General features: G+C 42.5%; 3 protein-coding genes, 2 long non-coding RNA genes, 2 other non-coding genes and 1 pseudogene across 10 annotated transcripts; 4 read left to right on the plus strand and 4 right to left on the minus strand.

The window, feature by feature from the left end:
* The first annotated feature begins 20,714 nt into the window (after positions 1–20,714).
* Positions 20,715–83,499, plus strand: VKORC1L1 (vitamin K epoxide reductase complex subunit 1 like 1). Its single transcript, XM_027041831.2, has 3 exons — positions 20,715–21,025; positions 75,836–75,945; positions 79,568–83,499. The coding sequence occupies exons 1-3, from the start codon at positions 20,832–20,834 to the stop codon at positions 79,792–79,794; spliced, it is 531 nt and encodes a 176-aa protein (XP_026897632.1). The 5' UTR covers positions 20,715–20,831; the 3' UTR covers positions 79,795–83,499.
* Positions 29,464–29,536, plus strand: TRNAK-CUU (transfer RNA lysine (anticodon CUU)). The gene has a single exon. It is a non-coding gene; the product is annotated as a tRNA-Lys (tRNA).
* Positions 68,507–71,818, plus strand: LOC128313699 (uncharacterized). Its single transcript, XR_008294755.1, has 2 exons — positions 68,507–70,288; positions 70,524–71,818. It is a non-coding gene; the product is annotated as an uncharacterized LOC128313699 (long non-coding RNA).
* A 1,965-nt stretch (positions 83,500–85,464) lies between the features above and the next one.
* On the minus strand, positions 85,465–98,999 carry GUSB (glucuronidase beta). 2 transcript variants are annotated; one of them, XM_027041832.2, is made up of 12 exons: positions 98,723–98,999; positions 97,142–97,327; positions 96,625–96,806; positions 96,302–96,444; positions 95,662–95,849; positions 95,188–95,340; positions 94,749–94,927; positions 94,524–94,670; positions 92,082–92,166; positions 90,310–90,486; positions 87,360–87,495; positions 85,465–85,836 (listed from the first exon to the last, which is right to left on the minus strand). In XM_027041832.2, exons 1-12 carry the CDS (start codon positions 98,930–98,932, stop codon positions 85,667–85,669), a joined length of 1,956 nt encoding a protein of 651 aa, XP_026897633.1. In that variant the 5' UTR covers positions 98,933–98,999; the 3' UTR covers positions 85,465–85,666. The 2 variants fall into 2 exon arrangements, with proteins under 2 accessions (XP_026897633.1, XP_014925365.1); XM_015069879.3 differs by lacking the exons at positions 96,302–96,444; positions 96,625–96,806; positions 98,723–98,999 and having other exon boundaries at positions 97,142–97,208.
* A 1,886-nt stretch (positions 99,000–100,885) lies between these two features.
* LOC128313598 (uncharacterized) lies at positions 100,886–113,914 on the plus strand. Its single transcript, XR_008294520.1, has 2 exons — positions 100,886–104,338; positions 104,589–113,914. It is a non-coding gene; the product is annotated as an uncharacterized LOC128313598 (long non-coding RNA).
* LOC113594602 (U6 spliceosomal RNA) lies at positions 106,829–106,932 on the minus strand. Its single transcript, XR_003415006.1, has one exon. It is a non-coding gene; the product is annotated as a U6 spliceosomal RNA (small nuclear RNA).
* A 4,405-nt stretch (positions 113,915–118,319) lies between the features above and the next one.
* Positions 118,320–128,011, minus strand: ASL (argininosuccinate lyase). Of its 3 annotated transcripts, XM_027041835.2 has the most exons (17): positions 127,917–128,011; positions 127,671–127,725; positions 124,185–124,379; positions 123,731–123,814; positions 123,431–123,487; positions 123,190–123,287; positions 121,908–121,985; positions 121,737–121,814; positions 121,237–121,289; positions 120,828–120,890; positions 120,535–120,649; positions 120,277–120,361; positions 120,130–120,189; positions 119,775–119,858; positions 118,865–118,945; positions 118,612–118,718; positions 118,320–118,507 (listed from the first exon to the last, which is right to left on the minus strand). In XM_027041835.2, the coding sequence occupies exons 2-17, from the start codon at positions 127,680–127,682 to the stop codon at positions 118,363–118,365; spliced, it is 1,395 nt and encodes a 464-aa protein (XP_026897636.1). In that variant the 5' UTR covers positions 127,683–127,725; positions 127,917–128,011; the 3' UTR covers positions 118,320–118,362. The 3 variants fall into 3 exon arrangements, with proteins under 3 accessions (XP_026897636.1, XP_026897635.1, XP_053069070.1); XM_027041834.2 differs by lacking the exon at positions 127,917–128,011 and having other exon boundaries at positions 127,671–127,784; XM_053213095.1 differs by lacking the exon at positions 127,917–128,011 and having other exon boundaries at positions 124,185–124,446; positions 127,671–127,704.
* A 10,061-nt stretch (positions 128,012–138,072) lies between these two features.
* LOC113594478 (60S ribosomal protein L9-like) lies at positions 138,073–139,072 on the minus strand (annotated as a pseudogene).
* Between the last annotated feature and the right edge of the window lie 4,160 nt (positions 139,073–143,232).

A 143,232-nucleotide genomic window follows, 5' to 3' on the forward strand; every position in this document is an offset into this window, starting at 1 on the left:
AAACCAATATCTTCATTCACTCCTTTGATGTTGGAGACAATGCCTGTCTCTCCTACTACATCTGCTCCATCCAATTGCAAAAAGAGTGGAGTGTCTTTAGCTCAGGAGTGTGTGTTGCTCAAGAATTCACACAAAGAGAAATCATTGTTACAGGCTCCCAGTTGAAGTGTATTAGTTATGACTCAACGTAGCCCTTGGGCAGCAGTGGATTTCTAAATAATGAATGTTCCTTCAACACCTCTTTCCCCAAGTTTGTCAATGAAACCCACACTTTGAGAGGGACAAGAAATGGAAAAGAGAGGACAAGAAACCAACCATACCGGTCTGTATAAACACCAAGTTCCTTAAAATTGTTTCTGCTTTCTCTAATAACATTTAATTGAGCTTTTTTTTTCTTTTTCAGTTCCTTTGACCTATGTATGTTTTTTTTTAATTTCCAAAATTTTTAATTTTTTTAAATGTTTATTTATTTGTGTGTGTGAGAGAGAGAGAGACAGACAGACAGAGCATGAATGGGGGAAGAGCAGAGAGAGAGAGAAAGAGACAGCAGAGAGAGAGAAAGAGACAGAATTTGAAGCAGGCTCCAGGCTCTGAGCTGTCAGCACAGAGCCAATGCAGGGCTCGAACCCACGAACTGTGAGATCATGACCTGAGCCAAAGTAGGGCGCTTAATGGACTAAGCCACCCAAGCGCCCCTCCAAATGGGGGGTTTTCCCTCTCAGTAAATTTGAACATTGTCTATTCTGTCATTGAATGAAGCATGCATTTTATATTTGGGAAACTATTTTTAAATTATTGGATTATAGAAAGGAATGGACAAGAGTGAGGCAAGGTAGAGGAGGGTGTCACTAGGGCTGTGTGCCTCTGTTCCTTGCCACCTTCTTGGTCCCCTGTCCCCCACCCCAAGGACCATTCTCCCAGCATGCTTGTTAAATGGCATATTGTGCATAATGAGGGATTACCAAATGGGATATCCAAAAGGCATAATTCTTGTCTTCATGGAATTCATTTTATTTAATTTGTTTACCCATAAAGTTCATCAAATGTGTACATTATCTGGGGGCTTCTGAATATCTACACCAACTGTTAAACACGATGTTAGCAGAGTCTTAAAACAAGCTTCATTTTGTAACTGTGAAGACAGGCAGCCAGGGCAAGTGAGTTGTCCATAATCTGGCAGCAATCTGGAGAACACACAGCCCTCTGCAGTCACTTGGTCAGAGTGTGTTGACTGGCTGCGTGGTGGCACTGCCCCTCTTTCATCTGCCAGCTCAGTGACTGAAGCCGCATGCCAAACCTGGCCATCTAACCCAGGGACCTGGGAGCCCTCTTTTGATTCTCCTTTCATGCTCCCCACCTGATATGCTTGCTCTCCCAGTCCTATTTGATTGTACCTCTGGACCACCTCTTCTGTGTGCCTCCCTCTCCTTCATCCCGCAACCACTGTTTCAATCTCGCTATCATCATTTCTGTCCCAGAGTACTCCTAGGTAGTGTCTTTTAAACTCCTTCTTTTAATCAAAGAGAGCTGTCATCAAAACAGCTAAATTTAGACACTTAGTATCATCACGCACTGCCTTTTAAGTGATCCAGGTAGCATTTCTGAATGTTTAAAATGTTTAAGCAATCTAATTACCGTATAACCCCAAGAAGACACAATTTGACTCCTAAATTCACTGAGTGGTATGCACTAAATATGTACAGCTTTTTGTATGTCAATCATGCCTCAATAAAGTGGGGCTAAAAAAAGACACAACTTTAGAGAAAACAAACTATATAGGCACCCTTTTTCATTAACTTTAATCGTTATTAACTTACTTCAACCGTGATCTCATTAGGCCATAATGAAAATGATCATTTGTAACTCATCGGATCTGCTTAGACCCAAGCGCCTATTGCTAATGTATTTTGCTATATCTAGAAGTGGAAAATCATTTTCTCTTTCCACTTTGCTTAAGTTGCTTCACAGCATATTTAGTTAAGCTTCATTCTGGTTCACCAGAACAAAGGCATCCCTGGCTGCCCTGGTGTGAATGCTCGCATTGTCTGACTTTATTGTGTCCTATTTCCGTGGGGAAAATTCCAGAGGTGGTGGGGGAGCAGACTTTACCAGCTCACAGCTTTCCTCCCTAACTAAATACTTGAGGAACAGGCATGGATTTAAGAATAGAGAGATAAGCCAAAGTAGGGCTGGAATCCTTTCTTGTGCCAATTATAGAATTGGAAGGGAGAGCAGAGAAGCAAAAGCATGGACCTGCCCCCCAACTTTCTTGAAGATTTCCCCAGTTCTCACCAAGTCCTTCTTTCTCTCCTTCCTCCCCTGTTTCCCTCTCATCTCCTTTTTTAGGTGTTCTGGGAACCAAAGGGAAAAGATACTAATCTTATTTCCATAAGCAATTTTTTTTTATGGAGGGGAGTCCAATAAACATTATTTCTGATAAAAAAAAAAAAAAACCTGCTCAGCTCTCAAAATGTTGCTTTCTTCACTCTCCATTTTTTTCCCTTTTTTTCCTTTTCTTATCTCTCAGCATCCAATTTCATGGAACACCTCTGGATACAAATTTCCTCCTTTGACTCTTGGGTCTTTTCAATGTGCTATCTTATATTTCCATGTTGTTTATTTTGCATTTGGAATTAAAAGCTGTTTCATTTGGGCTGAGAGAAAGCATAAAGAAAAGCAGACGAATTATTTCTGTCTCCACTAGAGTTAACATCAACTATCTTTTCAGGTTTCTCCCCTATCCCACCTGTTCCATGAGAGTTGGCCAGTTGTAAAGTTTTATACTGACTAGGAACAGTCAATGTTCTCCTCAGGTTTGAGTGTTTTTCATTTACTTCAAGAATAAAGTCACTTTCACCTCTACTTGATGAGCCTGGTCTCTATTCACCCAACTAGGAAAAGTACATGTGTTTTTTCTGTCCCCTCAGGCCTCCGAGGAAAGAGTTTGGAGCAGGGCCAAGCTATCCCAGCCTTTGCCCTCAATTGCACACAGAGTGGAGAGTCTCTTAGCTCAGGAGTCTGTGCTGCTCAAGAGTTTGCATAAACACAGTGTTGAGAAATACCTCTTGTGGAGTCGGTGCAAAAGGCAAAGGACAAACTGGTTGCCCCCTGAGATGGAGACATTACCAAGCTGGCTTTAGTTGTTTCATATTGGACCCCCTGTGAGAATAGCTGACCTAAGTGTCACTCTGCTCTAATTACTTGGTGAGTTACTTAAGTCTCTCTGGAACCCAATTTCTTCAAAATTAGGGATGACACCACATGTTCCTTAAGATCCTTGCATCTTGGCTATTCTATGAGTTAATTAGTGAGTTTTGTTTTCCAATAAGCACACACCCAAAATAGTGCTGTGGTTCTCAAGGTAGGCCTTATGTGAGTTCCTATAATATTGTAATCACCCAAAATAAGGGAGGAGTATTCAAGGGAAAAAGATCCTTCCTTCCCTCCCTCCCTCCCTCCTTCCTTCTTCCTTCCTTTCTTCCTCCCTCCCTCCTAGCTTTATTGTTTTCTGATAGTTTATAATTACTTTCTACAATCTTTTCTCTTTTGAGACTAGAGTTGACATTTACAAATAGCCATTTGAGCTAGCTCTTTGAAGAAGTGAGTGGTCAAGCATGATGCCACAACCTTGGCTACAACAGTTTCCCAGAGAGCAGTCTGTGAAGTCTGAAATGCTGTCTGCCAGTCATGAAGCCACAGTTCACACTTCTTGCCAATTCAAAATTCCATATGAAAAATATCCTTAATGTCAAAGGAGTAAAGCACTAGGGCCTTCTCTTCCTTTTAATCTGTTTATTGTCTTAGTTCTGAAATTTTTAGCTGCTGACTTTGATGTCTGTTTTGGTAATATTCGATACTCCCACTACTTTTTTCTTTAAAACTTACTGACTTGTCCAGCTTCTTAGGAAGATCTTTTGTGTTTTATATGTCAACATATATAAACTAATAACTGGAGAAACATTCTACATGTTCCAGGTTACTTTAAAATTAGACCAAATCTTAATTTACAATTTACTTTTTAGCTTTCATCAAAGCAGTTAACCATTAAAGAGAATAGAATCTTCTGACCTTTCCACCATTTTCATGGGTTATAGCGTGCCTCTTGGGCATGGATGAATGTTATAGGCAGGTGGTTTCTAGCCCAGTATAACCAGGATTACCATTTCTAACTACACCATTGTGCAGATGTAGAGTGAAAAGCTACTTGACAGGGAGCTATATTAGGAATTCAGGCAACATGCAGATGGCTGGATTTATTGGGCCCCTTTCATTTCAATCAGAAAATTCTATACTTCTGTGGTTCTGACCCTTTTCCTACCTTCTATATACCCCTGTTTTCGCAGGCAGCTTCTGGTGTGCCTCCCAATAAGCTTGCCTCCTGGCATTCACTCCCTTGTATAATGCCTTCCTCTTAAGTATAGGCTGGACCTGGTGACTTCTAAGGAACAGAATACACAAAGGTGATGCGACGTCACTTCTAGGACTAAGTTACAAAAGATTGGGACTTCCATCTCATTAGCACATTCTTTCTTGCTGGCACCCTCTCTTGCTCTTTCTGCTTGCTCACTCAAAGCGAGCTGCCATATGGAGAGGAACTGAGGGTAGCCCGTGGACGACAGCTTCAGAGAATGGAGGCCCTCAGTCCAACAACCAGTGAGGAAGTGAATCCAACAATCAGAACAATGTAGGGGAGCTTTGAGGCAGATCCTTCTGCAGTCATGCCTTCAGATAAGACTGCAGCCCTGGCTGACAACTTGATGAAACCTTGTAAGAACCCAGAGAGACAGGACACAGCTAGGCTGTGGGTTCCTGGAAGCCTGGACTCCTGTCTGACAGAAACTCTGAGATGACAGGTATTGTCATTTAGGCCCCTAAAGATTTTACAGTTGGGGGTCATCTGTTGTGCAGCAGTAAATAACCAACACTTCATCCAGGACTATCAAGAACCCTCAGTCTCTCTCTCGCTCTCTCTTTTTCTTTCTTTTTGATGTGTATTTATTTTTGAGAGAGAGAGAGAACAAGCAGGGTAGGGGCAGAAAGAGAAGGGACAGAGGATCTGAAGCGGGCTCTGCTGACAGCAGAGAGCCCAACGTGGGGCTCAAACTTATGAACCGTGAGATCATGATCTGAACCGAGGTTGGATGCTCAACCAACTGAGCCACCCAGGCACCCCAAGAACCCTCACTGTCTTAACCTTGCTTCATCTATCAGGACTCCTTTCAATGTGTCAAGTGTTTCATTTACAGATTTAATTTTACTGAAATTTGCTATCAAAGGGGTTGGACTCAGTCATCTCAAAAGATCCTCTCACCTATAAAGTTCAGAGTCAACTTCTTTGCTCCAAAAAAAATAATCACTCACTTTTCATCCTCACGAAATAAGACGGGTTAATTGGCCACAGTTGCTGGCACAAGACTAACTGGCTGGCTGTAAGAGGGCTGCTGGTGCGAGCAGGTTCAGGAGCAGGGTGAGCTGTCATGGCCCCTGCAAGCTCCTCTCACTTCCACCCTCTGGAGAAGCTCTGGTCCTCACTGCCAGCCACCACCTCCCCACTGGGAGGGCTCTGACTCAAAAGCTTACTGTTTGTTCTTATTGTGGTTCCTGTCTTGTAGCATTATAAATATTTCTGTGATTTCTTTTTTGTTTCTTTTGAAAGAACACTTGAACTTATAGTAAAAAAAAAAAAAAAAAAAAAAAAAAAAAAAAGGTGCCTGAATTCTCCCTTCTCTTCTTCCTTTGAGGGCACTGAGACAGAGACAGTTTAAGTGGCAGCCAAGCCCTGGACTCCTTCCTTCAAATGGTAGGGCATTGTTAACCCTGAAGTACCTCACTGGGAAATGAACTTTAAGCCTCCCTTAGAATGGTGACAATGATACAGGCACACCCTGGATGGCCTGACATCTCATGCTGCTGCCTAAACCCTGCAGAGATGTGTGAAAGTGATACTGCTGGCTTGAAATTCTTCCCTATTTCCTTTTCTCTTATTTTTCTTCTTTTCTGTCCCCTTCTCCCTCTCTTCATACCACCTTCCTATATCACCTGCTATAGGCAAAGGCATTAAAAGAGGGTTTTTTGTGGGGGGAGGCGAGCCTGGGTGGCTCACTCGATTGAGCATCCGACTTTGGCTCAGGTCATGATCTCCCAGTTGGTGGGTTCGAGCCCCATGTAGGGCTCTGTGCTGACAGCTTGCTCAAAGCCTGGAACCAGCTTAGGATTCTGTGTCTCCTTCTCTCTCTCCCCTCCTCCGCTTGTGCTCTGTCTCTCAAAAATAAATAAATGTAAAGATTTTTTTTTAACTTAAAAAAGAGGGTTTTGGTTTTATTTTTTATTTTTTCTTGTTTTGTTTTTTACAAAAACCATACTGATATACCTCAATTAAAAACATAAACAAACAGAGGGGCCTGGGTGACTCATTTGGTTGAACATCCGACTCTTGATCTCAGCTCGAGTCTTGATCTCGGGGTGATGAATTCAAGCCCCATGTTGGGCTCTGTGCTGGGTGTGAAGCCTTCTTAAAAAAAAAAAATATATATATATATATATAGAGAGAGAGAGAGAGAGAGATAGAGAGAGAGAGAGAGAGACAACATATATATAGAGAGAGACAAACAACAAATTCCAGAATTCTTTCTCTCTCAGCCCCAGGCATTCTAACAAGCTTTCATGATCCCCATTTTGAGGTTACAGTCTGTGGCCAGGGCCTGGTTGACAGGTTCCCTAGGGTACAGTGGAGGTTGTTGTGGAATAACAGATTTCCTGGGGCTACACGGGCCTGGAGATAAATGGAAGGTCACAGCGACAGTCATGAATACGCTAAATGTCTCTCTGGGTCTTACTCTCACCTGCTGTGGTAGGATCGTCCTTCCACCATTAAGGCCAGTCTCCTAAGAATGTTTTACAGGTGAGAACTGGCAACTTTGCTACCCCAGGGCATCCAATGCATTCTTCCCCAGCCCCCACTTCCCAGCCTTGGTCTTCTTGGTTGATATCCACAGCCCCTTGACAGGCCTTACCCGTGCTGGGCCAGTGGCACCCTTGTAGACATTGGTATCCTTGTGGAGAGTACTGTGCTCTGAAGTCTCTAGAGTTAAAAAATGTTTAAAAGTGCCGGTATTGGTCAAAGTCTTACGGGCAAGCATCATATCAATTCAGGCTAATTAAAAAAAAAACAAAAAGGAACGAGGAGTGCCTGGGTGGCTCAGTTGGTCAAGTGCCTGACTTAGGCTCAGGTCATGATCTCATGGTTCATGGGTTCAAGCCCTGAACTGGGCTCTGTGCTGACAGTGCAGAGCCTGCTTGGGATTCTCTCTCTCCACCCCCTCCTCGCTCAAAACAAATAAAGACAGAAACTTAAAAAAAAAAAAAAAGAAAAAAAGGAACTTCTTGTTAAAATGATATTGGATAGTTTTCAAAATTCCTGGATAACCAGAGAAAACATGATGAGGAGGTCTATAGACAGAAAAAAACGTCCAGATCCTATCTGGGGGCTATTTCAGTGAGGAGATCCCTCTCCAAGATGCCCTGGCTGTACACCCAGACTGTCCCCACTGACACCAGAACTCTGTCACTGTCACCTCCAGAAGAAATGAGATGGAGATGCTGCCACTGCACCTACTTCCTGACACAAGGCCAGTGGGTCTCCCCCATACATTACCTCCAGCAAAGCTGAGAAAAGCAAGTGTCTAGTGTTTTCAGCTCTTTCAGTGGGAGGTGGGCTCTGTCTCCTTAGGTGGAGATTGCCAAGTGTAAGAGCAGTTTAGATCCTGGGTACCCCTGGGTGAGAACAGATGTCCACCGCGGTGGGGCTTACATCCACTTGACACTTGAGCCCCCCAGCCTCCTCTGAGCCGCACTGACACTTGTGTACCAAAGTGCACGGTGTGGACCCCAGTGCCCATAGAATCACTTGTGAGAACTGCTTCTTCAGCCTGAGCTGTGAAGTCTGACTCCTGGTGATCTCTTTATGCCCCTCCTCATCTCCTCTAAAACACCTGCTGAAATCTGTTCCTTGAAGGGCTATGTCGCCCATCCAGGGTAACAGTCCCCCCACCACAGCCTAAGTCAAGGAAATCATGAAAACTCTTTCCTAAATACATGGAACATTTTGCCTATTTTCTAAACAAGCAAGTGGTTGAGGGGGTCCTGGTAGGTGTGACAGAGTATCCGGCAGGCAGAGCTGGGATTTAAATGTGTTCCGTGTCTGGGCCTAAGTGGTTCCCTTCCTCCCAAATATCTATCTGCATCTACTGACTTGTATGGGGAGACTCTGGGGGAAAATCAACTTCAGCCTTGTTTACAATTTACAACTACACTTGTCGGGACCAGTGGAAGGAGACTATGGAAACTACCATATTCCTCATGGCACCTGGTGTGATAGCCACATGTTTAAACAGGGCCAGGATGAGGAGGAAAGAGGAGGTGTATGCAGGAAACAGCCCTGGGTCTGATGTCAGAACCCATCCTAGGAGTGTGTTTTGCTCCAGGGAGAACAACCATGTCTGTCACTTGAGAAAAGGTTTTACTACAATCGGCCAGTTTAGGGCCCAGACAACAGTGTTCCAGCCTCCACAACTCAGCATAGTACTGAGGGAGGGAATTGTTTTGTTTACTTGTTTGATTCTGTTACTTGCTTCTCAATGGACGTTTGTGGTGGGGGGAATCAGCAGGTATTTGCCTCTCAGGCATGGGGTGACGGAAAGAGGCGGGGGGGGCAGGTCACTCAGAGGTGACTCCTTTGTGGAAATGTTGGGCTGCCTGCTAGAGTTTGGGATTGGTGGCAATAATGCTGCTGAGGCAGTGGCAGCAATGGATTGCAGCCAGTTGGTGTGGGGTCTATGCACTGGAATATCTGAGAATGTGTGGGGACCGGTGGCTGCAGGGTCTTGGCTCAGCCAGCATGACACTAGCAATGGTGGAAGATTTACAGACAGTGAGGGTGTTTCAGGGAAATAGAGGCCAGAGGCAGTGGTGTATTTGGTCTCACAGAGGCAGTTCTGAGGACCTGTGGGGGCGATGACTGCCCAGTGCCCATTCAGTAAGCAATAGAAAGAGTGATGATGATAATGGTGATAATAATAGGTAGTATTTATGGAGCATGGTGGCTACTATTCTAAGTGCTTTCCATGTATTTCTTCTCTTAGTCCTCACTACAACCCTAGTGAGTAGATATTATTATCATCGTCCTTCTACAAGTCAAGCTTGGACAGGTTATATGGCAGATTGCATTTTCCAAAGATGGCTGCCACAATATGTCCTAACCCACGTGTTATTTTGCAATGTGACTTTGATCCTCCTACCATTGAAAGATGGGGTCTATTCTCCTCCACGTGAATCTTGATCAGGCTTCTGGATCTCTTGTAACCTATGGAATGCAGCAGAAATGAGGCAATGTGACCTCAAAGCCTAGGTCACAAAGGAGATGCACTTTCCACCTTCTTTACAGAAATACTTATGCTGGGGGTGCCTGAGTGGCTCAGTCAGTGAAGCATCTGACTTCAGCTCAGGTCATGATCTCATGGTTCATGGGTTTGAGTCCCATAAAGGGTTTGCTGCCCACTTCAGATCTTCTGTCCCCCTCTCTCTCTTCCCCTTCCTTGTTCATGCTCTCTCTCTCAAAAATGAATAAACATAATGTGGCAATAATGTTTATTCATTTTTGAGAGAGAGAGAGAGAGAGAGAGAGAGAGCAAGCGCATGAGTGGGGGAGGGGCAGAGAAAGTGGAGACAGAATCCAACGCAGGCTCCAGGCTCTGAGCTGTTGGCACAGAGCCTGATGCATGGCTCGAACCCACAAACCATGAGATCATGACCTGAGCCAAAATCGGACACTTAACTGACTGAGCCACCCAGGTGCCCCAAACATTTTTTTAAGAAAGAAATACTTATCCTCAAACCCTGAGCTACCACGGAAGCAGTCTGACTGCTGTGAGGCCACCATGCTGTGAGGAAGCTCAAACTTACCCACAAGGAGTGACCACATAGAGAGGTCCTGAAACTATGTGAAGAGGGAGAGATATCCAGCAAACCCCAGCTCCTCCACCCCCTGCTATTCCAGTTCCAACCACTGTCTGATTGTAACCACATGAAAGACACTGAGCCAACTCAAACCCTGCTGAAACTCCCAACCACAGAAACCATGAGAAATAATAAAATGATTGCTGCTGTTTTAAACCACTAAGTTTTGGGATAATTTGTAATGCAGCAATAGATAAATAACAACTTGCCCACAGCATGTAAGTGGTGAAGCTGAAATTTGAGCCATCGGTCTGGTGAACAAAAAACACACATACACATGAAGGCACTTTTTTGAGATCTCCGGATATATACCTGGAGAGGAGAAGTGATTCTTGGATGATCATCTAGTATTCGAATTTCACAAGATCCATTTATAATTTTATTGTGAAGTTGTTTGTACCTACAAGTTGAGGAGGTCTGAGATGTTCAAATTACATAGGAAAGTCAGATTTAAAAAATATCTATGTCTGTTTCCTCTCTAGCATGTGAATGACAAGAGTCAAAAATGCTTCTCAAAGACTCACCCTAGAGGGGAGGGGCTGGTTAAAAAATGCTGATTCCCAAGTGCCACCTGAATCTCTGAATCTGAATCTCTTAAAGGTAGGACTAGGAATCTGAAATTTTACCACCTTTCCAGGTGATTCTTAAGTATGTTAGAATTTGAAAACAGCTGCTCAACAATATCATTTAACCTGGAGACTATTCAAGGTGAGGCTTACTAAAATGCCCTCCTCAGGAAAATCATACACTCCCCAACCCTTCAATCAATGTTACTGCCTGAATTTGCCTGATCATAAGGATCACCTGGAGGGAGGTTTCACAAAAATGCACATTTCTAGGCATCTTCTCTGATGGGAATCAGATATGAAGCAAAGCCCAGGAATCTGCATTTTGCATTAGTTGTTAAATGTTCTTCTAAGTAACTACACAATTTGATGTGTTTCATGTAGTTATTGGAATACAGATCAGTTAAATTTGGGATAGCATTTACCCAAATGATAATCTTAGTCTTCAAATAGCAGTTTATTTTAAGCCATTGCTTTTGGAAAAACTTTCACTGAATGCTGCATTTTTCTTTTATACATAGAGACAAAGATTAAGATAACAAGAGTTAACATTCATTGAGCACCTGGTGTGGGTCAGTCACCATGTATTTAACCTTCCTCAAACCCTCTGAGGCAGGTATTACTGCCACCCCCATTTTATAGATAAAGATACTGAGGCGAAGGGTGATTAAAGCTTCAATTCCAACCTATGCTCTTAACCTACACAATCCTGCTCCTCTACTCTTATTCCAGACCAATTCCTTTGATGCTCAAAATGTGCCTTTATTCAACACTTTTGTGAAATGTATTTCTTATATAAAAGAGGTTTACCTTGTGTTGTATCCAACTCATGGCCAAAAAGTTGCTAGAAGTCTCCTTATTCCTAAACACCGAAGCATCTTCTAAAAAATATTTTCTATACCAGCAAGAAAAGATCACCAACACAATTATTAAATAAAGATTTTTGTTAATGATTTTCTGATAATTTATTCTTGGGCTTCCTGTGAATTGTTGAGTTCAGAGTATCATGGGAAGTCTCTAATCAGGAAACAAAATTATAAACATTCATGAGTTGTGTTTGAAGACAGCTGCTTTTAACACATGGTTCCACTAAGAATTCGATACCTTGGCAGGGTTAATTTATTATGTATTTTGCTTTAAACAGAAAGCATGCACATTGATTAGATCAAAAGTATTCTTGCTCTCATATAGCAAGGAGAGTGTATACAAGAAAAGAAAGTGTGGTGTGCAGGGACAGCCAGGTACTGCTGGCATGTGGCTTCACTGCTGGCTGTGATATGGACTGTGAGCAAATTAACTCACCTCTTTAGGGGTGGCATTTTAGCTTCCTCAGAGATCTCAGAAATCCTTAGGGAGGGAACCCTATAAAACCAAGGCTTGCTGCACTCGCACAGATTGAATATTCTTGGTGATAGAATGCAGGAGAATGCAGAGACATTTAGGTTAGCCAAGCAGGATGAAAAATGGTTTGGAAATGGCCATGAAAAGGAGAAAGATGCCCCAACCCATCTCCTGCTGGGTCTATGGGGAAAACATTGATTAGGTCACAGCAGGTTTCCAGTGAGAGACTAGGTTTGGTGCATAAGAGAACTGGAGAGCTAGAAGGAAAAGAATGTGTTTCAGTTACTCTTTCTGCATAATGTATAACCCCAAAGATTTAGAGGCTTAAAACACAATCTTTTTTTTTTTTTTTTTTTAATGGTTCTGGTATAGTTGACTGGATTTGGCTAGGTGGTTTTCACTTGGGTTCCTCATGCTGTTAGTATGGTTGGGACTGGAGTTATCTCAAAGTCATCTTCAGTCCCATGTTGGGTGACTAATATTGGCTGTCAGCTGAGACCTGGGGCTGTTGGCTGGGAGATCTAAGTGCAGCCTCCCTGTGTGGCCTGGACTTCCTCCCAGCGTGGTGACTGGGCTCAAAGAGCAAACATTCCAAGAAGACCATGAAGAAGTATCACCTTTTATGATCTAGACTTGGAAATACAGAGGGTCACTTCTGCCATAGTTACAGACCCTCTTGGCTTCAAAGGAACACAGACTCAACCTTGACAGGAGCAGGGTCAACATCACAGAGAAAAGTGTGTTGCATGGGGGAATCTCATTGCAACCATCTTGGAAAATACAATCTGCCACAGAGGGTGTGTACAAAGAGCAGAATATCAGAGCTCAAGAATTCAGAAATCTGGACATTTGAAAGGATCGCAAAGGCCACTCCTATAGGCAATTTAGGTGGAATGGAAGCAAAGGTCATCAGAGTTGAGGGAGATCTGGGACGATGAGTCAGGGTAATTGCATGGCCATTGGATGGACACTGACATCCTCAGGAAAGCTAAGGGCTTGAGAGAGTGTGATAAAAGCAGAGAGGGCAAACAAAATCTTCTGAGTTTTGCCTTTGGGTCTGGGATGGTAAAGAAAGTAATCTCTGTGGGGAGGACTTCTCTTTTATGTGGGGAAACATATTTGCTGTGGGCCTATTTTTTTGTGCAAAGACACTAATGGTTAACATTTTTACAGTACTCATTCATTCATTCAAAATGTACTTCCTAAGTACCTACTCTGGTCAGGTCTGTTTTAGATGCTGACATAGTTGCTGATATAGTGGTGAACAAAATAGACAAAGATCTCTACCCTTGTGAGGCTTATATTTTAGTGATAGAGACAAACATAAAAGAGGTTTTTTTTTTTTTAACACTTAGTTCTTTATCTTGAGAGGGAAATAGAGAGCAAGCAGGGGAGGGGCAGAAAGAGAGAGAGAGAGAGAGAGAGAGAGAGAGAGAGAGAGAGAGAGGATCTCCAGCAGGCTCCACACCATCAGTATGGAGCCCGACGTGGGACTCGACCCCACAAACCATGAGATCATGACCTGAGCCAAAACCAAAAGTCGGTTGCCTAACTGACTGAACCACTCAGGGGCCCCTAAAATAGTTTCTTTTCTTTTCTTTTTTTTTTTTTTGAAGAATAATGCACATTATATTATATAGTGATAAATACTAAAGGAAAAAGTCCAAATTCTCTGTGCATCTTAGATAATAGCACAGGAGTTAAGAGCATGGATCTGAGAACCAGACTGCTGGAGTTTGAATCCCAGTTCTGCAACTTATTAGCTGTGTGATTTTTGGCAGGTTACTTAGCTTTTCTGAACCTCAGTTTCCTTATCTGTACACCACTGAAAACAGTAGTTTTTGCATCAACAGTTGTTGTCAGGATTAAATGAACTAATACAGGAAAAGAACTTAGAACAGGATGACAGGGACAGGAGGCCCAGAAGGGGAAGTCACAGGCTTCAGAGTTCCTCCTGAAGCTCAGGGACCAAGCTTATCCTATCAGTCAGGGTACCTGTGCTGGGGTTCATAGATCTGGGGAGGAACAGATCTCAATGAAGACATGTCACAGGGGCCTCAGGCTGCCCCAGGGTAGTATGTGGGATGGCAGCGTGCAGATGAAATCTCAGCAGACTTCAGGATTTAACCCTGGGTTCAGCCTACTTCAGACCACAGAGAAATATCTGTTTTCACCTGGATGCAGAAACAAGACCTTGGAACTTAGTTATACTGATAGAGTAGAATGGAAGGGGAGAGGTAGTGAATAATCCATTCATTGCATCCTAGTAACAAACAGAGCATCCAAGTGAAATTGAGAGGTGGTTTCCCACAGGGGAGCTACATAGGTGGAAAGCGGGAGACACCTGAATCAGACAGGCCTAGGTTTTAATTGAAGCCCTCCCCCCACCTTTTTAAAAAAAAATTCCAGTTAGTTAACATACAGTGTAATGTTAGTTTCAGGTGTACAATATAGCGATTCAACACTCCTGATACGAAGTTCTACCTCTTAAGTAATAGGGCGAGTTACTTAATCCTCTCAGACTTACTTTTCTCCTGAAAACTGGGGATAATGATACCTACCTTATACAGATCGTATGAAGTTTAAATATCAAGAGGCTGACAGTGTCTAGCTGTTAGATGTGTGCTCAGTGGATGGCTTCATCGCCTAGTGAGACAGTGGGTCATCCATGTACATAGGATGTTTACTGGTCCACTCCTCATCATTTAAAAATGAGCATTTCCTCTGTACTGGCAGTTATGAAATGATATCAGACTCTACTATCCCTTGAATGAGAAAATGACACATCCATCCCCTCTCAGTAGGACACTTACTTTCAGTGGTGTTTTCCGGAAGGGTCCTGGGAGGCTTGGGCTTTCACAGATCCTGCTATAGAAAGATTGCTGGTCAGCTACTTCCAGTACTGTCCTGCTATATCCTTGCTGTGACCTTTTCCCAAACAGAAAACATACAGTCTAGCGTTCTAACTCAGCAAAGCAAGTTTGGGGTCATGAACAAGCTTATGAAAACCTTTTTGGATTTCTGGTTCTGGCATGGTAGATTGAGCCAACACAGAAAATGCAGAAATATTGGATAAAGCATGCCGGGAAAAAAAGCTTAACCACATAGCCATACTTGGCAGGAAGAAAGGAACATCTTCAGGTGTTGATGAAAGATAGGCCTTCAAACCAGCCCAGGGTTGGAACTGCAGTGGCCCAAGGGGATGTGGCCATGGATGCAGAGGCCCCAGAAGCCAAGGTGACGAGCTAGAGCAGAGATCCCTGCCAAGCCTCCATGAAAGGGAATGGGGAGGGGTGCTGGGGAACTCAGTCGGTTAAGCCTCTGACTCTTGATTTCAGCTCAGGTCATGATCTTGCGGGTTCGTGAGTTTGAGCCTCGAGTCAGGCTCTGTGCTGACAGCTCAGAGCCTGGAGCCTGCTTTGGATTCTGTGTCTCCCTCTCTCTCTGCCCCTCCCCTGCTCGTTCTCTCTCTCTCTCTCTCTCTCTCTCTCTCTCTCTCTCTCTCTCTCTCTCAAAAATAAATAAACATTAAAAAAAAATTTTAAAATAGAAGGAATCATACAATACATAGCCTTTTGTGTCTGGGTCTGTCTTCTTTCATTTAGCATGTTTTCAAGGTTCGTCCATGTGGAAGCATGTATCAGTACTTCATTCCTTTTTTATTAATTAATTAATTTATTTTGAGAGAGAGAGAGAGAGAGACATGCATGCACAAGTTGGGGAGGGAGAGAGAGAGAGAGAGAGAAAGAGAGAGAGAGAATCCCAAGCAGGCTCCTTGCTGTCAGCACAGACCCCAATGTGGAGCTCAGTCCCACAAATGGCAAGATCATGACCTGAGCCGAAATCAAGAGTTGGACACTCAACCGACTGAGCCACCCAGGCACTCCTGTTTCATTCCTCTTTATGGCTGAATAGTAATATTCCACTGTATGTACATACTACATTTTGTTTATCCATTTATCAGTTGATGGACATTTTTGGCCATTAGGAATAATGCTCCTATGAACACTCATGGATAAGTTTTTCTGTGCACACATGTTTTCAATTCTCTTGGATATGTGCCTAGGAATGGAATTGCTGGGTCACATGGTGATTCTATGTTTAACATTTTGAGACACGTTTTCCAAGTGGCTACACCATTTTACATTCCCCACCAGCAATGTATGACGTTTCCATCTGTGTATAAATTTTGAAGTTTACATTCTTGAATTGGAAATCAATCTCCCAGAGTTTTGCCCACCAGCCAGTGAAGACCCTGGCTGTCTGCTGGTACTGCGGAAAGGCTGGTGAACAGCTCTACCTGCCTGGGAGCAGAGGACTTTCCTCTGTACAACAACAGGGGCTCTTCTCTGTGAGCCCTCAACAGGAACACCTAGCTTCCCACACAACAGCCTCACCTAGCTTCCCATACAACATGAGCTCTGTGAGGCAACGGCTGTTGCTCATCTTCTCTATGGCTCCAACACTTGCAATTGTTCCTGGCACGTTGTAGGTACTCAATAAACATTTGTGAAATAAGTGAATGGATTAGCCTCCTACTTTGTCTGCCTAGTTCCCTCTTCCTGCATTTGAGAATATCACTTTTTCATTCTTTGGGAGGACTGCTCCTTTACAGAATCTCCTGTGGGTGTGTGGGTTTGTCATAGCCAGCACTCTTTCTAGCTACAGGGCCCATGAGTGACCTAAGGCTGGTCAACCTGGAATTCTTCATCAGGATTTTTAAAATTGGATTTAAGGGATGGCAGGCAGTTCCCTTCTGGTAGGAGAAAACAAAGATGCAAGATGGAGGAACCAGTAGCCACTTTTCCTTCCGAATGCACACAGCTGGCCTGAGAGAACAAAATCAACACACAGAGGTGGGAAGATGGGCAGAGAGAGTCCTGATGGGGTTTGAGTCCCTGGCCTGGTGAACTGAGTTTGTGTTACCAGAATCCTCACTATTACAATAGAGGTGGGAAAGCCTTCCAGGAGAAAGAGATATCTAAGCTGTGAATAAGTAGGAGTTTGACATTTCCAAGATGAGAGGTAGTGGAATGTATGTGAGGAATTCACAGTCTCTTCTATTGTTCAGCAACAAACACAATTAAAAAAAGACAAGATGGGGCCCCTGGGTGGTTCAGTTGGTTGAGCGTTTGACTCTTGGTTTCAGCTCAGGTCATGATCACCCACAGTTTGTGGGTTCAAGCCCCACATTGGCTGTCTATTGTCAGCATGGAGCCTTTGGATCCTCTGTCCCCCTCTCTACCTGTCCCTGTTCTGCTCATATGCATGTAATTTCTCTCTCTCTCTCTCTCAAAAATAAATAAACATTAAAAAAAAAAGACACAGTGTGGCAGAAGATATCTCCAATACACATATGGACTCATATCCACAATATATAAAGAACTTCTATAATCCAATAAGAAAAAGACAGGCAACAGATTTTTTTTTTAAGTGGGAAAAAGACCTGGGTAGGCACTTCACAAAAGAGAACATTTATGTACTCAATAAGCATATGAAATGTGCCCCAATTCATTAGTCATCAGCAAAGGCTATTTTAAAGCCATAATAAAGGGCACTCAGTGGCTCAGTTGGTTGAGTGTCCAATTCTTGATTTCAGCTCAGGTCATGATCTCACCGTTTGTGGGGTTGGGCCCCACATTGGGCTCCTCGCTGACAGCATAGAGCCTGCTTGGGATTCTATCTCTCTCTCTCTCTCTGCTCCTCCCCCACTTGCATTCTCTCTCTCACACACACTCTCTCTCTCAAAATAAACTTTAAAAAAAACCACAATGAGATCCCTCCAGAGAACCACCAAAATGTGTAAAACTAACAGCACTGGCACTTCCAAGGGTTGGTGAGAACGTAGAGTATAAAGAAATCTCAGACATTGCTAGTGGGAGTTTTAATTGGTATAACCACTTTGGAAAAACGTTTGGTAGCTTGGTGGCCCTGGTGACACACCGTTCAGATCTCCCTTCAAGAGAGCCTGCTGCAAGGAGGCTAGTTGGCCAATAGCTCCAGCTGCCACACTGTTAGACCCACCCCAGTGTTCATGCTGAGGCCATGCTTTTTCTAGTCTGCTCCCGGCCCGTGACTGTGCATGGCAGAGGTCCTAGTTCCAGGCCATCCTACACTGCGCACAGCTCCTATGATGGATAGTTTGTACACTGGGCTCCCTGTCAGCCTGGCTGAGACTGTGGAGTTTTCACAGCAGTCAGATCTGCACTGTGGTCTGGAGGTTCCCCATGTCTACTCTTCCTCCCTCTCTCCTTTAGCCTTCACGGGCAAGGCCCCCTGGAAATGTCTTGCATATCTAATTCTACGCTGGCATCTTCTTTATGGAAGACCTGAATTGACAGAGGCAGTAATTACTAATTCTGTCTGACTCTAATCCCACTCATGGGGTTATTACCACTAGAAATGAGTGTTTATGTCCACCAAAAGACGTTTATAGAATGTTCATGGCAACTTCATTCATAACAGCTAAAACAGGATAAATGTCTATCAACAGTGGGGAGAGAATGGACAAATAAAACTGTGGTTATTCATATAATGGACTATAACACAACAATGAAAAATAATAATAGCTATGTGCAATTATTAATAATAAACCTTATAGACATGATGATGAGTGAAAGAAGCCAGGCAATCAACAGATCTCATCAAGTCAGGAAAGGGATACAGAAGGAGAGAGGTTGCAGCAGAATGAGTTCACTCAGATTTATGGAAACCACTAGAGAGAGTAGTGATTTTTTGAGGACTGTGGTAGACAGCCTGTAAGATAAACTCCCAGTGATTCCCTCTCCTGGTTTCCATGTTTTTGTGTAATCCCCTCCCTTTCATTGCAGACTGGACCTAGGGACTAGCTTCTTTTTTTTTTTTTTTACCTCCTAGCTTTATTATGATATAGTTGAAATATAACATTGTGTAAGTTTAAAGTGTACATGATTTGATCATTTTGTGATCAAATTGATTGTGAGATGTCCACCGCAATGAGGTTAGTTAATGCATCCATCACCTCACATAATTTGTGAGTATTATGTGGTGAGAACATTTAAGATTTACTCTCTTAGCAACTTTCAGGTATATAATACAGTATTATTAGCCACATTCACCATGTGGCACCTTCGATCCCCAGAACTTATTCATCTTATAATTGGAAGTTTGTACCCTTTGATCAACATCTCCCCATTTCCCCTAACCTCTAGCCAATCTATCTGTTTTTGAGTTTGGCCTTTTAAGATTCTACATACATGGGAGATCATATAATATTTGTCTTTCTCTGTCTGACTTATTTCATTTACCACAATGTCCACAAGATTCATCAGTGTTGTCTCAAATGATAGAATTTCCTTCTTTTTTATGGCCAGATAATATTGCATGCTATATATAATACCACATTTTCTTTATCCATGCATCCCTGATGGACACTGGGGTTGTGGACTAGCTTCTAAGTAATAGAGTAAGTAAAAGTGATGGGCTGTCTCTTCTGAGATTATATTACAACAAAGACTGTGACTTCCATCTCCCTCTCTCATCCCTTGTCTTAGGGGAAGATAGCAGCTTTTTATGGAGGGGTACATGTAGCCAGGAACTAATAAAGAACCAGAGGCCTGTAAATGGCATTTGAGTGAGCCTGAAAGAGGATTCTCCAACTTTGAGATGCCTGCAGCCCTGACTCACAAGTTGAATGTGAGAGACCTTGAGCCAGAGGACCTAGCAAAGTGGTACCCACATCCCTGACCCACAGAAATTGTGAGAAAATAAGGGATTTTTGTTTTAAGCTGCTAACGTTGGGGTAATCTGTTACCAACAAGGACATTGCTTGTTACTCAAAATCACTATATAAAGCTCCTGAAATCTCTGAGAACTGAAACCAGGGAAAAGCTGGCCATCCCCAAGAACGGTGTGTTTCTTTCTTCTTAGAGACTGTGAGAATAACACACACATGTTCTCCTTTTAGTTGTGATCACCAGGAAGCTCAGAGCCAAATTTATGGTTCAATCTTAATAATTATGCAAGACTCTATGGCCTGCTTACCTGTGTTCTTACTCCTGGTCTTTCTTTTTATTCTGATTTGTCTTTTTCTTTTTCCTGTTTTTTTTAGTTCGTTTTTATATTTTTCTATATTATATTAATTATGTTAACCCATCTCAAGTTCAACTTACAGAGAAGCAAGGCATCCATAAATAACTTTGTTGTTTTTTTCATAAATAATTTAAAAAATATTTAAGTTTGCACCTGTTGAACACGGAGGTGCTTGGAGGTTGTGGGGAATATCAGGCAATGGAAGCATGGCTCTGGAACTCCAGGCATTGGTCAGGGTTAATCTGGATTGGGTCCAAAAATATCAAATGATGACAAAAAAGGAAAAAGGGATGGCAATGATCGCCACCCCCCAGGGGGAGGGGCCAAGGGCTTACTCAGTCACACGTGAAATTTATTATTCGCTGCACCCAGTCCCCTAAAGCCCTCAGGCACCTCACCGCCCTCATGACCCCTCCCGTCCCCTCACGACCCCTCCCCTCCCCTCACGGAGCCCCGCCCCTCTTTCCTCTGGCCACGCCCCCCCACTCTGCCCCGCCCGCCGCGCGCGCCGCACCGCCTCTGTCTCCGCCTGCCGGCCCGGCCTCCGACGGTTGCGCGCTCCGCCCCCTCCCGCCGCGCCCGCGCGCGCCTTCCCCGCCCCGCCCGGCTCTCTCCTTTCGGGGCGGTTGGGCCACGCGCCTGTGGGGGCGGGGCCCAGAGGAGGCGGTCGAGCCAATGGGGCGCGGCGGCGGCGGCGGTGGTGGCGGCGGCAGCGGAGGCGGTGGCGGTAGCGGCGGCGGCTGGGTCGGGCCCCGACGGGCGGCGGCGGCTGAGGTGGAGGCGGAGGGAGGCGGCGGCGGCGGCGAAGGAGGCGGCGGCGGCGGCGGCGGAGGGGGGAAGATGGCGGCGCCCGTCCTGCTGAGAGTGTCGGTGCCGCGGTGGGAGCGGGTGGCCCGGTATGCAGTGTGCGCCGCCGGGATCCTGCTCTCCATCTACGCCTACCACGTGGAGCGGGAGAAGGAGCGGGACCCCGAGCACCGGGCCCTCTGCGACCTAGGGCCCTGGGTGAAGTGCTCCGCCGCCCTTGCCTCCAGGTAGCCCGGTTGGGGGGAGCGGGCCGGGAGCGGCCGAGCGGGGTGAGGGCGGAGGCTGGGGGTGGGGAGCGTGCGGCGGGAGCTCGGGCCTGGGGGGCGGCGGGGACCGGGCCGCGGAGGGACCGACGGCGCTGCGAGCCTGGCCGGGGCCGGGGGCGGCGGCCGGGGGCTCCGGCCCGGGGGACGGCCCGAGTTCAGGCTCCCGGGGTGGAGGCGGCGGGGCCGCGAGACCGGCGAGGAGGGATGAGGTGGCAGAGTGCAGCCGGGAGGCCGGAGCGGACCGGGAGCAGTTGGGCCGGCTGGGGCCGGGCTGGGAAGGAGCGAGAGGGGTTCGCGGAGGGTGGGTCCCGGCCGGCTTGACAGATTTCCTGGTTCTCGCCGGGGAAGGCGGGTCGAGCGTGTGGGACCCTGCCGTGGGAGCGGTGAGGTCAGTGTCCACCCCTCGTCCCGGCTCGCTGCCGCCGGAGGCTGTGCGGCCGGCGTGGGCTTGGGTTGCATTTCCCACTGTCTTCTCAGTGCTAGGACAGGTGTTTCTGTGGTCAGGCCTCTTTGTACTCTATAGCGCTAATGAGAATTTGCAGACTTCTTGAGACGGTGACATTTGCAGGCAAACACGAATTTGACCCTACTCTGGAAGAAGATACCGGCACTTAACATATCTGATTTCTTGGATTCCCCCTCGTATATTTCAGTGTGCCTGAGAGGGGGAATTGGCCTGAGTTTGGGTCTAGTTTAAGCTTCATTTGAGTAAAAGGGAGTATGTCATGTGTAGTGGTAGTGTTTGGAGCATTTGGTGACTTTTAAATGTTGCTGATTAGTATAATGGGATACCCATAGAAGATTAAAAATACACGCCTTGCTTAAGTGGAGGGATTGTTTTTTTTTTTTTTAACTGATAACTTTAGGTTTTTTAAAATGTTGTAGTGATTTATCTGTTATATTTTATTTTCTGCGTTGGATTTTCCAAGGCAAGTTACTTTGGAAAAAAAGAGGAATTTACATCTTAAAGTGGCGGCTTTTTTTTTTTTTTAATTAGTGAGGAGGGTTCATTAAAAGTAGCAAAAGTGAAAATGATTTCAGAATTGATAGGTTACAATTTTTATAAAGACATACGATGCTTAGTATTTGCATTTCTTAACAGTAGTCATATTTGAACAGTTTCTTCCCCTCCTGTTAATCCGTAATTGCTAGGTAGATGGTAATGTATAGCTCACTAGTTTATTTTGACCTACATATTGGTGATTACATGAAGAAGCAAGCATGGGAGTTTGTCTTGTTACTATTTACAAACTGCAGGCTGCCAGTCTTTTCCAGTTAGACAGCTCTATCTCATTTGCCCTTAAAATCCTGTTGCGTTAGTGAGAAAATAGTCATCATTATTGCTACATTAAACACAGTGCGTTTAAAATGTAGATATTAGTTAACAGTTAAAATATATCAATGTGACAAAAGCTAACATTTTTGATTGGGTATTTTGAACCAAGTTAATAGATTTAATAGACTCAGCGTCTCTTTGAGAGCCACTGAGTGTATTTTATGCAAACATTTTTATGTTATTTTCACTTCCATTGGAAAGGACTTTTACACTTAAAAGTAGCTTGCACCCAGAGTTAGTTGAATAAATATATAGTGAAAAGACTATCCAGCAGTATATTTTAAGTAATTTTTAAAAAGAAGAAATAAAAATAACTTTTGATATTAGGTGAGTATGGAGTTTAGGCAGAATTATTACCAGTTTTAGATTTTGCAAACACTGTAGTCTATAATAAATTTAACTGGGCCTTTTAACATGTGGGCATGGAAAGACTGCTTTATGTTACCCAAACTGTGTGGTTAAGTTCTTAAAATTGATTTTCCTTTGAGAAGGCATGTTTTGAACCATGTAATAAGTGCAGACTCTTTTTCAGTTATATGTCATTTAAGGTCCATGTTTTTGTGCTCTTTTTAAAATTTTTAATAAAGCACCATAAAGTAATATAAAAGTAAGACTAAAAATAACTGGATCTTAAAAACCGTAGTTTTAAATGTGAATTTAATACGTTGTGATTGCAACTAACTTTTAGTTACATAAAATAAGTTTGATGCTTGCTAAAGGAGGATAGGTAAGAAATAAAACGTGGCTAACAAAAGGAGTAAATAACTTATTTGCCTTATACACAATAAAATTATTTTCAAGAAATTTATCCGGTTTGATCAGCCTGTTTATAAACTGCTTACAAAACTATATATATATACATATACATATATATATATATGTATATATATATGTATATGTGTATACCGTGTGTGTGTGTGTATTTAATGGAGGCACAGAAATTTGGAAATTAAAGTGGCTTGAGTCTGATTTATAGACCAATTTTTTTTTGTATATAGTTAGAATAAACATTGTTAAAAATTTTTATTTTTTCAGAGAGTCTTTAAATAAAATCAGATTATTGGAGACCTCAAGTAATTCTTTTTCTTTGACTTAATTGTTGATTGCCACTTAGTAGAGGTATTAAAAATGTGACTATTTTAGGAAAAGGAAGTCTGAGCCCAAGTTAGAATGAGTAGAATTGCAGATAAAAGATAAGGAAAGTTACCTGATGAATCCTAAAGTAAGCCCCCCCCCCCCAGTGTTAACTCATGTGATTTTGGATTGCTAAATCCCACTTTATTCTCATTTTTCAGTCCTTCAGTGTCTTAATCCAAACAGAATAGAGATTAAAGAGAGAATTTTAGGTGGGGATGTATGTGTGTTTGTAAATTCCTCTAGTATTTAGGAAGGCATCATTGTCTTAAGGGAATAGTTTCCAGACTTTGGATTTCAAAGGAAATTATTGGGACACCTGGATAGTTCAGTTGGTTGAGCATCTGACTCTTGTTTTCATCTTGGGTCATGATCCCAGGGTCATGGGATCCAGCCCTGCGTTGGGCTCTGTGCTGAGCATGGAGCACAGCCTTAAGCCTGTGCTTAAAATTCATTCTCTCTCTGTCTCTCTCCCTCTCCCTCCCTCCCCCTCTTTCCGCCCTCCCTCCCTTCCCCCCCTCCCTCCCACTCTCCCTCTTCCCCTCATCCCTGAGTGTGCTCTCTTTCTCAAATAAAAATTAAGCAAAAAAAAAAAAAAGAAGAAGGCACCTGGTGGCCCAGTTTGTCAGGCGTCCGACTCTTGGTTTTGGCTCTGGTCATGATCTCAAGGTTTCATGGATTCAAGCCCCACGTGGGGCTCTGCACTGGCAGCAAGGAGCCTGCTTGGGAATCTTTCTCTCTGCCTTTCTCTGCTACCCAACCCCCCCTCCCCTACCCACCCATGCTGTCTCTCTCTCTCTCACAAAATAAATAAATAAACTTAAAAAAATTGTTTTTAAAGAAGAAATTATCCACCACCACCCCAAATTGGGTGCAGTGGAGTTACCAATTTTTGTTTTGTTTTGTTTGTTTTGTTTTGTTTTGTCAGGTGTAGCCAATAAAAACAGTAACATATCACTAGCTACATTCACTATCATTTTATTTTAAAAAAGGATATTTTAACTGAAATAATTTGAGAGGACAGAATTTCAGAATAAAAGACCTCTAAATTGAATCATTTAGGGGCACCTGGGTGGCTCTGTTGGTTGAGTATCCACTCTTGCTTTCAACTCAGGTCGTGATCCCAGGGTCATGGGATCAAACCCTGCATCAGGCCCTGCTGAGCCTGCTTCAGATTCTCTCTCTCCCTCTGCCCCCTCCCACACCATCTCTCTGTAAAGTAAAATGAAATAAAATTGAATCATTTAGCTTTATTAAAAAGTTTCCTTTCTTATTATTTTTCCTCATTTTTATATAAATCAGTAAAAGTCTGTTGCAAACCTGCACCAGCCTTCCAACCAACATTAAGTAGCCCCTGTTTTGTGCAGAGCTCAGATCCAAAGATTCTTGGTGGGCTCCTAGTTCTGCTGCTTGTTAGACTGTGACCTCAAGCTGGTCACTTACCTTCAGGGAGCCTCCATTGCTACATATGGTAAATGGGGCTGTTAAAACCTGCTTTGCCAGAGAATGGTGGGATTAACAATGATAGGTGGGATTAACAGTGAATACCTGGATAGTACCTGGAATAAATTATATACTCAATTATGGCTGTCGCCATTGACTGGAGATGTTACTTTTTTTGCAGTATCTGATAATAAATGCCTTTAAGTAATGTAAGTTGTTTGCTTAAGGTATAGTCATTTGTGTATTTAAAAAAAATTTTTTTTAATGTTTATTTTTGAGAGACAGAGACAGCATGAGCGGGAGAGGGCAGAGAGAGAGAGGGAGACCCAGAATATGAAGTAGGCTCAGCACAGAGCCCGAAGCGGGGCTCGAACTCACGAGCCGTGAGATCATGACCTGACCTGAAGTCGGACGACCGAGCCACCCAGGTGCCCCAGTCATTTGTGTATTTTTTAAATGTAAATTATTATACTTTATTGTTCCCTCCATGCCATAGTATAAAGACTTAAAGTCCATTTAAAACAATTTCAGAAGCATGGCAAGAGAAACAATATGATATGCAGAATATTCTTTATAGGTATTTTCTGCAAGTTACATTAGACCCCCTTCTAAGAAAGGTTTTTTTTGTTAAGAATACTACAAGTTATCTTTAAAGATTAATAGGCTTGGCAATTCTACATTTTTAAAAGCTGTAAAATAGTATTTGAAAGCCATCAACTCCTCAAAAAGTTGCCTTCTTTTGCAAAATGTTGGTTTAGTACCTCTCTCATGACAGAAAAAAAAAGTAGTAGTGCCATCTACTTACTACCCCTTTGTTGAAATCTTCCTTTTTTTTTTTTTTTTTTAAAGTAGGCTCTACTGCTCAACGTGGGGTTTGAACTCATCAGCCTGAGATCAAGACTCACATGCTCAGCCAGGCACCCTGAGATCTTACATTTTTAGAATAGAACCTTGAAGTTTTTGGTGCTCCTCGCTTTGTCCGCCTAGACTCAGAGGTTAAACGATTTGCCCAGGGTAACATAGTTACAGCAGATTGGGACTAGAAGCCTGGCTTCCAGAGTACTTGTTTAGAGACCCCGCCTACATTTTTTTTCAGTTAAATTCTTGTATAGATAATGCATTTGCTGCTTCAAGTTCAAAGATACTAAAGCATATATGGTGAATAATCTTCATAACCCCGTCACCCAAACATGCAGTTGTCCTCCATCAGCAACTGTGAAACCTTCTAGAGCTTTTTGTGCACATACAAGCATAAATATGACCGTATTATTCTTCCCATTTTTATTTTATTTATTTATTTTAAAGAGAGAGAGCACAAGTGGGATGGGGATGCAGAGAGAGAGGGAGACAGAATCCGAAGAAGGCTCCAGGCTCTGAGGTGTCAGCACAGAGCCTGATGTGAGGCTCAAGCTCATGCTCTGTGAGATCATGACCTGAGCCAAAGTCGGACGCTTAACCAACTGAGCCACCCAGGTGCCACCCCCATTTTTAAACATAAATTATCATATTATATATTCTGATGTGTACCTTACTTTTTGTTAGCATTCTTTCCATCACATATTTTAAGTGCTTATATTCACATTTGTTATGTTGTTAATAATTGCTGATATGTAAAAGAAAATTTGTTCTAGTGGTTTGTTTAGATATGAACCTAATAAATAAAATATAAGTTCTTATGTTACTATTGTTTCTTGGTATGGAAATTTCAGAAGCAGTACAAACTTAGAGTACAAGAGGAAAGGAGGCCTATCCACAAAGGGTGACCAGACTGCCATGCATTAGAGATAACTGTGAAAACTTAAGATAATACTTACTGTGTGCTAAGCAGTGTTCTAAATGCTTTACTTGTATTATTTAGTTCTCATAACAGTCCTATGAGGTGCTTTTATCACTGTTTTACAGATGAGAAAACAGGCGCACAAAATACAAATGAAACTTGATTTAGATAATACGATGGCAGAGGCCTGATTCTAACCCAGGCAATCTGTCTCAATATTAGATTGAGTGATCTAATGTTGACACAGTGATGCCCATATCAGCCAAATTTTTTAAACTATGCCAACCTTGGTGCCATTTTTTTTTAACATCTGTATGCCAGAATGCCTAGTGTTTGTATTATAGCTTTTACTTTTTTAGAGCAATTTTTTTAGAAAAGTAAGGACATTACTATGAAGGTATGGTATATAAGAAGTTGTTTCTGGAGTGGTTGCCTTCTAATCCTCAACTTGTGAAGATAAGGAGTTTGTCACACTTAGTGAACAGGTATGCAGTGGGGTGAGCTATCAGGAAGACTTAACATAATTACCAAGGAAAGGAAGATAAAGGGCATCTAGGCACCAGAGGCGGGGAGGAGAGAAAGTTGGTTTGAATTCGTACTAGGGTGGGGTAGCCCTTTCTGAGAGAGATGTTGAGTCATGGACCTACTGTACATGGAGTCAGGAGAATTGGGCCTGGGGTGTGGTGCTGGCTAAATCACCATACAGAAGTAGGAATTTAACAGGGATTCATTTCCTTGACAATTTGGAAGACTCTAGGGAACAGTATTGGGAAAGGCAGAAAATGGTGGCCCTTTGGGGGGACTAGCAAGTGGCCATATTTGGATGTAACATAGACCCACCTGGGTTGGGAAAGGACTGGAATCTAGAGCTTGTCCCGAAAAATGCAAAACCAGTCATTCTTATAAACCATGTGTTCTTGTAAACTTGGACAAAACTTAAAAGCACTGAGCCTTGGGTTTCTCTTCTATATAGTATTTGTATTCAGTTGCACTAGATTGGTATTAGATTATCTGTTTTCAAAATTCATTCCCCAAACTCCTAGTTGTGTGGTGGTACGACAGGGATTTCATAAGCATTTGATTCACATTTTAACATGTTAAACTTTAAAACATTATAAACATTTATATATACTCAATTGCATAACATGCTAAATTTTTTAACACAGTAGAGACCACTGATTTATACTGCCAGGTTATCTCACAGGATAGTTATGCTAGGTGAGAAAAAGTACCAATCTTAAATAGTTGCATACTGTATGATTGCATTTATATAGCATTATTGAAATAACAAAATTATAGCAATGGAGAACAGATTAGTAATTGCCAGGGAGTTCAGAATGGGGGAAGGGATGGCTTGGTTAAGGCAGGTAGCTTGAGGGGAGCCTTGTGGGGAAGGAACAGTTCTGTATTTCAGTTGTGGTTACATGAAGCTACAAATGTGATAAAATTGCACAGAAACACACACATACACAAACATGCAGGTAGTGAAATCTCAGTAAACTCTAGATTGTACCCAGATTAGTTTCCTGGGGGTACCTGGGTGGGTCAGTAGGTTCAATGTCCAACTTTGGCTCAGGTCATGATCTTGAGGTTTGTGGGTACGGGTTCTGTGTTGGGCTCTCTGCTGTCAGCATGGAGCCCACTTTGGATCCTCTGATCCTTCCCTTTCTGCCTGTTGCCTGCTCTTTCCTCTTTCTCTCTTTCAAAAAAAAAAAAAAAAAAAAACAAGATTAGTTTCCTCATTGTGATATTGTACTATAATTATGCAAGATATTAACCAAGATATAAAGTTTGGAAAAGTGACCTGGGGACCATTCTGTGCATTTTTTGCAAATCCCTGTGATTTATAGTTATTTTGAGATAAAAAGTAAAAAAGAAGAGGGGGAAAGTAACATGTTTAGAATATTTGAGGGAAAATAAGCAAAAGGACAAAATTAAAATTATCCTAGGGCAGTTGGGTGGCTCAGTTGGTTAAGTGTCTTACTCTTGATTTTGGCTCAGGTCATGATCTCACGGTTTGGGGGATCAGCCCTGTGTTGGGCTCCATGCTGCGGATACAGAGCCTGCTTGGGATTTTCTCTCTCTCCCTCCCTCTCTCTCTGCCTCTCCTCTGCTCATGCACTCTCTCTCTCTTAAGATAAAAAAAAAAAAATTAAAATTATCCATAATACCACCATTCAGGATAACAATCCTTATAATAGAGTTTCTTGCTTTCTTTGTGTATATACTTGAATTCTAAAAAATACTATTGATTAGAAGAATTACAGCTATATATTGGTATTTTAAAAATTCAGGCCGGTGCTTGTTTGCTCATGTAAAATTATATCAGCAAATTCACTATTATGGAACTCTGACTGCCTTATACTATTACATGTGACTGCTTTATGCATAATATGTCATGTCATTATTATTACATATTTTAAGATTTATTATTAGAGATTTAACTTAGGAATGTTCTTCTACTTAGACTTCTGGACAGGTATAATAAAATCCTTAGATAGCATTAATGTACTATTTAAAAAATGACAAAAAAAGTCTTTATCATTTGCAACTGCTAATCTCTTTGGATCGGGCTTTTCTTGATACTGTGCAATCAAAACATAACAAGTCTGACTGCCCCAATCATCCATAATTTAGTTTGTGTTAATCAGAACACCTTCATTGTAAATGTTATAAACTTGAGCTTTTAAAATATACTGATAAGGGGGTGCCTGGCTGGCTCAGTCAGTAGAGCATCAGACTCTTGATCTCAGGGTTGTGGGTTCAAGCCCCACGTTGGGCGTGGAGCCTATTTAAAATAAATAAAGTAAAACACTTAAAAAGATGTAAATACTTAAATAAAATACAGTGATAGAATGAAATACTACTTTAATCTGTTTCTCATTATAGATCCACATAAAATTTCATTTGGAAAAAATTCTTTTACTAAGAATTTTTAAAACTATTAGATTATAAGCTATAAAGTTGCTTTAATTATGAGCATCTATAACTTAGGGGAATTTCAAAGATGCTATTTTCACTGTTGTGTGATTATTGACCATTTTAAAAATAGTCATTGAGGAGCGTCTGGGTGGCTCAGTTGGTTAAGCGTCCGACTTTGGCTCAGGTCATGATCTCAAACTTCAGAGTTTGAGCCCCTGCATTGGGCTTTGCACTGACAGCTCAGAGCCTGGAGCCTGCATCAGATTCTGTATATCTCTCTCTGTCCCTCTCTCTGTCTCTGTCTCTGTCTCTCTCTCTGTGTATGTGTCCCTCCTCTGCTTGTGCACGCTCTCTCTCTAAAAAATAAAAAAAAATAAATAATCATTGTATTTGAGAAGTAAGATAGTGGAAGATCCATGACAAAATATGAATTAAGGTGGAGTATACTCAACTACACTGTGTTTTATAAGTTTGATTTATTTCTGCTTGTGCATTGTGTTAAAAATTAATATCACAGACTTCTATAGAGCAAGAGTACCTGGATTGAAATCTTGGCTGCATAACTTGATCTCTCTTTTGTCTCAGTTTCCTCTTCATAAAATGAGGGTGACAGTAGTGTCTAACTCAGGATTATAGTGAATATGAAGTGTACCAATGCCCCAGTTTCTGTAAACAGTATAGCACCTGGCACAAAAGTAAATGCTCATAAAATGTAGCTATTGTTTTAAAACATGTTTTTTTTTTTCTTTCATTAATCTTGTTCAGCAAAATCTGTAGCATTCCAAGGTGGTTGTTTTTTTTTAACTTTCATATATTTTGTTTGAATTTTTTTTCATATTTAGCTCCTTTAGTTTGAATGGAATATACTTTTATGTGTGGTGTGAGGTAGGGATCTAACTTTTTTCTAAATTGATAGACTTTTGCCTAACTCCCAATTTATTGACTTGACCATATTTGAAGTACCACAAGAATTTCCTTGTATTCTATAGGGCCTCTTTCTGGATTCTCAGCTCTGTTCTAGTGACATGTTGTCTGTGTTTACACACATTTCCATTACTATAGTCCCCATCTGCCCTGTGGTTTTAAATAGTAATTTGATATCTGATGGGGCAAATATGCTTATTTTAAAAAATGTTTTGGCTATTCCATCTCAGGTGAATTTTAGAATTTATTTTGATGAGTTCTAAAAAACATCCCAATGAGATTTTGATTAGAATTGTACTTAATTTTTAGATGAATTTGGGAGTCAACCTTTACTCAAAACTTCCCATCAAGTAACATTGTATCTATTTCTGGAGTTACTAATCTGTTATCATTTTAACATAGATGCCCATTGTGGTCTTGTTTTGTATGTGATTTATGTGGTGCTGTAAATTGAGAAATTTTATGATGGTGTTCCTGGTCATGGATCCCAGGAACAATTTTCTCTAGTCTGCAACCACTATTTTCAAGTCTATAGGCACCCCAAGGAAGAAATTTATGTTAAATATTTGTACTTATAAATGAAAAACTAAAATACTTTGCATTTATTCTTAACTAGGACTTGGGTACCAAACTCCCAAGACAAAAGAATGTAATGAGCCCAGCTGGGTTCATGTGGAAATTTTTTTTTTTTAATCCAGTTAGTCTTAAATTGTTTCAAACTAAAACAGGCTGTGATATGGACCCCTTTCATCTCCCCAATTCTCAAACATGGCTAGATTTTTCCTTTGTGATGTGAGCAAAGCCTGCTCTAACTCATTCCTATCAGTGCCCAGGGCTGTGTAACCAAAGCACACATTTGCTTTGGCTGACTGCTGATCTGGCCTTGGCCACACGCCTCAGGCCTTTTCTGCCCAAGTAGTAGATTTGGCCCTGGCTCTCACTTAGAGAAGAGAAACCCTCTTGAGGGCTTCTCATACCACTCTAGTCATGTAGAAGAAGCAGAAAAGTGAGCCTGTACTCGTGTGCTGAACTTTTAATGGTGATTCTACCCAGTATCACACAGACCCAATCAGTGCTCTCAAATCTGTCCTCTTCCTTCATGAGAATCAGGGAGAAAGAACAGTGAGAAGGGCCTTGATTGCTCACTTCTAAAGATAACATAGAAACTTTCAGCCATTCTCAGAAGCATTGGTTTTTCTCTTGGGTTGTTGTCTCAAATCAACCAGAAAGAGGTGGAATAAAAACTGGCTTGCTGAGTATTGCACATAAGCCATATCCTCTCTTAAGTATGCATCAACCTGCAGTGGGTGACTTATTACTCATGAGACGTTCTCTTCCCTTGCTTAATGGTTCATGACATGTTCTTGATTTTCCTCCTACCACTTGGTTCCTTCTCAGCTTTCTTTACTGGCTTATCCTCCTGCAATTACCCATTATGTTGGTTTACCAGGAATCAGCCCTACCCTCTTGTTAGTCTTCTTTCCCTAAACAGTCATGTCCGTGTTCATGGCATCACTCACAGATGAACCTAAAATTTATATCTCTAGCCTGGAAATTTATGTCTATAGCCTCAAAATTTATATCTCTCTTTTGAACTCTAGATCTGCATATCTAATTGCCTGCTGGACATCTCTAGTTAGGTATCTCCAAAGTGCTATAAGTTTAATGTGTCCAAGATTTAATTAATATTCTTACCCTGAAAATGCTTTTTCTGATCCCAGTGAAAGGCATCACTGCCCCAGCAGTTGTGCAAGTCAGAAACCTGGGAGTTGTCCTTGGTTGTTTCTCCACCCTCCCCTCCCCCACCAAATCCAATCAATCACCAGGTCACATTGATTTTTTTTTTTTAACCTTTTTTGTTCTGATTTGTAACACACATATGGAAGAGACATTGAGCTGTGCATCTTTTTTGACGTAGTAATGACAAAGCATAACCCTTGTAACCAACATCCAGGTCATCAAATAGACTATTGTCTTCAGAAAGCCCTCCCTTAACCCCCTCCTTATCAAATATACTCTTCCTCCTTCTCAAGAGTAACTAACTTCTGTCCTGACTTTTATGATACTCACTTTCTTACTTTTCTACCTGAGGTTGCATCTAAACTTGGTTTAGTTTTTCCTGCTTTTTGAACTTTGTAAACGGTTCCATTTAAATGGAACCATTTAGTTTGTATTCTTTATTCTGGCTGCTTTCACTCAACAGTATTTTGTGAAATTCATCCATGTTTTACGGAGCTAGAGTTTATGTGTCATTGCTGACTATTCTGTTATACAGATACATCACAATTAACTTATTCACTCTTTTTTTGGATGGACATTTAAGTTGTTTTCACTTTGCAGCAATTATGAATAATGCTGCTATGAACATTTTTGTGTGTCTTCAATTTTAGTTGGTAATGCCAGACTGTTTTCCAAAGTGATTCCAATAATTTAGATTCCTACCAAACAGTGTATGAGATTTCCTGTTGTTCTACCTGTTTGTCGGGTGTTGGAATTGTCAGTCTATTAAATTTTATTAGCCATTCTGGTATATATGTAATGGATTTTTGTGGGTTATTGTGGTGTATTTCAGTAAAATGCAAAAATCCTAAATGTACAACTTGAAAATTTTTTTATATGTGTATGTGCCACTACTCAGAAGAACATTCCTATCACCTCAGAAAGTACTCTTATGCAACTTTTCAGTCAGAAGCTGTTATTCTGACAATACTGTTTTTTAAAAAAATTTTTTTATGTTTATTTCTGAGACAGAGAGAGACAGAGCATGAGTGGGGGAGGGGCAGAGAGAAAGGGGGACACAGAATCAGAAGCAGGCTCCAGGCTCTGAGCTGTCAGCACAGAGCCCGATGCGGGGCTCGAACTCACAAACGTGAGATCATGACCTGAGCCGAAGTCGGTTGCTCAACCCACTGAGCTACCCAGGCGCCCCCTGACAATACTGTTTTGACTTCTATCACTGTAAATTTGCTTTTCCTATTCTTGAACTTCATGTAAAAGGACTCCTAACAGTATGCACTCTCTTGTGTCTGGCTTCTTTTGCCCAGCATAATAGCAGTTCATCCAAGTTTTTGGTTTTATCAGTTATTTTTTTATTGCTTAGTGCCATTGTATGATTTTATACACACACACACACACACACACACACACACACACACACACACTCAGTGTATTTTTGGGTCATAGGGTAGGTATTTAATTTTGTTAGAAACTATAGAACAGTTTCCCAAAGTGGTTGTTCTATTTAACATTCCTATTTGGTTTTAATTTGCATTTCCCTAATTACTAAAGGGGTTGAGCAGCCTTTCCTCTGTTTTTTTGTTGGCCATTTAGATATCTTCTCTTTGAAAGGCTCATTAAAGTCTTTTGCCCATTTTTCTACCTGGTGTTCGTTCTTTGTCTTATTCATTTTAAGATACATATATATATATATATATGTACATATTTATATGTATATATGTGTGTATGTATATACATGTGTCTATATGTCTATGTATGTTCATGTATATTTTTTCAGATAATCTGTGTTGTGTATATTCTCTTCCACTCTGTGGCTTGCTTTGCCTTTTCATTTTCTTAAAGGTATGTTTTGATTAACAGAAATTATTAGTTTTAACATAGTTAACCTTCTCCTTTATAATCAGCTTTTTGTACCTTGGTATTGAAGATATTCTCTATAAAGATATTTTCTCTTACATTTTGTCTTTCACATTTAGGTCAACAATCTATGGAATTTTTTTTAATTGTCTCTAGACAAAAACTGTATCCTTTTAAGCCAGATGTGACTCTTCACTAAGTTTTTGTTTTGGAAAATAGTGATTTTTCATAAAGAATTTATTTCTGTTAATATGTAATGGATTTCTTGTTATTTTTTTTAATTAAAACATTTTTTTTTCTTAACATTTATTTATTATTGAGAGACAGAGAGAGAGCACAACCAGGGGAGGGGCAGAGAGAGAGGGAGACACAGAATCCGAAGCAGGCTGCAGGCTCCGAGCTGTCAGCACAGAGCCCGACATGGGGCTCGAACTCACAAACTGCGAGATCATGACCTGAGCCAAAGTCGGAAGCTTAACCGAGAGAGCCACCCAGGCACCCCTCTTGTTATTTTTAAGTGAACAAATATTTCAGTTTTCTATTTTAATTTCAAGTGTGATAAATATAATAGATAAAAGCACATGAACTGAAGCTCTTTAGAATTTCAGGTTTGAGAGTTACTGTGTAGCTTTATAAATCTTGATAAATAGTAAATAATAAATCTTGGTTATTTTTGGCTCCTTGCATTTGTATATACATTTTAGAATCGGGTTGTAAGATTCTACAAGAATACTTGTTAGGATTTTGATTGGAATTGGCATTGAATAAGTTTAGGGAAAATTGAAATATTTACACAGTTGCATCTTCCAGTTCATGAACATTGTCTCTCAGTGTGTTTTGGTCTTCTTTAATTTTTTTCTCAGTAATGTTTTGTAGATTTCTAAACAGTTTTGCACATCTTCCTAACAGAATTTTTAAAGTGAAAAAAGTCTATATCAGAATACATTAAAAAAAAAAACAAAACATTTAACAAGAAGACTAAGGGTATCTCTGAAAAATGTGAAACTTCACTGAAGGACATAAAAGAATTGAATATATGCTGAAACATAACTTTTTCTTAGATAGGATAACTGTCACATTGGAAAGGTATCATTATCCCTGTAGACTGTCTGCTAAATACACTTTTGCGTCTTGTCATTTCTAAAATTGAGATATGCCTTGGGGTGCCTGGGCTTAACCTGGGTTGATTAAGCGTCCAACTTCGGGTCAGGTCATGGTCTCGTGGCTTGCGAGTTCAAGCCCTGTGTAGGGCTCTGTGCTGACAGCTCAGAGCCTGGAGCCTGCTTTGGATTCTGTCTCCCTCTCTCTCTCTGCCCCCGCCCCACTCATGCTCTGTCTCTGTCTCTCTCTCTTAAAAATAAGCAAACATTAAAAAAATTTTTTAATTGAGATATGCCTTAAAATTGAGGATACCTTCTAGTCACTTCTGGCCATGTGGTAGTGGTGAAGAAGTTTTATTTATGAACATCTTAACCAGTTTATTTTACTTATTTTCCTTTCATTATAAGCACAATTCATATGCATATGCTAAAAGAGCTATTTTAATAAGCCTAAAAGAAAAATCCTCAGTCACAAGGCAGCATTATGTCAGGGTGGCAATGTCCTTTTTTTAGGGCTACATAAAATTGTACATCTTATATTGAAGGTATTTTGGAGTTGATCAAACATAATTTGTAAATCCAGTGTAATCCCAGTTAATATTTCCACAGGCTTTTAAAAACATGATTCTAAAGTTTATATGAAAGAACACAAATGGAATTTTTTATAAAATATGAAAATCAATAATTCACGAAGGAGAATTAGTAATGTGAAAGTCAGGGTTCAAGCTGAAGTGATTAAGCATGCCGGAGCAGGTAGGTTATCCCCAGAACAGAGCTGAGAGTAGTGCTGTGACCTCATTTATAGAAATGTCACAGGTAATGAAGGTGAAAACAGTGAATTCTTCAATAAGTAAGTAATATTGTGTTAGCCATTTGAGAAAAAAGAAAGCTAGCTTGCTATCTCACTTAAAATAAAGAAAAGCTTTTATTGAGATACAATTCACAGATAGGAAAGTACACATATTTTGGGAATGCAAGCTGGTGCAGCCACTCTCGAAAACAATATGGAGGTTCCTCAAAAAACTAAAAATAGAACTACCCTACGACCCAGCAATTGCACACTAGGCATTTATCCAAGGGATACAGGTGTGCTGTTTCGAAGGGACACATGCACTCCCATGTTTATAGCAGCACTATCAACAACAGCCAAAGTATGGAAAGAGCCCAAATGTCCATGGATGGATGAATGGATAAAGAAGATGTGGTATATATATACATACACACACACACACACACACACACACACACACACACACACACACAATGGAGTATTACTCAGCAACCAAAAAGAATGCCATCTTGCCATTTGCAACTACGTGGATGGAACTGGAGGGTATGCTAAGTGAAATTAGTCAGAGAAAGACAAAAATCGTATGACTTCACTCATATGAGGACTTTAAGAGACAAAACAGATGAACATGAGGGAAGGGAAACAAAAATAATATAAAAACAGGGAGGGGGACAAAACAGAAGAGACTCATAAATATGGAGAACAAACTGAGGGTTACTGGAGGGGTTGTGGGAGGGGGGATGGGCTAAATGGATAAGGGGCACTAAGGAATCTACTCCTGAAATCATTGTTGCACTATATACTAATTTGGATGTAAATTTAAAAAATTTTTTAAAAAATTTAAAAAAAGGAAAGTACACATTTTAAAGGGCCAATATTTTTTATGTATCTGTACACATGTAACAAGATCTGTCACCTAGATCAGGAAATAGACTCTCTAGCACCCCCAAGTTTCCCTTATATTTGCCTCCTAGTCAGTACCAACCCCCTTGGTGGTAATCGCTTTTTGGGCCTCTGGCCATCAATTAGTTTTGCCTGTTTTTGATCTTCAAATAAATCAATATATTAAGTCTTCTTTGGTGTCTCATTTCTTTCACTTAACACTATATGAGATTTATTTATGTTGCATGTAGCAGTTCTTTTTTATTGTGTAGTATTGTGTTAATATGCCACACTATCATTGATAGAAATTTTTGTTGTTTACTTTTTTTTGCTAAAATGAATAAAACTGCTTAGAACACTCTTGTATGTGTTTGTTGGGTGTTAAGTACTCATTTGTTCTTGGAATTGAGTGGAAGTGGTGGGTCATAGGCTACATATATGTTTAATTTTAGTGTATATTGCCAAACTGTTTTCCACAGTGAGTATACCAGGTTACATTCCCACCAGCAACATATGAGAGTTCCAGTTGCTCTAAGTTTTATAAAATCTCAGAAACCATAAAGAGAAAAAGTTGATTAATTTGCATAAAGGCAGACAAAACCTGTGCATGGCAAAAACTAGCATAAATGAAGTTGGAATGCCAAAGATAAACTGGGAAAAAATATTTGCTGTGCATCATTTTCAAGGAGCTAATTTCCTTTAAAGAAAAGGAAAAGACAGGAATCCTTTTAAATAAATACAGGAAGGACCAACATCTCAACAGACAAGTGGGCACAGTACATTCAAAGACAGTTGAAAATAGGGGCACCTGGGTGGCTCAGTCAGTTAAGCATCCAACTCTTGATTTCGGCTCAGACCATGATCTCATGGTTCTTGAGTTCGAGCCCTGCATTGGGCTCTGCGCTGACAGTGTGGAACCTGCTTGGAATTCTCTCCTCTTCTCTCTCTCTCAAAACAAACGAACAAACAAACAAACTTAAAAAAAGACAGTTGAAAATAAACACAAATAGTTCTTAAACAGGAAATTTCAGCCATAATAAGAGCAAATTGAAACTATATTGAAAACGTTTTTAATGTATTAGATTGGCAAAGATCAAAAATTTTGATTAACTTGGCTGAGATGTAGAGAAGTATCAAGTTCCATATAGTAATGGTAGGATTCTAAACTCTGAAGAGCAGTTTGATAATATCCATTAAAATTAAAAATGTATGTACTTCAAGAGTAGTAAGGATAAATAAATTATGATGTGTTTATACAATAGAATATTACAGAGAACAAGAATGAATGAGTTACAATTTACACACAAAAATAGATGGTTCTTACAACCATAATGGTGAGTGAAAGAGCCAGACAAAAATACAAGTTCCAAAACACAAAATTAAAGCTATGTTGTTAGAAGTCAGAGTAGTGTTACCTCACTGAAAAGGAACACAAGACAAGCTTTTGGAGGCTTGTAGTGTTCTATATCTTAATGTGGGTCCTGGTTACACAGTTGTGCTTACATTGGGAAAATTCATCAAGCTTTTGTGTACTTTTCTGAATGTATGCTATAATTCAATAACAAATTCTAAATAGATAATAGCATGTATATACACAGTCATAATGCACATACCCCCCCTTTTTTTTAGCAGTTCTTTTCTGTGCTTGTAAACACGAATACATACATATATACTCTTGTATGTGGCAGTTAAGTAGTATGAAGACATTCATTGCCATGCTTATCATAACAAAAGTTGGGACAAAATCTAGTTACCAGTCAGTGGGGAACTGGTGAAATAATTAATGGTAATGTAATAGAGTGAATGAATAGCAGCTCTTAAAAAGTGAAAGGGAGTTCTTTGTGAACTAATTTAGAAACATCTCTTAAGATGTTTTTAAAAGACCAAGCAAGGTGCATGAATGATATATGTAGTATGCTAATACAGTTGACCCTTGAAAAACATGGGGGTTAGGGGCACTGACCACCTGTGTAGTACAGTTTGCATTTTTTAAAATTGAAGTATAGTTGACACGCAGTGTTACATTTCAGGTATTCAAAATAATCCACAATTCTATACATGCAGTTACACTCTGTCACCATACAACATTGTTGTAATATTATGGACTGCATTCCTTTTGCTATACTTTTCATCCCTGTTTGTGACTTTTTTTATTACTGAAAGTTTGTACCTCTTAATTTCCTTCACCTGTTTCGCCTGTCCCCTCAACCCCCCCCTTCCCTCTGGCAAAATTCTCTTGAGAATTTTTCTGTTTTTGTTTGTTCATTTGTTTTGTTGTTTAGATTTTTCCACATATAAATGAAATCTTGTGGTATTTGTCTCTGATTTCACTTAGCATGATACCCTCTAGGTCCATCCATGTTGTCACTAATAGCAAGATTTCGTTCTGTTTTATGGCTGAGTCATACTTCAGTGTGCATATATACCACATCTTTTTTATCCATCCATCCATCCATCCATCCATCCATCCATCCATCCATCGGCACTTAAATTGCCTTCAGCTCTTAGCTATTATAAATAATACTGCAGTAAATAAGAGTGCATATATCTTGAAACTAGTGTTTTCATTTGGGTAAATGGGCAGTGGAATTAGTGGATCATACAGAATTTATAATTTTTTGAGGAAAACTGTTTTCCATAGCAGCTGCACCAACTTACGTTCCCACCAACTGGGTGAGGGTTCCCTTTTCTCCGCATCCTTGCCAGCACTTGTTATTTCTTGTGTTTTTAATACTAGCCATTCTGACTAGTATGAAGTCATTGTAGTTTTGATTTGCATTTCCAGTGTGTAACTTTTCACTCCCCCAAAACTTAGCTGCTAGTAGCCTACTGTTAATTGGAAGGCTTGCTGTGAACATAACATAAACAGTGAATTAACACATATTTTGTATATTATACAAATATATAAGCTAGAGAAAAAATGTTTAAGAGGAAGAGAAAATACATCAGTACTGTACTGTATTCATCAAAAAAAATTTTTATTATGACTAAATCTGCAAAGTTCAAACCTGTGTTTAAGGACCAACTGTATTTTGTGTGGGTATATTTTTTAAGTCATTTACATAAAAAGTATATAAATAGAATATTTCTGGAAGTATAGAAAAATATATTAATGCTGGCTCTCTGGGGAGAAGTTGGTGGCTGGGGAACAAAATGGGAGATACTTTCCCTGAATACTCGTATACTTTTAAATTTTAAAAATTTTCATAATGGCAAAGTGCACATAATATAAAATGTACTGTATTAAGCATTTCAGGTGTACAATTCAGTACTCTTAATTTTATTCACATCATTGTATAACCAGTATCCAGGACTTAAAAAAATTTTTTTTAATTTATTTTGAGAAAGAGAGAGAGAATCCCAAGCAGGCTCCACACTGTCAGCAGAGCCCGAAGTGGGGCTCAAACTCACAAACCATGAGATCATGACCTGAGCCAAAACCAAAAGGCTGATGCTTAACCAACTGAGCCACCCAGGTGCCCCCAGAACTTTTCAAACCCATTAAACAGCTCCTTGTTTCCTCCTCCCCTTTACCTCTGGCAATCACCCATTCTACGTTGTGTTTCTATGAATTTGACTACTCTAGATACCCCATAAAAGTGGAGTCATAAAATATTCGTATGTATTTTTGTGACTGGCTTATTTCACTTAACATAATGTCCTCAAGGCTCAGACATCGTATTTTGTGATCTTTGAATTCTGTACCTTGTTCATTTATTACCGATTTCTATTATTTTTTTAATGTTTATTTTTAAGAGAGAGGGAGGTGGGGTGGGCATAGGATCTGAAGAGGGCTCCACATTGATAGCAGAAAGCCTGATGCAGGGCTCAAACTTGTGAACCATGAGATTGTGACCTGAGCCGAAGTCCAATGCTCAGCCGACTGAAGTGCCAGGCTCCCCTATTACCTATTTTTAAAGGAGCATTAGAATAAAAAGGTAAGACTTTATCATTCAGAGCTGGTTAATTATATGTAAAAGTTGGTAGTGTGTATTATTCACATCAACCATCATTTAATGCCAGTTTTGTCAGCAAAACAGATTTATACCATAGTGCCATTTAAAGTTTTATTTTACTACATATTTCTCCTTGTTTTCATGTATAGGTATCACCAGAATAGAGGGTCATTAAGTCCCCAGCCTCTTGACTCTCAGTCTGCTCAGTACAGCAGTTTTTCCCCTGGGCTTATTGTCCAACTTTGGCCCTTTCCTCAAAGTCTACCTCTTTACCCCTGGCACAACCTGGTTCTATGCCAAGGGCATTGCTTCCTCTTTGCAGATTTCTCCTGTATCTCTGACCTGGAAAAAAAGGGTGGGGGGGGGGTCTCGTTCTAGAGCTTTCTGCAGTAATATTGTTTCCCATGAATTGAGACTCATTCTATCAGGATTGTTGACTGAGTGTGGGGACAGAGGAACAAGTTGAAATGACTGAAGTTTATGAGAGGACTTTGTACTATTAAACAGAACAGAGAAGGACAGGCAGGCTCTAGGTGGAAGATATGTGACTAGTCTTTGAATAGGTATTGGTTTGAGATGCTGGCCTATATTGGTTTGAGATGCTGAAGCTGTGAGCTGGAAGTGGGGATTTAGAAAATAAGTTTTCATTATAAATTTAGTGTATGCCAATGTGTGTGTGTTTATGTGTGCCTGTGTAGAAAATGCAGAAAAGTATATAGAAGAAAAAATTATCCATAGAATAGATTATCATTCTTAACATTTTAACTGAATTAACTTCTGGGTGTGTGTGTTTATTTGTTTTGGTTACGTGTTATGAAAGTATATGTATGAACTCTCACATTTTAAAATGGAGCTGAGATTTTACATTTTGTGTTCTGCTTTTTTTCTTTGTATTCTGTTCATGAATGAAAAAGTCCAGAGCCAGTTACATGTGATGCTTCTCTTGTGTTGAAAGTCAGCAACAAAAGAAAGAGGTCATAAATGCAATTGTAGGGCTTGTTGAAATCACACATGGTGAGAATCCTGCACAGATGGAGAAGATAATGTGGCAAGGACAGAACTTTGGAAATTTGCCTATATTTGGGGATTCAAGAATAAGAAATCATAGAGAAGCAGGAGAATTAAGAGTTTAGTGTCAAACTAAGAGTGGAACAAATTCCAAGAAAAAAAGGAGTAGTTAGCATTGTTAGGTACTAAAAAGGAGAGTTCTGGATGAATACTTTAGATAAGAAATTGTGAAATCACTAGTTGATCACAAAATTGATTCTGTCCAGCAACGATGGAATGTCAGGGACTGAATTTACCTTGCTATTTTAAACAACTGGAAAGTCAGCATATGAAATAACAATTTAGAGACATTGGATAAGAGGCAACACGGCTGTGATCACTGAAAGAAGAGAAACAAATTTACCGAGCTCTGTGGTTGTCCCAGTTTCTTGTTGGGAGGTGTTTTTCAGGCTGCAGAGCGGAGAGGGGAACCCAAATAGAGCCCAGTGGTTTCCTTGAGTTGAGAAGACAGAGATGGGAGTTTGATGGGGCAAAGGCAGCTCTCATTTGTGGGGCACAATGTAAGAGAGGAGAAGTTGCCCAGAGAACCCCAGAGATATGCAGGTGTGTACCCTTGAGTCTGGTTGAGCACTGATCTTCACATGCATAAGAAGAAACTACCTGAAGTCAAAAAAAGAACTCCACTGAAAAAGAGTGGGCTGAAACTCACACAAGGTTGGGAATAGTGTATGTTCTCACTAGCCAAAGTATATGTAGGGCATCAAAAAGATATTACCTTGGTTATAGGGCTAAATTAGCCCTAAAATAAAGGCTGCTCTGGACCTACCCTACCAAAGCATAAAAGCAAGCCTTGGAGGATCCAGATGATTCCAAGAAACTTAATTGTGTTCTGGAACAAAAACAAGCACTTTTTAAGGGAATATAGCAGAATCTAGTACCCCAAACATAAAATTCACAGTGTCCCTGCCATCCAATTAAAAAATTACCAGGCAAGCAAAGAACCAGAAAAATAGGACCTATAATTAGAAAATAATCAGAAAAATAAAAAAATGGAAATAAACCCAGAGATGATGGAATAAAAAAGTTCATTAAAGCAGCTCTTTTAATAGCTCTATTTTTTTTTAATGTTTATTTTTTGAGAGAGAGGGTGTGAGCAGGGGAGGGGCAGAGAGAGAGGGAGACAGAGAATCTGAAGCAGGTTCTAGGCTCTGAGCTGTCAGCACAGAGCCTGATGTGTGGCTCGAACCCACCAACTTCAAGATTATGACCTGAGCCAAAGTCAGAGGCTTAACCGACTGTGCCACCCAGGCACCCCTAAAACAGCTCTTTTAAATATACTTTATATGTTCAGGTAGGTAGAGGAAATGGTTAACATAATGGAGAGATATTAAAAAGACCTCAATATAACTTCCAGAGATGGAAATGGAGTGAAAAATATACTCAAGGGATTAGCAGCACATGAGGAACCAGCAGATCAGTGAACGTGAAGATGTAACAGTAGAAACTGTTCAAAATGCGACAGAGAAAAAATGTGAGGAAAAATTAGCAGATCATCAATGTCTAGAACAGGAACAGTAGTCAGGAACAAGAACAGTCTAACATATGTGTATTGGAGCCCAGAAAAGAGGGAGGGAGGAGAACGAAAGATATTTTTAATAATGACCAGAAAATTTCCAAATTTGATGAAAATTGCAAACCCACAGATTCAAGAAGCACAACAAATCTCAAGGAGAATATGTATAAAGGAAACCACATCAAGATACATCATAATCAAATTGCTGACCACCAGTGATAGGGCAAAATCTCAAAAGCAGGCAGAGAAAAAAGACACATTATGTAGGGTAACAAGAATGTCAGCAGATTTCTTATCAGAAATTTAGCGAATCAAAAGACGGTGGAGAGACATCGTTAAAGTGCTTAAAAACAAACAAACAGAACTGTTAGCCTAGTATTCCTTATCTTGGAAAATACTTTTCAGAAATAGTAGTGAAATAAAGACTTTTGAACAAACTTATGCTGAGAGTATTTGTTGCCAGCAGACCTGTACAACAAGAAATGTTAAAGGAAGTTATTCAAGCAAAAGGTAAATTATTTAAGGTAGAAATATGGATCTTTACAAAGGATTGAAAAGTACCGGAAGTGGTAAATGTGGGGTAAATATAAAGATATTTATTATTAATTCCTTTAAATGATCATTGAATTGAGTGACTAACAGGTATGGTGTTTACGTTCGGAGTGATGGAAATGTTCTGGAATTAGTAGCTTTAAAAAGATACTTGGGGGGCACCTGGGTGGTTTAGTCGGTTAAGTGTCCAACTCGATTTTGGCTCATGGTTTGTGGGTTTGAGCCCTGCATGGGCTGTGCGCTGGTGGTGCGGAGCCTGCTTGGGATTCTCTCTCTGTCCCTCCCCTGCTTGTGCTCTCTCTCAAAATAAATATTTTTGGGGAAAAAAAAGATACTTGGTTTTTAAAGCAAAAGTAATAACGTATTGTGGATTTTATAACATATAGAAGTAAAATGTATGACAACAGCAAAAAGATGGGAGGAAAATGGGAATATATGATTAGAAAGTTCTTAAATAATACATGAGGTGCTCTTTATCTGCTATGGGAAAGCGGCCTAAGTTAAAGGTAATATAAAGATACAATGTAGGGGCGCCTGGGTGGCGCAGTCGGTTAAGCGTCCGACTTCAGCCAGGTCACGATCCGTGAGGTCGAGCCCCGCGTCAGGCTCTGGGCTGATGGCTCGGAGCCTGGAGCCTGATTCCGATTCTGTGTCTCCCTCTCTCTCTCTGCCCCTCCCCTGTTCATGCTCTGTCTCTCTCTGTCCCAAAAATAAATAAAAAATGTTGAAAAAAAATTAAAAAAAAAAAGATACAATGTAAAACCTAGAGTAACCACTAGGAAAATTAAATAGAATTATAGCTAATCAAGTAATTGTGGAGATGGAATCCTAAAAAAATTCTCCGTTAATCCAAAAGAAGGCAGGTAATGAGGGGAAAGAGAACAAAATACAGTTTGGACAAACAGGGAACAGCAAGATGCTAGACTTAAACGTAGTCATATCAACCTGTCATTACATTAAATGTAAATGGTCTTGAAAAGCTTTGCAAAGTAAAAGAGATAAAAAATTACCTCTATTAATATTTTAGTGCACTCCCAGTTGATTTTTGTTTATAAATATGTATGTGTACACATGCATATTCATCCAAATGTCTATACATAAATATGTGCTGGGTTTTTTTTTTTTTTTTAAGAAAAAAAATTGAGGCCATGCTCTTCATTTCCATTTAAGTTTGGATCACAAGCATTTTGACATATAATAAAATATTTGAAAAGAGCTTTTAATGTCTGTATAGTATTCCACTGAATATCCAAAATGTAATTTGCTTCATCCTAGATATTTTGCCATTTAGGTTGTTTTTCAATTTGCCATTTTAAATAATACTGTGTTGAACACCCTTGTACACATTTATGTAAATCTTTACATCATTGATTATTTTCTTAAGCTAGATTCCTGGAAGTGGGATTGTTAAATTAATCTTTAGAAAATTGTGCCTATTTACACTCCCCCTATAGTGTATAGGAGTGCCAATTTAACCTTTTCCTTGTTACATGCCTAGTATTAAACATTGCCAATCAGATTGTTTTCTAAACTGTAACTTGATGCTTATGGGATACTTCTTTATCTTTGAAGTTTGAAAATTCTGCCAATCTCTGCATTAAATTTAGCTAGAACACAAAATGTGTACATTTATTTTTCCTTCAACTACCTTCTCTCCTTTGTTCTCTCACTTTTTTTCCCTTTTTCCTTCCCTCCTTCCCTCTCTCCCTCCTTCCTTCTTCCTACTTTAATAGTTTAGTTTTCATTTCTTTGGTTATTACTTCAGCTTTATTTGTTCTAGAATATGAACTTTTCCATATCACTCTTGTTCACTATTGCCTCCTTGGTGCCTGGCAATAGTTTACTGTATGCTCAATAAATTCGTTAAAAGAATAAATACTGGTTTTTTTTTTCTTTCTACAACTATTATTGGTAAGGTTGATCTGTATAATATTTCTAACATTTTTTTCTTTCATCTTACTAGTCTGTTTTGTCCTTTTTGTTGTTCTATTATTGTGGGATAATTTATCCATTTATTGTTTTATGTCACTTTTTGTTTGGTAGTAGTTTATCTGCTACTCACTACTTCTGTTGCTGTTTTAAATTTGGCAAGTCATGTTATTCATCTCTGAAAATCTTTTCATCTCTATTAATCCTTTCCCCATATGCAGAATTTTCTGAGATTCTTTAAAAATATTAAGCTCTGTGCATTTTATTACTTTCCTCTCAATTTATATCAACTATTTGAGACTCAGATTTTATGTCTTTTTCAGATTTAGGGTATTTAAACTTCACTGTGTAGTACATTTTAAAATACTTTAGGGCTGGGAAAGAAAAGAAAATGGAGTATTAGTATTAGTATTGTTATTTGTTCCCTTACTTTACTTTGACACAATTAAAATGTGGAATCACAGCCTTTTAGTAGTACAAAGTTAGGGCTCAGGAGTTTTTATTTGCAAAGATTGTTCTGTGGGAGGATTCTGGACAGCATCTACTTTTTTTGAGAGAGAGAGAGAGCAAGAGCAGGGGAGGGGCAGAGAGAGAAGGAGGAAGAGAGAATCCCAAGCAGTCTCCACACTGTCAGTGCAGAGCCTAATGGGGGGCTTGAACTCTCAAACTGTGAGACCATGACCTCAGCTGAAATCACAAGTAGGACGGTTAACCAACTGAACCACCCAGGCAGGCGCCCCGAGACAGCATCTATTTCTTCAACTACTTTTTGAGACCCCAGAAGGTAGAGAACTGGTCAAAGAAAAAGTAATGAAAGTTTGAATACAAAATACCTATTCTTCAGAGGACGGCAATTGGGATCTTGAAAGAATTGGTTATTCCTTTCTTTAATTATTTATACTTTAGAATTTTGACCTGGGAACCCAAAGATGAATGAGAGTTCCTTTTCTCCTGAAGTCCAATTTAATGCCAGACACAGACGATATAAACAAAATAAGTAAAACAGTAGTGGTAGTGGTGTACCAGAAAGTGAAGGAGATCCATAATTTGTGGTTTACATTTTCTCCTGAGAGGTCAGCAGAGACTTTTGCAGAATGAAAGAGATTTGAGATTGCATTTTGGAGTGATACCATTTAACCTGTGATGAATAAAAAAGCTACAAAGGAATGCTTAAGTTTTTTTTTTTTTTCTAGTTGTAAGAATCCTCGTATAGGGATGGAAAACAAATCTTAATGTATTGACTCAAGATAGGTGATTTGAAGGGAATGGGACTGAACCTCAGTTTTGTGCATGTAGCTGCTAGAATTCTATTTCTTTTCACATTAATGTGAAATTAATCACTAAAACTTTAAGTTAAAATGGAGGTTTAAAATTTTTTCCCTTCATACTTGAAAACGATTTATGGTAGCAATAATTCTGATGGCCTCAGGTATCCTCTTCCCAATACTGACTTACGTCTTGAAAGAGTGGCTTAGGGGTTCCTGGGTGGCTCAGTTGGTTAAGTGTCCAACTCTTGATTTTGCCTCAGGTCATGATCTCACAGTTCGTGAGTTTGAGCCCCGCATCAGGCTTTGTACTGGCAGTGCAGAGCTTGCTTGGGATTCTCTGTCTCTCCCTCTTTCTCTAACCCTCCCCTGCTTGTATTTTCTCTCTCTCCAAATAAATAAAACATTAAAAAAAAAAAAAAGAGTGGCTTAGATTTGCTTTCATATTCCTGAATAATCCACAGTACATCTCCCAGTGTCCAGTTTTAATTACTGGCAATATATGCCACTGTGAATACCACTATTATTTTTAAATCATGGGGGGAAGGTCTAATATTTTCATTGATATTAGCTAGCCTAATGATCTACAGATCTCTGGACCAGGTGTTTAACTATTTTTCAAGTTCAAATTTACTTACACTTCAGGGAGTCTAAGGTTACAATCAGAACATGTTGATATTTACAAATACAATTTTGTTAATCTCAGCTGGGGAGGTTTTGCTTTTAAGAGAATCCTCATCACTTTCTTTTTTCCATTGGAGACAGTAGTTTCAGTGGCTGAAATGCTGGATTAAATATGAAAATATGCTATAGTCCAGGTTCTCTTTATTTACTGTGAAAAAAGAAAGCAATATGCCAGACCTGTGAACTCCTCTGATAAAGGGAGGCCACAACTACTCTGCATATGAATACCAACAACCAGTTAAGACATTTTTCTGTGTTTGGAAACTTGAAAGTTTCCAAATATTTAATAATTTAAGTTTACTTCAAGTGTTTGTAAAATTTCAGTTAATAGAGATTCTTTCAGGATTCATGTGGATTTACTCTTGACAGAAACTCAAAATACAAGTAGCTACTTAGGCTAGCCCAGTGTTTTTCAAACTAGTAGAAGATGAGTTTTTAAAATTTCCCATCTATTATGGACTGATAGTTTACAAAAAACATTTACCAAAAAATAAATGCAAACAACACATGCTAAATAAAAGGTCAAGTAGTTTATGCAACTGACAAAATTGCATTTTAATAGTATAATCAGTAAAATAATGTGAAGAATTATAAGAACTGTGCCTGTATAGTCAGTTACTATGGCAAATTTCTCTATTACACTCTTAACTTTATGTTATTTGGTAATTGTATCTAAAGTTATGAAATAGAAGTGTGCCTGGTTGACTCAGTCAGTGGAGCATGCAACTCTTGTGAGTTTGAGCCCCATGTTGGGTGTAGAGATTACCTAAAAAAAATAATAAAAATAAAGTTATGATAAATAGCAGTTGGGTGTTTTATTTATTTTAAAGTTTATTTACTTATTTTGAGAAAAAGAGAGCACAAGCAGGGGAGGGGCAGAAGTAGAGGGAGAGAGAATCCCAAGAAGACTTTGCGCTGTCAGCACAAAGCCCAATGTGGGGCTTGATCTCATGACTGAGATCTTGACCTGAGCTGAAATCAAGAGTCAGACACTTAACTGACTGAGCCACCCAGACACCCCTGCAGTTGGGTATTTTAGACACCTAACATATACCTTGAACAAGCATTGTCTTATCAGTACTTAAAGTTTAAATGTGACAAATGAGCTTATGTCTTGCTTGTTATCTAGGTTGGATTGAAGTTGGCAATACTTTCAGATGATGACATAGGGTTAAACTGTTGCTATGCTTTTATTTAATAGTACTCTAAAGTAGGGATTTGTGGGGTGCCTGGGTGGCTCAGTAGGTTGAGCATCTGACTCTTCATTTCAGCTCAGGTCATGATCCCAGGGTTGTGGGATCAAGCCCCCCACATCAGGCTTCACGGTAAGTGTGGAGCCTGCGTAAGATTCTCACTGTCTCTCCCTCTGCCTCTCTCTCTCTGTGTCTCTCTCAAAAATAAAAATAAGGGGTGCCTGGGTGGCTCAGTCAATTGAGTGTCCAATTTTGGTTCAGGTTGTGATCTTGCGGTTCGTGCGTTCAGGCCCTGCATCAGGCTGTGTGCTAACAGCTTGGAGCCTGGAGCCTGTCCCAGATTCTATGTCTCCTTCTCTCTCTCTGCCCCTCTCTCACTCATGTTCTGTCTCTCTCTCTCAAAAATAAAATAAAATGTTAAATTTAAATAAAAATAAAAAATAAAATGTGTATTCTATTAAAAAATAAAGGAGAGAACATGTTAATTATGTTGGTGGGATTAGAGGAAGTGATCTTAAAAACAGTTTCATCAAGCTCAGAATATTCATTTAGAATTTAACCAAAAACAAGTGCAGTTGCATTTCTTCCTTGTAAGGAAGGCTTAAGATCATTAAAAGTACTGAAGATATTATACAACTTGGTTATCCAGTGCCATCTTTGAAAAGTGGAATGAAACTCGTTTTTTATCTCACAGAAAACACTGAGTTTGTAATTTCAACTTCCCCCCAGTAGCCATTGTTTTAACATTAACATTGTTTTAACATTAATCCATTAGTAATCCTTTATAAGATACATCTTTATTATTACATAATAAAATAATCTTTGATGCTTTACATTTTCATGATTTTTATTAGGACACTAAACCCGCTGTTGAGTTAAACTGACTTTTTGTGTAACAAGATTTTGTCAACAAAAGAACCAGTGTGTTGATTTACTTTCTGATGCTTCTTCATCTGGAAAATTACTCCAGAATGTTTTCTTGTCATATCAGTTGTGCCACCAGAACATTGTTCTCTGCAAAACTCCAGATCACTTTTGTTGGCAGTGTAATTCTTCATAGTTTTATCCAGTTCAAAGCTCTGATTGTGTTTGCTGGCTGTTCCACTGAGAGCAAGAGTTCTTCCTTCATATTTAAACAACATATTAGCAATATCTGTGCACTTGTCCAGGTACAATGAAAAATACTTTGCAAGTATTGTTTTGTAAATTGGTTCTTCCAGATCATTAGTTTCTAAACGTGGTAAGCTGTGCTAGCTTCGAAAAATACAGATTTACCCAATATTTCCAAGCAAATATTTTTGATTTAGTTATTCTCTTGTTTCTTAACAATCGTATTTACCATTTTAGTTTTAACAGTCCAAAGTGCTAGGATAGGAAGCCTGTAAAACAAACATTTATGGATGAAATACTGAATATCTGCTTCTGTTAGCAGAATAACATCTATTCAGAACCACTTCCTTCATTCTCATTTCTTTAACTGCCGCTGGTGCATTCAGAAAAGATGTGTCTTTTCCACTAAAAAGATGCTGAAAAATCCACTGAAGCTTGTTCAGTAAATTAGGTTACAGTAATCTAAATTTCACTTCTCTAATTTAGCTAATTATGTTAAATAATAAAATAAAAAGCCGGCTTGATTAAGATGAAAATGTTCATAAAATTAACTAGTTATGAAAATGAATAAGGCTGTGCATTTTCTCAGAATTTTATACACCTTCAGGTAGCTGGCAAGATTACCTTAAAATCTCACATGTAACTTGATTCTATGCTTGCCTAGCACATGTAATGCCATATACAACTCACCACATGAGTTTGTCCACACTTGGATCTGTCTGTATTCTGTTCAACAAGACAATCCACTAATGCACTTTGATGTCATGGTAATGTTACACTTCTGTAAAAGTTTCTAAGTGCTTACTTTCAGTTTCTGAATTGATCTCAACATGAATCCATAAGAGAGTTCAGAGACCACCACTGGTTTGTGTTCCATGCTTTGAAAGTCAGTGGACTAGATGATTGTATTGCCCGCAGTAAAGCTGTAGGCTTTATATGCACTAGTACTTAAGTCTATAGGAAATAACCGGTTTCACTGTATCTTTTAAAAGGATTTGATACTTATTATATGACACAACAGAGCACATTACACAGTATTGGAATATAATTACATAATAAGATAATACTACAGTAAAAATGCCTTATTAGAAACAAGAAATATAACATATTTAGTCATTATTACATTTTAATTTTCAAGTATTTTACAGTGCATTCACGAAACAGTGTGCAGGCATTTACAGGGTTTTGTGGGGTTTTTTAATGTTTATTTATTTATTTTGAGAGAGAACATGAGCAGGAGAGCAGAGAGGAGAGAGAATCCCAAGCAAGCTCCACACTTAGTGCAGATCGTGACCTAAGCCAAAATCAAGAGTCTGACGCTTAACCAACTGAGCCACTCAGGCACCCCGGCATTTATAGTTTTAACTGAAATTTCAGATTATTTAAAGTGTTCTTAAATACTTATGAAGTGTGAACTTGCTGATATAAGTTATTAGTGATAGCGGAGCTGTAGAGCATTGTTTCTTCTTCAAGGAGCCATCAGAGACAACATACCGTGTGGTATAACTTGTGGCTTTCCAAGATCACAGTGCTTACAGCTGATCCTTTCCAATGCACAAGTATCCCCGTGCTTCTGAACTGGCTCCACTGGGTACCTGATTTATGTAATGGATCAATGACAATAGCACAACATCTTACGAAAAATTTCAAACATACAGAAAAGTTTAAAGAGTTTTTTACAGTGCCTGTATATTCACCAATTAGATTCTACCACTAACATTTTACTATGCCTGCATTATACATTATACATGACTATACAAATATCCATCTCTCTATCCAACCATCACTGAAAAAACCCTAAATACTTTAGCATGTATATCATTAACTAGAGTTCACTGTGTGTTTGTAGTTTGTTTTCTTTTGAGCTAAAATACACACGGTGCAACACACTGATAGTATATGTTCTCTGAGTTTTGACATAAATACATACACCTTTGTAAGCCAAAATTCTGTTAAGATATAGTGCAGTGGTACTCAATGAGTGGCGATGTTGCCTCCCAGGGGACATTTGACCATGTGGAGATAGTTTTAGCTGTTCCAACCGGGCATGGGAAGGGTAGGGTAGTACTGACATCTAGTGGGTAGAGTCTGGTCACAGCTGTCAGTAGTGCCACTTTTAAGAAATGCTGATGTGAAACATAACTATAACCTCAGGAAGTTTTATCCTGCTTCTTACTGTTAATTATAAACTACTATATTACTATACGTTACAATTATAAAAGAAATTTCTTGTAGGATTACGCGTAAAAGACACAGATATAGACAGTGTTTTCAGTAATATTCCTATAGCAAACAAAGTAAAGCAGTTATCATATGACTGTTCCCTTTAGAAATTACCAGATGTAATGCCAGCTGAAACTCAATGCAAGCAGTTTTACACAGGATGGACAATGTTGTCCAAAAGCATAGATTTCCTTTTTTTTTTTTTTAATTTATTTTTGAGAGAGAGAGAGAGAGAGAGAGATCACAAGCGGGGGAGGGGCAGAGAGAGAGGGAGACACAGAATCTGAAGCTGGCTCCAGGCTCTGAGCTGTCAGCACAGAGCCCGATGCAGGGCCCGAACCCACGAACTGTGAGATCACGACCTGAGCCGAAGTTGGACACTTAACCTGATTGCGCCCAGGCAACCCCAAAGGCATAGGTTTCTGATGGCCCAGGTTGATTTCCAATTAATACCCATCAAAATGAATGGTTGGGATAATCTTCAAGCACTCAACAAAGGTTACTTTTACCCCTAGGATTTGATAAGATATGTACAGCATCCATTTCAAGGTATATATAGAATGCATGTTAGAATGCAGGTAACATGGTGTCAAATAGGAAATCTACCAACTTTGGAGAACAAGTATGAGGAAACTTGCCCTGATGTTGGCTATACATTTTTTCCCCTTGGAGGTGATATTTGAGAAGATTCTTCTTTAAAAAAAAAAAAAAAAAAAAAAAAACACAACAAGCAGCATAGTTGTGGTTTCACTCCAACTGAAGTTCAAGTCCCCAAAGTTCAACAAAACTGTTTGATCCTTGACAGCTCAGAGGGCCACGTCATTTGTTTATTAGTCATTGATTGATGAATTGAGTCATTTGTCAAAGGGTACTTGGTGATGTCATTCAGTGTTATGACTTTAAATACCACCCATGTGCTGACAACTCTCAAATTTTTATCTCTAGTTTAAACTGCAGACTCCTCTAATTGCCTATCTGACATCTCATCACTTGGCTAATAAAGGGCAGTTTAAACTTAATGTGTCCAAAACTGAATTCTCCTTCAATTCTGTCTCTCCAAAGCCTTCTCTTTACCAGCTCAGAAAATACCAACTTCTGTTTTCAACTGCTCAAGTTGAACCCTTGGTATCATCTTAGACCATTTTCCTTATCTCACACTGCACATGCAATTTGTGAGCAAGTCTTGCTCTCTGTGGCTCTCTGTACCTTCAAAATTTATGCGAGGCCTAACCATTTCTCACCATGGTCTTTTTGGGGGATTACTGTAGTAGCCTCATAACTGGACTCCTGATTTCCACCTTTGTCCCTCAGACTGTTTTCAACATTGCAGCCAGAGTGATCCTTTTAAATTATAAACAGTGGCGGGGCACCTGGGCGGCTCAGTCCGTTAAGTTGTCTGACTTTGGCTCATGAATTCAAGTCCCATACCGGGATCTGTGATCACAGCTCAGAGCCTGGAGCCTGCTTCGGATTCTGTGTCTCTCTCTCGCTGCCCCTCCCCTACTCACACTCTCTCTCTCTTTCTCTCTCTCAAAAATAAATAAACAGTAAAAAAAAAATTAATATAAACAGTGGCCACACCCACAAATTTCATTGAGAGTAAAAGCTAAAGTCATAATAATGCCCTAAACATCCTGTATGATCTGCTGCTACCCTTGCCCTGATGTTTTTTGACTTTGTCTCCTATTGCTTTCTTCTTCCTTTTCTTTCCTGGTCTCCTGTTGCTCTCCCCTTCAATTTGTTCCATCCATGCTTTTTTGACTGTTCTTCAAACTTGCCAGGTGGGTATAGTTTGCTTTCTCACCTCACTGACTTTAAATTTTAAACGTAATTTTTTCAGCCCCACACTCCCCTTTCCCTGCCTTGTTTCTGTTTCTCCCCATTCGACATATATATTTTACTTGTTTGCTTGCCACTCCTTCCATGAGAATGTAAGGCATAGAATTTTGTCTGTTTTGTTTGTTGTATTCTGAGCCCCTAAAATAGTACCAGGCACATGGTGGGCACTCAGTATTTGTTAAATAAATGACTGTACACTGTGCTAGACTGTGGGTAGTCACAGTGAGGGATCCCTCTCATGGAGCATAGACTCATGGGAGACACAGTAATAGCACATAAATGAATGTGCAGAATCCAAGAAAAGCTCTCAAGGAAGGAGCTTGGTTGTATGAGAGTAAAAACCCTAGGAAGCTGACAGGAGGGGTGGGGAGGCTTTTCCCCCGTCAAGGGTCAAAAGCTGGGATCTGAAAAATGAACATTAAGTAGCTTCTGTAAATGGTGTGCTTTTTCTCATTCTTGAAATTGTTTTTCTCTTTTTTTAATTAAAGATGGGTCTTTCTAGGCATTGATTCCTTTTATTAATCTTTGATTTGTGCCATTATACTTATTTCTATTTCATTGACTGTTTATATTAGTTTCTTTTACTTTGGGGAGGTTTAATTTGCTTGTATTTTTCTAATTGGTTGAGATTCATATTTAGATCACTAATGCATGCATTTATGGTTAAAAATTCTCTCTATACGTACTGTTAACTAAATCCCACAAGTTTTGATAATAGTGGTTTTAGCAGATATTTTAATAGACCTTTCACATGGTTAATTTAATTACTGGTGTATTTGGATTTAAAAATAATATCTCACGATTTCTTTTTCTCCCACTGATTTCTTTCTCCTCTTAGATTAATCAATTCTGGTGTTTGGTTTTGGAGTTTTTTGGGCTAGTCTATGTAATGAAGCCTCCATTAAAAATCAAGAAGGACTAGGTTCAGAGAGCTGCTGGGGCTGGCAGCTGGCCTCTGAAGTTGAGGTTGGAGGCGGTCTTGTAGGATTTAGCCCTTAATCTATGGAATCTGGAATCTCCACGTAGTGATGGAATTGAGTTGAATTCTCAGACAGCTTGCTTGCTTGTGTTCAAGAATTGCTTGGTTTTGTGGGGGATAAGAAGCCCCCTGCCCCACATTGGAATTGGGCATACCAACATTAAAGTGATGTTGCACCTGGGTGGCTCAGTCAGTTAAGCATCCGAATTCGGCTCAGGTATGATCTCGGGTTCGTGAGTTTGAACCCTGCATCGATCGAGCTCTGTGCTGACAGCTCAGAGCCTGGAGCCTGCTTCAGATTCTGTGTCTCCCTCTCTCTCTGCCCTCCCCTCCCTACCCCTCCCTTGCTCCCCCCCCCCCCCCCCGCTCGTACTCGCTCACTCTCTCTCTCTCTCAAAAATAAGTATTAAAAAAAAAAAAGACCTACCCATTCTTTTTTTGGGGGGTGGGAGAGGGCAGAGGGGGAGAGAGAGAGAGAAAGAATCTTAGGCAGGCTCCACATCCAGCACAGAGCCAGATGTGGGGCTTGATCTCATGATCATGAGATCCTGACCCGAGCCAAAATCAAGAGTTGGCCCTCCAGGCACCCCTAAGACCTGCCCATTCTTTTAAGTCATGGTTAATCACTAGCTTAATTGCCAGATCTAGGAGGTACTTTTCACTTTGTATCTTACTAATCTTTTCCTTGGGATTTGATATTGAAGACTGTTTTCTTCCTTAAATTCTCTTTCATTCACTCCTCTTACTCTCTCCTGGTTCTCCTATTGCGCTAGCCAGTTTTCAGTCACCCTCATGGACTCCTTCGTTATATAATCTTTTTCTAAATACTCTCCCAGGGTACCTGGGTGGCTCAGTTGGTTAAGCATCTGACTTTGGCTCAGGTCACGATCTCACAGTTCATGGGTTCAAGTCCTGTGTTGGGCTCTGCTCTGACAGCTCAGCCTGGAGCCTGCTTCAGATTCTGTGTCTGCCCCTCCTCTGCTTGTGCTCGCTCTCGCTCCCTCGCACTGTCTCTCTCTCAAAAATAAATAAACATTTGGAGCGACTGCGTGGCTTGGTTGAGTGTCTTACTTGGCTAAAGTAGTGATTTTGAGGTTTGTGAGTTCAAGCCGGGCGTCGGGCTCTGTGCTGACAGGTCAGAGCCTGGAGCCTGCTTGGATTCTGTGTCTCCCTCTCTCTGTCCCTCCCCTACTCACACTCTGTCTCCCTCTCTCTCTCTCAAAAATAAATAAACATTTAAAAAACTACTCTCCCTGAGCTATCTTTTTCATGGCTATTGTTTTTAGAACCACACTGCTAAATCCACAGTTTAAACCCATTTATAAATATTTAGATTTTTATTTTGGGCCTCTTATTAAACGCAACTATCTGTGTGGCTCAGAGATATGTGTAAACTCAACATGTTAAAAATAACTCAGGGGCGCCTGGGTGCCTCAGTCAGTTAAGCGACCAGCTCTTGATTTTGGCTCAGGTTATTATCTCACGGTTCATGAGTTTGAGCCCTGTGTTGGGCTCTGCACTGACGGTGAGGAGCCTGCTTGGGATTCTCTCTCTCTCTTTCTCTCTGTCTCTCTCCTCTTTCTCTCAACATAAATAAATAAACATTAAAAAACAAAAACCTAACTCAGTCATCCACTGTTCTTCCTCCTGTGTTGTCTCATGAGTGGCCTCACCATCTATCCAGTCATTACTCCGTCACAATTCTGTTGTCAAATCTGTCCATTTTTCTTTCTGAATTTCTTTTGAGTTAATCTTTTGTGCTCTTTGTCCTAGTTCAGACCTTCACATTTCATGGACACAGCAGTCTCCTAACTGGTCTTATCTTTCAGTTCTGACACCTACCCACCCCAATCAATCTCTGCTGTGTACCAATTACCTATTAACCCTCTTAAGCAGAATTAAGCTCTCTTCACTTAGAGACATAGGTACTTTACAGTATTTCTGTGTTTCTGAATATGACTTTTCCCCATTCTTTAAAGACTAAGCTTCTTGGGGGTAGATAGTCTGATTCATGTGTTCTCCGTCCAACTTCACAATTCCTACCTACTGCTTCAGATACCACCTGCTTGGCACATATGTATTTGATAAAATATGAGTAATTTCCAGGTAAACATAATAGCTTTTATGCATGTGTTTATCTCTGAACCCTCAGGAACCCCCAAGGAAATGAGAATAAAGGAATAAAAAAAATTGTATAAAACTACAAGGACAGAAAGAATAGGAAAGTAGACACAGCTGTACGAACATCCCTACCTGTAGCAGTAGGAGACTGGTGGAATTTTTATTTTGTACAGAAATTTATTTTCTAGGTAAAATATGTACAGATACTGACATTCAGGGACCCTTACTGATACAATTGATAGCTCTTTGCCTAATTATCTACTTATGATAACATATAATGTTGACAAAACCACATCCAATAATAGAAATTCCATTCTGCGTTTTGAACTGAATTAATTTAAACTTACATACAGTGAAATTCCCTATTTTGCTTACACTTTGTTGAGTTTAAACAGATGCACACAGCCAGGTGCCCACCAGTCCCATGGCATCAGAACAGTTCCCTGTTGAGGTCCACACTTCTCCATCCCTAATCCCTGGCAGACATTTATCTATTCTCTGTCTTTATAGTTTTACCTTTTCCAGAATATCATTTAAGTGAATTTTACAGTACCCAGTCTTTGAGTCTCATTTTGTTAACTTATTATAATGTATTTGCAGTTTCATCCAGGTTGTTGCATATACAACATGGATATATGTTGCATATATCCTTTGATTTTATTATTGAGTGATATTGAGTGATTGGTTTGTTCAGCCATTTATCTGTTGAAGGACAATTGCGTTGTTTCCAATTTTTGGCAATTATAAATAAAGTTACCATAAACATTTGCAAACAGATTTTTGAGTGAGCATAAGTGTTCATTTCTCATGGATAAACAGGCAGGATTGCTGGGTCATAGGACACATGTATGTTTAACTTCATAAGAAACGAATCATTTCTTTTCCAAAACAGCTGTACCATTTTACATGACTGTCAACAAATGTATGAGTTCCAGTTGCTTCACATCCTCATCGGCACTTAGATGTGTATGCTTAGTTTTGTTATATTTTGTTTATTTGCCATTCTGGTAGCTATGTATGTAGTAGTGTGTCAATAGATTTTTAATTTGCATTTCTTTAATGACTGAAGATGCTGAACATCTTTCCATATGTTTGTGTGCCATCTCTATATATCTGATGATGTTTTTATTTAAATCTTTTGCTTTTTCTTTTTTGATTGAGTTGTTTGTTTTCTCATGGTTGAGATTTTAGTGATCTTTATATATTCTGGATAAAAGTTCTTTACCTGATATGTAATTTTCAAGTATCTTCTCCCAGTCTCTAGTTTATTTTTTCATTTTCTTGACACTATCTTCAAGACCAACTGTTTTAAGTTTTGAAGTCCACTTTGGTAATTTTCTCTGTTGTGAATTATGCTTGAGGTATGAGATAATGGGTTAAAGTTCTTTCTTCCTCTCTTTTCTTTATTTTCCTTTCCTTTCCTTTCCTTTCCTTTCCTTTCCTTTCCTTTCCTTTCCCTTCTTTTCTTTTCTTTTTTTTCTTTTCTTTTCTTTTCTTTTCTTTTCATTCTTTTCCTTCCTTCCTTCCTTCCTTCCTTCCTTCCTTCCTTCCTTCCTTCCTTCCTTCCTTTGCATATCCATGTTTAATAATCCCAGCACCATTTGTTGAAGATTTTTTTCTTCATTAAGTTGTTTTTGTACTTTAGTTAAAAACCTCAATTGTGAAAAAAACAAAAACATCAATTGTGTCTGTTTCTGAGCTCTGTATTCTGCTCTGCTGATCTGTATCTACCTGTTTGCCAGTACTGTCTTGATTACTATAGCTTTAGAATATCTTGAAATTAATATGTATTCTCCAGCTATATTTTTTTCTTGAACAATTTTTTAAAATGTTTATTTTTAAGAGAGAGAGAGAGAGAGAGAAGGTCAGCACGAGTGGGGGAGGGGCAGAGAGAGAGGGAGACAGAATCTGAAGCATGCTCCAGGCTCTGCACTGTCAGCACAGAGCCCGATGTGGGGCTCGAACCCACAAATCATGACATCATGCCCTGAGCCGAAGTTGGGCACTCAACCAACTGAGCCACCCAGGCGCCCCTACACTTTTTTTCAAAAATGCTTTGGCTCTTCTAGTTCCTTTACCTCTCTGTATAAATTTTTGTCACTATCTACAGAAAAAATCTCACTGGCATTTTGATTAGAATTGCATTGATTCTATAGATCAGTCTGAGGAGAATTAACATACTATCCATGAAGATCACCCAAATGAGAACAAGTAAGGTGTCAGCCACCATTACTTCCATTTGGTACAGACTCAAAAGGGAATCTAAAAGGAAAATATAAAAGCTTTTTAATGAAAAAGAAAGCTTCAGGTTGTCCTTGTTGGAAGTTGTTGGTATGGGGAAGCTGGAAGCTTGCTTGACTAGCAGTGGGGCATCCTATGTGATTGGTTAAGGGAGCGTATTTGGTTTTCTCTGGTTGGTCCTAAATTGGAAGTGGAGGCAAAAATTAGAGAAGCTGACAATTATTGATCAAGTCCTGGATGTTTGGAATCAGTCAATAGCTCTAGAAGTTGTGGTTTGGCTTCCTTAACTAGTTGCTGCAGAGTTTGTAGGTCAGAGTTCTATTTTTGTATTTGGTCTATCATCTTTTTGTATATTTATCCTCTCACTTAGGATTCCATGTAGATAGTCATGTGGCCTGCAGGTAGAATTTTATTTCTAACTTTCTAATCTGTGTGACTTTTATTTTCTTCCATAATTGTACTGACTAGGACTTCTGCACAATGTTGAAAAGGAGTGGTGAGAGCAGACTTTGCTTTTGTTCCTGATCTTAGAAAAAATTTAGTCTATCCCTGTTGAATGTGATGTTAGCTGTAGGGATTTTTTTTTAATATATTTAAATAACCTTTATCAGGTCAAAGAAAATCCCTTCTCAGTTGCCGAACATTTTTTTAAATCATGAATGGATGTTGTAGTTTAGCAAATGCATTATCTGCATCTATTGAAATCCTCATGTGATTTTTCTTCTTTAGTCTGTTAATATGATGAAACACATTGATAGGTTTTTCAATGTTGAACCAGCCTTGCATTTTCAGAATTAATCCCATTTGGTCATGATACATTATCCCTTCCTTTTATTTTGTTTTATTTTTTTTATATATAATTTATTGTCAAGTTGGCTAACATACAGCGTATACAGTGTGCTCTTGGTTTTGGGGGTAGATTCCATGATTCATTATTATTATTTTTTTTAATAGGCTCCACATCCAACGTGGGGCTTGAACTCACAACCCTGCTACCAACTGAGCCAGCCAGGTGCTCCCATTATCCCTTCTGTGTATTGCTGGATTTGATTTATAATATTTTGTTGAGGATTTTTGTGTCTGTTTTCATGAGTGATTCAGGTCTATGGCAGTTTTGTTTCTTTTAATATTTCTTGTAATGTTTTTGTCTGGTTTTGATGTCAAGGTAATGCTTGCCTCAAATTAATGAAGTTGAGAAGTGTCCCATTCTCTTCTGTTTTCTGGAAGAGATTGTATCGAATTTAGTATTATTCCTTCCTTCTATATTATCTAGAATTTGCCAATGAAATCATTTAGACCTGGAGTTTTTGTTTCGAGGAAAGATTTTAAACTATTAGTAGAACCATTCAGATTCTGTTTTTTCTTGAGTGAGTTTTAGGATTTGTGAATTTCAAAGTATTGCTCTATTTGTAAATTGTCAAATTTATGGGCATAGAGTAGTATTCCCTTATCCTTTTAATGTCTATACCTGTCTGTAATGATATCCTCTCTTTCATATCTGATATTTTGTGTCTGTGTATATATCTCTCTCTTTCCTTGTCTCTCTCTTTTTCCTTTTATCAACTGTAGCTAGTGGTTTATCAGTTTTTTGTTTTTTAGTTTTCTTTCTATCAGAGAATCAGCTTTTGATTTCATTTAGTCTTCCTGGTTTTTTTTTTATTATTTTTTTTTAATGTTTACTTATTTTTGACAGAGAAGGAGAGCATGAGCTGGGGAGTGGGTAGAGAGAGAGGGAGACACAGAATCTGAAACAGGCTCCAGGCTTTGAGCTGTTAGCACAGAGCCCGACGCAGGGCTCAAACTCACAGACCATGAGATCATGACCTGAGTCAGACGCTCAACCGACTGAGCCACCCAGGCGCCCCAGTCTTCCTGTTTTTCTGTCTTTAATTTCATTGATTTTTGCCCTAGTTTTTTTTCCTTCCTTCTTTTAATCCTAGAAATTTCTCTCTAAGCACTACTTTAGCTGCATACCAGTGCTTTTGATATGTTATGTTTTCATTGGGTTCAAAATATTTTCTAATTTCCTTAAGACTTTTTGATCTGTGGATTTTTGTTTTTAGAAGTGTGTTAATTTCCAAATAATTGGTGACATTTTTCAGGTATATTTCTGTACTGATTTCTAGTTTAATTCCCACTATGGTCAGAGGATATACTTTCTATGGATTCAGTTATTTTAAATTTATTCAAGTTTGTTTACAATGTTTGTTTATGTTTTGTTTACAGTATGGTTTACCTTGGTGAATGTTCTATGTGTATTTGAAAAGAACATGTATTCTATTGTTGGGTGGAATGTTCTATAAAAGTCAAATCAGGTTGGTTGATTTTCTATTCAGGTCTTCTATATCCTTTCTGATTTTCTGTTTGTTCAATCACTTACTGAGAGATTTGTTGAAGTCTCTAAGTATAATTATGAATTTATTTATTTATTATTACAGTTCTATCACTGCTGTATTTTGGAGTTCTCTTATTAGATGCTTACACATTTAGGATTGTTTTGTCATCTTGGTTAAATTGACACTTTTAACATTATATACTCTTTTTATACCCTGATAAGTTCCCTTGTTCTGAAGACTACTTTTTTTTTATGTTAATATAGCCACTCTAGGTATTTTTCCCCCCTTCATGGTAAAATATACATAACACAAACTTTACCATTTTTAACCTTTTTAATCTAGCTTTCTAGATTTTTCTAGATTCCTGTTTGTATGACATATCTTTTTTATCTTTTTAGTTTTAACCTGTGTTATATTTAAGTGATTTTCTTATTGGCAGCATATACTCAGTCCTTTTTTGTTCTTGAGTTCACTTTGACAATGCCTGTATTTTGATTTGGTGGGGGGATGATTTTTTTTTATTGAGATATAATTGACATATATAACATTATATTAGTTTCAGGTGTACAACATAATAATTGATGTGTTCAGACTGTTTAGTTTTTAAAAAAAAAATTTTTTTTTTAACGTTTATTTATTTTTAGGACAGAGGGAGACAGAGCATGAACTGGGGAGGGGCAGAGAGAGAGGGAGACACAGAATCAGAAGCAGGCTCCAGGCTTTGAGCCATCAGCCCAGAGCCTGACGCGGGGCTGGAACTCATGGACCGTGAGATCGTGACCTGAGCTGAAGTCGGACGCTTAACCGACTGAGCCACCCAGGCGCCCCCAGACTGTTTAGTTTTAATTTAATATTTGATATGTTTAGATTTAGGTCTACCTTTTTTTTCCCCCCTCTTTGTACCCTCTCTTGTTTTGCTCATCCATTCCCGATTTCTTATCTTTTTTTGGATATCTGGATGTTTTTATATTTCATTTTAACTTCACAATAGGCTTTTTGTTTATATCTCTGAATTATTTTTTAGTTGAATTATTTTTTAGTGGTAGTTGTAGAGATTATGATATACATAATCTTTCATATTCTGTTTAGATTTAGTATTTAATAACCAAGGAGAATATGGAAATTTTACTTCTATAAAGGGACCTTTATTGTCCCATTTGTTATAGTTGTCATGTGTGTTTCATCTACATATATTGAACCCCCCGCCCCAACAATGTTATAACATTTGTTTTCAATAGTCTTACATATTTTAAAGAACTCATAAGGAGACTAATAATCTATTGTGTTTACCCAAATATATACCATTTCTGTTCTCCCCTCTTTAATTTCTGAAGTTCCCGTGTTTCCCGCTCGTATCCTTGTCCCTCAATGTAAAGAACTGCTTTTAGCATTTTTCTTAGTACAAGTGTGTGGTTAATAAATTCTTTTAGTTTCCTGCTTCTGAAATGTCTTCAATTATCCTCGATCCCTGAAAGATGCTCTTGCTGGATTTTTAGTTGATAGTTCTTTTTGTTTCAGTACTTTGAAGATGCTTTGGTGTCATGGGCTTCTGGCTGCCTCAGTGGGTGGCACTTGTGACCCTTGATCTCGGGGTTGTCAGTTTGAGCCCCACGTTGGGTGTAGAGATTACTTAAAAATAAAATCTTAATAAAAAAAAGATGCCTTCAGTGTCTCCTGAATTATTGTTCCTTTAAGGTAATGTATTATTTTTCTCTGGATGCTTTCAGGAGTTTCTCCCCTCAATCTTTGGTTTTTAGCAGTTTATGATGTGTCTGGGTGTGATGTTCTTTGAATTTATCAACTTTTTCATGTTTACCCAGTTTGTCAAGTCTATAAATGTTTATATTTGGCTAAATTTGTGGAGTTTTTACCAGTATTTCTCTGTGTGTGTGTGCACCTCAGTCTCTTCTAGATTTCCATGACATGACTGTTAGACCTTTTCTAGTGATTCCTTCTCTGCTGAGAACTTTTACCTTTCCAGTCATTTCTGGTTACTTTCACCTTGTGGAATATAGATGTACTTTTAAATCTTATACTGGTAATACCTGTGTTATTTTAGGCTTGACATCTATTAATTATTTTTTCTCCTTGAGAGTTAGTCACTTTTTTTTAATTCTTTGTACGTTATGTCATTTTGGCATGTTATTTTAAGTGTATTTTGAATATTATTTTGTTAGACTTTGGGTCCTGTTAAAGATCTTCTGAGATGTTGATGTTTGTTTTGGCAATTAACTCAATCAGATTAAGACTACAGGTTCTGTCTCTCCCACTATAGACGATGCTTTCCGTGTTCTCCTGGTTGAGTTTCCCTTCACATGCCACACTCAGTAGTCAGTTAGTCTGCACCTTGAGTGGTGGTTTATACAGTAGTTTAGTTCTCAAAGACTTTGCTATGCTTCTTTGGATCTGTTCCATGCTGCATCTCAAGGATGATTCTGGGACTTCTGTTAATTCCTCTTCAGAATTAAGGGTCCATTATTTGGCTTGCTCTTTGCTGGGATTCTCTTCCTTATCTCTGACTCCCAGTGGCCCCTTTCACAATTCCTCCTGCTAAAAAGACAGATTTCTCACAGAGAGCTTTAGCCCTTCTTACTGTTATACGGTTCCACGTGACTGACTTCACCCTTGGGGTAAAGCCATGAGAGAAAAGAGAAAAATTACAGGATTCCTCCCACATACTTAAGACCACAGGGGCCCCTTTTCTCATTTTTTCCAGACAGAGAGAGGCTTTTCTCTCAGAATTCAAGGTATCTCAAACCATGCCTGAGGTACAGTTCTCTTGCTTCCCTTTAGGCAAGACCAGGAGGGAAAAATTAAATGTGAAAACAAACTTGGTAGCTCCCACATTCTCCAACTCACATGGGTCCCTTTTAGTCATCCTTTGGCCAGAAAGTGGGGCTTTTTTATTATCTCTTCCCATGGACAGTTCCACAACTTATACCACCCTCGGTTCAAAAGAAGAAGGTAAAGGAGGAAAAACCCTCAGAAAATTCCACCGTTCTGGTTTTTATTCAAGTTTTGACCTTTCTTCTCTATCCACTGGCTATTTTTACTTTTTAGGATCCTCAGGTAGTTGCTTTCTGTATTCTGTTCATTTTTTAGTTGTAATCAGTAGGGAAGAGAGAGAGAGGCTGGAATAGCCATATTGTATTCTGTCCAGGGCTAGAATTGACATTCATATTTTTAATGCCTTGGTCTTACAAGTGAATTGACACTTAAGGATCCTCATACATTTGAGAAAAGTCTCCCAATATGAGAGATGACACCAAGGAACTCAGAAGAAACTAAATGAAGCTGCCAAGAAGTAAACCTAAAATAAAAATGGATGGTTTTATCTCATTAGATCTAAGAAATAAGTGGTATCTTTAAACAAAGAAGATTCTATTTATGTAAACGAATAATCATAGGATAGGAGAGAACACTTAGAAATTAAACATATGGTAGCAGTAAGTTTAATAAGTGAATTTAATAGAAGACTTGGAAGAGTTACATCATGTTAATCTCCAAGAAAATGGAGTAAAAGGAAAAAGAGATGGAAAATAAAAGAAAGGGGTAAAAAAAAAACCCTAGAGGTTCAGTTTAAGAAGTCCAACATTTGGCTAAGTGGTAATATGTGCAAAATTTCTGGCATTGAAAAACATGAATTTGTACATTCAAAGGGCCTACCAAGGACCCTTCACAATGAACAACTTAAGACCTATATCAAGGCACATCCTTTGTGAAATTAAAAAAAAATTTTTAATGTATATTTATTATTGAGAGAGAGAGAGAGACAGAGTATGAGCATGGGAAGGGGCAGAGACAGGAGAAGACACAGAATCCGAAGCAGGCTGCAGTCTCTGAGCTGTCAGCACAGAGCCCGATACGGGGCTTGAGCTCACCAACTGTGAGATCATGACCTGAGCTGAAGTCAGATGCTCAACTGACTGAGCCACCCAGGTGCCCCTGTGAAATTTTAGAACATCAGGATTAGGGGCACCTGGATGGCTCAGTTGGCTAAGCGTCCGACTTCGGCTCAGGTCATGATCTCACAGTTGGTGAGTTCGAGCCCCACATCAGGCGGGCTCTGTGCTGACAGCTCAGAGCCTGGAGCCTGCTTAGGATTCTGTGTCTCCTTCTCTCTCTGCTCCTCCCCCATTCGTGCTCTGTCTCTATCAAAAATAAATAAACTTTAAAAAAATTTTTTAGATGAGTAGGATTAAAAAGTTTCTTAAAAGTCTCATAAAGGAAGAAAAACAGGACATATTCAAGGGTCAGAACGGCAGCAGGTTTTTCAAGGACAATGGCTTTAAAACTCCTGAGGGAAAAGTATTTTTAATTTATAATTATATACCCCCAAAACTACCAATCCACTCTGATGGTAGAAGAAAGATATTTTAAGACTCCACATCTCAGAAATGTTACCTCCAGTGTAATATTTTCTCAGGGAAGCTACTAAAAGATTGTTTCACCAAAACAAGTGATTAACCAAGGGCAAAAGGAAGATCTAAGAAGGTTTGAGGTAGGGAAGAGATTGGAAGTTAGGATGACAGTCAGTATGTGTGTGTATGTGTAGAGAGAAGGAGAGGGAGATGGAATAAAAAAGCAAACGGGGTAAAATAACAGTAGGTGAGTCTTTCTAAAGAATATATGGGTGTTCTTTGTTCTATTTTTATTTTTGTGACTTCTTATAAGTTTGAAAATATTTCCAAATAAGTTTTTAAAAACTTAAAAAATAAAAAACATTTTAGGGTGTCAAAAAAAAGGATAATATTGCTCAGAAGGATTTTGGAAAATTAATGATGGTGGCATAGAAAAAGAAAAAATAAGAATGAATTATTAACTCCAGGAAAAGCAATTTGTGCATAAAAAGAAATGTAATTATAGTTTTAATAGAATTTCTGATATAATATGTTACTGAAAAAAATGCATTTCCTATGGAATTGAACCTTAAAAATACCAGGACTAGGAATTTATTGCTTAAAAGTGACTTAACATCAAATAAAAGAAAATGGGAGTGGAGACTCCTGGAAATTAAGTTTAATACACTTGTGGGTAGTTTTCTATATGTAAATGATACTTTGATCAAAAGTACATTTAAAAAGTACATTTCCCAGGGCTTATGGGAAAACAAGGGATGGGGTGGACCATTCAAAACCTGTGTAAATGTAACCAGATGATGAAGAGAAAGCAACAATAATCCTAATTAAAATACTGACAGAGTTCAAAGAGTTGTTAAATTTTACATAAATAAATAATATGGTCACCGTAAGACTTCACCTTGGGGGTGGAGGGAAGAAATGTGAAGGAAGCTTGCTGGCTGAGAATATAAGGAAGCGCCACAGCAGCTGAATTACGGAGACAACAGTAAAACAAAGATTGTGGAGGGGCGCCTGGGTGGCGCAGTCGGTTAAGCGTCCGACTTCAGCCAGGTCACGATCTCACGGTCCGTGAGTTCGAGCCCCGCGTCAGGCTCTGGGCTGATGGCTCAGAGCCTGGAGCCTGTTTCCGATTCTGTGTCTCCCTCTCTCTCTGCCCCTCCCCCGTTCATGCTCTGTCTCTCTCTGTCCCAAAAACAAAAACAAAAAAAAAACAAAGATTGTGGAGAACCACACACTAAGCAGTGTCATGAAAGCCAAAGGCCAGACCATGGTATGGACTGTATTTTTCTGTGGCTTGCTGCATCATTGAATAGATTATCTTTTATACAAAGAAATTTCTGGGCAAATACCGAAGAAACCACTCAAATGAGTTGAAAGTGCTTGCCTCTGAGAAGGGTGACTCCAAGATCAGAGAACTAATATCATGAAAACAAATTTAAAAAATCTTACCAAATGAGAATACAAGTCTTACATCAAGTTCCTCAGAAATTTTTATAGTAGTAATCACAAGTATTTTTTTCACATATGGTATTACCAGATACCATGCCAGGCCAATACAAGGATTATCCCACTGTTGTGCGTTTTCCAGGATCCATTTTTCCTTTTTAGTGGTTTTTGACCCTTTTGGGTTCTTGAGATAATGTGAAAAAACAGACCTTTCATCCTGAAAAAATTTTAAGTTTTGTTCCACACCTCGTGTCCACAGTGGGTTGGGAATGAGGCCCTTTCCTGGTACAAGCTGGTCATTTCCTCAAAAGAAACTTTGACAAAGATTTTCTAAACCCAGACATTAACTTCTTTGTTTCTCTGATTTTTGTGTTCCATTGTTATTTAGCTTTAACATCTGGATGAATGTAGATATTTATATGGTACCTTTTCCTCTGAAAAATTGTTACTAAATTGATGATGTATCATAACCCATGATTTTAGAATGAGAGAAATATCTTTTTTTTTTTTTTTTTTTTTTAATCTTCACCCAGGGCCATCTTCCTCCCATGAACCATGCTGTTAACTCTCACAACAAAATGGTAGGAGAGGATGTCCTAGCTCTTGTTGAAGGGCCTCATCTTTGATTTGGTTGGACATTGGGCTTTACCTGAAACTTTACTATCAAGAGGGCTTGTTTCTGTCAGAGGAATGGGTGAAAAATTACCAGAGCAGTTGTAATTGCAAACAAGCTTTATATGGCAAGAGGTGGAAGCAACCCAGTGTCCCTGAATGGACGAATGGATAAACAAAGTATGGTATACACAGAAAATGGCATATTAGTCAGCCTTTTATTTAAAAAGCAAAGAAATCGTGTCACATGCTACATGTATGAACCTGAAGGAACTGTACTAAATGAAATAAGCAGCCACATAAAGCCAGGTACTGTGGGATTTCACTTATATGAGGCATCTAAAGTAAGGTAGTCAGATTCATAGAAACAAAATGAAAAGGTGGTTGCCAGGGACTGGGAGGAGAGAGAAAAGCAGAGTTGCTTCAGTTTTGCAAGATAAAAAGGTTCTGGAGATGTTTCACAACAATGCAAGCATATTTAACATTGCTGAACTGTGCACTTAAAGATGGTTAGTTAAGGTGGTAAATTTAATTTGTGTGTGTGTGTGTGTGTGTGTGTGTGTGTGTGTGTGTTTTACCACAATTAAAAAAAAATAGGAGCGCCTGGGTGGCTCAGTTGGTTAAACATCCCACTTCGGCATGGGTCATGATCTCACAGTCCATGGGTTCAAGTCCCAAATCAGGCTCTGTGCTGACAGCTCAGAGCCTGGAGCCTGCTTTGGATTCTGTGTCTCCCTCTCTCTCTGCCCCTCCCCTGCTCGTGCACGCTCTCTCTCTCTCTCTCTCTCTCTCTCTCAAAAATAAATAAACATCAAAAAAAAAAAAAAAGTTTAGTCTTGGATGCAGCTTTGTTCAGATAGATCCCAAAGAAGGAATCCAGAAGGGTCTGATCTACAGATGCCCAGTTCCTTCTTGTAAACTGATCAATCAAACAAGTTTTTGCTACCAGCCTAGCAAGAGATAAGTGAGGGGATGGGTCAAGAGGCAGGAAGTATTGCTGAAATGGAGGTCTCTCCATGTGGAAATTTGGTGATTAAATTTACTACACATACTTAGAACTCAAATATCTATGTATTTGTTGTATAAAGAGAATTTTTCAATTGCTATTATTAAATTGTATTGTTAAAATATAATGGTAAAAGCAAAATCATCACACATTACAAAATTTAAATACCAAAGAAAAAAGCAAATGATTTCCAATATATAAATAAGCAAATAAATAAAAGTCATCAGAAGTTTAAAACTTGTGAATGTAATCCTAAAATTTGTATGGGACCATAGAAGACCCCAGGGCACCCAGGTGGCTCAGTTGGTTAAGCACTTGAGTTCAGCTCAGGTCATGATCTTGCTGTTCATGAGTTTGAGCCCCACATTGGGCTCTCTGCTGTCAGCACAGAGCCCACCTCAGATCCTCTGTCTCCCTCTCTCTCTGTCCCCCAAAATAAATAAACATTAAAAAAATAATTTAAAAAAAAGACCCCAAATAGCCAAAGGAACCTTGAAAAAGAAAAAACTGAAGGTATCACAATTCAAAACTTTAAGGTACATTACAAAGCTGTAGTGATCAAAACAGTATGGTACTGGATTAAGATAGACACATAGATCCATAGAACAGAAGACCCAGAAATAAACCCACAAATTACATGGTCAGTTTTTGACAAAGGAGGAAAAAATATACAATGGGGAAAAGACAGGTTCTTCAACAAATGGTGTTGGGAAAACTGGATAGCTACATGCAAAAGAATGAAACTGGACCACTTTCTTACACCATACACAAAAGTCAACTCAAAATGGATCAAAGAGCTACATGTGAGACCTGAAACTATAAAATTGTAGAAGAGAGCACAGGCAGTGATGTCTCTGACATCAGCTGTGGCAACATTTTTCTAGATAGGTCTTCTAAAATTTTTTTTTTCAACGTTTATTTATTTTTGGGACAGAGAGAGACAGAGCATGAACGGGGGAGGGGCAGAGAGAGAGGGAGACACAGAATCAGAAACAGGCTCCAGGCTCCGAGCCATCAGCCCAGAGCCTGACGCGGGGCTCGAACTCACGGACCGTGAGATTGTGACCTGGCTGAAGTCGGACGCTTAACCGACTGCGCCACCCAGGCGCCCCTCTAGATATAGGTCTTCTGAGGCAAGGTAAATAAAAGCAAAAATAAACTTCATCAAAATAAAAATCTTCTAAAAATAAAAAAAATAAAAGTCTTCTGCGCAGCAAAGGAAACAGCCAACAAAACTAAAAGGCAACCTAATGAATGGGAGAAGATATCTGCAAATGACATCAATAAAAGGTTAGTATCCAAAATAAATAAAGGATTTATACAACTCAACACCCAAGAAATAAATAATCCAATTTAAAAAATGAGGAGAAGACATGAACAGACATTTCTCCAAAGAAGGAATACAGATGGCCAACAGACACATGAAAAGATGCTTAACATCACTCATCAGGGAAGTGCAAATCAAAACTACAGTGAGATATCACTGTCAGAATGGCTAAAATAAAAAACACAGGAACCAGCTTTTGGCCAGGATGTGGGGAAAAAGGAACCCTCTTGCACAGTTGGTGGGAATGCAAACTAGTGCAGCCACTGTGGAAAACAGTATGGAGGTTCCTCAAAAAGTTAAAAATAGAACTGCCCTAAGATCCAGCAACTGCCCTACTGGGTATTTACCCAAAGATACAAAAGTAATAATTCAAAGGGATACACGTACCCCTATGTTTATAGCAGCATTACTTACAATAGCCAAGATATGGAAGCAGCCCAAGTGTCCATCGACAGATGAGTGGATAAGGAAGATGTGGTGTGTGTGTGTGTGTGTGTGTGTGTAAAATGGAATATTACTCAGCCATAAAAAAATGAAATCTTGCCATTTGCAACAACATGAATGGGACTAGAGAGTATAATGCTAAGCGAAATAGACCAGAGAAAGACAAATACTATATGATTTCACTCATGTAGAATTTAAGAAACAAAAAAAATGAGCAAAGGGAAAAAGACAAACCAAGAAACAGACTCTTAACTATAGAGAACAAACTGATTGTCAGAGGGAAGGCAGGGGGTGGGGGGGATTGGGCAAAATAGGTGATAGGGATTAAAGAGTACAGTTGTGATGAGCACTGGGTAATGTATGGAAGTGTTGTATCACTATATCGTACACTTGAAACTAATATAACACTGTATGTTAACTACACTGGAATTAAAATTAAAAACTTAATAAAAAATGACCAACAAGGGGTGCCTGGGTGGCTCAGTCGGTTAAGCATTCGACTTCAGCTTAGGTCATGATCTCACGGTCTGTGAATTCGAGCCCCACGTCAGGCTCTGTGCTGACCGCTCAGAACCTGGAGCCTGCTTCGGATTCTGTCTTCCTCTGTCTCTGCCGCTCCCCTGCTTGTGCTCTGGTCTCTCTCTCTCTCTCTCAAAAATAAATAAACATTAAAATAATTTTTTTAATGACCAAAAAGATCATCATTTAAAAAAAATGAGAACATTTTTTTTTTCTCAATTGGTTAATATCCCACCTCCTTCCATAAATTACTTGGGGCAGGTCTGGGATAAGTAAAATAATAGAATTGTGATTATAGATGGGACAAGGAGAAAATGGTTAGAAACTAAGATAAAGCCAGGAATAAAGTTAGCACATAAAATGTATCTCATATAGTTCCATATAGCTTTTAGAAGTGGGGGGAAACTCAGTATTTTCAAATGTCCCAACTTGAAAAAAATTCACTAAGAAGTTTTTAAATTACAACCACCCTTAGCAGTTTTAAGTGTCATTTATGAAAATCTGTTCTCATTGACCTTTCCAAGGAAAATAATCTTACATAATGTCAGTCTACTTTGTGAGTTGACTTGCTAACACTTATTCCATTGTTCATCAAAGTTTATTAAACTTTATTATATTCATCAAGTAATTAAGTGATCGTTCTGTTTGGTTGAAAATGCTAGAATGGTAATTGTACTTTATAACTTAATGTGACGTGAGGGAAACGGCATAGCAGTGTGATCAGGAAGACCAGAGATCTAATTTTGGTTTTGAGGTTGGATTCCTACCTAGAGAGCCAGGTACTTACTGCTTGTGGTAAAGAGGAGTGTGGATCGACAGGAAGGAACTAACAACTTAATTGGGGAGATGGGAAGACTCTCTGGTGTTGGAATGTTTGGGTTTTGTTTGTTTGTTTAGGAAAGGTACTTAAATTCTCCTTTCACACTATTGGTAAGTATACCAGAATTCGTATACCAGGACTACTCAGATGTATCCAGGAGTAGTCAGGTGTTCCATTCATCAAAATTACAGAAAAGTTGGGGCACCTGCATGGCTCAATCGGTTAAGCGGCCGACTTCGGCTCAGGTCATGATTTCGTGGTCCATGAGTTCGAGCCCCACGTCGGGCTCTGTGCTGACAGCTCAGAGCCTGGAGCCTGTTTCAGATTCTGTGTCTCCCTCTCTCTGACCCTCCCCCGTTCATGCTCTGTCTCTCTCTGTCTCAAAAATAAATAAACATTAAAAAAAAATTTTTAAAAATTACAGAAAAGTTAAGATTTGTGCATTAAAATTTAAAAAGTAACTAAAAATCATCATGAGTGGTGTGTGGGTAGAGGTGGAAATGAAACAAAAGAGGTTTAATTTTGAAGCCGGGTGATGAGATTATTATTACATGGATTGTTCTGTTAACTTTGCGTCTGTACATTTAACGCTTTCCACAATAAAATGTTTCTTTAAAGCAACATTCTGGTCTACCGTATTAGAAAATCAGAAGATATTTAGAATCCAGAAGTCAAGAAATAGCCATGTAAGCATATTATTTAGAAATGTGGAATTAAATAGGGAAAAAAGGTTAAAAGATATCAAAATCGTTGCCTCTTGGGGTCAGAACTGTGTGTGGAGAGGGCTGGAGTATGGGGTGTCTATTCTGTAAGACTTTCAGTGTTATTTGATTTTTAAACCTTATATACGTATTACTTTGATAAGCCAATATATTCATTCTATGGAAAAAGATCGACATGATCCTATGTGAATAATTAGAGATCAGTGTTTGGAATATAAAAAATTCTGTTTGCCGGTTATAATTTTGGCAGTCTGCCCAATTATTTCCATTGCCAAAGGTGGTGATTTACATTTGAATTCCTACTTCAGATGAGTGGGGCTAAGAAGTTGATTGCATATAGTTTCTTCCGTCTGCTCTTGCTCTCCTGCAGTTTGTTTTTTACACAGTAGTCAAGAGTGATCATAAATAAGCTTATATTAATCTCCTATTTTAAAGCCACTGAATGCCCTCCCATTGCAATTAGAATAAAATTCAAACTCTTCATCATGGCCTACAAACAAGGCCATAAATGATGTAAATGACTGGGTGCCTCATTCTCTTGCCATTCTTCCCTCATCCTGTGTCAGCCTTGATGGCCTTAGGACACTCATCGCTCATTCCTGCCTCAAGGCCTTTGTGCTTGCTGTTCCTCTTGAGATTGGCTGCTTTTCATCATTCAGGATTTAATTCATTCAGGATTTTAGTTCCTGGAAAAGGCCATCTCTGACCATCTAGCTAGAATATAGCTCCCTCCACCCCTTCTCCGTCTAGAGCTGAGTGGTACTGAGTGTGGTCCTCAGACTAGAAGCTTGAGCTGGGAGTTGTTTTGTTTTGTTTGGAAACACAGAGTCCTAGGCCCTAACACAGACCTGCTAAAGGAAAACCTGCATGTTAATGAGACCCCAAAGTGATCATATGCACTTTTAAATTTTCAGAAGCTCTGGTCTCGAATAATCTCCCGCCTCACTTTTCCCACATATCTGTTAATGGTTTCATCCATTTCTGAAGATAACTTTGTCATTTGTTCACCTGTTCACTACTTCTCCTCCCTAAATGGAATAAGAGTTCCAAAAGGGCACCACCTCTTCTGACTGGTACTCTCCTGGATTCCAATGCCTGACCCATTATCTGCACCTAGAACATGCACAATGAGTATTTGATGTGTGAAAGAATACAAAAACGTGGAGATTATTTTGTGTTCCTCCAAGTGTGTAACTCTGTACAGTAAAAATCTTCAGGGCTCTCACTTGCTTGTAAAATATATATATATTTTTAAAATAGGGTGATGGGGGCTCCTGGGTGGCTCAGTCGGTTAAGCGTCCGACTTCGGCTCAGATCATGATTTTGCAGTTCATGAGTTCATGTCGTGTGCTGACTGCTCAGTGCCTGGAGGCTGCTTCAGATTCTGTGTCTCCCTCTCTTTCTGCCATTCCCCACTCACACTCTTTCTCTCTTTCTCTCAAAAATAAACATTAAAAAAGTTTTAAAATAGTGTGACAAATAAAGAATCACTTATTTATCCTTGTCTTCAGGTAGTTTGTTTTCCAAACCAAAGTTTAGGTTTTATTGAGTGCTTTGCTATGGACTTAAAACCATTAGTGTTTTCTTTCTGGTACTTTAAAAAGCATGCTCGTAGTTAAAGTTATCTTCAAAAGTTTTCATCCGAAGTAAATGTTAGTTTGATATTTGAATCAAATTTTATTAGATCAGAAGTAATCTTTTTAAAAAATAGGAAAATATGATTCTGAAAATGCGAAGTGAAATGCAAAACTTGAGGTTAAACTGCAAATAAAAACAATGGAACAAATAGTGTGTCAGTTTTTTACTCTTGAGGTATGTATGATTCTAGGAAGGGCCTATAGTTTCTGCTCTTGTTCTACATTTAAAGATGTGTTCCCAAGATACATTTCCTATTGCATATCCTGGTGAAATTTGTCAGGAAGCAACACTGCAATCTACAGACTTTGAATGAAGAAATAGGGCAGCTTAAGTCAGTGGCTTTCAATGGGGGTGGTTTTGTCCCCCTCCAGGAACATTTGGCAATGGCTTAAGACATTTTTGGTTGTCACAACTGGCGGGTTGTACTACTAGCATCTAGTGGGCAGCGCCCAGGGATACTGCTAAACACCCTATCATGCACTGAACCGCCCCCAACTGTAAAGAATTCTTTAGCCCAAAATGTGAGTGCTGCTGCTGCTAAGAGGCTCTGGCTTAAATTGAGAGAGCCCTTTCTCTGCAGATACTAATGCCATCAGAGAAAGAGTACTTTGAGGGTGCCTAGGTGGCTCAGTCAGTTAAGCGTCCAACTTTGGCTCAGGTCATGATCTTGCAGTTTGTGAGTTTGAGCCCCTCGTTGGGCTCTGTGCTGACAGCGCGGAGCCTGCTTGGGATTCCCTCTCTCTCTGTCCTTCCCTGCTCGTGCGTGTGTGCGCTCTCTCTCTCAAGATAAATAAACATTTAAAAAGAAAAAGAGTACTTTATCCTACCTTTTGCATAAGAGAATATATAGAAATAGGCAACTTAGAGATTCAGATGGGTGTATTGGCATGGCATTCTCAAGTAATTTTATATTTTTAAAAATAGGAGGACTCAAAATAGGGTTATTGGTTTTCCTTATTTTACAGATGGGGTCGAGGATTTGGTCTTTTGGGTTCCATTTTTGGAAAGGATGGTGTATTAAACCAGCCAAACAGTGTCTTTGGACTTATATTTTATATACTACAATTATTACTTGGTAAGTATACAGCAATACAAAAATAAGTTTGTTTTGTTGTATTCCATTTAGTACTTTGTGTCTTTTCCCTGAAATGTCTTTATATTAAATAAAAGCATGTTAATGATAGAACCACTAGTTTGCTGTACATTTTTCTGTTGTGAAAATTTGGCTCCCTAAGATTTTGATGATGCTAATGCTGAACTTGGTATCTGTTGGTGTTTAATCAAGGATGGCAACATCCCATAGTGTCCAGAAAAAACAGTCCCAATCCGAGAACTTATTACTCCAGTCTTCCCTGGAAACTTTTTTTCTTATTACTTTATATACTGTGTGGTTACTTAAAACTATTACGCACTGAGAAAACACTAACAGTGAACCATGTGCATAATTTCATCACCTTTACACCTCCACTATTCCCATTGCTTTCTGTTCTTTTTACTTAATTTTATGTGAATCCTTATGTTGTTTCTCCTTTTCAGTTTTTTGTTGTTGATAACAAGGTTTCAATTTTTTTATGCTCATTAACACTGTGGTAATCAACATCGTTTAAAGACCCCTTCACACACACCTCCCTCCTTGAATTAGTTCTGCAAAATAAATTTCCAAACATGAGATGGATGAGTCAAAACACATAGATTTTTTTTTAATGTTTAAATTTCTAATTCAGTAGTTACAAAGTATAGCCATTATTACATTTTAATTTCCTTACATTGTCACTTTTGTTGATGGGATCCTGATAATAGTCCATTTCCATATTTGTTAGAAACATTTTACCCATTCTTTTTCCTTTTTTATGTTAGTTTGGTGAATTTTGATCATACGAAAATTTTTTATGTTTTTAGAGTTAAATCTATCCATTTTTATCTTTGGGCTTCAATTGTTAATATTCTGCCCTATTATCTGCCAGCTCTTTTCTGCTCTTCTGTCTAGCTGAAGTTGATTTGTTATGAGGCAAATTGTGAATCTAAGTTTTCTAAATATTCCTTATCAAGTTTGCCCTGTTCTATATCCTATAGAAATACAAAAATATACACAAGGATATGCACAGCAGTACAGTTTAAAATAGCAAAAAAAATGGAAGCGTTCAAATGTAATGGCTGAATAAATTAGGTTACCTCCATACTAGAAAATACTATGTAGCCATTTAAGGAAAAGGTAGGTCTACATGTATATTCTGGAAGGATCAAGACATAGGTTAGTGAAAAAAGTAAATTATAGTATAATAGATACAAGTTTATGTTACATATATGCATGTGAATGCATAGGAAAGGGTCTGGTGGTTGGAGGCCAGGAGTGAGATTTTTATTTTTTATTCCATTTATTTTTTCTGTTTGGATTTCTAAAGAAGAATCTATAAATCCAAACATATAAGCCAAAATTAAAATAGCCCAAAACATGCTTTTGACTATGTTAATTTTTGGAGATAGAGATGGAACAAATTTCTATTTATAATATTTGATTTGTGAATTTCCTTATATATATATTTTTAAATCATATGTATCCTATGTATCTTTTCTGTTCACAATTTTGTGCATTCACATGCATTTTTAATGTCTGGAGGCACATTGAAGGCATATATATGTGAGCTCATTTAACAGTTTTCCAGAGCGCATCATCTTCACTCCCTTCTAAGGTGTTTGAGAGACAGCATTTTTAATTTTTCCATAGGTAATACATTCATGAGTTCAAAAGTAAAAAAAAAAAAATTAAAATGCTGTCCAGCGAAACACCTACCTCACCCCTCGTCCCCCTCTGCCCACTTCCTACTGCCTTTCATGCCCAACTGGTATCTGCTTGTTGTTGCTGTAGAGTTTCGCAAGGCATATCCAAGAAAATACAAATATATCATCTTAATTTTCCTGCTTTTAAAATATAAAAGGCAGATGCTATACATACTGTTCTATATACTCTGCTTTCTTTTTTGCTTGACTAATACATTGATATCCATAGCCGTCCACTAAGTGTCTTCATCCTTCCTTACAGCTGCAAAATATTCCATTGTTTGATAGTACTGTCATTTATTTAGAGTTACAGCACATTGTAAATTCCACCGGGAATTGTATCCCAAGCCACCAGCCTACATTACGTTACATTAGGACAGGTTTGGTACAATAGTACTTAACCAACAGCCAGTATTTATGGAGCATTCGAAGTGCTTTGTACCTATTAGCTCCTTTATTTACCTTTTTTTTTTTTTTTTAACTAAGCTCTAAGCTCAACATGGGGCTTGAACTCACAACCCTGAGATCAAGAGTTGCACTCTCTGCCAGCCAGGTGCCCCACCTATCAGCTCTTTTAATCCACACATCAGTATTAGGAGGTAAAAACGATTATTATCTCAAGGAAGAGAGTGACATGGAGGAAGTAAATAACAGTTCGTATCATTCTGAAACTCACTTTCTTTTTAAAATTAATGTGGCAGCATTAATTTTTGAAGTTTTAGACATTTAGCATCAATGACGTTAGCAAACTGTTTAAGTAAAGGGCCAGACAGAAAACCATCTAGGCTTTGCTGGCTGTCGCAGCTACTCAGCTCTACCACAGATGTTACCTAAATGAGTGAGTGTGACTGGGTTCCAGTCAGTCTTTATTTACAAAAGCAGGTGGCCAGGTTGGCCAGTCCCTCACTGTAAGTAATCCAATAGTATCTTAGTCTTGAAGAGTCTTATGAGAGGTCATACTTTAGTACTGACCAGTCCTGTGGGCAAGTCAGGCCTTTATGGTGAGACTATAGCCTCCAGGCAGCTTCTCATTCAACAGGAGGTGGGGATTTCAGCTCCTTAATTAACTTCTTCAAACCTCCTACCACCAATTATTTTTTCCTCTTTGTGTTTTCCTTGTCCGTTAGTTGTTGGGTAGGAGGGTAGTGTAAAATGCTCTAACTCCTCTGTCCTTGAGAATAAGCACACACGTTCTCATTTCTGTTAGCTGTGGGAAATTACAAAACAATACACGTGAGGATGTCAGCACCGAGAGAGCCCTGGTTTAGTGCACATAACTGCCTTTTTTCTTGATCTGCTTTGACCCACATGTGGCCGACTGGCCAAACGTGGTTTCCGTTATCTTCCAGGGTGAGCCCTTTCTGAAATGTTTACTACAATTTTTTTTCCCCCTTCTTTAGCAACATATTGGTATAATCATCTCCCATTTCGGATTTTTGATAAATTTGATCTAAACATGGAAAGCAAATTTTACTTCCCACACATGGGGAGCCTCCAGTGCAAAGGCCAGGGGAAGCGTGTCCTGCTTGGGAGAGAAGGTTGTGGTCCTCACATTCCTTTATCCATTAGGAGGGGGTGAGACTGTCAATTTTACAGACTGGCTTATTGCATAATGTGATTACAAGACTGCATATTTTCTTTGCATGACTTAAGCTAGTTTATGATAGAAGTGATACTTCACCTAGAATACTGACAAATCAAAAACACTGCAGCTATAAAACTGGTATTCTGTGTGCAAAAGTCACCCTGCATAATCTTAATAAAATAGATGAGTAACTTTTGTTCTCAAATTCCATAGCATTTTGCAGTAAAATCAGTATTGCAACGCTGCAGCAAATCATGGAGTGCTAGCTTTTAACTCAGAAACTTTCTCGCCATTGTCAAGGACTGACGGAGCCACACGTCTCTTTCTCTTGCAGGCATGACAGCAAGTGCAGTCGCAGCTTTAATCCTCATGACGTCCTCCATCGTGTCTGTGGTGGGGTCATTGTACCTGGCCTACATTCTGTACTTTGTGCTGAAGGAGTTTTGCATCATCTGTGTCATCACATATGTGCTGAACTTCATTCTTCTTATCATCAACTACAAACGACTAGTTTATTTGAATGAGGCCTGGAAACGGCAGCTGCAGCCTAAGCAAGACTGACAGCCTGACCAGCTCCGGACTGACGGCCTGAAGTTCCCTTTTCCATTAAGTTTATTTTGCAGCATTTTTTTTTTGTTTGTTTGTTTTTGTCTTTTTTTTTTTAAATTCTTCACAACAGACACTTTCCCTGAGAATCTTAAACTGATTTTATAAAATCCTATAAATTAGAAGGGGCCCTAGCTATTTTGTGTCAATCTTCATTTTAAATATGGATACAAAAAAAAAAAAAGGATATGCCGAGCCAATCAAAGACAAGCTTTAACTTTACTTTGAAAATGTTTCTGAAATAATAAATTGTAGCCCTAGCCCCCTGCCCTTGATTGTAAAGTGAGCAACCATTGCTAGTAATTCTCTAATGTGTATAAATTCAATTTCAGGTATAACAAATGTGATCATGACATGAAAATATTTTAGAATAGATACTGTATTAATTATTGCCATGTTTACAATATGTAATATGTTTTTAGCCGATGGATTTAAACATGTAGATTCAACTAGAATCCATTTATGTGATATTTGTAAATAAAGGTAGAAATATTGGATCCATCCCTGCAGAACTTACTGTACAGTTTAGTTGAAGTGTAGCAATGAAGAATTGTCAGCTCAACGTTGACCGAAGAAATAGTGAAAATAGTAAGTCCATACAGAGCATCTTGTGAAAAGTACTGACAGCTGTGGGTCCAGCACTGACAGCAAAAATAATAGGGTAGTTGGTTCCCTTTCATCTCCTTCCTCAGAAAGGAAGAAACTAAATTTGGACATTCAAGTCAAGCCTGTGTCTAGTCATAAAACTGGATTGATTATAACCTTACCAAACGAGTCATGTGACCAGACCTTCACATCCAAGGCCTTCAGGACACTAAAAATGGGGAAATGGGTAGATTTCTTTGGAGAAAAGCTGGAAATATTAACATGGCATTTTTAGGTAAAGTCTCTTACAGCAGTTGAATTTTCATGCAGATATTCTTCCTTAACATCGGTGCCAGTCGACCAAACAGTATTAGGACCTTGAAATAACCAGTATAAGCCCAGTTGCTCCAGAGTAGGATTGCTCTTGGGTAGCTCTGTAGTATTTCCTGTTTAATTCTGCACTAATTGGATGTCTAGTTTCTAATTGTTTTAGAGTCCATACTAGATTTGTAAATTTTAGGGCTGACACGCTGCTCAGTTTGCATAACCGGGAGTAGTACGGGTAGAAATATCTGAAGGTAAAATACACTAATGGTGTCACTACTCCTTCTAGTAACTACGCAATGCATAGGTTTTAAGAGTGATTTGAATAAACCCAAATGAAAGTGTGACAGTATGTTTCTATGGTTAACACCTTATATCAGAATGTTAAAAGTGCCTTCTGTCTTAAATCTCAAACCAAATATTTTGTGTGTTGAACTTGGGCAGAAGTGTCCTTCCTTCCTCTTACCATGAAGTAGAAAGCCTGCATCAGTCTATAAAAAGGTTCTGTACAATTATTTTGTTCCTTAGATTGAGAAGTAGTAGCAATGTTTTTGCTTCCAGTTAGATTAATCATTATGTTAAAAATAGACCGGTGACTTTTCTTTAATAAGCCTTCTTTTTGAAGGGAGGGGACAGGCTCTGCTCTGTAAACCGTACTGTGTAGAGTCAGCAACTGTTCAGCAGTTTCCAACTAACTGTCCTAATTGATGCAATGTATTTTTCTGGCCCAAGGCAGGTATAAAATCTGAATTGTAATGAACTTCCAACGGGTTTTAACAGGTTTTGTAAAAGTTGAATTCAGATTTCAAGGCTGTTTTCCCATGAATGTGAATATTTCAATGCCTGTTTTATTATGTGTGTATTGTTCTTGTTTCTAGTTAAAGAACTCTAGAAAGCATTGATCGGATGTCTGGTGTTTGTGGAGAAACAAGTCGTAATGTTGGAGGACTTGTACAATGAGGTCACCTTATCGCAGTGCTTCCCGGTCTGCCAGGCAGTTTACTGCTTCTTTCTTCTAGGCTAGAATGGAAAAGGTTAACAGTGAAGATTTCTGTGGTATATATAACACTGGTTGTGCTAAATAAGTTCCTCATGTCCCAATTTCAAATGGATTTTCATCATATTTGGTATCAATCAGCAGAGTATAGTTAAAGCTTGTCTTGATGTTGTGTTCTTGCAAATGTCAACTCTCATGTGATAAAATGTAAAAACGTTCAGCCAGACCCTTCAAGATTTTCCTTTGCTTTCCTAAGCCTTGGGGGAAACACCACTGTTTCAGTTGTACGAAAATTTTTTGCCACATTCCTATGAGCCCAGTAGAATTAATCTCTTTGTTTTCTCACTGAGTGATGAAGGTGTGCCGCCTGAAGTAACAGCAGGGTAATGCCAGTATGTCAGTAAGTAACAGGACCCCAGTGGGTGCTGGGATATTTTTGCCCTGGAAGAATTTAGGCTCCCCTCTACATCCTCTCTTCCACTCCAAGAAGGAGAAAACACCATGCTATAAAATTTGAGGATCGTTATGACTTTTTGAGACTGAATATTTAAAACACTGCGACATTACCAGCCACCGACATGAAGAACAAACTGCGGGGGGGGGGGGGGGGGGGCGGGGAGAATTGGATTTCTGTTTTTTGCAGTTATTCCATGCTTCTTGGTTTTGGGAATAAGTTGTATGTAACAAATGAAGCCTCTTATTTACTGTGTAGTCATCATTTGAAGAAATGAGAGAAGCTGTGGTTAAATGATAAATTCTAGGCAATCTAGGTGATTTGGAGGATTTCATTCAGTTTTGCATTTCAGCTAGGTGCTTTCCAGGAAGGTAAACTGGTGAAATAACTCAGGTTTAACTAGCTGTGTGCCAGGAATTACTTTTCCTTTGTGTATGTCACCTCTCTTTAAATCTATTACTTTTAAAGATGTTGAAAGCATTGACTGTTTCATACAGAGATCTGCCATTTGGTACAAGAGATCTTTGGACCCTACTAAGTAGGATATAGGACCAAGACTACAGTGAAATTAAACCTAATTAAACCTAAATTGTTGGCTTTTATTTGTTTGTATTTCATTTATATCTTTAAGATTATCAGCAAAAGTGCAAAGTAATCTTCAGCAATTGCTTTGTAACTGAGATTAGAACCACTGCTTAACGTGAGTGAATGCTGACAGACCTTGTCTTGAAAATCTGTATTGGACAAATGCCAACAAGAAATTCACTATCATTATTGGCAACCTATTGGGAAGGAATACCTAACCTGCAACCTTTGTCCTCATGGGTTTTCCCCCGAGATATAAGCATTGGTGGAACATTTCTATTCAGACATTTTAGGCAGCACTAATGATTCCTAATCTGTGAGAACTACCCTTCAATCAAACAAAAGGGGCAGGGGTGGGAATCCGGGCTACTTGGTTTTTTTGTTTGTTTGTTTTTTACAAATAATTAGCCCAGAAAAGGTGAAATGTTTTGTTATAAAACTGTATTAAGCATGGCCTAAGTATTAGGTGTATGATCTGTATAGTATGTTCCATCGAAAATATTTATTACTAGTGCTTTCAGCTCTGGAGTAAACATTCATTTAAAGTGGAGTTCACTGGGCAGACTTCCCCTTTAATATAGATAGAAATATTCTTTACCAGAGATTTAGGACACAGTTTTGCTAACTGGTAAAAACAAATGTAAATATGTAAGAATGTTTATTTGTTGCACATAACTTTTTTGGTATAAAATAAATGTAGACGTTACCTGTGGAAGCTGTACGGCCATCCTTCTTACACTGCAGTATTACATTTCAAACAAAAAGCTGCAATGAATCCAGTCTTCCTACAAACTATTCTTGAAGCTGATACTGTAACTTCATTTCTACAGGCGTCCTGAGTTGATTCTTTTTCCCTTAAATTAGATGGAATTTATAGAAGACACAGGCAGAAATCTTAAGAGATTCCAGTACTGGAATGCGTGTGGGCTCATGGTATATATGGCTGTCAAGAATTCATGAGAAAGGAATTAGTGCTTAGAGTTCTATAAGCACATGCACGTGCTGATCAGATCTTGCCCACGGCTTTACTTCAGCTCCCCCTGGATGCTCCACTCAGTCCCCTAAAAAGGTAACATCTGCAAGGAAGATGAATCCATTTAAAATAGAGTTCAGCCATATTTTATTGAATACAACAAACGCGTTCTCTAGAACCTCAGGATTTAGGAAATGGACCTTACCACTCCTAACTTGTAAAACATTTAAGTGTTTAATTTTTTTTAATGTTGTTAAGTAAAGAGTTCTGTGTTATTCCTTGACATTAAATGGAACGCAAAACTTGATTTCCTTCAAGGAACTTAAGTTCAGTGGTAACAAAACAAACATGTAACCCCCAGAACCCCTAACTTCATATCTGAACCAACAACACCTGCATTTCTTAAAAGTGGTCTAAAGATGGCCACTAAAAGAAGGTTCAATGATCTTCACTGTCTTTCCTGGAGTTTGGAAAGAAAGGATACAAATGGGTATGTGTTGAGACATGTGAATCAACCACAAGTGAAGTGAATCAAGTTCTGTATTAACTGCTTTGGTTCACGGTCCTCCATTTGACTGGACACCAAAGGGAGCCTTTTTCCAAACCATTGAGCTTTATTTATTTTTTAACGTTTATTTATTTTTGAGAGAGACAGAGCATGACTGGGGGAGGGTCAGAGAGAGAGGGAGACCATGCTGACAGCACAGAGCCCAACGCGGGGCTCAAACCCACGAACTGTGAGATCATGACCTGAGCTGAAGTCGGACACTCAACTGGACATGAGCCACCCAGATGCCCCTTTTTTTAAATGTTTGTTTATATTTCAGAGAGAGAGAGCAGGAGAGGGACAAAGAGAGGTGGGGAACAGAGGAACTGAAGCAGGCCCTGTGCTGACGGCAGAGAGCCCAATGCGGGGTTCAAACTCCCAAACCATGAGATCATGACCTGAGCCAAAGTCAGACACTTGACTGACTGGGCCACCCAGGCGCCCCCACAGCATTGAGCTTTAAACCAGGACCGATTCTGCCATCTTGGAATAATGTACCTTACTTGCCTTAACGGAGCCTCTGGAAGAGGAGGAGGAGTGATTCCATAAGGAATAAGACCATCCTCTAGGAGCAAGACAGGTGGCATCATCCAAAAGGACAAAGCCCTAGACTACTTGTCTGTAGGCCTGACCTCTTTAAGAGGGTCCCGTCACATTCAGTGGAGTCAGATATGAAGGGACTAATGGGCCTTTATGCTCCTCTGTCCATTTCTGTCAAGACTAGACTATGGCTGGGGTTGGAATAATGTCCTGGAAGAACTGGTAAGCTCTGAGCTCCCTTCTGATCCAGACATTCTTCATCTCTTACCTTTCTTATGCTTATTTGTCAGCTTAACTTGGTGGAAATTGGTACACAGACCTTGTCGATTATTGCAGTAACATCGCTTTCTGTAAATTCACTGGAACGTGAGCTCATCTGTGAAGCTGAAGAAGCAGTCGTCTTTTCCTCACGCGCCTGGTTCGCTGCACAGGCCCTGGGGCCTGAGGGCTGCCAGGCTGGTCCTACGGAAGTGCTGTCTGCACCCAGCAACTCCGGCCGTGGTGTGAGTGTGGAAGCAAGTTTCGCAAGAGTCTGTACACAGTTAAGTTTGTGAAAACAGCCTAACACATAAGAATTTCAGATGCTTTCTAGCAATACAGATCATCGCATTTATGGGTGGTCACTTTTAAGACAACTCTTTATTCCCACACTACGAAAGCTTTTATTTGCACCTCTGACATTCCCTTCTGGTAAATAAGTACAAAATCCAGGCCAGAAACTTCCCAGTCGGCCATGCACAGTCCAGGACTGCTGTGGAAGTCGCCCCTTACTTGTGGAGGAGGGGCTGCTATCTGCTCTTGTCAGCAGAGGTAGTTCTTGCTTTAAAGAGTAAATGGGTTGTTTTCCAAACACTGTGACTTCACAGCTGACCAGGGATACGTGGTTTCATTGGCAAGTTTCCAGTATCTCTCTCGCAAAAGGAATGCTGCCCCTTTTGGTTGTCTCTGGCGCGTGAAGATCCCCTTTTTATTCCCCATTACTCTCTGCGGTGCTAAAAACAAGGCAAAAAGGTATTTCAGATGACTTCTGATGGGCCAAACGGGAACCAACCTAGAGACAAGCTGGGCACGAACAGAAATGTCCTTTTCTATAAAACTTAGGATTGCTTGGTCTGAAGTGGCCACTTAATGTAAGGCTAAAGATTTAACCTGCTGCTCCCCCAAACAGCTCAGCTCCCTGGTATATTTTTGTTGTTGTTGTTGTTGTCTCTTAGAGGAAAATCTAAAATTATTTTTCTTTTATCTGCAAAATAAGGTTTGAAACATGAGCACCCAGCTGCCCGGTAATGAGAGTGGGGACTGAGACAAGAGTTAACCCTGAGAAAGGCCTGGCCTTTTCTAAAGAGACGGCTCTCCTAGTGGGAGCTGGGGTCCTGACCAGGCAAGGGTGCCTCGGTGGGATCTACCAGATTTCAAAGCTCTCTCAGGCAGACTTCCAGCTGGGTTCCAACTGCCAGTGGCTGCTCGGCTGCTCTGCAGCAGCTGAAGCTGGGAAGGAGGCGAAGCGGGCCACAGGCTCCCAGCACACCTTCTCTCCACCTCAGGTGAAACCACAGCTTCCGTTGAACGGGAAGGTCTTTCCACGAGAAGCAAATGCCAGGCACTGGGCCAAGCACTTTATCACATGAATTCCTACATCGACCCGCAGGGGGCTCATCCCACTTACAGGCTTGTGACAGGGTCAGATCATCTGTCCACAGTCACACAGCTAATTTCTTACTACACAGAGCCAGCGCATCCATTCACGAAACCAGACTTCAGGAGCCGTCCATCTCACTTGCCAGAGAGAGGCTTGAGTTCTTGTTCCTTTTACTCTACCTTCCTCTTTCCATTCTAATTTTTCATTAAACTTTCGCCTTCCAAAGACTTGTCTTTCCCTGTGAATAATAGGTTGTAAATCCCACTACTACCAAATCCTTCCTTACCTCCCCAAATCGCTATGCTAAGTTTATGGGATATCAAGAAACCAGTAACACCTACAGGTATAGAAAGAAATGGGATCCACGATGAATGGCACTGAAGTGGCCCTCACGTCTCCCCGCTTGAGAAAGAATGCAGACGGTATTCTCTCCGAAGACTTTCAGACCCTCCCACATTCCAAACACTTTGACACTTGCATTTGGTAAACCTGCCTCCTACAAGTGAACGATGTAAAACACACCAAAACATACTGAGTTTCCCGGGCTTTGTACCGTACTCTGGAATAATAAGTGTAGCCCACACGTGAATCCAACGCTAGGTCCACTTTTTCCACACACTGTTGTGAAACAGACAGAGGCAAGTTGGTCATTTTTGCCTCAAGATAATACATCCTCCGTTTGCTTTTTTACCATGAAATGATCTGGGAAGCAGGCAAGTGATTGCTGCTTGCCAAACTAGGAAATCCTCACGTAGCCTACACTGATTAGAGCTTTCCCCCTCGTTTCCACTGCTCTTACAAACAAATGTCCTGAACTAAAAGGCCAACCTGAAAAAATGAGGAACAGTACACTCCGCAAACCCAACTGCCACTTACACTGGTTAGTCATAAAATCGGCAAAGTTCCAGATGAGCTCTCCGACCACGTATTCTTTGCGTTTTTGATCCAGAACCAAATGATACTGCTCCAGCAGACCTTTCTGGTATTCCTCGCTGAACATCAGAGGTGGGTCCTGGAATTCAAGGCAAAGAGTGAAGTTAAGAGGCAGAACTGGCAGAATTGTAAATGGTAGATAAAAATAAAGATCCATGTGACGTGACCAAAATACCCGTCTCCACGGTGGGCTGCAGTGACTGCAGGACTTGGGCGCGGGTGGAGATACAGCCAGGCTGTGGCGTAGCCCAGAGTAAAGAAAAGGGATTGTTTAAGGAACCTTAATTAGGAACTGCTTTATTTCTAAGCAGAGTTTGATATTTTATCTTCCATCTCTATTCACCGGTGCAGCCTGAAAGCTGAGCTACACTGGAAGTAAAAATGAGTCTTCAGATAATAAATTTAAAACTCACATTTTAAGTAGCTGCCAGCTGACGATTTGAGAAATAGTGTGACTCACTTGAACTCAACTCGAATTCCTCTGTATCTGGTCTGGGTGAGCAGCTGCTACTTAGCACATCCGTCCATGCGACAAATAATCACTTAGTATGGATGGAGGCTCTGGTGATGAAGTGACAAGCAAGAAAGGCGAGTGTCCCTGCCCCTGCAGGCTTTATACTCCGACAGGAAAGACTCAAGGTGTTAGCGTAATGAGGGTAAACGGGGTTGACTGGCAGAGTGCAAAGCCAGAGCCAGAGCCAGGGGGTGGTTAGTGGTGGGGCTGAGAAGGGCCACGCAAAGCTCCCCTGAGGAGACGTCAAGGACCTGACAGGTGAGAAGCATCCTGACGGACGAAGGCAGAGGCCACGTCTGTGGACTCGTTCAGTACCTGGTGAAGAGCTCCTGTGTGTTGTGTACTAAGATATAATGACCTTTTAGAGGTTCTTGGGATGGTCTCAGTTTTCATCCCATGGCAATCTGAGGGGCACTCAAATCTTAAATGTTCAAGGATAGAGCTTTTCAGTGACTTTATAAGAGAACAAAGCCCTGTAGGCCTTGGCTTTCTTTTCCAAAGAGAAGGATAGAAATGCTATCGAGGACACACTGGTAATGTAACGGTACAACTGAGCCAGGTTTTGTTCCAGTTCCAAAGTTGTATATGTAGATGTTCTTACTTTGTTTTAATGGAAACAACCCATTAGACAACCGCATTGTCTAATTCTTAAAACCGAATTAAACTAAGTCAACTCAGTCATAACTAGTCATATTTCAAGTCCTCAAGAGTCACATGTGGCTGGTGGCTACCCTCTTGGACAATGCAGAAACATTCCATCACTGCAAAGGGTCCTATCAGCACCAGATCTAGACTGAGTTTCTTAAACATTCAGAGTTGGTTACCTTTTCAAAAACAGGGAACTGATGTACATATACACTGTCTTCATAAGCTATTTTCCCTTACTTTACCAGTTTGTAAAGTGGCATTCTGCGTAAGCAAGATGAATTTAAGGGCATGAACAGAATAATATAGCACATAGAGGTAGCTGTTCAACATACCAAGGATAAGCATATTAAGAAAGGTGTGTCGGGCACCTGGGTGGCTCAGTTAAGCGTCCAACTTCAGCTCAGGTCATGATCTCATGGTTTATGGGTTCGAGCCCTGTGTTGGGCTCTGTGCTAACAGCTCAGAGCCTGGAGCCTGCTTCAGAGTCTGTGTCTTCCTCTCTGTCTCTCTCTCTCTCTCTCTCTCTCTGTCCCTCCCCGACTCACACTCTGTCTCTGTCTCTCTCTCAAAAATAAACATTACAAAAAAATTTTTTAAAAAATGTGTCAACAAGGAATGTGGTACTTGTGACAGTTGAGTGTAAGGAAGCTGGGTAGGGATGAGGGGCTGGCTGTGCTTCAAGAACCCACATGAAAAAAATCCCCAAGATAAAGCATCATATCTTTGGGAAGGAAATGAATAAAAAAGAGAGAGAGAGAGAGAGAAAAGCTAGTGATTAAATCTTCCTCGGGGACGCCTGGGTGGCTCAGTTGGCCGAGCGTCTGACTTCAGCTCAGGTCATGATCTCATAGTTCGTGAGTTCAAGTCCCGCATCAGGCTCTCTGCTGTCAGTGCAGAGCCTGCTTCAGATCCTTTCCCTTTCTCTCTCTCTCTCTCTCTCTCTCTCAAAAATAAAAAATAAACAGAAAAAAAAAACAAACAAACCTTGCTCCAAGATTTCATTCATTTCCTTAACAATTATTATTTAGCACCCACTGAGGGCCGGACACTGCTGAGGGCTTGGGAAGCACTGATACATAGGATTCAGTCTCTCTCTTGGAGCCCACAGTCTGGTCAGGGAGGGGGCCAAAGAGATAATGATGGCACCCAGTGAGAAACGCTGACACAAAGACCAGGCAGAAGGAGCAGTTTCCTCTGCCTAGGGCAGGCGGGGTAAACCTCACCAAAGAGGGGACGTCTAAGCTGAGATGCGAACAGAGTAAGAATCCCGTAGTCAGTGAATGTGGTGCTAACGTGGGCATTCCAGGCAGACGGAACAGCCCACACCAGAGCAGGAAGCCAACAAGCACAGTGAAAACAGCCCAGGAGTGAAAGCAGAGGAGGACGACCTGGGAGAGGGCAGAGAGCAAAGGACGTTGACTGCCCCGGCTAGAGACTGGGGCTTTAGCGTGGGGGTCAGGGGAAGCCAATGACAAGGCTCCCAAGATTCGGATTTGCTCAGGAGACCACTCGGGCAGCTAGGGGAGGCTCTTTGGAAACAAGGCCAGTAAGGAGGACCAAGCAAGCGAGGTGGAGGCCCGAGTCCGGCAGCCGCGAGTGTGGAGGACAGGCTCGTGTGAGCCAGCACTGCATGGAGATCATCAGGACAAGTGATGGGTGGGAGAGGAGCACATTTCCAGCTTGGGGAAATGTCCGAGAGTGAAAAAATAAATGATGTTCTACACCACTTACCTGGTGAAACCCTGCAATGGTGTCTGCTCCGTACTCGCTCTGGATTATTGGTTTCTGATAGGTCCTATACCAGTTCTCAAACTGGGTTGCCAGCTGCAGCTGAATCACCTCCATGTGACCATAGTCATGATACCAAGAGTAGTAACTATTCACACAGATGACGTCCACATACGGCGCCTAGGATGAGAGCATTAAACTTGTTCACGAACCAAAAGACGGTAAGAGCATTAGGGCTCACAAACTCAGGGGGCTCTTCCGGCACAGGAGGCAACAGGGGGCTGCAGAAAATGATCTACGTGCTCCCACGTGTAGCAGACATAGAAGTGACCTGAATAAGGCAAGTCTATAATCCTGGGCTGACGCTCTTGACCTGGCTGTAGCTGGGCTCTGGAGAGACTGAGCAGTAGAGCAGACGCCCCATGAGCCGGCCGCGGTGCCAGCCCGGGGCGGTGGCGCTCCTGTCACTGGGCTTCCCTTACCTGGGAAATGTTCCCAACTGAAGGACAGAGGCGGTTTTTTTCCCCACAAAGGTCTTGGTGAACCATGTCGTTCGTGAGCTGGTGCTGGGGCCACAGAGTGGCCGAAAACTTCCCTCCTAGGAGGGCAGCGGCAATGATGGGCGGGACCCCTCATGTCTACACAGTGCAGTGCTCAGGACTGAGTGGCAAGGGCTAGGCCAGCCAACTGTCCGGCCTCTCCCATCACCAGAACACAAGCCAGTCTCGAAAGCCTGTACTGGGGCTGATGTGGTCCGACCTTCCCAAGCGACCGACCCCCTTTCCAAACCGTGGCTGAAAGCAGCGGGCAGAAAGAGGGAGCTGGGGAAGTGCCCGCGGGTGCACACTTGCACACGGATCACACATCCCACCAGGTGAGCCTGGCAACCCTCTGTGGCCCAGGCACTGGCTGCCCCATCCACACAGAAGACGAGAACGAGGATATGCCACTTGGGCTCTGAGGACATCCGTGCCTGCCTGTGCCATGCTGGTGTTTGGGCACAGTCTTTATGCTTCTTTGAAGGGGCTGTTCTCAAAAGATGGCAAGGGAAACACCAGGGCTACGAGCCTTTGGACGCTCATGTTAAAAGGAGTGTTCCCAGTTCATTTTGTACATTGCGTTCTCTCCTCCATTCTTTCTGCAGATGTTTTCTCTTTCTGTAGTGCTTTCCTTTTAAGGACTGGCCTTCAGTTCTCTGGTGAAGACACATTCTCTTGCTGCCATGTTCTATCTACAGCCTCAGTGTAACCCTGCACATAGTTTCCGAGGGGCTGCTGCGCCAGGGGGTGGGGAGGGATGCGTGTGGTCCAGCCAGCCAAGTGAGCCTGTCTGACCCTTCGATTCCAGTCAGGGGTTCCCCTTTTAAAAACTCAGATTGCCAGCCTGGACTTATTAGATCAGCATCTAGGCGTCTGTACTTTCAAAGAGCTTCTCTGAGTGGTTCTGACAACCAGCTGGGTTTGAGAAACACTGGACAGTGACAACTTTAAGCTCCCTTAAACCTATGCCACTTTAAAAGCATACTAAACCGCGGAGCATCAAACCCTGACTCTGACCTGAGAACGCACGAAACCTCCCTGTGCCCAGCCTCCTTGGACTGAGAAGCCATACTGCTGGGCAAACAAGCAGCTAGTTATCTTTAACCTGAAGACCATCCAGGAACGCGTCTGGACCGGCTGCTCAGGGCTCCTCCCAGCAGCCTGTGTTAGCAAGGATCAGAGCAAGGCGAGAGGACAGGCAGGGAAGAGAAGTGGCACAGAGACCCCCAGGCTCACCCCCAGGTCTGCTTCATAGTTGGAGTTGGTCACAAAGGTCACGGGCCGAGAGGGATCCAAGGCTTTGGTGTGAGCAATCAGCGTCCTGTCCACAGAGGGCAGAAGACACAGGCTCATCAGTCTGGGAAGGGCCCTCATACAGCTGTCTTTCTCTCTCTCTCTCTCTCCACCCTGTCTCGCAGCCAAAAACTAAAGACAAAACCCTTCCTCCCTCCCGACCTTGAAGACTCCTTTCGGTAGGTAAACACGGTCTTCTAGCCTTAGATCACGTTCCTTGGCCTCTTTCCTTCTCGCTCCCCAAATCCCACCCCACAAAGGGAAGGCCACCCTCACAGCTGGGGTCCTTGGGCTGGGCTGGGTGCTGCCAGAATCTCGGAAAAACCTCTTGAAAACAGGGAACGGGTGGGGCGTGGACCAACGTGGACGTTAATTTAACGAGTAGAGGATGTGTGTGAGGAGGCAGGCTGTGTGTGCACTGGGCACTCACTGGAGACTGGAACAGGAGCAGTGGGACCAGACATTTGCACGGGGAAACGCTATTCTGCCATTACAAGTGGGAGGTACAGGGCTCTGGGAGACAATAGCAGGGCACTTAACTGATACTGGAGAGTCACCCCCATACTCAGAAGAAACAGCATTTCATGTCATTCACCAAGGAGGAGCTGCGGAAAGAGGCTCCCAACAGAGGGCCCAGCCTGTGCTCGGGGCTCAGCCTGGGGACCCGTCACAGGCCACCTCAGCACAGGTCACTCCGTTCACTGGTCAAGCTTGCTCCTCTGCTCCCCGTCCCCAGAGCTGGCTTCCTTCTCCATGACACTCTTCCCACCCTGCTCTCCTCATACAAGGGCTGCGGTTCCTCAAGCCAGAACAGCACCTTCACCTCGAGTCCCAGAGCCACACTCTGAAACAACCTGTGTGCCTCCGGGAAGCTTTGAAGCCTCGCTGAGCTCCTGATGCCCAGGCAGCTCCAGCCATTCCCTGGCCACCTCCCTACTGCACCAACGATCATGCATCACCTTCTCTCCACCTCCCAGAAAAGCTTGCAGGCACCCGTTCTCGGACACCTGTGCTTTCTGCTCCACAACAAACTTCTGTCTCCCCAGCCCTGGCTCACACAGGCCTGTGCCCCAAGGCACCAGGCTGCACGTTCAGAGCTTTGCCCAGTGGGCCTGCTGCTCAGAGCCCCACATCTTGTACCCACGGCTCAGCTCACAGCACTCCACGACACTGAATGGCCTCTGCTGCCTCTATAGCCAAGCGAAGTGATCCCCCTCTGTGGGCCAAGTTACAACTGCATGATTGTAAGAAAGACAAGGAACCAAGGACCACCCCCACCCTGAGGTAGTAGACCCTCCCACCGCTGGAAACCACCCGTAGGTGTGGTTTCTGTCCACTGCAATGCCAGGGTGGCGGAAGCCTACTGGCATTTAGTGAATGGGACCGTGAACAAAAGATGGGCTGATCCTGTCTAATAATGTAACTTAAAATAGTCAGAACGTGCATGTCATTGAAAAACCTGTTTATAATCATGTGCCTACATAATCCAGTTTCATAAAGCCACTTTACAGAGATGAACCCAAAGCATCACCAAGTGGTTTTTGCAGGTGTAACATGCACTAAATTTCCCAGGAATGGAGATAACATAAAAATTGAGAGAAGACTACACTTGGTTTGGCTTGGAACTTTACCTAGAGTGAGTCACCACTTCATAAATGCACAGCAGTGAAGGAAACACCGCCGGTGGCATCAGTCACCAAAACGATGCCCCCACTGTCAGCATCTGTAGCTGCGTTCTCAGGCGGTTCCACATCTAAGTGCAAGCGTCTGACCCCTTCACTGGCTCTTCTGGGGAGTTGGCTCATGCACTCACGTGTAATTATATAAATGACCCTCCTCTATATCATAGTTGGGCCAGGCCACTGTTCTTTTCATAACCTGAAGTTATGTCTCTAAGTCACTCTGTGCAGAAGTTAACTCCAGGGGTGCCCAGGGTGGCTCAGTCGGTTAAGCATGTGACTCTTGGTGTCAGCTCAGGTCATGATCTCACGGCTTGTGAGTTCAAACCCCCTGTCAGGCTCCGTGGTGACAGTGCAGAGCTTGCTTGGGATTCTCTCTCTCTCCCTCTCTCCGTCCCTCCCCCACTTGCACGCGCTCTCTTAAAATAAATAAACCTAAAAAAAAAAAGTTAACCCTAGATCTCATTTCAGATGTGAAAAAGGGACACTGGGGCTCAGTGGGTTGAAATCACAAGTGGTGGGTGTGTACTTGGTGCCCTGCAGTGACCATGTACGGAGGCACCCCCACCTGGGCTGGGAGTGGACGCTGCCTCTCATAGCACATGCCTGCCCCAGAGCCAACCTCAGCGCTGCCACCCAAGGCTGACCCAGACCAAAGGGCTGAGGTCTCACCCCTGACCCCACCCAGGGCAGAGGGAGCACTCACTTGAAGTAGTAACCAGCAGGTTTCAGGAAGGAAGTGGGCTCATTGGCCACAGACCACATCACAACAGCCGGGTGATTCTTGTCCCTGCGCACCAGCTCCTCCATCACCTCCAGGTGGTGCTGCAGAGACACGTTGCTGTAGCTCTCGCTGTGGCAGAGGGAGGAAAAGGAGCCGTCAGCGCCTGCGCCCCCGGCAGGCTGAGCAGGGAGGGCGGCGGGCACTCACACCAGCACGATGCCCACACCGGGACTCTCGTCGATGACCACGATCCCATAGCGGTCACAGAGCTGCATCACCTCCTCCGCGTAGGGGTAGTGACTGGTGCGGAAGGCATTGGCCCCGAGCCAGCGAAGCAAATTGAAGTCCTTCACCAGCAGTGGCCAGTCAAAGCCCTTCCCTCGGATCTAGGGGAGAGCACAGTCGAGTGATCCTCCCTCCCCTGTCCCAGATGCACTTCCATCTGGAGCCAGGCCCCGGAAGGGTCACCCCATTAGCCCTCAATCTGGCACAAGGACAGGCCCCATCAGGCCCCATCAGGCCCCATCCGGCAACTGTTTCAAGCAGTTTGCTTCACTGCTCTGAGTCACCCTCAATTGCTTCAGGGGTCACGCGGAAGGCAATAGTGAGCAACAACTGTCACAGGAACCCAGAAGCCACGACTCACATCTGCATCCTCGTGCTTGTTGACCCCGTGGAAATAGAAAGGTTTCCCATTGATGAGGAACTGGTGCTCTGTGACAGCCACCGTGCGAATCCCCACGGGGAGAGTGTAGAAGTCAGACACAGACCCAGCTGCCGTCTGCGCGGTCAACCTCACCTGTGAAAGCCGAGCACCGGTGTGAGGCATCCGTGCTGGCCTGAGCCCCGCACAGCCCACCCTCCAGTGGGAAGGCCCCTCGTGAACCACAACGGCCAACGTCTGGGGCTGCACGCAGAGAGATGCAGAAATTCCCAGCTTCTGCCATTAACAAGGAGGAACATTCACCCTGCCCCTGGCGCCTGCTCTTCAAAACTGGGCCTCCCTACCAAGCGGTGAGAAAATCAGACCGGAAGCTCAGAGGACCACGTGTACCTGACTACCTGTCCTGCACCCCCTTGGAAGCCAAGGCTGCTGGGTGGGGGCAAAAGACCTCGTTACCTCCAATGAGTACAGGTAGGCAGGGTGCTCATGCATCAGGTATGGCCACCAGAGGTGGGCATTGGGCACCTGCAGCTGGCCCCGACCCCCTGTCCCCTGGGCCACGACTTTGCCTTCCTCATCCAGAAGACGCACTTCCAGTTGAAAGTGTTCACCGCCTTCAACAAAAATCTGGTAATCCACCAGCCCTGCAAGAGACAAGGAAGATCAGACCAAAAAGGGAGGGACACGATCTGGGTCACACAGAGAGCCTCCTGCAGCCACCACTCTGAGGAGTCCTCAGCCAACAACCGTTTATTTCTGGAGCCCAACCTGCAGTGAGGGGAGATGAGGCGAGGGCAGCACAGTGGGAAGGGACACAGATTCTCATGAATCCTAAGCGATTCACCCTGAGCTATGATTTTACACAAGCCCCACTTCTCCTTGGGCTTCGTTCCCTCACAAAAGGAGGTCAGACCAGATGAATGATTTCTGCTGCCCGTGCCAGTTCAGACAGGCTGGATTTCAGCTCTTTTTGGGCGGATGGGAACCCCGAGGGGGAAGAGATGCCGGCAGAGGCTTTCTCCTGGAGCATCTTTCCAAACAGGGAGCAGAGCCACTTGGGGCCTGGCTGAGGGAAGTTCCTGCAGGGAGCCCTTACCAGTGTCTTGGTCCACGCTGGTGCTGACGGTGATGTCATCGATGTAGGTGGTAGGTGTGGTGTAGAGGAGCACGGGCCGATGCAGCCCCGCATAGTTGAAGAAGTCAAAGTTTATGTTCTGGACAAAGTAACCCTTGGGGTACCTAGGATGGGAGAACAATGGCCAACTTGGACCTTACTCTGATACTCTGACCTCAGCTCACATGTCTCCCTGGCCTCCCAGAGCCAGGGCCTCACCTCTGCTAGGGCCACCCTGCCCCTAGTGGGAAGACCAGTCGGCAGGGTGGGGAGTGGGGTGGAGGGGGGAGCAGGGTGCCGCTCACTTGGAGGTATCCGTCTGGTAGAGGATGGTCCCTGGCGGCAGAGTGTGGGGGGTGAGCGTGTTGTTGATGGCAATGGTAATGCGGCAAGAGGCCAGGGGCCCACTCTGTACCAGCTTGCTGATGTCAGCCTCGAAGGGGAGATGGCCCCCTTCATGCTCTGCCACGTGGACCCCATTCACCCACTGCAGACAGAGAGATACGGGGAGGGAACAGCAAGTCAGGGTGGCCATCGCAGGCACTCCCTCACACAGAAGTGTCGTATGTGGGGGCTCAGGGCCCCGCCAGCCGCCCCCTGCCTCAGGAATGGAGGCATGAAGCTCCAGCTGAACAGATCAGGCAACCTTCCCCCGACCCAGGGCACCAACCCCAGTGTGGGACATGGGTGTACCCCCCCCAGTCCACCCCAGGAGGCAGGCTGTCAGGTGACCCCTGGGAACCACACACCCCAAGGCAGCCCCAGGCTGCTCAGCAACTGCACCTGACCACTCGCCCTGCCCGATGCTTGTTGTACTCTCACCACAATGGCATAGTAGTGGGCGCTGCCAATCCTCAGCACCACTCTGGTGCCCAGGTCCTGAGTCCATCGCTGGGGCAGGGTTGCCTCCCGCTCGTACCACACCCAGCCGACAAAGCTGCGCAGCTGCCTATCCTGGCCCACGTCATTGAAGCTGGAGGGAACCGGCATGTCCAGGGTGGGGCCCGACTGAGGAAAGAAGGGCTGGGATCAGGTCCGGACCACCTAGGAATCGAGGACCAGGACCCAGGCAACCCCCTTCCCCAGGGGCCACGTCCCCCAGCCACCTGGCCTGCAGGAAGAAGGCTGGGTAAGATGACTTCCCCTGGGCCCCGGGATTCCAGGCCACCCCACCATTCTTATTCTTTGCCAGCAACTGACTGATGCCGTTTATGGAGCTCATTTAATTCGCACAACTCCACGAAGCAGACAGCGGTCACTCAGTCACTCGATCAACGGTGTGCAGTGAATACCTACAATGCTGTTCCGGGTGCTAGGAATAAAACCGTGAGCAAGACTTCCGCTGTCAGGTGATCGGCTCTATGAAGAGAGTGTGGAGGGTGGCAGGGATGGTCAGGGAAGGCCTTTGGGGGCCCATGGGATACTGCCTTCTGACAACCTGGCAGAACTGGGTGACCCTAAGCCTGACAGGGCATCCCCTGAACATCTCCAGTAGAAGGCTAGGCACCAGCAGGACAGCTCAGTGAGCCTGGAAGCAGCCTGGGGAAGACCTTCCTGACATCCTGTCTGTGGGATTTCCTCTGTCCCTCACAGCTGTATCCCAGGGTCTGGCACAGCCCTGCATGTAAAAGACTCAAAAAACGTTGGCTGAATGGATGTATAACTTGGTAAGAGATCCTCCTGCTAGCATGGTTTGTGTCTGGGGCTGGGGGGCAGCCAGCTCCTTCTCAGGGCAGTCTGTGGACAAGGGCGAGCCCAGCCCACAACCCAGGCAGAGGCAAGAGGATCTGTTCAGACCAGACCCTAAGAGGAAGACAACCAACTGCCCCGGGGAGGAAGCTGGTGGGGGCAGGGGCTGCTCTGCTGAGGAAACTGTGAGTGGGGCACAAGCCCGGCACCCAGTTCTTCCTCCCCTGAGGAACGGATGGCAAAGACTGACAAAAGAGGATCTAGGAGAGAAGAGAGGGCCAGTGGGCACACAGGCCCAGCACCACTTCCCGCCGACACCACCCAAGTCAGAGGGGAGAGCCGGGGAGGAGTCCTTGGCCGGGTGGGTGCCAAGCCCCGTCCTCTCTCTCAACCTCAGAACCCCAGGTCCTTCGCGCCAGGGCAGGGCTGGTGCCAAGACGCCTACACCTCCTGCCCTCCCGCCCCCGAGCTCGTTGCCAGCGCCGCGAGCCTGTCCGGCTCAGCCAGTCTTACCGAACCGGGCTGGAGCAGAGGCCTGCCCCGCCGCCCCCCGGACGTCCGGGCCGGCCCTCCACCCGTTTCCTCCCTCGCAGTCCCTCTCCCCGTCGTCTGATCCCACGCCTCCAAAGCCGTCCAGCTTTAACCTCCTCCTGGCCGACAGCTCCGAGACCTCAGAGGAAGGCTCCCTGCCCACCTCCCCCGCTGGGCCCGCACCTCGCGCAGCGGCGTCCGGTACCACTGCTGCTCGAAGCCCTGGCGCCGGTTCTCGGAGAAGTCGGCGCGGAAGCTCCAGAGGCCGTTCAGCTCCTTGCGCTCCCGCGACGGGCTCTCCCGGGGGTAGAGCATCCCGCCCCGCAGCGCCAGCCCGCAGGCCCAAAGCAGCGGGCCGAGCGCCGCCCAGACGGCCGCCGGCCCCCGGAGCATGCTTCGCGCGTGGCAGCTCACAGCCAGCCGCTTACCGCAGGGCTCGGAGCGGCGCTGGAGGCGGACGGGGCGGCGCGCGAAGTCACGTGCCCCACCTGAGGCCTCCCGCGCCATTTTGGTTGAGGGCGAGTGCCGGGTCCGGAGGAGTTCTGGGGCCGCAGGGACGCCACTGTCTGCTGGCCACAGGGCCGCGGCGGGGATGGGGGTGGGCCGGCGGGGAGCCCGAGGTTAGGCCCTCAGGGGACAGGGACCCCGAGCCTCCAGCCCCCGTCCTGAAAGGCAGAGGTCCCTGGCTCTGCGCCCGCCCCGCCGCCTTGTCCTCCCCGGTCCGACTGCTCCCCCGCCCGGGGCGGTCGGTCCGGGGCTGCGGCCAGAGCGGGACCCAGGGAAACAGCCGGACAGCCCGTGAGCCCAGGCGAAGTCTCTGCGGTGCCTAGTGGCGTGCACCCCGCGGCCGTAGCCTTGACCGTGGGCCTCCAGCTACCGTCACCTGAGCCCCAAACCTCTAACCAGGGGCTCAGGGCTCCCAGTTGGTGTTGTGGGATCATAAAGATGCAAGGAGAGGGGGCTTATGGCCCCAGTAACCTGGTCTAGATAAAATTGTTTGTACAGTTACCTGATTCTTAAAATTACTATTTTTTTTACTTTTTGCTGATTTTATACTTAACAAAGCAACCTAATAATGGGCCTTCATACTGCCAACAGAGTCCCCAGAATAGTAAAAATAAAATATATTTTAGGAGCTGACAAGATTTAAAGGTTTTTTTTTTTCTCACAATATAAAAACAAGAAAAGTAGGATGCAAAAGTACATACAGTATGATCAAAATATTGTATCCGCAGAAATACAGATAGATGTGAAGCATTACTGGTGTTATAGATAATTTCCATTTTGTTTCTCATACTTTTTTGAGTTTTTTGAAATTTCCTGCAATGAACATAACATTATTCTTTTAATCAAACCAATAAATGCTTTTTTTTTTCAACGTTTTTAATTTATTTTTGGCACAGAGAGAGACGGAGCATGAACGGGGGAGGGGCAGAGAGAGAGGGAGACACAGAATCAGAAACAGGCTCCAGGCTCCGAGCCATCAGCCCAGAGCCTGACGCGGGGCTCGAACTCACGGACCTCGAGATCGTGACCTGGCTGAAGTGGAACGCCTAACCGACTGCGCCACCCAGGCGCCCCGATAAATGCTTTTTTAAAATCAAACAGGCAGAGGCGCCTGGGTGGCTCAATTAAGCATCAGACTTCAGCTTAGGTCATAATCTAATTTGGTGAATTTGAGCCCTGCATCAGACTCAGCGATGTCAGTGCCAGTGCAGAGACTGCTTGGGATTCTCTCTCTCCCTCTCTCTCTCTGCCCCTCCTCCATGTTCTCTTTCTCAAAATAAATAAATAGGGGCACCTGGGGGGCTCAGTTGGTTAAGTGTGGGACTTTGGCTCAGGTCATGATCTTGTGGTTCATGCATTCCAGCCCCACATCCAGCTCTGTATTGTCCACTCAGAGCCTGGAGCCTGCTTCAGATTCTGTATCTCTCTGTCTCTGCCCCTCCCTTGTTTGTGCTTGCTCTCTCTCAAAAATCAATAAATAGGGCTACCTGGGTGGCTCAGTCAGTTAATTGGTTGACTCCTCATCTGGGCTCAGGTCATGATCTCATAGTTAGTGGGTTCAAGCCCCACATCAGGCTCTGTGCTGACAGTGCGGAGCCTGCTTGGGATTCTCTCTCATTCTCTGTCCCTCCCCAGCTCTCTCTCTCTCTCTCTCAAAATAAATAAATCAATTATAAGACAAATCAATAGATAAACATTTAAAATTTAAAAAAATGAATTTTCAAAAAAATATTTTTGAAAAAACAGGCAAAAAATAAATAATTAAAGGTCTATTGTCTCCTAAAATTAATAAATTGATTTTTCATTTACCCTTCAGCTTTAATACAAGTTGATTTTCTACCGTCTAATGGGGAAGAGGACAGAGAACTAATGAAAGGTGAACCTGTAAAACAGACCCTGGTGGGTAAAGCCCATTGGCCCAGTTTCCTCTCCCCACCCCACCTCCACCCCTAAGGTTTTGGCCTTGTGTAAATATATGAGCCTGGAGATGTAAACTTGGAAGTTGTCAGCTTTGAGAATTTATGTGGTCACCAAAGAAATGAAGGCAGGTAGAGAGCAGATCCAAAGATGTATCTGGAGACATCCCAAAATTATGAGTATAGGAATAGGAGAAATGAGCAGGTCCCTATCTCTTTGAGGATAAATCCAAACCCCAAAGCTTGGTTTGTCAACCATCATACCCATTCCTGGCCCTCGATGCCTGCACACACCATGTTGCTGCATGACTCTGTGCCTTCGCTCATGCCCTTCCCTCTGCCTTCATTCTCATTTTTTTTGTTTGTTTTTTGTCTTTGTGGGGTTTTTTAAATTTATTTTTGAAAGAGAGAGCAAGACAGAGTGTGAGCAGGGGAGGAGCAAAGAGAGAGAGAGAGAGAAAATCTGAAGCAGGCTCCAGGCTCTGAGCTGTCAGCAGAGAGCACAATGTGGGACTCAAACCCATGAACCTTGAGATCATGACCTAAGCTGAAGTTGGACACTTAACCGACTGAGCCACCCAGGCGCCCCTGCCCTTTTCCTATGCAGCAATTAGGCTGTTTCCATTTCGCACTTTCACAACCAACTCCACGCCGTCCATTCCTCAGGCGGTTCTTGATCCTGTGCTCACATGCAAGACTGCCCAGCTGCGTTCTAGGAATAGAGATGTGGCCTGGCGGCCTGGTGGGCCTGCTCATCTTCCCCTTTACTGGGCATCCTGAGGGCCCTCCATGGGGCTGGTACACATGGGTGCTTTCATTTCCTGCTGCCCCACAGAAGGGAAGTGCCCGGCCACCGGCTCTGCCCTTGACCCAGGGCAGATCCCTGTGGCTCCCTATTCACCACTTCTGCCTGTGTCTGGTTCACAAAGAGGCCTCGCTTACTTTAATCTTGACTAGATCTTTCCGGGTCTGTTTCTTTTTGTGCTTTAGTCACCGGTATTTTGTATCTGAAACATGGAGTCATTTTGCTATTTGACTGTAGGTCTGTCTTAAGCTACTTTTCTGGGCATTTCTCCCATCCCTCAGCACACTTCTGCTTATGGGCCTCTTGGGCCCAGAAATACTTTCCCAGGCTTGTCTTGGAGGCTGTAGCACTGTTTGGGCTGATCTCCGGGTCATCTTTCTAAGCGTGGTTCAGATGCCAAGTCTTTCGTTTCCTCCCCCTTTTCCTTCTTCCTGGGATGGCAGCTGTCAGCACATTTATACTCAGGGGACAGCACTAGAGTCCTGGCTTTCTGGCTTTCGCCAGACTGTGACTTTCTGGCAGCTGACCCTCTTCCTTGTCCCATGACTACCATCACATGGTCCCTGACCCCCAAGTGAGAGCCTACAGAGCATCACTGGGGCAAAGGTGAGGTATGTGTGGGTGCCCACTGATTTCCTATCACTTGATGACAGTAACGATAGAAATCCTGTGAGCAGGCATTCTGCTAAGGGATCCGTATGGCTCTGAAAGACTATAAAATGACTATTCTGTCTCTATCACGGATGAGGAAATTAAGGCTCAGAGAGGTAAAATGACTTACTCAAGGTAATACACCCAAAACTACATTTACCATTGTTGATGGCACATTCACTCCTTTTCCCAAATTACCCTACATCCAAAGGACTTTCTGATGTCTAAGAAGGAAAATACTAATGCTTTCCCTTCGTGGTCTAGTGCAGCAACACAAAATGTCCCTGCAAAGATTGTATGGTCACAGCTTTGAATTTAATAAGCAAGTCACAGGATACTCAGCTGATCAGAGCACAAGTCTGAGACTTCCTATTTTGCTCCCCAATAGATAAATTTTATTGCATTTAAACATTATCTCAAATAGGTCCTGGGACTCATTTGGCAACTTCTTGCTTCTGTAGCTGAATGACCTCAGATCTTTTCATCAGCCCACCAATCAGTTCCTTTCTAAGAGACAGATAACATCTAAAATTTTTCTGATAGCCTGTGATTGATTAACTGCTGTAGCTTGCTGAATCAAAGAAGCTGAGTTTGGTACAAGTTCAATGCCAGTAACTTTCTGGGCTTGAGATACTGAACAAGTAATACCGGGCCTCACTTTACCCAGCAGATTGATTTTTTTCATTCGTGAAAAATCAGATTTCAACAAGAGACCCACCCTCCTGAATACAGATATAAATGGGGGAAGTGAGCACACACAGACCTCCTCCTAATGGAAACCCAGTGGAACACCCTTGATCATGTGCTATATTTGACTACAGACTGTGTGAACTGTCACCAGTTTCTCTTTGTCAACCCAGAATCTCTTGCTTTTCTTTCCAAGGAGGCTGATTTCTAAAGTGATGAGGTCCCTCCACAGGATTCCTCTGGGCTTTCACAATACCTGGTCTTTCAGAGTGATAACATTTCTGGAATGTGGACAGTCTGGCTAGTGATAAATGGTCCCCTTTCTTGCAGTGGATTCAGCAAAGAGAGCTATCAGCACAGAGCCCAGCGTGGAGCTTGATCTCATGAACCGTGAGATCATGACCTGAGCTGAAATCAAGAGTCGGATGCTTAACTGAACCACCCAGGCACCCCCTGATGTTTATTTTTTTTAACAGCTTTATTGAAATAGAATTCAAACACCACATAATTCATTCATCTACAGTATACAATGCAATAATTTTTAGTATATTCACAGATGTGTGTGACCATCATTGCAATCAAGTTTGGAACATTTTCATCACCTCAAAAGGAAACTCTGTGCTCTTTGCTTTCTATCCTTCTATCCCTCCCATCCAGTCCTAAGCAACCGTTAATCTATTTTTTGTCTAGATTTTGTATAGATTTGTCTATTCCAGATGTTTTATGTAAGTTGAATTATATAATATGTGGTCTTTTGCATCTTTTTAAAAAAATACTTATTTATTTTTTAGAGAGAGACAGTGGGTGAGGGGCAGAGAGACAAAGACAGAGGATCTGAAGCAGGTATACCCGGACAACAGAGAGCCCAGTGTGGGGCTTGAACTCACAAACTGTGAGATCATGACCTGAGCCAAAGTCGGATGCTTAACCAACTGAGCCACCCAGGCACCCCTGGGCTTTTGCCTCTTAATGTTTGAAAATAAATGTGTCTATATTATAATCCTGCTTTGTGAATTGAGAATATGTAATCAGTGTTTTTAGGTCTGTCACTTTATACATTTTTTTCAAGATTAGCAGAACATTACGGAAAATATGGAATCACATTTTCTCCTCCCTTCCCTAAAAAAAATGCCCAGAGGCGTTTTTTGTTTTGTTTTGTTTTTTCTTTAAGAGTTCACTCCAGGGGAAACAAAAGGAAGAGGAGGAAAAAATAACAACCCAGGGAGTCAGGAGGTTGGTTTTTTTGTTTTTTTTTTTTTTAATTTTTTTTCAACGTTTTTTATCTATTTTTGGGACAGAGAGAGACAGAGCATGAATGGGGGAGGGGCAGAGAGAGAGGGAGACACAGAATCGGAAACAGGCTCCAGGCTCCGAGCCATCAGCCCAGAGCCTGACGCGGGGCTCGAACTCACGGACCGCGAGATCGTGACCTGGCTGAAGTCGGACGCCTAACCGACTGCACCACCCAGGCGCCCCTAAGGAGGTTTTGAACTTGTATTGAAGTTCTCGCTATCCAGGCCCTTGATCTCCAGGCTCTGCCTGCTGTGGGGTCGGAGTTCACCTTTGAGGAGCAAACGTCAGGGAGATGGGTCAGGGCTGCCTCCTCTCCCATTTCCAGACTGCAGAGCTGCTCTGCCGATAGGAAGGATGCTTGAGGACATCCCAGAGATGGACTTTCAAAGGGGTAAGAGTAGAGAAAAGAGATGAATGTCCCGTTGTCTGGAGGAGGGAGGATTTATCAGAGCAAGGACTGAAGATGAAGTAGTTGCCAACAGCCCAGGCCAGCTCTCAAGCCTGGCTCGGGGAGCCATAGGGTACTTCAGGGTGCAGAGGGCATTCTTCAAGGTCAGCCACAGGACAGGCATCAGCTAAGGCAGCGAATGAAAGCTCTGCTTGGGTCCTGACCCTGAGGAGGGAGCTTGTCAAACTGATCCACTCCTGATTTCACCTTTAGGGAAGATCAACCAGGTCCCTGCTCCCACAACAGTCCCTTTCCTTAGCAAAAATGACAATCCCTAGTCTCGAATATTGGGCAGGAAGCATACAACTCTAAGACATGATCCAGAAGTGAGTGGCTGAACTCACGGAGTTCAGTAGATGCTCTAAGGAGGAGGGTGGCTCTGGAAACCTCAAAATCCAAATTCTACTGGGTAATGTCAAATGAGTGGGGGAGGGGGAGTCGTTCTGGCTGAACTGGAGCAGACGGGAAACATAAAACAAGGCAAACAGGTCCAGTGCCGTGTGGAGACCTGGTTTACAATAAGAAGACAAGAGGGGGAAACACAAAAACAGGCTAACGTGATCATAAGAGGCTTTGAAGTTGTGTTTGGAACAAGAACATGGTGACTGGCTGCCTGCAGCTTGTCTTACACCTCAGCTGTCTGGGAAAGTGATCTTCAGATTAGAAATGGAAGAATAGGGGCACCTGGGTGGCTCAGTCAATTAAGCATCAGATTTCTGGTCTTGGCTCAGATCATGATCTCATTCATTGTTTTGATCGAGCCCCACATTGGGCTCTGCACTGACAGTGAGGAGCCTGCTTGGTATTCTCTCTCTCTCTCTCTCTCTCTCTCTGCCCATCCCCCGCTCACTCTCTTTAAATAAATAAACTTAAAAAAAAAGGAATAGAAGAATAAATATCAGTAAAGGAATCTGAAAGCCGAGTGTAGTGGGTTGAATGTGCCTCTCCCCACTTCAAATTCATGTTCACCCAGAACTTCAGAATGTGACTGTATTAGTTTTCTAGGGTTGGTGTAACACACTATCACTCTAGCAGCTTTCTCATGGATTCTTTGGGATTTTCTAAATACAGAATCCTGCCATCCATGAACAGACATAGTTTTATCTCTTTCCAGTTTGGAGGTCTTTTATTTCTTTCTCTTATCTAATTGCACTGGCTACAATATTGAATAGCAGCAGTAAAAGCGGGCATCCTTGTCTTGTTCCTTATCTTAAGGGAAAGGCTTTCAGTCTGTGAATATGATGTTTACTGTGGGTTTTTCATAAATGCCCTTTATCTAGCAAATAATCAACATTAAAATTTTCTTGTCCATAATGAGATATTGTATATGCAGAACACCCTAATTATTAATAAGCCAATGTATTATGATACTGATAAAAAAGATTATCGTAATTGTATAAATAAATACATGCCTTTTATTATGTTTAGGAAATTTCCCTTTATTCCTACTTTTGAGTTATTTATTTATTTATTTATTTATAATTTGATTTGAGAGAGAGGGAGTGTGCACGTGTGCACACGTGAGCAGGGGAGGAGCCAAGGGGAAGAGATAGAGACAAAGGGAGAGAGAGAGAGAGAAAGAGAGAGAGAGAGAGAAAATCTCAAGCAGGCTCCACACTCAGCACAGAGCCTGATGCCGGGCTCAATCCCAGAACCTGGGATCATGACCAGAGATGAAATCAAGAGTCGAACACTCAGCTGACTGAGCCACCCAGGCGCCCCACCTGAGAGGTGTTTTTTTTTTAATGTTTATTTATTTTTGAGAGAGAGAGAAACAGAGTGCAAACAGGGGAGGGCAGAGAGAGAGGGAAACACAATCTGAAGCAGGCTAAAGGCTCTGAGCTGTCAGCACACAGCCCAATGTGGGGCTTGAACCCACAAACCATGAGATCATGACCTGAGCTGAAGTTGGACACTTAACCGACTGAGCCACCCAGGTGTCCCGAGAGTTTTTTTTTTTTTTTAATCAAAGTATAGTTGACAAAAATATGGAACGCTTCACAAATTTGCGTGCCATCCTTGCACAGGGGCCATGTTTAGCTTCCCTATATCATTCCAATTTTACTTGTCAAAGCAAACATGATTTTTCTGAGAGTTTTTATCATAAAACAATGTTGGATATTGTCAAATGCCTTTTCTGCTCCAACTAAGATGATCATATGCTTTTGTCTTCATTCTATTAATGTGATGTATCACATTGACTGATTTTCTTACGATGAATCACACCCTTGCATTTCTGGGCTAAATCTTACTTGGTCGTGGTGAATAATTCTCTTAATGTGTTGTTGGATTCAATTTGCTAATATCTTGTCAAGAATCTTTGCATCTATATTCATAAGGGACATTGATCTGTAATCTTCTTGTGATGTCTTCATCAGGGTAATGCTGACCTCATGGGGTGAGTTAGGAACTGTCTCCTCCTCTTCAATTTTTTGGAAGAATTTGAGAAAGATTGGTGTTAATTCTTTAAATATTTGGTAGAATTCACTTGTGAAGCCATCTGGTGCTGGACTTTTCATTGTTGGGAGCTTTTTGGTTACTGATTCAATCTTTTGCTATAGGTGTGTTCAGATCTCCCATTTCTTCTTGAGTCACTTCAGGTCATTTGCATGTTTCAAGGAATTTGTCCGTGTCTTCTGGGTTATTTAATTTGTTGGTGCACAACTGTTTATAGTATTCTCTTATAATCCTTTTTATCTCTATAAGCTTAGTAATAATGTTCCCATTTTCACTTCTGATCTTAGTTACTTATATCTTGTTTTTCTGTGTAAGTCTATGCCATGGTCTGAAGATTTGTGTTCCCTCAAAATTCATATGGTAAATCCTAATGCTCAATGTGATGGTATTAGGAGGTGGGGCCTTTGGGGTGATTAGGTCATGAGGGCAGAGTCTTTATTCATGAGATTAGAGCCCTTATATAAGAGGCTTCAGAAAGCAACCTCACCCCTTCTACCATGCAAGGATACAATGAAAAACCTGTGACCCAGAAGAGGGCCCTCATCTGACCATGCTGGCACCCTGATCTTGAACATCCAATCTTCAGAGCTATGAGAAACAGACTTGTTTTATATAAGCTATCCACTCTGTGGTGTTTTGTTCTAACAACCTGACCAGACTAGGATAGTCTTGCTGAAAGTGTATCAATATTGTCAATCTTTTCAAAGAATCAACTTTTTGCTTCAATGATTTTTCTCCTCAATTTTTTTGGGGGTGACACAATTTAACCCATAGGAATGGCTCTATTTGGACACAGGGTCTTTACAGATATAATTAGTTAAGATGAGGTCATATTGGATTAGGATGGGTCCTAAATCCAGTGACTAATGTCCTTCTACATTCCCACCAACAGTACCAAAGTGCCTTCAACTTTTCCACATTATTGTCAACACTAGCTATTTTATAGGTTTTGATAGTAGCCATCCTACTGGGTGTGAGGTGATATTCAATTGCAGGTTTTTTTTAATGATTATTTATTTATTTTTGAGAGATAGAGAGGAAGAGCACATGTGCATGGACATGCACACGAGTTGGGGAGGGGCAGAAAGAGAGAGAGAGAGAGAATCCCAAGAAAGTTCAGCACAGAGCCCAACATGGGCTTGATCTCACAAACTGTGAGACCACAACTTCAGCTGAAATCCAGAGTCGGATGCTTAATAGACTGAGCCACCCAAGTGCCCCCCACCTCATTGTAGCTTTGATTTGCATTTCCCTATTGATTAGTGATACTAAACATGTTTTTATGTGCTTATTGGCCATTTGTATATCTTACTTGGATAAATGTCTGTTCAAGGACTTTGCCCATTTTTGAATCAGGCTGTTTGTTTTCTTGTGGTTGAATTGGAGTTAACTATAGCCTCTGGATATTATTTTCTTAACAGATACATGATTTGCAAATATTTTCTCCCATTCTGTGGGTTGCTTTTTACTCTGTTGCTAGTGTCTTTTGGTGCACAAAATTCTTAAATTTTTATTAAGTCAATCTATTTTTTTCCCTTTGGCATCATATCCAAGAAATCATTGCCAAATCCAATGTCCTGTAGCTTTTACCCTGTGTTTTCTTCCAAGGGTTCTGGGTCTTATATTTAGGTCATAGATCCATTTTAGTTCATTCTGTACATGGTATTCAGTAAGGGTCCAATTTCATTCTTTTGCACATGGATATTCAGTTTTCTCAGCACCATTTGGTGAAGACTATCTTTCCCCACTGAATGGTTTTGGCACCTTTTTGAAAATCGTTGGGCTATATATGTGAGAGTTTGTTTCTGAACTCTGTTCTGTTACTCTATATGTCTGTCTTTATGCCACTATCACACTGGGTTTTTTTTTTTTAATGTTTTTTTTTTTATTTTTGAGAGAGAGTATGAGCAGGGGAGGAGCAGAGAGACAGGGAGACATAGAATCTGAAGCAGGATCCAGGCTTCGAGCTGTCAGCACAGAGCCCAACATGGGTCTCGAACCCACAATGGTGAGATCATGAGCTGAAGTTGGATGCTTAACTGACTGAGCCACCCAGGTGTCCTCACACTGGTTTGACTACTATAGCTTTGCTGTAGGTTTTGAAATCAGGAAATATGAGACCCCAACTTTTTTCCCCCTCACAATTGTCTTGGTTATTTGGGGTCTCTTATGATTCCATACGCATTTTAGGATGAGTTTTTCTATTTTTCTAAAAACACGATTTGGATTTCGACTTAAAAATTGCATTAAACATGTAGATCACTAAGTGTCCATGAACTTGGGATGTCATTCCATTTTATAATGTCTTCTTCAATTTCTTTCAGCAGTGTTTTGTAGTTATAATTGTATAAATCTTTCACCTCTTTGGTTAAGTTAATTCATATGTATTTTATTCTTTTTGATGCTGTTGTAAATAAAATTTTCTTAATTTATTTTTTGGATGGTTCAGTGTTAGTGTGTAGGACTGCAGTTGGTATTTGTGTGTTACCTCATATCTTGCTAATTTCCTGCATTTATTAGTTCTAATAGTTTTTTTTTAATTTTTTTAATGTTTATTTATTTTTGAGACAGAGAGAGACAGAGCATGAATGGGGGAGGGTCAGAGAGAGAGGGAGACACAGAATCTGAAGCAGGCTCCAGGCTCTGAGCTGTCAGCACAGAGCCCGACACAGGGCTCGAACTCACGGACCGTGAGATCATGACCTGAGCCAAAGTCAGACGCTTAACCAACTAAGCCACCCAGGCACCCCAAGTTCTAATAGTTTTTTAATGAAATCTTTAGGATCTTCTGCATATATGGCAATATTGTCTGTGAATAGAAATAATTTTATGTCTTTTTTTCCAATTTGGAAGCTCTTTATTTCTTTTTCCTGCCTGATGACTCTAGGTAGGACTTCTAGGATTATGTTGAAGAAGTGGGCATCCTTTTCTTGCTCCTGATCTTAGAGGGAAAGCTTTCCATCCTTTTACCTCTGCATATGATGTTTGCTGTAGGTTTTTCATATATGGCTTGTATTATGTTGAGTTAGTTTCCTTCTATTTCTAGTTTGTTGAGTTTTTTCAAGGGCTTTCTCTGAATCTATTGAAATAATCATATGGGGTTTCTTTCCTTCATTCAGTTAATGTGGTATATCACACTGATTAATTTTTGTATGTTGAACCATCCTTGCCTTCTAGGGGAACTCTCTCTTGGTCATAGTGTATAATCCTTTTAATATGTTAATATTACTTTCAGAACTGTGACATATTATATTTAATTTAAAGAGGGGGGATTTCTTGAAGGAATGGTCAACACTGTCTAGAATCTCAGAGAGGTCAAGTAGGATAAGGACTGAGGGATTTAGTTATTAAGAGGTTTTTGTTAAACTTGTGCACGAATGTTCTTTTTAAAAAAATTGTTTTAATGTTTATTTATTTTTGAGAGACAGACAGAACTTAAGCAGGGGTGGGGGAGGGAGAGAGAGAGGAAGACACAGAATCTGAAGCAGGCTCTGAGCTGTTAACACAGAGTCTAATGTGGGGCTCAAAGCCACAAACCATGTAATCATGACCTGAGCTGAAGTTGGATGCTTAACTGGCTGAGCCACCCAGATACCCCGTACATGAATGTTCTCAGTGGCACTATTCATAATGGCCAAAGGGTGGAAACAACCCATATGTTTATCATTAATGGTTAAACAAAATGTTGTATATCATAAAATTGAGTATTATTCAGCCATCAAAAGGAATGAAATTCTGATAGATGCTACAATGTGGATGAACCTTGAAAACATTATGCTAAGTGAAAAAAGACAGGCGCAAAAAGCCACATATGATATGATTCCATATATATGAAATATTCAGTAGACAAGCCAATATAGACAGAAAGTAGATTAATGGTTTCCAGGGGCTTGGGGGAAGTGCTCAGATCAGGTTAGGAGGTTGAAGAAGGTGTGAAAGCTTTGGTCTAGGTGCCATGGGGAGGGGAGGGAAAGTTGAGCAAAAATAAGTGAAAAACTGAACATTTGGCTAAGCTTTTAGGCCCAATCTTGCACATTCAGATGCAACAGGAGTTGGTAAGAGATTGGTGTTACTGAGAACAAGGTGAGTTTGTAGAATTTCTGTGGGTGATGTGGTGGCTGATAGCAGGATGCTGATGAGACTGGAAGAAACAGAAAATTTTCGAGAAAGGGAAGAAGATGAGTTCCACAAGGTCTAAATAAACTTAAAGCATTGAGGGCAATATCTGGTCCATGTAGAAAATACTTATTTTTTTTTAATATGAATTTATTGTCAAATTGGTTTCCATACAATACTTATTTGTTAGAAATAATAGTTGATTATTTTGGAGGGGTGTCAGTTTTTTTGAGGTATAATTCACATATCATACAATTCATCCCCTGTATTGGTCAACTGTCTTTAAGTTTTTATTTATTTATTTTTGAGGTAGAGAGGAAGAGTGCACACGAGTGGGGGAAGGGCAGAGAGACTCCCAAGCAGGCTCCACGCTGTCAGCACAGAGCCCGACAAGGGGTTCAGTCCCACAAACTGTGAGATCATAGCCCGCATCAGACGTTTAACTGACTGAGCCACCCAGCCACCCCTGGTCAACTATTTTTTGACCAGCGTACCAAGATAATTCAATTGGGTATGAATTGTCTTTTCAACAAATGGTGCTCAGACACATAGATTTCCATATGGGAAAGAATGAAGTTGGACCTTTTCCTTAATACTAAATACAAAAAGTAACTCACATCCTAGTGCACATGAAGTGATCTTTCATTTTGGTTTTGATTTGTATTTCCCCAATGATTAATGATGTTCAATATTGCTTAGTGTGCTTATTGGCCATTTTTGTATCTCCTTTGGAGAAATATCTCTTCAGATACTTTGCCCATTTTTAATTCAAATAGATAAAATTAAAATAAAATTCAACTTATTGTTGAATTGTAAAAGTTCATTTTATATTCTGGATACTAGACCCTTGTCAGGTATATGATTTACAAATATTTTCTCCCATTTATGAATGTCTTTTCGTTTCCTTTGAAGCACAAAAGTTTCTGGTGGGCTTCCTTTTGAGGTGATGAAATGTTCTAAAATTGATTATGGTGATTATTGCACAGCTCTACCAACATACTAAAAGCCATTAAACCGAACACTTTAAAAGTGTGTCTCATGGCATATGAATTATAACTCAATAGTGCTATTATTTAAAAAAATAAAGGAATGAATGAGTAAAAGGAGTGGAGAATGTGCATTTAGAAAAAAAATTGATAGGGGAACCTGGATGGCTCAGTCGGTTAAGCATTCAGCTCAGGTCATGATCTCACAGCTTGAGTTCGAGCCCTGCATTGGGCTTTGTGCTGACAGCCCAGAGCCTGGAGCCTGCTTCAGATTCTGTGTCTCCCTCTCTCTCTGTCCCTCCCCCACTTGCGCTCTGTCTCTCTCTCAAAAATGAACATTAAATAATTTTTTAAAGAAAAAAGAAAAAGAATTGATAGATACTGTGACCCAATATAGTTTCACCTAAATACAAATCCTATAAAAATAACTTCATCTCCCTTTTTGATAAAGTTTTTTATCAGAATTTTTGATAACGTTCTTAATCCCTTTTAGACCTGGGTGAGGGAATGCTCTAACAAAGGCTATCTGGATTTCAGTAAGATATTTGAAAAATCTAGAACAGATGACAGCATTACTGATCTCACAGTTTGTGGGATAGAGGCCCGTGTTGGGCTTTGTGCTGACAGCATAGAACCTGCTTGGGATTCTATCTCCCTCTGTCTGTCAAGCTGCTACTGCTTGAACTTTCTCTCTCTCTCTCTCAAAAACAAATAAACACTTAAAAAAAGTAAGCTGGAAAAAGTTCTCAGATTATATGCCATAGGGCTTCAGTCATCTGCATTACTTTCTTCATCATTTTTATTGGTGATTTCAGAGGAGAAAAATAGATAAAATCCTGATCAAACTTGCAGGAGTCAGAGAACCAAGCCAACTTTGGATGAATTCTACAAGGGAAAATTTTAGTTTGTACTTTTTCAAATAATTACAGAATACAGGAGGAGACATAGTTCCACAGTGCTCATGTAGAACATAACTCTGGAGTTTTGACTTTGAGTCTACCTGCTTTGTGGTAGATGTCAATGCAATCTTGGTTCAAAAGAACAGTAATCATATGTTCTGGACATCAGTGGCTGCTAAACCCACAGCCATTGCTCCCCTCTTTTCTTCCTTGTAGACCTGGATTTTGTTCAGAAGACAACAGGCTCAGGGATGTGGGGCCTGCCCCAATCCACAAGGGATGATTAAAGTTTAGCGTAAGAGCCAGTAAGACAACCTCTTTCCCTTTTGCAAGGAACTTGCTTTCTCAGCATTCCTGGAAGCTAAGAGTATAGAATGCAAGAGAGATAAATTGAGGTAAGAACGGTTAAGCAGGGGCACCTGGGTGGCTCAGTGGGTTAAGCAGCCGACTTCAGCTCAGATCATGATCTCATGGTCTGTGAGTTCAAGGCCTGCACCGGGCTCTGCACTGACAGTGTAAAGTCTATTTGGGATTCTTTCTCTCCCTCTCTCTCTGCCCCTCCCCTGCTCACAATTTCTCAAAATAAATAACCTTAAAAAAAAAAAAAGAACTGTTAAGCAAAAAGGAACTTGATAATTTGGGAAATTCTCAGTCTATCTAGATTGCAAAAGATTCTGAAATTAGAAGATTCACTGTCAGGCAAGCATGCTTTAGGGAGAAAACCTACGGTGTGGCTGAACCTTTTGCTAGTGCCTGGAGATCAAAAGACCAGAGCACTCTGGTGTTAAGAGTGCTCTTTGAAGAGATCTGGCACATGATTTCCAGATCCCCTCAGATATCTCAGCAGAAGTCAGGAATAGAGATGTGATTATCTAGGAAAGATCTGTAGAGAAATCCCTTGTCTCATGAAGTGAACTCCCCTGACATATACAAAGCTCTTGAGAATGTTACATCAGCAAAAACACTGCTAGCGAGGCCTAAAAGGAAAAGAGAGAAAAGGAAATTAAGGAAGGCTTTCTGATTTTCCTCAAACAGGAAACAGGGTCATATATTTACATGTTACTCAATGGTAAAGATGCGCTACCTTCAAGAAAAAGGAACGGTCATTCCGCAGGTGGTGGTACAGGCCCAGGGCACAGAGCTTAAGGGCAGAGAGGATTACAGGGATCCCCTGCTTTTCAGAAGTTTGCCTTATGCCACTTCACTTTTAAGTTTATTTCTTTTGAGGGAGAGAGCGATTGGGGGAAGGAAGGGCAGGGAGAGGAGACAGAGAATCCCACGCAGGCTCCTCGCTGTCAGCACAGAGCCTGACTCGGGGCTCAAACTCAAGAACTGTGAGATGGTGACCTGAGCTGAGATCAAGAGTCAGAAGCTTAACCGAGTCACCCGGGCACCCCTGTATCCAACTTCTCTTTTATGGAAGACCTACATTAGTACCTGTTTTCACTAACCAAAAGAAATCCAAAGATTTTTGCTTTCAAGAAGACAAAAAAAAAAAAAAAGCGCAAAATTAGCATTTTGTTTTGCTGTGAGCCATTACAGAGGTAGCACGTACCCAGAGCAGTGAGAGTGGCATCACCAAGCTCCTTCCCCGAGAACTACACTCAGCATCTCAGCATCGAGCCGCCATAGCTTTGAACTGTGTCTATGAGCATCTGTGCTTTGCCTTGATTTATTTTGGGCATCCAGTAGCAAGATATGTGGTAAGGTATCAGAATAGCCTAGGAGAGGTTATTTTGGGGGGCCTGGGAATGATCAAAAGTTTTCCATATAAATTAATGGTAATTGCTTTATCACTTTATAGCATTTTGGCTTATGAAAAGTTTCATAGGAACACTGTACTTTCAGAGACCAGGGAAAATGTATATTCGCAGGCCTTGAAACCTAATGGAGTGTTCTGGGTTGGATTTCAAAGTTGCTTGGAACTAGTGATTGCTTTTTCCCTTCCATTTTCTTCCTTTTCAAATTGAAATGCCTCTAAGTATTATCTCAAGCGTTATATTCTGGGATTAGATTATTTGTTTCTTGACTTTGTATGTGTGAACTCTAATCCAAACCACAATCATAAGAGATTCACAGATTCATGGATAGAGAGGAATTTTGCCCCAGGATGGATCAGACCCAGAGTCTCACCGTATCTAATTTAGATGACTTAGGTAATGAGATATGAGACTTCTGAGCTGATAAGATTTAGAACTTGCATTGAGGCTATAAGGGGTTGAGACTTTGGGGGAACATAGAATGGAGTGAATGAATGTTTTGCATGTGGGATGGACATTAATCCTTGAGAGCCAGACAACAAAATGTAGTAGACTGAATGATTCCCCAATGTCATAATCCCCAAAGATGTCACCTAACATGGTAAAAGGGACCCTGCAGATGTGATTAAGGATCTTGAGATGAAGCAATGATCTTGGTTTGTCCAGATGGATCCAGTAAAATCACAAGGGTCTTTATAAAAGGGAGGCAGAGAGGTCAGTCAGAAGATGCGACAAAGGAAGCAGAGGGTCAGAGTTAGAGATGGCAGTTATGCTGCTAGCCTTGAAGGTGGAAGGAAAGGGCCACAAAGCCAAGGAACACAGATGGTTTTTAGAAACGGAAAACTACAAGAAAACAGATTCTTCTTTAGAATCTCTGAAAAAAAAAAGCATAGCCCTGCTGACCCTTGATTTTGTCTCAGTAGAACCCATTTCAGACTCTGACCTCACAAAGTGTAAGATAAATGTTTATGTTGTTTTATGCCACTGTATGGGGTAATCTGTTACAGCAGCAATAGGAACCCAATACAAGGTCACACTGAGCTTTGGTGTAAATAGCCAGTTGGTGCCAGAATAGAAAGAGGCAGACACAGGGCGTAACTCAACCACGTATGGACAGTCTGGAGAAAGTTACACAAATTCTTGCTCTCCCTGAGACAGGAGAGACTCCTTTCTGGTCAAGTTGGACCGCATGTGTCTAGGCTCACATGTGGAAGGCTGGTTCCAGTTAAGGAGAAACTTTTAATAGGAGTGTCTGAACGTAAAGCTCCGCTTTAGATTGGGGTGTGCCCCACTGATGGAGGTGGTATGGCAGGATGTATTATAATTACTATTTTAATCCTATCTGCTGTTTGATGGACATAAATCCCTTCATTTCTGAGACTAGATTTTAGGCATTCTCTGGATCAGCACTTTGACTCTAACATGTGCAACAAGCATCTGGTGAGTTTGTTAAAATGCAGATTCTGGGGCGCCTGGGTGGCTCATTCGGTTAAGCGGCTGACTCTTGATTTCGTCTCAGGTCATCATCCCAGGCTTCGTGACATCGAGCCCCACATCAGGCTCTGTGTTGACGGTGTGGAGCCTGCTTGGGATTCTCTCTCTCTCTCTCTCTCTCTCTCTCTCAAAATAAATAAGTTAACATTTAATTTTTTTTAACATTTTTATTTATTTTTGAGACAGAGAGAGACAGAGCATGAACAGGGGAGGGTCAGAGAGAGGGAGACACAGAATCTGAAACAGGCTCCAGGCTCTGAGCTGTCAGCACAGAGCCCGACGCGGGGCTCGAACTCACAGACCGCGAGATCGTGACCTGAGCCGAAGTCGGCCGCTTAACCGACTGAGCCACCCAGGCGCCCCAATAAGTTAACATTTAAAAAATAAATTAAATAAAATAAAATGCAGACTCTGAATCAGGTCAAGTTGGGACCCAGGTGAGGTGCTGGTCTGTAGCAACTCTGGGTAACAAGATTCTAGAGACCAGTTATTTTTCAAAGTTGAACGCACATCAGAATCACCTGAAGGCCTTATGAAAACAGCTGGGCCTCACACAGAATCCGATTTAATAGGTTTCATTAAGGCCTGAAAGTCTGCATTTAAAAATTTTTTTAATGTTTTTTTTTTTTCTTTTTTGAGAAAGAAGAGGGGGGAGGGGCAGAGGAAGGAGACACAATCTGAAGCAGGCTCCAGGCTCTGAGCTGACAGCACAGAGCCCACTGCAGGGCTTGAACTCACAAACCACAAGATCATGACCTAAGCTGAAGTCAGACGCTCAATCGACTGAGCCACCCAGGCACCCCTGAAAGTCTGCATTTTTAAACAAATCCCCAGATGAGGAGGTGGGGAGGAGAAACCACACTTCCAGAGCCACTATTCTAGAACATTCTGTGACCCATGGCTTTGGCCTTTTTTGGAATTTGGTGTTGTGTCCCCACTGCTAGAGTTTTGGTTCTTTAGTTTACTGTGTTTCCATTGCTCATGGAAACACGTGGGAGGGCTTATTCATTCTTCCTTCAGTTTAGCTTTGTTCTTAATAAAACATAAATTTTAGATATTTCTTACCAGGATTTTGGTCAGATCTCTGCCGGCTCTGGGGACTCACTGCTATTGAACATCTACTGTGTGCCAGGCCTGGCCTCAGGCCCTTTGCAGACCAAATGTAAATCTTTGACTGCAACACAGGGCAGGCTCCTCCTATCTGTGGCCCTCACCTCATGGTCAGTGCTGGGAGTTTATCTGTACATTACTCTCTAGGGTGAAGGAGACATCTTCACCTGTGTATGAAGCTCACCTAGTGCGTGGCATCACACGCTACCTGGATGCCTGATTTTACCACCAAATACATCATTCCCCCCACGAGAACACAGGACACCCTGTAATCATGCCTGATTGTTCAGGAAAGGGTGGGTGAGCACGGGGAGAATGTGAGCAGGGGAGCCTGGGGGACACTGGAAGGAAGGACAATGAACAAGGACTGAGTTAACCAAGCCCATCAGGTGCCACCAAGGTTCCAAGGAGGCCAAGCCTCCCAAGACACCCTAGACGGGAGGTCACTGCGTTGCCCTGCGGTGAAGGGTGTGGGGCCCAAGCAGGGTAGGGGCTCTAATGAGGACAATCCCCTCTCCTCCTTCCCCACCCGTGACTCTGTCATCCCTGCCTATTTTCTCCACTATCTTGATGGCCCCCGCTGCTCGCTCAGCAGACCCCTGGAAGCCCGCTGCTGAGAGAGACAGGCTAGGCAGGACACGAGCAGCAGTCTCCTCTTGGGCCCACTTTATTTGGGAGCAGGGTGGGGAGGGCTCTAGGCCTGCTGGGCCCGCAGCAGTGCTCGCACCTGGCCGATCTGCCAGTCGACACTGGCACGCGCCGTGCCACCCAGGGCAGCATACTGTTCCACACTGTGGCCGTAGTCCCACACGTGGCTCACATCGGCTGAAAACAGAGGGCTGGGGGAAGGAGGAGGAGATGGGCCAGGGCCCAGCTGGGCCACCGGGGGCCTCAGGGGCCCAGGCCCACCTCCTGGGAGGCAGCAGAGGGAAGGGGGCTGTACCTGATGGTCTGTAGCTCCTTCAGCGACAGCTGGTTGAGGGCCACCCCCTTGGTCTCTGCCATGAACACAGCTTTCCCAGAGGCCTCGTGGGCCTGGCGGAATGGCATCTGGGGGAGCCAGGGTGAGGGCGGCACTGACTCGGCCTTCCTCTGCTCCCTGCTCTGTCCATGTCCTCCCCCACGACCCCCAGCCCCAGCCTGGGCAACACCCCCATCTCCTGGCCCCACCCCCACCCCTGCCACTCCACACTTACCCCTTTGCGGACCAGATAGTAGGCGAGGTCAGTGGCCAGCATGTCAGGACTAAGAGCCCGTGCCATGTTCTCACGGTGAATCTGGGGGACGCCAGTGGTGGCGGTGGTGAGTCCTGGGGACCCTGGGTGGCGAAGCTGCCAGCCCCAGGCCCACGGCCTACCACCACCCCCATTAGCCAGGATGTCCCCAGCCTTGGGCAGATCCACTCTGATCCAGCCTACTCTGCCCTCTCTGCTCGAGCCATTTTGTCATCACTATTGATAATGTTTCAGTGTGCTACTAGGGGTTGCCGGCCCTTTTTTGGAGTCCTTAGCTTTAGCACACATCAGAACCACCAGAACCATCGCTGGGCCCTACCCCCAGAGTCTCGAATCCAGGAGGTCTGGGGTGGGACCTAGGATTGCATTTCTATTACATTCTCAGGTGCTGCTGAGGCTGCTGGTCCCGGGACTACAGTTTGAGAAACACAGCTTTGAGACACATCCTGAACTATTTAAGAATGAAATGATATGATGGGGATTTGCTTAAAAATAACGAGGTGGTGGGTAGTGGGTAAAGATAGCCAAAGCAAAAGCAAGCCATGAGTTGATTATTGTTGAAGCTGCATGTTAGTCCATAGGGGTTCATGATACGTTCTCTCAACTGCGCATCCTGAAATTTCCCATAGTAAGTGACGAAAAAAGAAATCTGGTCAGGCCAGTTGATGGGACCCCTGGAGTCTAACCCAGTTCCATTCTACTGTAGCTAGCATCTTTTGTCACTTCAGTGTTCCCAAGGGCAGGAACAAACACACACCCACCTCCCCCTGCCTCAGATCTTCTGGACACATCAACTCTCATCTCCTCTCAAGATGGCCTCCTGGCATGCCCATCCCAGAGTGTAGGGGTCGAGGGGGGGGCGGTGGCTTGCCTGCAGTGTAGAAATGACGCCAGTGGCCACTTGGAGGACGGCACTCATGGTGTCTGACACTTCAAATACGGCTTCCTTGTCCTCCTGGGAGGCACGTGGCAGGAAGTGAGAGCCCAGCAGCCTTGTCCCCCACCGAGGCATGCCCACTGCCTTCCACTGGGAACACTCAGCACCTTGTACAACCCACACCAGCAGGGAGGAGAGAGCTCTCAAGGGCAGTCAAGGGCTGGGTACATAGGACAGAAGGTGGCAATTCTGTGAACCCCTGCCTGGATGTGCCAGGGCCCTGAGAACTGGGATACGGTGTATGTGCAGTGTGTGGATGGGCCCCTCATCCACAGCCCCAGCCTCGCACCTGTAGGTCCTTGTTGTAGGTGCTTGGAAGTCCCTTGAGTGTCATCAGGAGCCCAGCACACTGAAGGAAGAGTGAGAAGCAGGAGGCTGGACCTCAGGACCCTCCGGGTCAGCCCAGAGCCTTGCCCCCACTCCCTGCCCTGCTCACCCGCCCAAACACGCGCCCCGCCTTGCTCCGGATCAGCTCCAAGCTGTCTGGGTTTTTCTTCTGGGGCATCAGGCTGCTTCCGGTGCTGGGGACAGAGATGCTGAGGCTGAAAGGGCTCCCCTGCCTCTTGGCTGGTGTGCTGTCTGGATCAGGGGATGTCCAGCAGCATGCAGTCCAGGTGTGCCCACGGGGTGGCAGGGGGAGGAGGGAAGCCGTGTGCCAGGTGCAGAGCTGGGGTAGGGCAGGGCCCGGACTTACCTATAGGCATCTGAGAGCTGCACAAAGCTGAATTCCTTGGTGCCATAGAGGATGAGATCCTCAGCCATCCTGCTGAGGTGGGTCATGCACAGTGAAGCCCAGAACAGGAACTCAGCTTGTGGGAGGAAAGGGAGAGCAGGCCTTCTGGTCACCAGGCCTCTCTTGTTCCTCGCTCAGTCTGGAGAATCCCCAGGTGGGACCAAACTTGGGGTGGGAGGAGGCTAGAGGACAAATTAGAGCACAGTGCAGGGGAGTGGCCCCAGGGGACAAGCGGGCTGGCCCCCAGGACTCACCCACAAAGTCCCGCTCACTGGTGGCATCCATGCTGTTGAGAGTGATGGCCCCAAAGTTCAGTTCTGGCAGACAGGGAAATGAGGAAGGCAATAGGGCTGGGCTGGAGGGAAAGAAGGGGCCTCCTCTACCCCAAACCAGGTTGCCCAGCCACCCCCTCCTTAAGACCCTTTCAGGGAGGAGAGTAGGGAGGGGCAGGATATGGGGGTTGGGTCGCAAGAAGGAAGCAAGAGCCCTGAGACTCCCCAGCACAATGCATCCTGGCCACAGGCCTTCTCTGGCCTCTCTAGCCTCAGTGTCCATAGGTAATAAATGCAGTTTTCAACCAGACTCCTGCCCTCTCCAAGTGTGTGTGGGACCTGGCAGGTGCTGAGGGGGATTTCCCTGGGGAGGAGGGGCAGGGCACCTCACCTGCTTGGAGCAGCTCACGGTCCACGCCCAGAGGGTTGCCTGCAATGGCCCCACTGCAAAAATAGGCGATTCCAGGTGACCAGGGCTCCTGGCAGGCAGGCCCTGGCACATACACACTTGCACACCCAGAGCCAAGCCCTGATTGTCAGGGCTGCCACCAAGTCAGTATGGGTGACAGAACACTTGTCCCCACGGCAGGGAAATGGTGGGCTGTGGGCAGCTGGACGGCTCTCTGGAACCTCTCTGGAGGTTAAGCTCTGACATACTCACTAGCCTGCTTGTCCTCATCTTAGAGAGAGCTTGGGGGGGAGGGGGGGAGGTTCCATGCAGGGTTCCCTCCCTTCCACAGCGGAAGAACCCTGGACAGGGAAGCCAGTTACTTGCCTTTCTGTTCTCCTCTGTCTTTCCTGGTCCCTCCTATTCTGTGGATCCCCAGGGACCATGTGACATAGCAACCACTACCCCCAACTAGGCCCTCAGAGCACTGGGGCCTCACTCACCTCCCCAGGGGCAGGACGTTGACTCGCTTCTGTACCTCCAACAGCCTCTCAGAGTCTCTGGTCAGTGCCACGGCATGGCTGTAGGAAGGCAGGGGGCAAGAGGGTCAGGGCATCCTGGGCCCTCCTTTCCATCACAGCCCCTCCATGATGCCCCCCCCCCGACCCACCCACCTCAGGATCCAATGGCTCCAGCGAATGGGCTGAGCCCTCTGCAGGTGTGTATACCCTGGGAAGAGGACGTCACGTTCCCTGTGGGGGAAGAATAAGGGCAGGGCCTGAGGGGTACAGGAAGTTCAGGCAAGGACTGCCTGTGACACCTGGGACCCTGCAGGCCTGGCCCCTACAAAGAAAAGCAGGGCAAGCCCCAGATCCTTGGGGATCTGCCTGCACAAGAAAGCAAGGGATCTCCTGGGGACAAACACATCATAAAAGAAGCAGCCAGAAGTGGGGCGATCCAAGGACTAGGCCAGTGCCATGGGGCCTCCCAGGAGTAGGACTTTGGCTAGGACCAAAGGTGATTAAGTCTTCAGCGCTGAGCAGAGGTGAAAGCAAAGGAGGAGACACATGGTGGGTACTACGTGGCGGGGAGTCATGTTTGTGCGCACTCAAGTAGTTCCCAAGGACTCTAGAAGAGCCAGGGGCACTTTAAAGTGGGTAAGGCAGGGCACACAGTTCTGGCTTATTTTTGTTTTTAATAAACAGCTTTACTGAGATATAATTCACATACAATTCACCCATTTAAACTGTACACCTTAGCTACACTCATCAACCACATCAACTTTAGAACATTTTCATCATCCCAAAGAAGAAACCTTGTAGTCATTAGCAGTCACTCCCTATTTCTCCCAGCACCCCCAGGGTGACAGTTCTTATGCCCTTGTTTTCCCCCAGGTGGTAAGGTCTGTGAAAAAGAGGTCACAGGGAGCTGGGAAAGAGGAAGGGTTAACCCTATCTCTGACACCAGGTAGGGACTTCTTGGCAGCAAAGTAGCCAGGTCTGCAAGGAACAAAGCCAACGCCAAAGACATGAGGCCACAGAAGCCAAAGCTTGGGATGAGGCCATTGGGAAGCAGGTTTGGGGATGGGGGGTGGAATGGGGACATAGGGCATAGGCAGGCTAAAGAGTGACTGTGGCTGCCCCAGGCACAGCCAGCCCCCTTCCTCAGGCTTCAGGGCACCTGCCTAGTGCCTTAGCCTCCTGCTTATGAAGCCGCAAAGGGTGAGCTCGCCCTGCCTGCTGAGCTTGGCTGGCATGGGAGTAGCAAAGAGCAAGAAATGCCCCCATTCCTGGCTGCTTGCCTCACTTAGTCTAGGAGTTCCAGGATGCCATGAACCCCAGGCCTGGCTCTCCGACCCTCTTCACCTCTGCCACCTAGATCTGCCTGTCTTAGGGGAGGAGCCCCCGGCTGCCCTCATGCCCCTCTCTGCCACCTGGGTGTCCATGGGAGACTCACGCCTCTGCCCGATCCACCATAGTTCTGATGAGCTCCCAGAGGAGGGCGGAAAGTTTAGAGCAGTTCTGTCGCATCCACAGCCTGAGGTCTGTGACCACCTGTGGGGAGGAGAAGGCAGCACTCAGGGAGACAGATGTGTTGCTTCACTGGGGAACCAGACCACTGCCGAGCCCCAAATCTGCCTCCTGGGTCCCCCAAGATTGGGAAGGCATGGGGCACGGGGCAGAAGAGCTAGCAGCACCTGGTCATTCCGACTTCGTCCCGTGTGCAGCTTCCCTGCAGTCTCACCGATGAGCTCCTGGGGGTGGAGGGAGGCACGGGGTCAGGGTCTGCCTGCTCGTGGCCCAGTGGGGTCAGCCCAGGCACGCCCTGGTTCCTCCCTCCCTACTCCTGGTCCCTGCCGTCTCTGCCCAGGCCGCCTGTTCTGGGGTCTGGCCTGCACTCTGCCAGTGATGAAAGGAACAGAATGATGGCGCTTATGCTCCAAGTGACCAAGGGCCAGGTGAAGAGGGGAGGCCAGGGGGACCTGAGGGGGTCGTACCTTCAGACGCCGCTCATTGGCCGTGTGAATATCTTCATCATTGGGGCTGAGTTTGAAGGTGCCCTGAGCCCACTCCTCAGCCACCTGTAGCAGATGGCAATGATCCCAGGGGCCAGGCATCCACAGTCAAAGGGCCCCATCCCTGGTTGCACTCCCACTCTGATCACTGACTGTCTCTGTATAGGAGCTGAGTCCTGGGGGTGCTCCACAGGAACAGTGAGTGCTCCACAGGGGGTGCAGTCACCGCCCCCAAGGGAGCAGCTCAGGCCCAGCCCTCCCTCCCCCATGAGCCACGGGCATTAAAGGATGAAGAGAGACAGTTTAAAGGGCACCTCGACATTTAATCACAGGAAATGACGTGCATGGGGAGCACTGTAACCTGTGCTCAGGACTTGGTAGGGGCCTGGGACCACAGGGAGGAGCTCTTGGGTGGCCCTTAGGGTGGAGAGAGTACCTTGTCAAGTCCGTGGAGTATCTGGTCCATCTCAGCCTTGGTGAGGAGCCCCGCCTTTTCCAGGCCCCGGCTGTAGGCCTTGCTGCCCTGCACATCCACCTCCCACAGGTGCCGGTCATAGGCAATGGATGAGTTGAACTTCTCCATGATGGGGTCCACTGCTCCCACAAACCGGCCACCCCATAGCTTCCCGCTCTGGCCAGGAGAGCAGGAGCAGTTAGTGTCCTCCCCACCCTTGAGGACAGTGACTCTCACAAAGGGCCTGCAGGAGAGTTATGAAGTCTGATGGCAGTGGGAACCAGCAGGCAGGGTTATTCTCGCTGGGCAGACAAGGAAACTGAGGCTCAGAGGGGATCAGGAACTTGCCTGAAGTCACTCAGGGAGTCAGTGTGGGAATATGGCTGGACACTGAACTTAGGGTTCTTTCCTACCATGTGACACTTCACTAAGGAAATGATGGCAGGGTACAAGACACCTTGAGACCACAGCAGAGTTTCTGGGACCTTTTGTCACTGACCAAGGGGAGAAGTCACTCTGGAGTCCAGAGTCTGAATCCAGCTGATATTCCAGCGCTAACGATAAGAATCCTGGCTAACATGTAGTGCGTTCTCACTGTGTTCCAGGCATAACTTTAATTGCTTGGCATGCGCGGACAGAAACTCTGTGAAGCAGGTACCAAGTGTATCCTTGGGGAAACAAGGGGAAAAGCAAGGCACAGAGCAGTTACACGGCTTGCCCTTGCTGGGGGCGGTAGGGCCAGGACTGTGACCCAGCTATCTGCAGCAGAATGCAGGCTCTAAACCCCACATTCCACCAGGGCTGCTCTGATAGCCCTGATACCCTGAACTTTTGTGGCAGGGACAGGCAAGAAGCACCTGAGGGGCCCCATCAGACTCAAATGACCAGCATCTCTTTACCACAGCTTGGGGTGGGGCCTAAGATCCCAACCCCCACCACTCCCTTGGAGAGCACCTCTGACACATTTGTTATCATTGGCTTTCTAGAAGGTCACTAGCTGACCTTCTGTCCCTCCGGGAGCCAAGGGCAGAGGGGTGGGACAGAGACACCTCTGTTTTGAAAGAGGGCATAGGCCACAGCATATGACAGATGGGGGAGGGGTACAGAACACATGGGGAGCTGCCTTAGCTCCCAAAATGCCAAGGATTAGGAGAGTGTTGCCTGGGTGAAGGTAGGCATGTTACTTCTCTGCCAACTTTCCTGTGGAGGGGGAGTTTATAATGGCCTCTGGGGACCTATGTCCTCCTCTGTCCCCCTGCAATGTCCAGGACCTCTCCCAGCCACCTGATTGTGGGCATGTTATACAACCTCTCTAAGCCTTGGGATTACCGCTCTATAATATAAAGTCAAGAGTAGTACCTACCTGATAGACTTGTGAGTATTTCATTAGATTAAATTTACTAAGCTCATACATAGCACAGTGCCTGGCACCCAGTAACCTCTCTTAGTAAGGGAGGGGCTGAGGGCCGCTAGAGCCAGGCGGCGCTTTAGAGCCACTCCTGGTTCTTGTGTGCACCATGGGGGCCTCCACTGTGCTCTGGCCCCAGACTGTGAGCTGACCTCACTGCCCAGCAGCCTTGGCTGCCAGAGGACTCTGACCTGCAGCAGCAGCCTCCACCCCCCTCAACCTTTTGAGCCAGATCCATCCCTTACCCTCCAAGCCTAGATCTCCACAGCACCACGTGGGTCCCTGGTCCTGACTAGTGGGGCTAGCAGGCCAGGGCCAACCAGCCAGGATTGAGAGCCAGCCCACCCCCCTCAGCTGGAAACCTGGCACTGCCTCTTCCAGCAGGCCTCTGGACTCCCTGCCTGAGTTGTTAGTAATAACAACTACTTAACAAGTGGGGCTGCAGCCAAACCAATTAGTACCAACCCACAGGATGGCCTGGGGCCAGCAAAAGTCACCTGATGCTCTGGCCTCCTGAAGGCAGCCCACTCTGTATTGGGGCCAAGCTCCCACCCAACTGGCAGGCTTAAAAAGACCCCAGATGGAGGTCAGAATGAGGTGCCATCATTTGGGCTCTGAAGATGGGGGGGGGGTGGCTAATGTGCAGGGAGAGAGCACTCCTCTAAGCTAGGACACATCAGGGCCAGAGTGATACCTTTGGAGCAGGACTGCTTGAGGTTGGAATGAATGAGCAACAGCCAATTTAGAATGCACAAGGGAGGGGCCCCTGGGTGGCTCAGTCAGTTGAGCTTCGGCTCAGGTCATGATCTCATGTTCATGGGTTCGAGCGCGGCATCAGGCTCTGTGCTGACAGTTCAGAGCCTGGAGCCTGCTTTGGATTTTGTGTCTCCGTCTCTCTCTGCCCCTCCCCTGCTCGCACTCTGTCTCTCAAAAAATAAAATGAAACGTTTAAAAAAAAAAAAGAATGCACAAGGGAAATAACCTGTTGTTACTGTATCATTAGCCACCATTTATTGAGCACCTACTATAGTCCAACAACTTGGCCCTGTGCTAGGCATTCTACATATGCTATTACACCCTCCTATGAGGTGGGCGCTGTTACCCTGGGAGATCAAGTGACTGCTTCAGAAACCAAATTTGTTTGCCTCCAAAGTCCAAGCCCTGATCCAGAAACTAGCAGGGCAGGCATTCTTATCCAGTCTATTCAAATGGACAAACTGAGGCCTAGAGAGAGGAAGTGACTTGCTAGCTAATGAGGACCAAAAAGGACTGGAACCTAGATCTCTGGTTTCCCAGGCTCCAGGTTCCTTCATTGGCATCAAGCAAACAGCCCCTTTCACCTGAAGGGTTCAAAACAATGACCTCATGATCCAGTACCTTACAGAGGGAGGCGGAAATCTATTATTATTCCCATTTGCCAGATAAATCAACTGAGGCCCAAGGAAAAGAACCTGTACCTAGGACTCCTGCCACTCAGTGGTCAGGAAGAGAACCCAGGAGCCCCCTGGCTCTAAAGAAGAGAGGCCAGTGAGACAGGAAGCCACCAGGCACTGGGGCCACTGGGGCCACAGGGCATGGTCCCCTACCTCCTGGTTCTTTGCACAAGCCATAGTCATGTGGACTCTACCACGTAATGACAATTGCTACAACAGGAGAAGGGACGCAGGGTGGGGACTGACAGAAGGACATCGGGAAAGCAGGAATGAAGAGGTGAGGAGGCTGAATCAGTGGGCAGCTCCTTTCTTGCCCCCTCGCCGGAAGCGCTGTCAGGCCAAGGCCACCTTCCCTAGCAGTGTGGGTTGGTGAATGCCACACAGGCCCCTGGGGAGCGGGGAGGGGAGAGTAGAAGTCCGCGCAAAGATCTTTCCCAGGCTCTAGCAAGTGCTCCAGGAGGAACCCACCGCCTGGAGCCAGAGGAGACAATTACCCGCAGGGTGGCCGGCGGCGCGTCCGGCATGGGGAAATCCCTTGTGCAGGTCACGGGCCCAGGCTGGGTCCCAGAGCGCCCCTCCCCCTCGTTTGGAGACTCGGAGGACCTGGGTCCCCGAGGTCCCACTCACCTCCGATGCCATGTTGGGCGGTTCCTCGTCGTTCAGGAGCCTCGGCCGTCCGGGTCTGGAAGACAAGCCGGGACTGACGACCTCCTCCGACCCCTGGGTGGAGTCCCTCGGGCGGCGCGGCGCTGGACCCAACGCAACCCTGGGGAGGCGGACGTGGGCAGTGCCTAGGGCGCGCGCCACGGTCCTCGGCGTCCTCCGCTCCGCCCGCCGCGCGCGTCCCTCCCGTCCCGCCTGCCCGGCACTCACCACCTCCTGGCCGCGCGGTCACCCTCTAGCCAGCCACCTGGCGGGGTTTTTCTGGCCCAAGGAGCGTCAGCCCCTGCCCGGCCCTTGCCCGCCTCCTGGCGGCGGCCGCACCAATCCCAGGCGGCCTGGCGAGGTGGGCGTTGCCTCCACCCTCCAACACCGGCTGTGGGCGGAGCCTTCCCTGGAGTGGCTTAGGGTAGAGCGGCCCCCAGGACCGGGTAGGGGCAGTGAGGGTGGTGCCCGAGCGACAGCGTTGAGGGCAACAAACTGTGCCAGGCGTTGGAGACAGTGAGCTAGGCCTAGCGGGCTCACAGGATACATAAGGTGAAAAGGCCTGCCCGGTCATTCATTCATTCAACAAACACGTGCCTGGCACCTCAACTCGTTTGGGCCAGGTAGAGTTAGACCCTGAAGAAAAAGAAATGATACCTGCCTCAAGAAGCCCTGACAAAGCTTGGACAGGTGTTCTGGGAGCATTTAAGGCAGCGTGGAAAGGGTGTCTACTTGGGGTTCTCAGGGAAGATTTCCTTGATCTGATCAACTATTCAACAGAAACAACAAGCTGGCTTCTAGGTGCTGGTGGCACAGCATCCAACTTCTGCCCTGCAATGGCTTCTGGTGATGTCCCCTGAGTTGGGTCTTGGAAGAGGAGAGTTAGCTCCCCAAAGAAGAGGATTAGAATTTTCCCTGCAACGGGAGTAGCCTGGGCAAAGCCTGGGAGGCCAGAATGTGAATAGCCTGCCTGGAGAACAGGAAGCGGTCAGAGTGGCTATAACAAAGGGACAGGAGTGGGGTGGGCAGGAGCGGTGGGAAGTAGGTTGGGGCAAGATTACGAAAGGCTTTGAATGTCAAGGGAAACAATTTGGTCTTGGTCCTGTAGATCATAGAAACCAACAGACTGGAATCACTTGCAGTTCCTAAAATGTATCAGGCTGATTCAATCCTTCTTAAATGCTCTTTCTTGTGCTTGGAATGCCCTTCCTCCACTGTCTCACTATTTCCCATTTATTCATTGGTATTCTAGCCAAGCATCATCAATGTCATCAATGTCAGGGAGATTCCCAGATGACCCAGATATCCAGCTCTGTGGTCGCACTGGATCCTATAGATGCATCTAGTAGTCTTTCCCTAAATTGGGAGCACTGTAGTTGTGAGTTCTGGGTCTTCTTCCCTACCCAACTGAGAGCTCCTTGGAAGCAAGGCCTCATCCCCTTTATCCCTGTGACCCCCAGCCATTTCCTGTCTTCTCCCACAGAAGTCCCATAACTGGGCTGCATCGGGCCACAGGTGGACAGAGATGTGGAAGCCCATGAAACCAGCTCTGAGCCATGTGGTCCTCTAAACTGCAACAGCATTGTGGCAAGTCCCTGGGATCTACCTGCTGGGGTCTGAGGCCTGACATGGCTTCCTGGGAGGCCAAGTGTGAAAGCCAGCAGTACTCTGCAAACATGAGCTCACATCCCTGAATATCAGGCAACACGCAGGGACCAACGCTCTGGCAAATGAATTGAGGCTGGAAACGGAGTCAGGGAAGACGTCTGGGAGCAGGGCTATAAACACAATGCATAACACAGGTAGTACTGTAACTATAACACCTAACACAGTGGCTCAACTGGTGCCAGACTGTGCTAAACCCTTTACACGATCGATCTTCCTTCACAACAGTCCTGTTTATAGATGGAGAGGCTGAAGCTGCAAAGGGTTAGGGATTAGTGGACATGCCCCATGGCAACCAGTTAGAAGGAGACAGTCTGGCTGCCCACACATGACAGAAGAGAGACTGTGACCCCAGGTTTGCTTGCAGCAAATAGCAAGCTTGCCCTGTGTGGAGGTCCGTGCAGGGTTGGGGAAGGGAACTCAGGAGAAGGAGGAAGACAAAGAGGTAGCATGAAGGCTTGTGAAGAAAAAAAACCCAGACAAATCAAAAGAGTCTGCAGCTAAGACCCTGACGGTAGACACTAAAGTGGGCATGACCCTTTATATTGAGGAAATGTCCTTGGCACTTAGGACTCATGAGAGCAGAGCAGCCAAGTTCTCTTAGAAAAAGCTGAGATCCCCGAACAAAACTTTGGGGAGCCTGAGAGAGGCTCAGAGAAATGTGCCTGCCAGTGGCCAGTCTATAATCAGCACAGAGAAGATGGATAGGAAGGACAGGTCCTCTCTAACCACCAGGAGGCCATCATCTGCTACCTGTAGTCCATAGAGAGGTCAGACAAGGGATCTGAAGAGTGACTATCTCAGACTTTCAAGAGACAACATTCAGTCCATACAATAGTCTAGCCACTCCTGCCCCAAGTAAGCTGTTTAGGGGACCCTAAGGTTGGTGTAGGAGCATGACTAGAAGGAAGACTGGGCCTTGGGTCATGGTGGAAATCAGTTGCAAGAGCCATATTCTCGGGGGCCTCTTTGATGACCAGCAGACTCAGCTTCCCTTCAGACTTCCAGAGTGTGGCTGCTAGAGTTTGGGGACCGGGTGAGTCTATTCCAAGGGAATTGCTAGGGTTGCCTAATCCTATAATGCAACAGAAATGGTAACTGAGATTGGATCAAATTCTCAAGCCTTAATAAATGAAGCCGCACAAATTCACTGCCAGAAGACCCAGACTAAAAGAAAGGCTAAGGGAGTTCTTCATGCTGAAGGGAAATGACTTAAGATGAAACCTTGGGTCTACAGGAAGGAATAAAAAGCACCAGAAGAGGCATCTGGGTGGCTCAGTGGGTTAAGTGCCCGACTCTTGATCTCAGCTCAGGTCTTCATCTCAGGATAGCCCCACATTGGGCTCCATGCTTAGCATGAAGCCTACTTAGAAAACAAACAAACAAACAAACAAACACCAGAAAGAGCAACTATGTATTGAAGACTTTATTCACTCTTCTTAATTTCCTTAAAGACAAATGAGTAGGGGAGCCTGGTTGGCTCAGTTGGTAGAGCCTGCAACTCTTGATCTCAGGGTGTGAGTTGGATCCCCAACTCACTACTTTTAAGTAGAGATTACTTAAAAATTACTTTAAAAATGTATTGTTAGTTTTATAGCAAAGTGGAAGAGGATACTAACGGAATTATACTGTTGTAAGGTGGTTATGTTATACATGAAAAGATATACTAATATCAATTCAGGGCAAACTGGAATAAGTTAAGGGTTCATAATGTAATCCTTAGAGCAACCACCAAAAAAAGATACATCTAAAAACCTAAAAGATGAGATAAAATGGAATATTAAAATATTCTTGATCCAAAGGAAGTCAAGAAAAAAGGAAACAAATACAGATAGAAAAAAATAAGATAATAGACTTAAACAATTGTATTAATAATTACATTAAGTGTAAATGGGTTAAACACTTCAATTAAAGGCAGAGATAAAAGGCAGAATGCATTTAAAAAAGTAAGATCCAACTGTATGCTGCATACCAAAAAAATCACTTAAAACATAAAGACGTAGACATAAAGACATAAAAGGGATGGAAAAGATATACCATTTAAGCACAATCATAATAAATCTGGAATGGCTGTATCCATATAAGACAAAGTAAACTTTAAGGCAAGAAATATTACCAGAGATAAAGAGGGTCATTATATAATGATAAAAGTATCAATTAATCATTAAGTATTAACAATCCTAAATGAGTATGTTCCTAAAAACACAGCTTCAAATTATATGAAGCAAAGATTAAGGATAAATAAATAACTCCAAAATTATAATGGGAGATGTTAACATCCCTATCTCTATAATTGACAGAACCAGTATCAGAAAAATCAGGAAAGATATCAGTGATCTAAACAAAATTATCAAATAACATGACCTAGTTAACATTTATAGAACATGCCACCCAACAATGGCAAAATAAATTATCAGTGCCCTTTGGAAGCAGCAGGATGATGATGATAATATTTGTATGTAAAAAATGACCCTTAAAAATATATTACAGTATAAATATATACTATGGAATATAACTCAAGGTATAAAAATAAATGAACTATTGATACATGCAATGACTTTGCTGAATTGCCAGGATATTATTCTTAGGGGGAAAAAAAAGTCAGTCCCAAAAGATTACACGTTGTATGATTCTACTGATACGACATTATTGAAATGATGAAATTTTAGAAATGGAGGACAGAGTAGCAGTTGCCAGGGGTCAGGGATGGTGGGGAGGTGGTTATATAAGGACAACATGAGGAATCATTATGGTGCTGGGACTTTCAGTATCTTAACTTTGTGATGGGTACATGAGCGTACACAGGTGATTAAATTGTGGAGAACTTAATACATATATAGGCACACACATAAAAAGAGTACAAGTAAAATAGGGAAATCTGAGTAAGATCATTGGATTATATTAATGTCAATATCCCAGTTGTGATATACTATAGTTTTGCAAAATGTTACCACTAGAGGAAACTGAGCAGAGTGTAAAGGGATATTTCTGATCATTTATTACAACTGCATATGAATCTAAAATTATCTCAAGAAAAATTTCAGTAAGAATATATTACAAAATCCATTCACATTCACTTTAGAAAATACCTACAATAGATAATGACATGAGGTTATGTGTGGTGTTTTTTTTTTATGTTTATTTATTTATTTTGAGAGAGAGAGAATGAGCAGGAGGAGGGGCAGAGAGAGGGAGAGAGAGAATCCCAAGCAGGCCTGATGTCAGGCTCAATCTCACAATGGTGAGATCATGACCTGAACTGAAATCAAGAGTCCGATGCTTAACTGACTGAGCCACCCCAGCACCCCTAAAATCTAAGAACTTTTTAAAACATAACCTCAGGACACATGTCATGAGTTCAAACTCCACATGGGGCTCTGAGCTGACAGTGTGGATCCTGCTTGGGATTCTTCCTCTCTCTCTGCCCCTCCCCACTTGCACTCTCTCTGTCTCTCAAGATGAATAAATAAAAACTTTAAAAAAAACTAATCTTTTAGAGATACATACTGAAGAATTGTCAGGTGAAATGATTTATCTGGGATTTATTTTAAAATGCTCCAACAATAAAAAGTAGTGAAGTTGGTAAGATATAAGATTTGCAAAATGTCAATAGCTGTTCAAGTGAGTATTTTTGAAAATTTCCAAGTGTTGGGCACCTGGGTGGCTCAGTCATTAAACATCTGACTTCGTCTCAGCTCATGATCTCACAGGTTCATAAGTTCAAGTCCCACATCAGGTGAGCTTGAGCCCTGAATTGGGTGACCACCGGGGCTGTTTCAGGTAAAATTCAAGCCCCACTTCAGGTGAGCCCTGCTCTCTCTCTCTCTCTCTCTCTCTCTTCCCCTTACTCACCTGCGCCCTCTCTCTCTCCCAAAACAAAACAAAACTTGTTAAAATGTTTAAAAGTGTTTTAAAAAAAATGCTCACAATCCCACCGTTAAAACCCTAATGGACCTGGATATACACAAAGGTATGTGTGTATATATATATGTGTGTTATATATATTATATATAACACACATATATATAGTGTATATAGTAGCTTTATTGAGATGTAACTGATATACAATAATACAAAAATATTTAAAGTGTACAATTTGATGTGTTTTGACATATACTTACACCCATGAAATTAACCATAATCAAGGTAGTGAATGTATCCATCATACCCAAAAGCATCCTTATACCTCTTTATAATCCCTTCCTCTTGCCTCTCCCCCATCCATAACTGAGAAACCACTGCTCTGCTTTTTGCAATCATATTAGTTAGCATTCTCCCGATCTATCTATCTAATCTGTTTTTGTCTGGCTTTTCTCACTCAGCATAATTATTTTGAGATTTATCCATGTTATTACATGTATCAATAGCTCAATTCTTTTTATTCCGTTGTATGGATATGCCCCAGTTTTTTTATCCGATGTCTGTTGGTGGACATTTAAGTTGCTTCCAATTTTTAGCTATTACAAATAAAACATGCACGTACAGGGGCGCCTGGGTGGCTCAGTTGGTTAAGTGCCCGACTCTTGATTTCAGCTCTGGTCATGATCTCAAGTTTGTGAGTTCCAGCTCTGAATCGGGCTCTGTACTGACAATGAGGAACCTACTTGGGATCCCCTCCCTCCCTCTCTCTACCCTTCCCCAGCTTGTGGTCTCTCTTTCTTTTAAAATAAATAAATAAAACTTTTAAAAAACGCATGGCAAGTCTTTCTATGCACATATGCTTTCATTTCCTTTGGATAAATACCTATGGGTGGGATGTCTGGACCACATGGTAGGTGTATGTTTAATTTTTAGGGACTTACCAAATAGTCTTAAAAAGTGTCGTACAGGTGTACTTTTCCCACCAGCAGTATATGAGAGTTTCAGTTCTGAACATCCTTGTCAACACTTCAAATGGTCAGTCTTTTAATGTTAGTCACTCTTATGGGTGCATAGTATGTTTCATTAATGCTTTAATTTGCATTTCCCTAATGACTAATGCTGAGCATCTTTTCATGTGGTTATTTGCCATCCAAGTATTATCTTCTTTGGTGAGGTACTATCTTGTTTTTTCTTTGGTTTAACAGCATTTTTCTTGGAGCGAAAGTTTTTAATTTTGATGATACAAGTCCCTTATCAGATGTAAGATATATGATCTGCAAATATTTTCTTCCTATTCTTTAGATTGTCTTTTCACTTTCTTGTTTGTATTGTTTGTAGCAGAAATGTTTTTAATCTTGATGAAGTTCAATTTATCCATTTTTTTCTTTTGTTGCTTGCACTTTTGGTGTCATATCTTAGAAAATATTACCTAACTCAGTCATGAAGATTTACTTTGTTAATTTGCAGTTAAAATTTTCTGTATGGTGTGAGTTAGGCATCCAATTTTATTATTTTGCATGTGAATATGCAGTTATTTTTGTACCATTTGTTGAAAAAAACTATTGTTTTCTCCCCTTGAATTATCTCGACGCTCTGGTCAAAAATCAATTGACCTAAATGTAAGGCTTTATTTCCGGATACTCCATTCTACCCCATTGACCTGTATTTCTACTTTATACCAGTACCATACTATCTTGATTAATGTAGTACCGTGGCAAGTGTTGAAATTGGAAACTGAGTTTTCAAACTTTTTTCTTCCTTTTCAAGATTGTTTTGGCCATTCTGGGTCCCTTGTATCCTCATATGAATATTATAATTAACTTGTCAATTTCTGCAAAAAAGGGTCAGTAGGGATTTTGATAATGACATATTGAGTCTGTAGATCAATTTGGAGAGTACTGATATTTTAACAATAATAAGTCTTCCAGTCATGAACACGGGATGTTTCTAATTTAATAAGATCTTATTTAATTTCCTTCAGTAATATTTTGTAATTTTCAGGGCACAAGTTTTGCACTACTTGTAATAAATTCATTCCCAACTATTTTATTCTTTTTGATGTATTATAAATGGAATTGTTTTTCTTAATTTCATTTCCCAACTGTTCACTGTTAATATATAGAAATACAATTGATTTCTATATATTGATCTTGTATCTCGAAATCTGTTGAATTTGTTTATCCAGCAGTTTTTTAGTGGATTCCTTATGATTTTCTACATACAATGTCATGTCATCTGCTAATAAATAGTTTTGCTTCTTCCTTTCCAAACTGAATACATTTTTTTTTTTTTGCCTAATTGCTCTGACTAGTCCCTCCAGTACAATTTTTTTTAATGTTTATTTACTTTTGAGAGAGACAGACAAGAGAGACAGAGCACGAGCAGGGGAGGGGCAGAGAGAGAGAGGGAGACACAGAATCCAAAGCAGGCTCCAGGCTCTGAGCTATCAGCACAGAGCTGGATGTGGGGCTCTAACTCAGGAACCATGAGTTCATGACCTGAGCCAAAGTCAGAAGCTTAACCGACTGAGCCACCAGGGTGCCCCCCTCCAGTACAATTTTGAATAGAAGTGATGAGAGTGGACATCTTCATTTTGTTCCTGATCTTAGGAGAAAAGCATCCAGTCTTCTACCACTAAGTATGGTGTTAGATGTAGGTATATTCATTTCCTAGCATGGCCATAAGAAAGTACCACAAACTGTCACGGCTTGAAATAACAGAAGTTTATTCTCTCACAGTTCTGAAGTCCAGAGTTTGGAATGAAGGTGCCGGCATGGCCATGCTCCTTCTGAAGGCTCTAGGGAAGAAGACTTCTTTGCCTCTTCCCAGCTTCTGGTGATTCCGGCTAGTCCTTGGCATTCTTTGACTTGTAGTTGGACCATTCTGATCTCTGCCTCCATCTTTACATGCCCTTCTTTCCAGTGTCTCTTCTACATCTTTGTATCCAAATCTCCCTCTCCTTTTCTCTTAGAAAAATACCAGTCATTGGATTTAGGGCCCACCCTAATCCATTATGACCTTAAACCTTATTTTCACTTGAGTACAAGGCAAAGATCCGATTTCCAAATAAGGTCATATTCACAGGTCCTAGGGGGGCTGGGACTTGAATATATTTTTCCAGGGGGATGGGTGGTGGTGGCATAATTCCATCCACTACAGTCAGGTTTTCATAGATCCCGTTTTCTCAGGTTCAGAAAGTTCCCTCCTATTCCTACTTCATGGTTATTTTTCTTTAAACCATTGGTTATTTTTTTAAAAATGTTTATTTATTTTTGAGAGAGAGAGAGAGCATGAGTTGGGGAGTAGCAGAGAGAGAGGGAGACACAGAATCTGAAACAGGCTGCAGGCTGAGCTGTCAGCCCAGAGCCTGACACGGGGTTCGAACCCATGTACCATGAAATCATGACCTGAGTCAAAATCCGATGCTTAACCAACTGAGCCATCCAGGTGCTCCACCATCAATTACGTTTACAGAGATTTAAATAGTAAAAAAGGGATGCCTGGGTGGCTCAGTCAGTTAAGCATCTGACTTTGCCTCAGGTCACAATCTCACAGGTTTGTGGGTTTGTGGGTTCGGGCCCTGCATTGGGCTCTGGGCTGATGGCTTGGAGCCTGGAGCCTGCTTCAGATTCTGTGTTTCCCTCTCTCTCTGCTCCTCCCAAACTCATGCTCTGTCTCTCTCTCTCTCAAAAATAAATAAACATTAAAAAAGTTAAAAAAAAATAAATAGTAAAAAAAAAGTCTTATGTATTTACTTATGTAGTTAGCATTTCCTGTGCTTTTTATTCCTTTGTGTGGATCCAGATTTCTATCTGCTATCCTTTTCCTTTTGTCTAAAGCATTTCCTTTATTTTTCTGTAGTACCAGTGATGAATCCTTTCAGGTTTTGTACATCTGCAAATGTCTTTATGTTACCCTGTTGTTGTTTTGAGAAATATTTTTCCCACATATGGAATTCTGAGTGGACCTTTACCCCCAGTATTTTAAAGATGTTGCTCCACCGTCTTCTCATTTGCATTGTTTCTGATGACAAATCTGTCAGCCTTATTTTTGTACCTCTGTATGTAACATGTCTTTTTTTTCCTCTAGCTGTTATATATATATATACACACACACATATATTTATATATATATTATATTACATATATACATATATGTATATATATATTATATATATATTTACATATGTATTTATATATAATTTTTAGAGACAGAATGCAAGTGAGGGAGAGGGGCTGGGGGGGAGAGAGAGAGAGAGAGAGAGAGAGAATCCTAAGCAAGCTCCATGCTCAGTGCATGGGGCTCTATCCCACAACTCTGGGATCATGACCTGAGCCAAAACCAAAAGTGGGAAGCTCAACCGACTGAGCCACCCAGGCGCCCTTCCCTCTAGCTGCTTTTAAGATTTTTTTCTGTATCATTGATTTTGATACACCTTGGTGCAGTTTTCTTCATTTTTCTTGTGCTGGAGATTGTTGAGCATCTTAGGTCTGTAGATTTATAATTTTTAATATTAAGAGACCTTTCCACCCTCTTCTTTCTCCTCTTTTTTAGATACTCCAATTATTTGTACATAAGCATGAAGTGTCCCACAACTCATTGATGCTCTTTTATTTTGGGTGATTCTATTTCTTTCTGTGTTTCATTTTGGATGGTGCCTATTTTTATGTCCTTAATTCACCAGTCTTTCCATCTATAATATCTGATCTCCTGTCCATCCAATTCAGTATCTCCAATCTTGTAGTTTTCTTTCCTTTTCTTTTTTTAACACACAGCTGTTAGTGCATCTTTAAAATATCACAAAGAAGTCTGAAAAATCTGGCATCTTGTGGTTTCTGTAGCTGAACTAACTTAGGTCTTATTCATTAGCCTGCTGAACTTCTTCTTTCTCAGAAACAGATACCATCCAGAAATTTTCTGATATCCTTTTTTTAACTCTTGTGGGTTGCTGAAACAAAGCAGCTGAATTTGATATAAATTCAATGTCATTTCCTTCAAGAATTAACTCATCTTTCTGGGGAGATACTGAACAGGCAATGCCTGACCTCATCTGAACCCAGCAAACAGATGTATTTCATATTTCAACAAGAGAACCATTCTCCTGAATAACAACATTGATGGGAAAGTGAACATACACATGATGTGGGAAACAAAGACAGAAGGAAATGGCAAATAAAATTAAATTTCCTTATAACCTGCAGCCTGCTGGCAAATACTTGAGGCAAGCAGAGGTTTCTCCAGGAACTCCCTGCTATCTTAATGCTGATGCTTTGCCAGAAGGAAAACCAACCTTAGCTTGACAATAGCTAGGCCTCCAGTATCCTGGGAGTCTTCTTTAGCATATGAAAATCTCATTGGAAGCTTCACCTTGACTTTACCTCCCCCAACTCCCTATTAGATAACCAGTTTCTTTTCAAGGTCTTGCGGCAGCTCTTCCTGCACCTGGGTCCTGTCCTGTGCTTTAATAAAATCACCTTTTTGCACCAAAGACATCTTCAAGAATTCTTTCCTGGCTGTCGGCTCTGGACGCCACCACCCCACCATCACGCCCAGAAAAACTCAACACACAGACTTCATCTTGTAATGGAAACACAGGGTAACACTCTTGACCATGTTTTTTGTACATGACTACGATAGCGTGAACAGTAGCCACTTCCTTTATATTTTCCCACCATTTGTCAACTCGGAGCCTCTTCTTTTTCTTTCCAAGGAAACTGAGTTCTACATTGATGTAGTTGAAGTCCTTTCACAGGTTTCCTCTGGGGGCCTTCACAGTAACTAATAGTATAGCCCTTCAGAGTGATGTCAATGTTTTCTGGAATGCTGAAGGTCTGCTTGAGAATGATCTTCCTTCTCATGGTGGATGCAGCAAAAAAAACAAAACAAAAAACAAAACAAAACAAAAAACCCTCAAATATTTTAGTTTTCAACTCTAAAAGTTTGGTTTGGGCTTTTCTTAAAAATAATGTTTAGTATTTTTTTGAAAGAGAGAGACAGAGTGTGAGTGGGGGAAAGGCAGAGAGAGGGGGAGACACAGTATCCCAGATAGGCTCTAGGCTCTGAGCTGTCAGCACAGATCCCTACACGGTGCTCGAACTCACAAACCGTGAGAACATTACCTGAGCCAAAGTTGGACACTTAACCTGAAAAGGAAAGCTGGTGAATGCAAATAAAAAGGGCCAGCCAGATATCCAAGGCCAGAAACTCCCTTTGCATGCCTTTGACTTCTGCAATCTAGCTTGCCTCTTGCATCATCTAGCAGACAGGAACCAGAAGCTTGACTATACTAGTCCCGCCCACCCAGAAGCACATATGTATAAAAGATCAGTAAAACCTGAGTGGGATGCTCAGCCTTTGGAGATGACTCACTGGGCAGGCAGCAGTCTTTTCTGATTCCCTAAGTACTGTCGCTTGCCCCTTCCTGGGCGCCAAGTATTTGCTGTAACAAACCGACTGAGCCACCCAGGTGCTTTACTTGTTGGCCATTTCTGTATCATCTCTGGAGAAGTGTCTGTTTATGATAGGAAAAGATAGGATTCAGTAGGCAGAGAGGGAAAGATTAGGGCCTGAGGTCCCTGAGTGAGGAAAAACACCTATTTTGGAACAATGCTGGGAGTGTCTGACCACAGCAAGCCCCCTCAGGCATAGGTTTCTCTTAAGAATGTAACAGACCCCACCTACTCCCCCTAGGTTTCCCCTCTGGAATTTGACAAAAGGCCTAAGTATGGCCATAGACCACCCCTCATACAATGGAAACGAGCCAACCCAGGACCCAGAGTTATCAAGCCAATAAGGGTAGAACCTTAGAAGGAACAAGGGGGAAAGGACAGGGGAGGGCTGACCAGTGATGAGGTTTTTTTGGGTGATAGTGGGGTTAATGGGGTATGGAGTCAACAGCCAAGAAAAAATCCTTGAAGATGTCTTTGGTGCAAAAAGGTGATTTTATTGACGTATGGGGACAGGACCCATGGGCAGGAAGAGCTGCCCCAGGATCATGAGGAGAGACTGGTTGTCTACATGGAGTTGGTGGGGGTGGGGGTGGGGTGGGGAACTCAAGGTGAAGTTTCCAATGAGATTTTTTTTCTGTTTATTTATTTTTGAGAGGGAGAGAGAGCATGAGTGGGAGATGAGCAAAGAGAGGGAGACACAGAATCCGAAGCAGGCTCCAGGCTGTCAGCACAGAGCCAGATGCAGGGTTCGAACTCCAACAGATCATGACCTGAGCTGAAGTCTGATGCTTAACCTACTGAGTCACCCAGGTGCCCCTCCAATGAGATTTTCATATGCTAAAGAAGACTCACATGATTCTGGAGGCCTAGCTAATTGTCAAGCTAAGGTTGTTTTTTCCTCTAGCAAGGCATTAGCATTAAGATAGCAGGGAGTTCCTGGAGAAACCTCTGTCTGCCTTATTTGCCAATGGGCTGCAGGTTATAAGGAAATTGAATTTTAGCTGCCATTTCCTTCTGCCTTTGTTTCCCACATCAACCAGAACCTTATAAAACAAGGACCCTTGACTGTAGTCCTCAGGCATTTACTTTTGAATGTCCCCTCTCTGTAAAGAGAGCTTTTCTACTATTCTTCCCTTCTAATCTTAAACTCTGATAAACTTTTGCCTGCTGCACAGTTTGTGTCTACCTCTTCATTCTTTGAAGTGGTGAGACAATGCATCCTGGGTTTTGTGGCAAAAAAAATCCTGCAACACATTCAAGTCCTCAACTTAGCTTTTTGAGCATATGGAATACAGTTATAATACACGTTTTAATGTCTTTCTCTGATTTATTAATCTGTTCATTATCGGTCACATTTTCTTGCTTCTTTACACATCTAGTGGTCTTTGATCAGATGCTAAACGTTGGATCTTTATCTGGTTAGGTGGTGGATATTTTTGTATTCTGATAAATCTTTTTGAATTTTGCTCTGGGATGCAGTTAGGTAACTTGGAAACAGTTTGATCCTTTTGGGTTTTGCTTTCGTTAGTTGCTAGACAGGTCAGTAGCGATGCTCAGTCTAGAATTAATTATCTCCCGCTAATGAGAGAAGACTTCCCTTAATAAATGAATTATAAGTTTTCCCAGTCTGACTGGCATGAATAAGCATTGTTTCCTTTAATCCTTTTGGATTGTTCTTTCCCCATATTCAGATACTTTCCTCACATGCATGCATTGATTCAGTAACCCACTGAATATTTGAGGAGGACCTTCTGTATATCTTCGGAGTCCTCTGTGTAGTTCTCTTCTCTCCGTTACTCTGTTTTATGAGCTCTAGAGGCCTCTGTCTCTCTCAGCTCCCCACGTTGCCTTCTCAACTCAGGGAGTCTGCCAGACTCTGCCTCAGTTCTGCCTCCCCACATCATGTCCAGAGAACTTTCTCCAAATAGTAACCTGGATGATTATAAGGCTCCCTTCTTTTATTTCCTGTCTTTCCGAAATCATCATCCTTCATTGAAAATCTTTGTTTCGTGTATGTTGTCGTTTTAATTTTTTTGCTGTTGTTTTATGTGCAACGGTGAATCAGGTCCAACTGACTCCATCTTGGTCAAAAGCAAAAATCCTGTGGCTGATATTTAACACAAAAGATAAGGATGGTGGAGACAGACTTATCTTGGTTTAAATCCCAGCTCAGCCACTGGGATGTAATTAATTAATTATCATAATTAATTAATAATTATAATCAATTAATTATAATAAGCATAATTAATTATGCATTGATTAATTAAGCATTAATAAGCATATTGATAAGCACTTATTATTATTATCCACTTATTAAGTGGAGGGAAAACTTCTATATCCTAATGCCTTTCTGATTTTTTTTAGTGTTTAAAAGACATCTATTTTTTTTTAAGTTTATTTATTTTGAGAGAGAGACAGACAGAGCACATGAGTGGGGGAGGGGCAGAGAGAGAGGGAGAGAGAATCCCAATCAGGCTCCACACTGCCAGTGCAGATCAAACCCATGAAGCGTGGGGATCAAACCCATGACCTCAGCCGAAGTCAAGAGTTGGACGCTTAACCAAATGAGCCACCCAGGCGCCCCTAAAAGACATCTAAAAGTCAACATGTTCAAAACTGAATCCCTGATCTTCCTTCCAAATGTGGTCATCATTCTGTTGAACAGCAACACCATCCGATTGCTCAGACCAAAAGCCCTAGTGTCATCCTTCACCCCTGTTTTTCCTCCTACCCAAATCCAGCCATATAATCCCGTTGGGTCTATTTGGAATTACATCCAGAATCTGATAGTTTCTCCCTACTCCACTGCTTCTTCCTGGACTGAGCCACCATGCACCATGATATTTTGCCTTCCCAATCTTGTCCTTGCTTCCACCCTTGCTCTTCTAGGATCTCTTCTCAACACAAGTGGCAGAGAGATCCTTTTATAATTTAAACTAGATCATGCCATTTCTCGGCTCAAAGCTATTATTCGAGGGCTCTGCATTTCACTGAGTGAAAGCCAGTGTCTTTCCAGTGGCCTAGAACTCAGTGACCTGCCCTGCTCCCCCCTTCCTTATACCTCTCTACCCTCCTCTCCTGTGACTCTCCTGTCACTCGGCCACTCTCTACTCCAGCCATACTGGCTTCCTGTGTTCTTCAAACATCCAGGCATGTTCCTCTGTGCTTTATGCTTCCTTATACTTCATACTCCCTGCTGTTCCCCTTATCTGGAATGTTGCCCCAAGTCTCCCCATGTCTCACTTCCTCACCTTCTGCATGTCCCTGCCCACCTGTCACCCTCTCACAAAGTGAGAACTTCCCTTAACTGCTTTGTTTAAAGGAGAAATTTGCTTCTCCTTCTTTCTCTGCCTTCTCACCTTTATTTTTCTCCACAGCACTAATCACTCTTTGACTTGCTACGTTTGTTACTGTTTGTTTATTTACAGTAGTCCCTGCACACTAGAATGTGAACAAGGATTTCTGTCTTATTCTTTAATGTATTCCAAGTACCTAGATCATTGAAGGAACACAGTAAGTATTCGTTAATTGAAAAAAACGATGAATAAATGAGTAAAAATATCTAGCTT

Source organism: Acinonyx jubatus, chromosome E3 (genome assembly GCF_027475565.1).
Source record: "Acinonyx jubatus isolate Ajub_Pintada_27869175 chromosome E3, VMU_Ajub_asm_v1.0, whole genome shotgun sequence".
Classification (NCBI taxonomy): domain Eukaryota; kingdom Metazoa; phylum Chordata; class Mammalia; order Carnivora; family Felidae; genus Acinonyx; species Acinonyx jubatus.

What these genes read in the sequence shown, in the direction of transcription:
- VKORC1L1 (XM_027041831.2), top strand. Translation starts at nt 20,832, where the DNA reads ATGGCGGCGCCCGTCCTGCTGAGAGTGTCGGTGCCGCGGTGGGAGCGG. An exon ending in TCCGCCGCCCTTGCCTCCAG is followed by an intron (nt 21,026 to 75,835) that starts GTAGCCCGGTTG and finishes CTTATTTTACAG; the next exon opens with ATGGGGTCGAGGATTTGGTC. An exon ending in TATACTACAATTATTACTTG is followed by an intron (nt 75,946 to 79,567) that starts GTAAGTATACAG and finishes TTTCTCTTGCAG; the next exon opens with GCATGACAGCAAGTGCAGTC.
- GUSB (XM_027041832.2), bottom strand. Translation starts at nt 98,932, where the DNA reads ATGCTCCGGGGGCCGGCGGCCGTCTGGGCGGCGCTCGGCCCGCTGCTT. An exon ending in CCTGCTGGTTACTACTTCAA is followed by an intron (nt 92,167 to 94,523) that starts GTGAGTGCTCCC and finishes CTCTGTGGACAG; the next exon opens with GACGCTGATTGCTCACACCA. An exon ending in CCATTGCAGGGTTTCACCAG is followed by an intron (nt 87,496 to 90,309) that starts GTAAGTGGTGTA and finishes CTTGAATTCCAG; the next exon opens with GACCCACCTCTGATGTTCAG.
- ASL (XM_027041835.2), bottom strand. An exon ending in ATGGTGGATCGGGCAGAGGC is followed by an intron (nt 121,986 to 123,189) that starts GTGAGTCTCCCA and finishes CTTCCCCCACAG; the next exon opens with GGAACGTGACGTCCTCTTCC. An exon ending in AAGGAGCTACAGACCATCAG is followed by an intron (nt 118,508 to 118,611) that starts GTACAGCCCCCT and finishes TCCTTCCCCCAG; the next exon opens with CCCTCTGTTTTCAGCCGATG.